Raw genomic sequence first — 144,179 nt, forward strand, 5'->3', positions numbered from 1 at the left:
TTGAAATTTTAAATTTTTAAGCTCTATTTTTTTGAAAGGGGCTTTATTGTTTCAGGATTTTCAGTGGGTGAGTGAAGGATGCTCACTTTGTTTAAACAGCTCTCTTCTTTGAAAAGAAATCCCTATGTATTTCATCAAAATATTTAATTGTTTTTTCTTATGGACCTCTAACAAAATTCTCTTATCTTGATTTGCAAGGTTGGTAGGTAGTAATCTTCTGTTATTGCCAGTGATAAAAGTTGTGCAGGCCAGATGGTGTCTTCAGTTACACTTCAACACAACCTTCCTATAAGCAGCTCTTCAGGTGAAGATGTTGCTGAGGTGTCAGCAGGACTGATGTACCAGTGGGCCTGGATGCTGAGTATCTCCCTCTTTGGCACCAGATACTAAAATACTATCTGTCATGGTGTGAGAGAAACTCATCACTGCACTGCCCTGTCTGTACTCAGGCCCTGTAGTGAGGCCTGCCAGATTGTTAAACGTTTCCCCCCTGCCCCGAAACCCCTAGTAGATTGCTATGGACAGAAAGGGCTACATTATGGGAAGTTTGGTTTGTTTTTTTTGTGTGTTGTTTTTTTTATTACTTCTACAAACTTTCTCAGCAGCACTAAGTTTGGTTATCTTGATCTGGTTATGCACTTAATTCATATTTCCGTAAGGACTTTGGCTTCACCCAACCATAATACTCAGCATAACTTGCTGGAGAGAGAAAATGGCAAATGTTGTATGTTTATTCCTAGCAACCATTGGAATAAACCAGAACAAAGAGTAGCACTGCCTGATAGGACTAACTGTGCAAGCATTGTTAAGAGCTGGAGCTGTGCCTTGCGCTAGTTGTTGTGAAGCCAGAAAGTTGAGATGTGGACAGTGGAAAGGCGATCCTGGAGGATCACCTATGCGTGAAGTAGGACACAAGCTAACAGACGAGAAGTGAGGGAGGAGGAGGGGCGTTGAATTGAGAAGATCTTGCCTCCTCCTGCTGACTGAGCTGAAAGTAGCCTGGGCCAGTGTCCAGCAGGACGTTCCTTGGTGCAAAATTTTCTTGCTGTGATACTCTAGAGGAGGCATCGGAAAACGTATTGCTTCTTGGGGTAAGGAAAGGAGGAGGGAAGAAAAAAAAAAAAAACGTGTGTGGAGTTGCAGTAGCTTTCTGTGTCCTTTTTATCATTTTTCTGTCATTAATTCAGTTGTGTCTAAGGAGATGCTGAGCGGGTGGGAATTTGTGGTAACCCACAGCAGTATGAATGCTTTGACCATTATAAAGAACATCTGGGTTTTTTTCATCAGTATTCTGGCTAACCGCTCATCTTGATAATCTCTTTTTTTGGGATGAAGGAAAAAAGGTGGAGGGGAATTAAAAAGAAAGGTTTCTAAATAGTTTGAGGTAGTTTGAGGCAACCTAATGTTTTGCTTTTGTATGTTTCTGATTTTGGAACTAGGTGGTGGTAATAGTGGCAAGGAAATCTTAAGTTAGCGAAACATACTGTGACCAGATGCCATTGGTTTTGTGTGGTCTGGAACAGGAAAAAGCCAGGAATAGTACCTGAGTGCTGGAGGTGCCTCTCCTCAGCTGCAGGTCTATTTGCTTGCCAGGAGGAGAAAGGTGGACAACGTACTGAAATGAAGAATCATGCCAAAAGCAGGAGATGCACCCTTGCCCATTTTTGGGTGGCTGTGCTATTTCAATTGCTTGTCTTGGCCCTGTATGGGAATGTGCCTCTTTGAACTGGGCCCAAAACACAACGGGAAAAATGCAAGGATTTTACATTAGTGGAGTGTGGATTCCTGAAACTTTTAAATTTGACAATGGTATTAAACAATTTGGCCCCAGAAGTGAATGATTATAAACTTGTCAAGTTTCTAAATTTTTGCTGCAAAGAGGTTTGTGTTGTCATCTAAGGCATGTAGTGTTTTTGTCTGCCAGATTAACTGTTTCTCCATGATGGATAAGAACAATATGTAGTAATCCCTCTCCAGGACTCAAAAGGACTTGAAATTTTGGGGCGAGTGGGTCACTGTGACATTTTCTGTGAAGGCTTGAGTTGAAACAGATGGGACATTGGGGCCCATACTTCCAAAAGAGATGAGGGGGAGGTTGGTCTAAAGAAAGAATTGAGTTCAGCATAGGTGAGAGGGACACAGCAGTTTTCTAGGCTGCATTAGTTTCCCCATACCAAGCATCCTATCCAGCAGGATGGTCAAGCTGTCACCCAGTGGAGCCATGTTGCCCAGGGCTGGGAGCAAAGAAAGATTTACAGCTTAATTAGGAATGCTGAACCTCTATCTGAATATACCTGATCTCTTTTGAAAATACTTAGGTTGAAAGTAATTGCTCATTGGCTCTTCCTTCACAGCTACAAGAGAGCATTCATCTTGATTAAAGAATATTTGCAGGTATTTCCTCTTTGTCAGGATGCTAGAAAGTATTATCCATGACCATTGCTTTTTAATACTAAAGGAGCAAATTTGTCAGTGATGTGTGGCCATTTTTCAAGTTCTACTAGAAGACTCGTAGACACAGACTTTTTTAATGTCGCTATCATTTTTTCATATGTGGATTACAAATCACTATGTTAAATAAATTAAACTACTTATTCAAGCTGAAAAGCCTTTAAAAATCTTATAAGGTAGCAGAATAGCTTCAGATTTTGGATGGGTTTGATGTATTTAGAGTCTAACCCGTGCTAAAATAGGTAGTCTTAAACAAGAGTAACATTAGTTTTAATTAAGACTAATCTTAAAACTCAGCCAACACATAAACAAAGAACACAGTTTCATATAAATTAAATTTAAATAAATTAAACTAATTGTAAGCAGCATGAAAACTTTTGATACAAAGGTAATTGTAATGGTTGTGATGGTGGAGTAAATTGGCTTTAGGGCGTGTTTGGTAGTTTAAAAAAAATGCGCCTTGAACTGCTGTTTCCTTTTAGGAACTTCTATCCACTGAAAACTGAAACTACCCTAGTAGAAAAACATCTGTTTTCTTATTCACAGATTAAATTGCTTGGAAGTGCTCCTGATTTTATTGTGCATCCGAAAGGTGAAGATGCAGGGCTTGTAGACGGTGCTGCATGCAACCATGATGGTGTTTGGGCAAGGTCAGCTGTATGTCCTATGCCATCATGCGTCATGGATGCATGTGATGGCTGGTATTGCTAAAGGAAAAACCATTGGCACTATTCCTTGGGTAAATCCTATGTGGGCTGTAGTTTGATTAAACCAGTGTTTCCTGACTTCCTTTGGCAGTAAGGTCCCCATTCCTTCTTTCTGGAGAAGTTTTTAGCTGAATGAGCTTTCTGAATGTTACTGTGCAGGTGTGTAAGCCCTCGTGGTGGTGGCAAGAGCTGGGCAGTCAGGGATGATGAGAGCAAGTGGCTGGAGAGAGCAGCAGTGCCAGCCTACACATGTCGGAAATGTTCATGGAGATGTAGTGTGAGATCCTTTGCTTTCAGCATCATCCATGTGGCCTGAGAAAGCTTTTCTTGTCCAATCAAGGACACCGCTTTTCAGACAGGAGGGCTGAAAATGTGAGATGTTTGTGTAGTCAGAGATGGAAACAAGTAAGAAAACCACAAAGGTGGGCTAATATGGAAACATGCCAGCGTTCATTGTGTGTGTCTGGATTGCTTGCTTTTTTATTATAAGAGAGAAAGTTATGAATCCCAAACAACTTTTCCAAAAGAAACTGATTCCTGTTTTCTAGTACCTGCAATTTAATTTGTTTCTTTCAAAGATACTCATTCAGACCTTCATGTCTTTTTTATTTGTCTTTTTTTTTCCTAATCCAGATGCTGTCAATGTCCTGTTACAAGAACAACACAGCTTTTGTCTGGGGGAAAACAGAAGAGATTTGTATTTGTTGGTCCTTTGACTAATGGTTCTTGAAGCATTGCTTATGCTGGGAAGCTTCTGTCTGGTCAGCAGAGTGATTTCTGAAGACAAGCAAACAGTGCGTTTGCTGCAGGACTGAAGTTAGGTGCAAAGACCTAAGTATACCTTTTAGGGTAGATAAGGAAGACTGCAAGTCTGAGAATGCTGAGGGTACTGTAGGAAAATGTGCAAGTGATAACACCTAATGAAGAGCTGGCTGAAAGGAGGCTCTACGACCTATACCCTTGCAAAAGGCATTTCACAGAGAAGTCCCCAAGCATTTTCTTTTTTTTTTTTTTTGCCCAATCTTCACTGCTTCCTTCCAGTCCTGTGCATCATCACAATAGCTGCAAACAGGTACATGTAGATAACGTGTAGGAAATTCCATCTCTGCAGAATCAAGGCAGAAAGAACTAGATGGAATAAAGCACCTACTCATCTTCCTTCCAGGTTCAAACCAGGTACTTCATGACCCATACAAAAAAGACTTCAGAGAGAACATTTACATTCTGTTAATGTCTAGCTATCTGTCTTCTACAGAACAATTACATATAAAATGATTACTATTTAAAAATCTGGTTTACATTTTCTGCAGGCAAGTTTGTGCTTCAGAGAAGTGTATAGTTTTAATGGCACAGAATTGGAAAAAAATTCTGTAAAGTTCTCAACAGAGTTTTGATGTTCTTGAAATCTTTTGTCTCTTTCTAATGTAGTTACTTTGTTCATTCAACAGCTGTTTTTAATGGGAGTTCCTGCTAAGCCTTACGTGTATGTGTATTTTTAGAAACTCAACAATTATAGATGTAACAGTGCTGAGTTATTTAAAAATACAAACTTGTGGAACATGCAGTACTTGTACATTTCAGAATAACTGTTAAATGCCTGCATTTTCTGTTTATTTGGATGCACATGTACTTTAGCTCTGTTCTTTTAACAGATTTCTCGTTCAAATACTTTTCAGTAGGCTGTCTTCCTTTAAAAAAGCTTGAGTTTTTCTTTGCATTCTTTGTGGAAGTTTACCAGACACTTCTATCGGATATGCACTTACAAGGGTGTCTATTGTGTTGAATTTTAACACTTTTTCTTTTGCTGTGCAGGCCAGTTTCAACAGCTGCTCTTCAGCTTCTAGTAACGCTTTCATAGAATCATAGAATCGTCGAGGTTGGAAAAGACCCTTAAGATCATAGAGTCCAACCGTTAACCTAGCACTGCCAAGTCCATCTATACCGTGTCTTCAAGCACCGTATCTATCAGTTCTTTAAATACCTCCAGGGATGGAGACTCAACCACTTCAAAGTGAACGCATTCTGATTCAGGTTAAGGAGCTGGGTTTTTTTGTGATCCACAGTGTCTTCTATGTTCTGTTGTTATAAACTGAATTTTGTGGCCCCTTTGTGTCAGGTGCAGGGTATCAGGTAAATTACTTCCTTTTTCTGGGCCCTCTGCTGTGCAAGAAAGTAATCTTTTTGGTAAGGTTTTATATTTGATTTCATTTCCATTGAACTTAGTGGCAAGAATTGAGTTCTTGACAAGTCTTTCCCATGTTGCAAAATAGCTGAGTCAAATGATGATCCATTAATTCCTTTTCTGCTGTGTTACTGATATCTTCTTATGCTGATGTTCCCTAACCCTGCAAAACTCAACTTGGATTCATGTTTGAAGGTAAACGTCAGAGTATGACTTCCCAAAGCGTAGGCTGAACCGATGCTGAGGCACTGTGAGCGGAGTTGTTGTGTTGTGGGGGTGACTGCAGGCATCCTTCCTCGGGTGCACGGGGTCGTGCGGTCCAGAAGCAGAGGCACTGGCTTGCCCATCGCAGGGGGGGTGGCAGCACCAGGGTGCAACCCAGCCACCTGGGCAGGCCTCCAGCTGCTGCTGTAGCTTCTCAGCTGTGATGGTTGGTGAGCAGTGGTGTACTGGTGTGACACATGGACATCTCGTTTGGGGTGTCACCTCCCTCTGTTATGGGAGCAGGCGATGTTTGGTGGTGTGGAGGTGGAACGGTCTCTGCAGCCACTTCGAGAAACACTTCTGCTTGGAACTTATCCAGGGGCAGAAAGATGGTTGAGATTGTGAACAGAAATCTAAGCATTGAAAGTAATACCTTGTAAGAGCTCCAGCTCATATATAGTATGCTGTTTACACAGTCTCTGGTGAAGAATAAAAATGTAACACGAGAACTAGCTCCATCTCTTGTTATTCCAGGTCGGTGTCTCAGGGGAAGATACTGAAGAAGATGCAGCATGCTGAAAACTTCAGAAAAGTGAGCCATGCGTCTTTCTGAAAGCTGAGAAGTAGCCCTCTAATAGGGTCATGAACCTAAGACAAGTCTTTGTGTCTGTACTGATGTTTGGAGTAGCTGGTCTACTCCTCTTCATGTATCTGCAAGCTTGGATGGAAGAGCAACATACAGGTACAGTAGGTTTTCTTTCTTTTTTCTTTTTTTTAATGTAAGTGCATCCATTACTTCAAAGATGATTGTGAAATCCGAATACATGTGGACAGCTGGGGGGAGTCCCCCCATTTGGCAGTAGAACGGCATTGAAAACAGACTTGTTTAAATTGCTACACTTCATATAAGCATTAAGAAATTTCTTGAGTCCCATGAAAAGATGCCCCCAGCTACCTAATGATACTGTATCAGCTTCATTTGCAAAAGCAAGTGTTGCAAAAGCATATTGTGCATGCGTGAAGCCAAGCAAGTCCAGTTTAGAAATAATTTTGTATGCTGATTTTCTGTGGGTTTTGTACATTTTATTTTGTGTGGCAAAGCGATTTTTGGAGAGTTACTGCTATGTCTTGTAGACAAAAGTGGTCTTCTAAGCAGCAATGCTCATATGGAATCATCCTATCCCATTTTTTTTGTTGTTTGTTTGAGACAGAGTTAGATACTGGACTCACAAGACTTTTTTTATATATAGTGTCAGAGTCATATTGCAACTTCGGGTAAATCTGGGTTAGCATTGGCTCAGGATTACACTTCTGAGTTGAATTTCTGTTGTTCCCCATTTACTATATTTTGGTTTGCACCACAGGTTGATCTAGATTCCTTTATGGATGAAACTAAACCAGGCTATTTACCTCAACCTCTAGTGGATGCTCAGTTCACAGGACCAGTCTAGAGTTAGTCTGAAGTAACCCCCCCTGAATTGTGTATAGGGTGGGTGTTAGTAAGGTTCTTAACACGCGCTCTTTTGCTCTGTAGATCCACTTCTGTTGTGCTATGTTACTTGGTGGCATATCCTTGATTTTAGTTGCATACTTGTTTTGGTTTTGTGTTTTGGTTTTTTTGTTTGTTTGTTTTTTGTTTGGTTGGTTTTTAGGTTTATTTCCCCATTAACAATACGGAATGTTCCCAGCTTGTTAAGAGGTTCTGACTTTTATGTCGTCTTGTCTCTATTGCTCAGCTTCCATTTCCTCTGTAAGACTCTTACTTTATATTATGCTGATACCATTGTGAAGAAATACATCTGTAAAGCCACATTAGTCTTCTGGCTTTATTGTTCTGTGCTTTTATTCCGTATGAGCTGCTAAGCTCCGGTATGTTTTAGAGACCAGAGGTGGTGGTGGTGAGGGGGTACCTAGTGCATTATTCCTACAATTTTTTGACACTGACCTTGAGGTTTTTTTCAACTAAGTGCAATGATCATAACATTAATTTCAGCTTGTTAAGGTTTCTGGGCTGGTCTGAGGTATTTACAAGCTTGTATTAACAAATCTGTTAGAAGAGGTAGCACAGGCTCCCTTTGGAAAGGTTCCCTTGTAATCAGCTGTTGACACAAGGGTGCTGGCAGGAACAGAGTGCTGTGGGGGGAGTCTTCCTTGAAAATCCCTACTGTTGTCAGGAATGTTAAGGGCAGATATCTGTGCTTTCAAGGTAGTTCAGGAATGTAGATGACGACTGTAGATTATTGATTTATTTACTTGCTGGCATTCTTCACATTCCTTGCATCTTTTCTTGTGCTGTAATTAACCTTTCTTTCCTTGCAGTGCTCCTTCTTATTATTTCTCAGTTGTGTTTTTTCCACTCCTTTCTTTTGTCTGTATGTATCTACCATTAAAAAGAAACAGAAAAAATAATATAGTAAAGGGGGAATTAGAACATACTGTGTTCTTTTGGGCAACCAGGTGCTTTCTTTGGGGTTTTCTTTGATGTATTGCTATAATCTTCTTCATGAGAGAAGCTTCTCCTTGTACATATAAGTCATTTCCATGTGAAAACATTTCCATAATAAAATGGAAACTATCGGAGAATAACAGAATAGTTAGTGAGCTTAAAGTGTGACTGCAGTTTTGAGTGCTTTTTTATCTCACTGGACTGCTGTTGTGACAGCACTTCGGCAAGTTCCAAAAAAATTAATTTTGGCATTCTCTACAGTTGCTAGGTCATGCACGTCAGAAAGAGCACGGCGAAGTCATTCTTTGGTGTCTGCTCTTCCTTGTTCTTCCAGTTTAACATGTAGAGAGCCATTCTTTTTTATTTCAAACACCTGTATCTCCTCTAAACCTTCTGCAGCTCAGTTCTCTAATGTTCGCCCCCCCCCCCCGTATGCTGCTTAAGAGTCGACACAAAATAAAACATATTTGCATATTCAGAATAAACATTAGTTTCGTTATGAGCATTTTGCACTCTTTTTTTTTTTCTCCTTTCTCTTCTGCTGTGTTTTTCATATTGCCATGTGTTGTGCACTGTGGCTTTTTTTGGATGAGCTGTGTCTGGAGAATCCCAAATTGACAAGTATCTTTACAAGGATTTTATTTGCTCCTTTAATCGTATCACTAGTCACACAGCTGTAAGACAGCTAGTTTTAATCTGCAAGTGGCTGAGCGTGTGATTTGATGTTCTATGAAGAAATGGAAAGTGCGCCTCGTGCTTCTCAACTGCTGTGCTATGAGCCTGTAGAGACAAGTGTTTGTTGTAGGCAGAACTATTTTTATCTTCCACGGTGCCCTGCTCAAGACCTACAGCATTTGGTTGCTGAAGGATGGAAAGTTGGCTGCATTTGAGCTAAGGAAAGTATCTGTTTGGCACCAGTGAGGTGCTGCTGCTTACCACCCATTTCCTCTGAATATCTGGCTTGGAGCCTTTATAAATCACAGTCACTGGAAGAGATAGTACATTTTACTTGATCATTGTTTGTAATGTTCATACTTACTTCTCAGGCTCTCCTGGCTATGATGTGAATGATTCTCAATCAGATTTAGATTTTGTGGGGAACTGGAAAATTGTATGGCAATATACAATTTCCTTATTAGTGTTTGTCCTACTATATTAAAGTCACATTATTTGCTTTCACACTCACCATTCTCATTGCCACCTTTTCTCTTTCTAGCTGTTCATAATTTCTCACACTAGACCTAATGCTGCTTTTCTTTCATAGTTTGGCTTCTTTCTCTCTTTTTGGCTCTCTCCTTTCTACTTGCACTACACATCTCTGAGATCTCAACTGTGATTTGATTCCCCCGTTTGTCTTATTTTCCTCTAGACCTGGTCTTATCTAAGCATGTTTTTTTTCTGATTTACTTTTGCAAACTTTCCTCATAACTCAAATTTATCCAGCTCAGGAACACCTTACCTAATCTTTCATCCTGTCCACCTACTTCAGATGCACCCGCAGGCTCGGCAGCTGGATGTGTCTCTCCATGCAGCCATGTCTTCTGCTCCCTCCCACTGTGCTTGGACTCTTCAGATTATTTCTCATCACGTTCATCATCCCTATACCTTAAAAAAGATAAAATCTTTCATTTAGAGATGTCTAAGAAACAGCTGCTAGCTACATGGTGGTCCTCTCTGATGACTTTTCAGAGACACTAGCATATTGAGAGACCATGTGAGTTTCTTGGTTTGGCTCTGTGCATGGAGCATATAAAGACAGGATGATATATCCTTACTTAGATGTAGCAGACCCCTTCTGTTGGGTGTCTTCAGTTCACTTCAGTGGAGTAGCGAGGAACAGACTTGTCAAGAATAGTCTGACATGAGTGTCAACACATGCAGACTTTATCTGACTGAAAACTTCATTGATGTCCACACTGATAATGTAATATATATGGAGCACTTCAAGTTCTCCATATATAAATATATTCACTTATGTATAAATTCATATACATAAATGAAGCTTGATGTGAATGCAACTAAATCCTACCGCTTTACTTGACAGTTCTCCATACAGTCTTGCATTCTTCAGTGAAAGCATCAAATATTGTGGCACTGATTAAAAAGCAATTACATGCTTAGTAATTTCCAGCACTGTTAACCTTATACAGGGGAAGCAAACTGCTGGGTGTTCCAGAGCTGATGTTGAGTTTTATACCATGAATCACCTGAATTTGGGGGGGGGGGGGGGGGGGTGGGGTGTGCAAAGAACATTTGCATTTTAATCCTGCTATGTTATAGATGTGAATTGGAGTTTTAAGTTCGGGATTTTAATTTTGTACTTTAAAACTCTTCTTTTTTGGGGGGGCTGGTATGATTTAGTGTGACTGATAACTACAAAATAATCTGAGAATATCTTTGTGAATAGATCCGTATGCTGGGTTTTGTCGTGTTTTGTGTTTTTTTTTTTTTTTTTTTCTCTTCCCTTAAAGTTTATGTAATTCTTTTTTGTGAAGTATGCCTAGTAAATTCATGATTATGAAGGATGACTACAGTGTTTCATGGGGTGCAGTATGACCACTAATTAATGTGAAGAAGGCTGTGCTGCCTCTGTCTCTGCCATAGATTTCTAGTTCCTGAGGGTGGGAAAGTCTGCCTCTTCTCTTTCCCAGCAGCTTTGTATCTCACCTTAAGGATACTGGGGTTTTTCTGCATGCTTTCTTCTTCCTTTGCAGGGTACCAGTTTTGTAGTAGCCTGCAGGTGCCCAGGCATCCTTTTGCAGCCTGTGTGCTTTCCTGCAGTTCCGTGCATCCAGCTCTTGAGTAGCTTCATCACACAGACCTTGTCCCCATTCCTCAGGCCACAGCTCTTGTTTTTGTGAAGAATCAGAATAAAAATTCAGATAAAAATCCGTTAAGAAAAGCTTGAAGTTCCATGAACTGGCATGAGCTTTCTCAACTTAGTCTGCTATTGCTGTAGCTATCCAGGCTGTGTCCATACTACTTGGCATAAGCAGGTGGGCTTTTTTCCCCACTTTGCTAGACTTGGTAATCCAAGGGGATCTTTTGGGTCCTATGGTAACCTGGTGAGATATTTTGAGGCCGTGGAGCCTTCTTCCTTGTCGTGACACTCTTAAGTAGCAAATGAATGTGTACATACACACAGTAATATTTAGTCTTTGCTGTTTGTGTGGGTTGATTTTTAATTAAACCTTGCCTAAATGGAGAAACATTCATATAGCTTAAAGGACAGTTCACATGCAATGAACCGCAAGGCAACTGTTTACACAGAAGTCATAGTTTTGCCAGACAGTCTTCATTAAATACAATAAACTAATATATTTGTAGAAACCAGGTTTGTAAATAAAGGAGAAAAGGGCACGGCTCAGTAATGGTTCTTAATCATGAATAATTTAGTTCTTTTACTGGCCTTGAAATATTTCTGTTGTAGAAGTCTTGGGTAGCTTATGGAAGTTCTGTGTATTTGGCTGGAGAATGCCACTGGTACGGCAAAGCAAATTTTCCTGGTTTACAATGCCCAACTATTAATGTTGGGCTGTTCTAATGAGGCTGGGTGTGTTCAGGATTTACTGTTCTGGGCAGAATCTGTTGTTTTCTCTTTGTAAAGTGTTTTTGTTTCTTTGTTTTTTTTAAAATCTGCCTTGTTATTGGCTTGAAGTACAAAAGAAAGAGGATTTAATAGCATCAGTAAATGCTGCTTGGTGAGCAGTTATGGAGTTGTTGAAGTCCCAGAAATACTACAAGAGATTATTATGTGAATTTCACCATATAACATAACATGGGTTTCCTCCCCCCCCCTTAAGTGAATGTAAGCTGTAGGGAGAGAACAGTTGTCTTTGCACAAAAAATTCTATTAAGAAACAGGTAGAGACTGATACTTTGTCAAACCATAATGATCTAAAAGCACAAGTAAAAGCTAAATATAAGAAATAATGGTTTTCAGAGCTAGTGATTGTAGAGTCTCACCCTATCGTCAGCAGTTGCAAAACCCAGAAGCTTTAAGAAAAATAAATTAAAATTTCATATTGCGGCACGTAACATTTAAGGGTATATTTATCTGTTTGTGAGGAGGTCTAGGTTTCTTCCTAGGTCTGGATGTTTAGCAACCCTCAATCTTGCAAGTCATTTTATCATTCCTATATCTAAATTGCATTTAATTTTAGAAATCCTTCTTTCTTAAAAGAAATTCCTGCCATGCTGTTTTCTTGAGGGTATTGTGGAAGAGTGTTTCAGAGTTGATGATATGTTTTAATCCTTTGGTATTTAGCTTCCATGTACCACTGGTATGAAAGAAACTAAGTGAGATGAGTTTTTTGGGGCTCTTCTCAGCTATGTATTCAATAACATGTTTGAGCAGAAGTGGATGACATATTGTTTATAATTGCGTATAAGCTTTTGACAACCTACCCAACCTTATTCATACCTAGACCACAGAGGTCTACTTCTAGAAAGGTGTAGCACGTACCTTAATAGTACTGAGAACACCTGAGCATACTCTTTCTTACCTATTTTCAAACAGGACTTTCAAAGGAGGCTACTGTAACTCTATCTGTAGGTATGTAACTGACGTCACTTCAGAATTTGTATTGTAACTACTGCTGGAGGGGTTTTTGGCTTGATATTGGAACACTTATAAAGTGGGGTGTCCTCTTTCCTGGGAAGTCTGTGTGTCAGTGATGCTGTCTTTAAAATGCTCATTTGAATTGGATACAAAACACATATAGCTAGTCTTCACACTGTTTTCCAGTTATTCAGATCCTTGGAGCAGAACATCTAGATGACATTTGTAAATGTGATTTTACATGGAGCCTTTAGCGATTGTTCTTTCTGTTAAGTAGCTATACTTTTTTTTTACATGATACATGAGTTATTCAACTTTTGTATAATTTTATAACAGATGTACTGTCATTGAGTGAAGTGGTCATTTTTCAGTTATTGTCCACCATTGTTGTTGCTTTTAATAACTTTCAGTTCCTAGCACCTCTTCAGTTCCAGAAAGCCCTTTCCTTAAAAGCTGATCATTCAGGCAATTAAGCCCTGCAGTCTTGTCTCTTCAGTGCACTGATTGTATAATGCAGTACCATTTAAGACATACAGATAGCCTTACAAAGCAAGAAGGCTGGAGAGGTAATTTTTACCTGGCAGGTCATCATTTAGAACTAATAGTAGAAAAACATTGAGATAAAAGTTTCTCTGTTCCTGACTTGTTCTGTTTTCCTTAAGTGCGCTGCACATTTTCAGAATAGCAAGTGGCTGCGGCTGGAGTACATTTAAGGCTGCTTACCTCTGTGCCTGATGTTGAATTGCTTTGATATGTCACTTGATTACAAACAGTCCTGTTAGAGCATGTGGTGTGGTCTCTGCAAATTTCCAAGGGAAACCTTTGGTTTCGAGCCACCTGGTCTAGTGTCTCTGCCCATGGTAGAGGGGCTGGAACCAGATGATCTTTAAGGTCCCTTCCAACCCAAACCATTCTATGATTCTTACTAGAAATAAGTTAGAAATTCTGGTATCTGTTTTTAGTGTGTGTCTATACATATATGTATGCATGTATATTTACTTTCAGTATCCTCTTTATTTCCCTTCTTTGTATGGGAGTAGGGACTGCTGGTAGGAGAAATATTTTAGACAGAAACCTGTCTTCTCACTGCAGTCAGATATTTGGATACATGATGATCAGTTTATATGAAAGAATTGATTCAGTGTTCAGTCTCAAGAGCCTTTGTTTCTGTCTTTTTGCTTCTATTTTACTCATTTGGTGTTACTATAAACAGGGCATTGCTAATCATGATCAGGAATTTTTTACATATTTTTTTTTTTTAAAAAACATGGAAAAGCTGGTTTTATTCTTGGTTCTTTTGTGTTTTAAAGGTAATCATTATTGCATGGCAGCATGCAGATTGGCTGGGTTTTCAAGTTTGGGTTCCTGCTGCCTCAGACAACTGTGTCACTTTTTGGATTTTTTTGTTGTCTTTATTTTAATGGGATGTTCAAAGAAAAAGAATGTTTCTACATTTCTACAGTAATTTCATGGAAGGCATTTCATAACTATCAGTTTGAAACTGGGAAGATTAATTTCACATCAGCATGTAGTGTTTTCCTTCCTAGCTCCTCAAACCTTGAGCCTTGTGGCTATATGTGCAGGAGTGAATGTTACTGTCTTCAGCCACAAAGGAGAGTTAGTTGGGTACTATCAAATGCTATGTTTAAACAGACAGAAAGGGGGGGGGGGGGGAACCCCAAAAAAACCTCCAAAGTTTGTTCATTTCTATCCAAAGTCAGGGTCAATCACCAAATCAGCTTAAAGCTCTTTTTGTAAAACTGTAAATATTAATTTCTCAAGAAAACGGCAAAATATGCTGTATTTTAAGCATTGCCCTGTATATAGATGAAACTGTTCCCAGGCACGTATGAGCCTCACTTGATGTAAAGTGATGGGGAATAAAATATCACACACATTCATTTGCTTTGGATTTTGATTGGTTTGATCGTGATTTATCAAAGACTTAGTTGGCAGCAAGTGGCAACAATCTTTTGCAACCCAGAAAACGTTATCCCCTACAGTAGTTATTTAGGAACTCCCACTCCTTCCAGTCCCACACATATCCACCAAAAACAATTGTTTTCTTACCACATTGAGAATCTCCCCATGGTAGCAACATCCAAGAGTATCACTGACCTCTATTAAACCTGTGTGATACCTGCTAGCAAATGCAAATTGTCACTCACAGCTTTGTTATTTCAAATGATTTTGTTTATGTTGACCATGCAGCTTTCTATGACGTGATCCTGGCAGAAATTCATAGTGCATAGCTCTAGCAAAATCAAATTGAGTAGGCACAGTTTTTGTCTCTTAATCCTCTGTCTTTCTATGAGCTATACTTAGCACCATCTGCAAGGGACAATGACATGAGTTATCAAAATATCTGAGGAATGATGGAAATCTCCCTTTTTTTTTTTTTTTTTTTATTTTTTGAGGTAAGTAAGGATGCTAAGCAAAGAAGATTCAAGACTTTACCTCACCTATTTAATAATAATTTTCCTGTTTACAGTTCTAATATTCTAAGAAGAAAAGCAGGACGTGGTCAAAGCTAGCCCTTTCCAAAGTAATACTAGAGGAAAGGGATGTAGAGACAGTTGACTTAAATTTACTTTTTTTTTTTTTTTTTTTTTTTTTTTTTTTTTTTTTTGGCTCAGGGTTGCTGCAGCTCAGAAGCTCCTGGAATGGCAGGAGCGGGATACAGGGTAACTGGTGTTGAGGCAGGGGTTGTAAGTTCAGTTCACTTGCACAAAACCTGCTGTGAGCCAAGCAGAAAATGGGGAGGGGGGGAAAACTCGAAGAAAGTCTTGGACTTTGGAAAATTGAGTTTCTTGGGAAACAGAGATAGTAAGGCAATACTTGTCTCCCAGCAAAGTTTAATTACCGTAGAACGTAATAGATGATGGCCTAATCGCCACAAAATTTGACATGTACCTTGGGGATGGCTTCTGCATGTCATGGACACTGGGTAACATCCAGAAAAGTAACTGAAGATCAGCAGCCTAAGGTTAAGAATAATCAGAATCAATATTAAATTTCACTGTGAGCAAATGCCAGGTGAGAGAGGAGGAGGTGTTAATTGATTTTATATTTAATGTGATTGGAACGGAGCAGGTCATTTCAGTACCAATTATAATCTAGCAATAGAAGAACTTGCCCAGCTGTACGTATGTGTATAAGGAGGAAGAAGCTGTTAAAGGTTTGTAATACTTTCTGCTACAGATATATTATAATCTAGGCTTAATATAAGCATGCACTTAGAGCTCAAGTGAGCTTGGGGTTATTTAGAGTCATGCAGTTGTGCCCTAGGTATGTGCATATTGCCTCTTGGTAAATTATTTGCAAGAGAAAAGAGAGTTTGGAGATTTTTTTATTTTGATTATGATCAGCTAGGGAGATGTGGTGTGTGAGTTCTGCTAGCTGCAGCTGGAAGCACTCAGTTGTGTTAAATAGAAACAGGAAAATATCAGTGCCTGATGCTTCATCATTCATCCACAAAATAGCTCTGTTAAGGAAAGAAAATATGTCTAATAGGAAATAATAAATATAGTAAACCTTGTGTACAAAGGCAGTTTTCTCTCTGACTTTTGATCATAGTCTATTCTTGCTTAAACTTTTAAAAAGAGCAGACAGACCCTGGGAAGAGAAAGAAACACAGTTGTTCCTGAATTCTTCTTTTTGTTGCCAAAACTTCATAGTTTTTCTGTTGTTCAGAGCTGTATGCCATGAGAGGTTACTTTGAGTCTGCATAACTATACTGTGTTTTCAGAGAATGGTATAGATAGAAAACAATGTTATGTTTAAAAAGAAAAGTACGTTCCTGCTCTCATGCAGCAGTTGATGGTTCCCAAACATGTGTCTGTGCAAGCCTTAATGTGAACAAGTATCTTGCTTTCTTGGGTTAGGATGGGGGCCATGGATCTCCAGTGAAGAGCGCCATTTGCTATGATGTGCAAACGGCGTTTTCTCTGCATAGCTGTGAGTTGCGATGTGATTCTTGCTGTTCTCGCTTGCTTGGGAGGCTGTCCGCTCTGGCTGCTCTTGGCAGCATTTCAGTGGGAATGAAAATAGAGTGGTGCGCACACTGTGCAAACTTTGTGGAAGGGTCAGCTACTCCCGTAGAGGGGACAGAACGTCAAGTCCATGCTCTTGAGGGACACAAACAGTCAGCAGAGTGCCAAAAAGCTCTTATTGATGGGGATTGGCAGGAGAAAGGCCACCAGCTTTGCTCTTTGTAGAGGGCTTTGGAGATAACAGTGGAGTAAGAAAAGCTGTAGCTCTTTTGTTAAAGGATTGCTACTAGTCATGGAAGCTATTTGTTTCTTCCACCAAATACCCTTGAGCCTTGTTACTTTTCAAATTTATTCTTCCTGACTTTGGCCTCATGACAGTGGCAGTTGAAGGAGAGGCTTTAGTTAGCAAAAGCTTAATAAAGCTGGGTCAATAGAATTTCACCTTTTGCTTCGCTAATCTATACAACTTCATTTCTTTATTCCTGGAAAAACATTTAGTGGCCAAATAATGCAGTGGAATCTGTGTTGCAATAGTGTTGTTGTATTTAAAAACCACATACTACAGTATGTTAAAGTATTACAGTACACTTTTCAAGTGAAGCATGGCAAGATAAATGAAGAAAACACATGTAGATGCATGAATTTTATTTTTGTTTTTCATTGTTTCCGGCTCTTTCTTGCTATCATTAAAGATTCATTAATGCACAGTATGCCTTGTCCACTACTGAGAACTAATGGGTTACAATCTGTTGACACAGGTCATGACGCTTGAATTGTGTGTAAAATGCAGCCTGCTGCTTTAAACATGTTACGTACATAATTCATTAAATGTCATTATTTTAAGATGATTCTGTAATTGCAGTCAAGAATTATGGTACACTTTCCAGAAAGATCTGCAGCTCTGTTCTTGATGTAGGGCCAAAGAATCAAGACTTTTCATGAACTTCAGCTTGATTTATAAGCTATTTAGAAACACTCAAGCTGAGTAGCTCCACGGAATGGTTATTAATAACGGTGACAGAAATTTGTTTTCCTTAGGAACTGAAATTTCCACAGGAATATAAGATCCTCAAGATGTCTAATCTTTTCTGCCTACTAGCAGTCCTCTAAGAGGTCATTGAATACATAAAATCCTGACACTGGGAAAGAAACAAATCTGTCGTGTTCCGTGATGAGAGGGAAAGAAACAGGGCAGGAAGGTTGGTAGAGGGACTGGAATTTACCTGGAAGTGTTTTTCTCTTTTTTTTTTTTTTTTTTTTTTTCCTCTCTTTTGCTGTGGGAGCTGCTGAATTATTAATGCAATAATAAAGTCCATTTGATAGGAATAGAGTCCTAATCACTAAAGAAGTTACTTCTAGGAGCAAAATCATTAGAGTGAGAGTTGGCCGACTGGCCCATGATTAAGTGATATCCAATGAAGCAACAAAATGCAAAACAAATGTATTTTTACAAGAACTGTTTGATGATTTTTCGTCTTCTTCTGTTTGATCTTATGTCAAAATTTTGCTGTTGCGGTCTTGGGACTGGTGACAGAGAGAAGGAGATGATAAACATGTCTCAAAAACCTGGTTTTGCCCCTTACTTTCAAATCGGTTTCATTGGATTGCGGGGGGGGGCAACACAAAGTATATGTGAAATATAAGAAAAAATATGGACATGATTATTGTACTTCTGGGATTTTTTTTTTTTATTTGCTTTATCCTCTTACAGATGGCAAAATTAATTTCACCCTACTTCTTTTCTGTTACAATTTTTCACTTCAGCGTGTCTGTTTTGAAGATGAACAGGCAGATGAGACTGGGCTTATGTAGGCTGAGGTAGTTGCAGTGAGGTATAAATACTTCATGATTTATTTAACCTTTGAGCAGAAATTCCTTTCTGGTAGAATTAATCTGCAAATAGCTGAGGTGTGCTACCGCTTAAGTTAAGATTCATCATGCAATATAACAAAACTCTACTGGCATCAGGTTTAGGACTGACATACATATAAATATAACCCAGCTAAAACTGCCAGATACTGTGACTGATGGGTGGGTTCAGAGAGTTCTTGGCAAGTAGAGTCAGCCTTGCCTCTCCGGCTACCGAAGTATGCATATTGTGTGGCTGGCATTAATATGCTGTAAATAAAACATAGCTGAACGACAGTTGAGAGTCAATTTAAGCAAAGACTAGTCTGTGATGACCAATGCCACACTACAAATAAATAACTTTCTTGAAAGCTAGAGGTTAATCTTGGTATTTTAAATGGGCTAATCCTCATGAGCTAGTATCCACTTAAGGCAGTCATATTAATTACTTGGAGGTCATCTGTTTTGCAAATTTTTGCTATAATTTCAGCATTTGTGCCTGAAGACCAGGTATTTCCTTTGGGTCAGAGGACTGCCAGAATATCTAATGGCAGAGCTGGTAGCACAGCACTTTTTTGGTTTCATCCCCCCTACAATGGCCAAAGATCCAAGAAAGGGTCAAAAAGGGTAGTTCAACCTCTTAAAGTTGACACATCCACTAAAAAATGTGCTTTGTTGCTGTTTACTACCTGAGGTAAGCCATAGAAAAATGAGAGAGATTAAAAAAATGGCAGAGAAAAGTGAATGGTTTCTTGCTCCTTGAGGATAGGAAAGGAGGGGAAGCCAGATAGTACAGTTGTTTAATTCTAACCTCTGTTATGAGAAATGTGCTAAACATACTTTATACTATTACACATTTATTGTACATGTTAATGTTTTCATGATTACGTATTACTTTGGTCCAACTATTTCTTGGCAGTTCCTATCACTAAAGTATTTTTGGCCTTTGACTGTGTGGTTTCTCACATATCAATCATTAGTTAAATCCTCTATCATTAAATCATATTCCAGTGACACTGTTAAAAGAAGGCTGTCATCACACAGCCATTCTGAAGGGTAGGAAATGTGGAATTAGTATTGCAGCTGCATTTTGACTAACCTGGCCAAAACTGGTTTTGCCTTCAAAAAACTTCTGATATTTCAGGTTTTTCCAGAACTCCAGTTCCCACTGCTATTTCTTTTACTGTGCTCCAAATATCTAGAAGTTAATGCAGCTGCAGTTTGTAAAGGCTTACAATGGTGAATGTGTAGGAGTATCATCTTTTTTTTTTTTTTTTTTTTTTATGGTGAGAAGTAAAAATATCTTTCTCATGTTAAGATCACCCTGTGCCAAAAAGGTCTGTGCTTCAGAGAATGGTGATGCTTCTACTGATCATACAAGTGATCAGTAGAATTAGCAGGGAATTTTTTTGTGCGAGGAACACTGAAGTTCAACCAATTGAAAGTACTTAAGTGTCTGTTCCTGCAAAGTCCCTAGCCTTCTTTCTAAACATTCCTTTTCTTTGGCTTTTGTTTTCCTCTGATTTGATAATACACTTCTGCAACAAGTATTTGTGGCATAGAGGTAATACGTCAGGTAGTTACATTGCTACAGACAGTCACATTTTGTTCTTAAATAAATAGCAATAAAATTGAGCAAATAAATATGTTTGCATTTCATGTATTGCCAAATACTCTATCATCAAAAATGTTCAGTTGAAACTACACCTATCTAGGAATGTTTTCCGGCTACTAATAAGACAAAATATTTGTTGTGGGGGAAGGAGGCCTAATCTGATGTCTAAACATCTAATGGGAGGTAACAGTAAGCATTTGTATGTGGAGGCACTGCCTTGTAATGGTGCTGTGAGCTGGGGAAAGAGGAATGGTGGAAGGGGAGGGAAGGCAGAGCCTGAAAGGGAGGTAAAACAGGTTTGATGGCATGATATTTAGGAAAAAAATGCCTGGGACTGACAAACTAGGTGTGTCCAAGAAAAGCAAAAAGCCCAAATCAGACTCCTATGAGTTTTATTTTCTGAACAGGACAGTTTAATCAAGTGGATCATAACTAGTCTTTTAAATGAGGAATGTTTATAGGATATAATGACTTAATCTTAAAATATTGGACTGCCATGAATACCAGTCAGGGGAGGCATTCAGGCCACTACAAACCCAAAAGCATGAGTTTCAAAGAGAAATACTGCTTGAGCCGAGCAGAGGGTAGTATGCTAGGGAGGTGATCACCCTCTGCCACATGAGACATATCAGGTCACCTCTGTCTTCAGGTATCTCAAGCAAAGACTTATGAAGCCAATTTTCTTTGGCAGAGAAGAAGAAAGATTAAACCAGGTCAGGTCCAAAGGTGTCTCAAGCTTAGTATATTGTCTCTGCAACAATGCCTAGACTAGACTATGTAAAAATAAGGCAAGTTTATAATAATAATTCAGAGAACTTTCTTTGCCTTTTGTGATTTATAATTTAGAGGCTTCCTGGATTGGACCTGTGTTCAGTAGCCCCAGATTATTCCTTCCTCGATCAATTTGTGCCATGTTGTCTTGACTGATGCCTTTCCTCTGGGATTCCTCTGTTGAGGAATGCCCAGCTTGAGTGTGGTGGAGACTCCTAGTAATCATTTTTTTATATGATGCTGTTTAATTCTATGGAAATATTCACCAGAGTGTGATGTCATTGGATCACTAAAACAGATTTTCCACCTTCTGTCCCAGTAAGAATATAATTTACTGATCATAAAATAAAAAAGTGACTAATGGGTGATTGGCTCAGCAGAACATCCTGGGTACTTTCTTACATTCTTGCCACTTTTCTGTGCTTTTCTCTAGCAAAAACTATAAGTCAGGAATGATTGATTGTATCACCTCAGATTTGTACCTATCAACAAATTTGGAGAATGTTGTTTTCCAATTTTTTTAAAAATCAGGTGGAGGGGGAGATATCTATTTAACTGTACTCATGACTGCTCTGGGATTGACTTCCCATGTGTGTAAATGAACTGTCTTTCAAGAAGAGAGATTTTGATAAGAGCAGGTCAGAGATCTGATAGACATTTTGGGGGGAGAGGGGGTTGGGTATAAAGCACTTTCTCCATAAGAGGAGGATTAGCATTTTTTAAAAATTAATAACAGCTAGAACTGTGCTTCTCTGCCAATGAGGTCAGTAACATGACTGAAATAATGATTACTTTTTGATTAAATGGATATTTTTTTCCATGCTTTTGAAAAAACATGTGTCTCTTGCTGCTTAAGATTGAGAGGGAGAGAAATAACTGAGGATTTCTGTGTTTTTTGTGTAAAACATCAAGTGTTCTGAATGCCACATTTGCTTAATGTTGCTTATAGAGTGATTAGAAATGGAACTGACAGTCTGAGTTGGGCAAAACATTTGCTGGGTATGGATAGCAAATAGAATAGAGGATAGCTTAGGTTTTTTTATCACCATCTAGGATCATACACTAAAATTTCAATCAGCTGCAACACCTTTGGGAACAGAATAATGATTAAACAGTGTTTGTGAAGCTATTGCCATCGCCCTTTTGACTGCTTAGAGGAACTGACCTGCTGCCATTTCATCTCAGAAGAACTGTCTGTCATTAGTGGATATAGGTATGCCAATGCACTTCTTCAGCTGAGAGAAACTGAGCATCTGACAGCAACTGAGGGTGTTCTAGCTATGAAACTGCTGCCTAAACTTTAGCAGACAAAAATTCAGTTTCCTTGTCTTAGCTGGCAATTAATGAGGAAGGTGACAGTAGTGTCAAATGGTCACTGTTGAGTGAAATTTTCAGATATGAGGGATGCATGAATGGAAAAAAGTAACTTTACTAATTTGAAGCAATTTAGCTAACCACCAATAACCACTGTTTTTTGAGGAAAAAAAAACCGCAAGCCTAGGTGGATCAAAGAAAGGCTCTAAGAGAAATTATGCTTAACACTAAATAGATACAAGTAACTACATTAACTTTCATAAAAATTTTCACTTATTTTCCTGACAAGAGCTTACACTTTGAAAAAAAAAAAATTTGGAAAATGAAATTGTAAAGACTGTTTTAGAATTTTGTAAGGATCTGTTTTTCTTTGCATCCCAGAAGAATAATGATTAAGTAAATGAAGGTTAAGGTTATCTGAAAATCTTTCAGAATGATTTTTACCAGAAAACATAGTTTTACCAAAGTAGAAGCTAAACACAAATAAAAAATAGAGGCTCTTTCTTGGTTATTTCAAACAAAAATGTAATAACAATAAAAATTACATTATTTAATCTCTCGGTTTGCTTTTTAAGAAACTGTTTGATGCAAAGCGATATAATATGTAGCTTAAATTCTGTGTCATGTTAAAAATGGAAAAAAAAAATTAGAATGTCAGACTTCCCTTCAGAAGAATAATTGAGGTTTTTACTAGCTGTAACAAAGGCCCCTTAAACTCATGCTGATATATTGGAGATGCATTATAGATTACTGTGTTTGAATTTAAGAGTGAGAAGGCAAATGATAATGTATCACTTAATTTATTTGACAAATGTACTTTGTTTAATTAGCTACAGTACTTCATAGACTATTAGCAAATGTTTTGCAGTCTGTCCTCTAAAGAATGATTTCTCATGAAGAGACTTTGCAACAGCAATCGATTACGGTTTGATTTGAAATGAAGAGACCTCAGAATTTTGTGAGCAAAGTCTGCCTGTGCAGTTTACTGAAGCATGAGTTGGAGAGTCTGATAGAGAAATCAGTTTTGTCCATCCTTCATTGAACTTGTGAGGGTTTTATTTTAATTCTACTAAGTTACATTTTCTGATAGAAACTGTACTGTCTTTCATTGGAACTGTTAGATAAAGGTTGCATTCCTTTTTACTTCAATTCCTGAAAGTAAGAAAAAGGCAACATTCAGTCACAGATTAAATAATCTCCAAAGCAGAGCTGATCAAACATTTTAAAGCTTTCAGAAAGTAATATAAGCCCTCTCACTCTATTTTTTCTTTTTTTTATGCATTTGTTGTTTGAAACCTTGTGTTTGTAACAAAATATATCCTTCTTCAAGAGTAAACTTTCTTGGGGAAGAAGTCCTCAGGAAGTCTATTTTTAGTAACTGTCCAGTTAAGAGATGCAAGAATATATATTTCAGAATGCTGAATCTCTGCTGAAGAAGTTCAAATACTTTGTTCAGTTAAAAAAGTCTAGCTGCTGCCTAAGCACATGGCAACTGTTCTGGGGATGACTTCTGACCTGATAGTTTCTATTAAACATCCTGTCCTAGTGGGTACTATACTGAAACAGTAAGGGCTCACTGTTGGATATAAAACAGCATTTGAGAAGATACAGAGCATCGTGCCTTCTTCTGTGTGTAATGCAAATGGCTAGGAGAAAGTGACATATGCACTTGCTTTTCATTGATACAGTGACAAGTGGTAGATGGGAGTGTAGGTTTATGCATGCTTCATACATTTTGCCTGACAGTAGAAATGCCAGTATAAATTTGACTCTTCTCTTGCTTAAATTGCAAAATGTCAGTCAGTAGTTGCAGTGGTTTATGGAAATGAGGGTAATGTCAGCTTACTTCAGTGTTACACTTTTCATGCTTTAAGCAAATAAGACCACTTTTATAGCTCACTTTTGGTCTGAAAAGTTTGAGGTATTTTGGATTTGAGCAATAAAGTATTGTAAGACATTTCCCACATGGTATTGAACGTGACATGGCTTATGCCACAAAGACACCTGAATGCTTTCAGCCCTTGATTGTAGAATCCCAAAAATGAGTGTCTCTGGATGCCCTTGGGTATAAGTAGTCCTACAGTGGATGGTGCTGCTCTCCTGCCTCTGCTTGGGTACGTGCTGTTCCTCTTACAGGTCCTAAGTTAAAGAAATTAAAATGGAGAATTGCTGTAGGTTTGGTTTTTTGTTTCGTTGTTTTGGTGTTTTGTTTTGTTTTTTTTAGCCTGGAACATCAGTAGGTTATGGTTGTAGACTCATTTGATGCCCAATTTAGTTGCAGAAGATCAAGATAAGATTTTTCCATACTCTCTTAAGCAAACCATGGTGGTGACACATGAATAAGGGAGAAGTTTTGTATTGGTCTAAGGGGACCTATGGAAGGCTTTGTAAACTGTGTATGGTGATTCATCAAGGAAAATGTAAAGAGATTCCAAATCATGATTTGCATCTTAAACCTCGGCACGTGAGTCACGAAATATAGGAGAAAGGATAAGACAAGATGTGTAGGAGGGAGTTTGGAAAAGAAATGTTAAGGTCAGTAGGCTAATCTTCCTGACCACTGCGGTTAGTGGAGAGGGAGACACTTGCTTTTGCCCTCCAAGATAACTTCAGGTCTCAGTCTGTCCTGTGGTGCAGTGTTAGTGAGGTTGGTGTCACACACTGGTTTGGACTGAGGTTGGGCCAGAGAGTTGGTAGTATCTGTTGTTTGGAGCATAGGCAGATTGGGAGGAACAGGAACATTTGTCTGGGTGAAGCTGAAAATAAGTTGAGAGCAGGCAGGTACAGATGCAGATAAGTTGCTGGTTTGAAGTTTTAAAATAACAGTGGTTTTTTTTTTTTCTTTTTTTCCTTGTTTGTTTGCTGGTTGCAATTACAAATCCAGTTTAATTATCCTTTTGTGAGCCTCTCCCATGGAGCCGCTGTCTTTCCAGGGGCTTAAGAGAAAGTCTAGAAAGAGGCTGGTTTCCTCTGCCTAAAATTAGCCTTGTGAATACCTCTTAGAGGTACTACAGTTTGTGTTCACTTTATATATAAGCATTTTAAAGAGGGTGGGAAAGGAAATGTAGCCAAGAACAGAAAGGGGTTTCATGTTGCTAGGTTATATAAAGCTCCAAATGTTTGCCAGGTTCTTCGTTGGTTATTCAGCTTACTTAACCCTTTGTATGTTGTATAGTTCAAGTTAACGTTTTTAAGTTCACGTACTAACCAACCAAGTGCAGATGCTCCTCTCTGAGTATAGGAAGTGAAAAATAATGCAGAACAGATCTGCAACATGAAATGCCGCGAGCAGAAGGTTTATATAGCGTGCTCCATCCTCTTTCAGCCATTTATACATTCAGGAAGTTGCTTTCTGTTTTACAAAGGTAAGTGGTTTTCCATTGACGTGTGCTGTGCTTACCTGGTAAACAGCAAAGTCAGAGATTTATGGCATCAAACTCTTTTGCCTCCCTTTCCTGTGGGAGGAAGGGTGAGCTCTTAACCGCGGTCCTAGATAAGGTGAGAGATAACACATTGTGTCTGAATTTGACATAGATTCCTTAAGAAACCTTCAACAATACAGAAAACTCTTATGCCCCAGTTCCCTGTCTACAAAGCAGGGTTGATGCCAGGTCCTACTTTGCAGGTGTCATTTGGTATTTGTATCCCCTACTAACAGGGACATATCATCTTAGGCTCAATGAAGGTTTTTTCGTGTTCAGTGTGCTTTGGGACCCTTGCTTATGAAGACAAGATAACATTCCTCACAGAAAGATTAAATTCTGTTTATTCCATTTCTTCTTAGAAACTCTGAAAACCTGGGGTCATTATGAATTAAATCCTGAGATAGGATTTTGCCATTCCTCAAGATTTGTGCTCTGCTTTCATCGCTTGCAAAGTTCTTATAACCAATTCATTTCTCTTGTCAAAATGTATTATCTAGTCAGATAAAATGATTTCTTGTAAATTATAATGGTCACTGTATACAGGCTCAGTAGCTGGGGTTGCAAAGTGGACAGGTGGTGCATAAAATGGGAATTGTATAAATACTTCCTTATTTATCCTAGTTTAAGAACTGTCAGTAACTGGTATGTCAGTATGAATATTTAATTTACTGCATTTAGAAGCCAGTTCTGTTCACCATCTCAAATTTTCTGGTTCTGTATGTCCTTGAATATTTGGCCCAATAAAGCAAAAGAAAAAAAAACAACAAACATATTGTGCATTGCTTGGTTTGAAATATTAAATAATATTAAATATTTAATTAAAACATTAAATAATAAATAAAAAATGAAAATAAATTAAAACACAATCTAATAACTTCACAACTAGACTTTCAATAGATATTATGCCAGTACCTGTAAGGTAGTTGTGTATAACTTGAGTATTCACACATTAAGGACCAAAAGAAGGGGAAAAATACAATTTATAGTTCAGTAACGGTTTAAACTAGAAACACGTACAAAGGTTATGGTTCTGTATGTCAGCATCCACTCCCTCCAAAGAAGTGGTGGTGGAAGATGTTTCAGTGCTGTTTATATTAAAGGTATTAATGTTGATCACAGTGGTCTAACTAAGAGTTCTTTCATAAACCTGATATATTCTTCTTTACATATCATAGATCTGTATTGTATGTTTACTTTTTTGGAGGGGTTATGATGATATTTAAACTTTTTGCATCAGGTACATTAAGTCCTAATAGACTGTGAATACTTCTGCATATTATAAGTTTTTACCATGTTCTATTTCCCTTTCTGTTGCCTCATTATTAAAAACAAAGTAGATGTATTTTTGATGGTTTTTTGAGCCTAATATAGAAAAATGTATGGATTTCTTCATGTTTTCTACACATTTGAGCTGTAAACTGGTAACTTGAAAGGATTGTTCTAAAGGGGCAAAGAGTGGAGCAAAGGTAGGAAATGCACCTTGCAGTGGTAGAGATGGTAATTTGTGGTGTTCAACAGCTCAACTGGACATGGCTGCAAATGCTTCTTATTATCAAGAATATACCTTCTCAAGACAAAGATGTTAAATTTTCTGTGCAATATGCAAACTATCACCCATAATTCTTTGAGTATTCTTTTTATCTGAGCTTGACACTGTTTCTTCTTTTCTCCTATTTCTCTTTCAATTCTTCAGGCAGAATGTTATTTGCTTATAATTTTAATTCCAACAGCTATGTATAATAAGGTATATTAAAGTAGGAGAAGAAAAATATTCAGAACCAATAGGCGCCAACAAATAAAGAAGAGCAAGTTAGTTTAAGCACACTAACTTCCGTTGCTTTTCTCATCCATACCCAAGCGCCTCAAACTACCTCCTCCTTTTACATAAATGTTGTAATATTTTATTGCTAGGGTGTTCTTTTGTACCAAAAATACTTTAAAAGAGAATGTTTACAATATATGCTCAAGTGAAAAAGGAGTCCCGTTATACCAACAAACAGAGTTGGGGAAATTTCTGTTCTTACTCCTGGTCAAAAATACAAAGCATGGCAATTTGTATGCATCCTCTTGTGCTGTCCAAAGTACTGTCATCATAAAGACCTTATTTGCTACAACAGCAATTTTGTTGGAACAGGACAACTAATTCTGTCCTTAAATTAAAAATAAATGGTGTTTGACCTCTGAAGCTGGTTCCCTATTATTTATTGCTTTGGATGCTAGTTCCATATCTGGTTAGCTTGGTGATGTAAGGCAGAAGGCCTTCAAGGCTTTTGGTTTCTTGCTAGCTGAAACTATGGATTTTAATGCCTACTGTCCATGGGCAATGAAGTTCCAGAGAAGTCTGTACCTAGAAACCATTACCAGGATAAATTTACTCGTTAAGTTACAGAGCATGAAATGATATCGAAGATTTACATACCCAGACCTTAATTAGAAGTAGAGTGGGGCCTTGCTTTGAGTATTGTTCTACCCTTGTCTAATACCAGCCATCTGATGCCTGGCTTGAGGTCTCTGAGAGATGTACAGCTGTTTTATAATTTTGAAGGTCTCTATTGTCCTTACAAATGAGCAGCAGTACAGAAGGGCACTAGGAGCCTAGCAAATGGCTCCATCTCACGTAGACAAAGTGGAGATGTCATTCCTACAAAACCAGCTTTTATTAGTTGTTCAGGGAGACCTCAATAGCTCAGCGTTTTCTGCAGGTAATCCCCGCAGTTTGGAAAGAAACATGGTGAGACTTGGACAGGGTAACTAAATGGAACAGTGTGTCAAAGTCTTCCACATGTTGAGTCTACAGTGGGAAACAGAAGGAAAACTAATTGTCCTAATTCAGAAAATGCGCAAACAGCAAGAGCATTTAATTCCGGATAAGAGAAGAATTCCATTAGCTGCTTGAAACATAAGAAAGTAAAAATTTCTGGGCTGTATTTTCCTCTTGCATTTGGTACCAGGATTTTTTAATATATACACACTTATTTTATACACTATTTCATTTCCCTTTAACCTGTATATACAGTAGGATCTTGGGGTATTGGGAAGAGAGTATCTTTTTGTAAGTAGATGAGATATGGATAACGTTTTTCCTTTTCCAGCTTTTTTTGACTTTTCTTTCCAAATCTGCATGGGCTTAGCACAAAATGATCGTGGTTTATTTTCTCTGCTCTGATGCATCCATAATTTAAAGCTGTTCAATAATTTATTTTATTTTTACTACTTTTTTATACAAGTGGGTATACTTCATTATCTTGTCAAGCTTACTGAAGGAAAGTGTTTATTCCTTATCAAGAGTTAGATAGCTTCAGCCATGCTTGTAACTTTTTATAAAAAATAGGACTTACGAACTATTGCAAGTGATGTAAGAGTTAGAGGTTGGCAGACAGAAGTATGCTTTGTTCCTTCTGGCTAGTAATTGCAGGATCTGTTCTCCCACACCCTTGTGTTATATATATGGAGCAGGAGGAACTGAATGTAAGAAGACACTTGGAATATTAAAAGATTAAGCTTCTGGTAGTTTAGTGGTTGGTTGGCTGACATAAAAAAACAGAGTACATTTTGCTCATAGGTGCTACAAAAATGATGAAGTGTGAAGTATTTTTGTGACTCTTTATAAAAGCAAAGAGCAAAAAGTGGGGACAGAGTTATCTGCAGATGCTTTGTTATATTATACTGCATTCTTCATGGGTTACTGAGCTTCTCTGCAACTTCATAGGAGTGTGAGGGTATGTAGAAACAAAGCAATTAAAGTGCTATTCTTACTCTTTTTGTGTCTCCAAACATAAATAGTTTATGCATTCAATATTTTGGCATCTTAAAAATATGGCATTTGTGATCTAAATCATCTTAAAAATCATCCTTGTATTTAAAAGAAACCTAAGAGGCAAAACCCAACAAAGTTCATGTTTTCCTATACACAGAACATAAAGCTGTTAGATTGCTAAATTCCTCATTGGATGTTGAAACCTCAGAATACAAATGGGATTTTAAGTCTCCCCCTTTCTTTCCCTTAAAAGATGGTGGCACACCCCTTTCCCTTTCTGGGGAACATCTAAGCCATAGTATAAAAGGTGGTTTTCTTAATGTTCAGTTGTTTGGGTTTGTTTGTTTGTTCCCCTACCCCCCCCATCCTACTTATTGGCAAGGCTTTGATAGTCTGTAGGGGACTACCTATATTGGGAAGTTCGCTTCTAATTTATATATGCCATTTTTACAGTTGTCTTTTTGCAGTACTTTATTTTTCAGAGTTGTTTCTTCTTCTAGATCTTAGGGTTTTTTCTATAGCAGTAATAAAAACTCTTGTCTTGGAAGAAACTGCAGGATGCTCTAGGAGTTTGATGATAACATCTACCTACAACTGGCATATTTGATTTTCAGCAGAGTTTCAAACATTACCTTAAGGCAGGTATTAACAACATAAATGTTGATTCTTGAAATTTGCTTAAAAAAGTACTTTTAATCAGACTGAGTCCTATTTTGATGTTTTTCTCTTAATAGGTGCACTGATGGTTGGATGTTGTTATAGCTCAGTACTTCCTAGAAAAATTGAAACCCTTTGCTCTTCCTGCGTTGTCATTTCTCTTAATGAATTATAGAATTGCTACAGAGGAATGCCGAAAAAATGTGCTGTGCATCTGAAAAGCTCTGAAGAGAAGGAAGGTAGTGGGAGAAAAACAGCACTGCAGATATGACTAATTAAGTTAGTGATCAGTGCTACTTTAATAAACATTTTGAAGATGTATAGTCCATACCATGACCTTCATGTTTTGCAATTAACAATAATTGCATCGGAAGCGTGTTTCAAAGCATGCCCTAAAACTTGTATGCTTGTCGAGTACTCCAGAGGTAAAAATCTTTTTGCATTTATTTTACTATGCGGAAGAGCTCTGTTACAGTCCTTTGCCTCCTAATAACAAGTATTTGTGGCTTAAATTATAATAGTCAGTTCAGACTGCAATTATTCTGGTATGAACAGTAGTACGTGTCCATCAGAGCTCAAAGGCAGTATCTTGAGGCCAGATCTCTGGAGCCAGTGGAACAGGGGTTGTTTGGATGGAAAGTACAGAGGGATGCTGTCAGGTGGAACCAGAGTGGAATTCAAGTGGAATGAGTTTTCCAGATGAGGAGGCATATTTCATGAGGGATGAAGATAACAAAGGTTGAGAGGAAAAACCTGTATTTGAGAGAACTCATTTTCAATCAAGGTAGAAGAAATGAACCACTTCTCAAACTTAGAGCATGCCAAGACATCTGGTTGTCGCTGTAAGATGGGCATAGACTATAGCTCTGGAAAATAGACTTGTGGTATTAGCTGAAATCTTATTCCTGTTGCAGGAACCTGGAACTTTTTGAGATGTTGAGCTGCATGCACAGAGCTAGCAAGACAGGAGATTTGAGGCTCTTTTATGTATCTGAGGGAACAGTGAAGGGAATAAACCTGAAGTGTACTATAGAAGTGAGAATCTTTTAGACAAAGCCTACACACAAAGAAAGGACTTCACTGAATGCATTGTTACAGGAAGCAGATTTTGTTTGGTAAGTTAAATGAGGAGTATAAAGAGCAACGAAGTCAGAAAGATGTCTTGGTGATGTCTGTGAAAGAAAAGCTCTTCTTGACCCTTAGAAAAGGGTGAGTCAGCATTTTTAGCTGAACAGCAAGAAGTTGAATATAAGTTGTAAGATGAGAAGTGTATCATGAAAATAAGGCATCGTTACTTATGTGGAGAACCTCAGTGCACTAGGTGTTACCACAAAATTGAGTACTTGCAGGTAGGACATTAAATTGTAGAAGTGAGCACTAAACCTGCACGCTCAGCATGGTAGTATAAGGAGGTTCATACCTCATAGCTGAGTCTGTAGAAATTCAAGTCAAGTCTGGTCATTCAAAATACCAGCAGGAAGGGGGTTACTCACTAATCACATTAGTGAGTCATCTCATTAGGTGAAATAGTAGGTGTGGTGTGTTTAGGTTCTTGAAGAACTAACTGCTTGTTAGGAGAGAAAGTAATTTCAGTTAGCTTTAAATCACTCTCCCAGACACCTGATTGAAGAATACTTTTTTGAGGAGCCGCTGGGCATAAATTGAGCAGTTTTGGCGGGCTGTACAAGTTACTGTAATGTTCATGGACTATGGAAGATTCCATGCGACACTGCCTACAGCAGCGCTTCACTGGTGTGGTCCCCATGTTGGGGACTGTGGGATGAGAGGAAGTTATCTTCTGGCTGGGGAGGAAACTATCCACTGCTTTCTCTACTGTATTTGGGGATGCTGAGGCTGCAGCAAATGTGTCCTTTACTGAATTTGCCCTGCATGCTTTAGTTAAGATTCCTTACAACAGGATGCAAGCTATTTAAAATACTACCACAGTTCCAAATACTGTCATACAAATAATAGAAGGGACAGCTGACAATTGGGTTTTATTTTTCTCAAGCACGTAAAGCAGAGCAGCTATTAAACAGAACAGGATCCAGGTCTCTTGTCTACTCCAATCCCTTGCCCCTTTGACAGTGCTGCCTCCTGACAAACTGATGTTACTTGGGAAAACAACTTGAGTATCACTGCGCCTACTCTTTGAAGTGCTCATGTCATCTTGATCTCTGCCATCCTAATGTCTTATTGCTGAGACAGCTGCCAACAGTTATAGGAGAGTATGGTAGCAAGAAACCTAAATTTAGTGAACCAGATAAAAATCTGCATGTAAAATCTTAGGGTTCCTCTCTCCAAACCAGTAAATCCTTTCCAATAAAAGCCATGTTTAGCTCTTCCCACCCATTATGCACAGTGCTACTAAAGTGTGGGAGAGCAGTCACTAACTTAGCATTGTAAAACTTTACAAAGTTTTAGCCTGGATCCAGGCTAGTTGCCCACTATACTGGCAAGAAGATGAAATTGTTTTTGTCTTTTTAAAGCTCAGCTGACCTATCCAGTACAATCTGACGGGATCAATGGATAGGGCAATTCAGGAAAGGAAGGACAGGCCAAAAAAGAGGGGTAAGCTATCAAGTAATTATCTCTGAAGACAAAGGGGGAGTGGAAACGCAGGAAGAGACCGTGAAATTAAGCAATATATTTGTTATCTATACTGTAAGGGTTTCCCCATGCTGTACAGAAGCATGTGATACTTGTTCCTGTTACATGCTACCAGACCAGATGTGGGATGCTATCTTACTTCTCATATTTCTTAGCGGTAGTCTCATGAAAGCTGCCGCTTTTTTTTTTTTTTACCTGCATAATGTCAGACAATATTAGTACATTACTCCATCATTACTTTCTTGCCCTGGAACCCTAATGCTCCTTTTGCCATGCTGTGGCATAATCTTTATTTATGCTCTTGATTGAGGCATCAGGACATGTGGAGAGCTGTGGTTATCAGACCACCAGGCAGAGGAAGATTTCTTTTTTTTTTTTTTTTAATTTTTTTTCCTTCTGTTGAGATGTAATTACCAGAATGTATTTGTTGCCAGCTTCAAAACTAAAACTAGAGTATACATACACAGCTATCCTTTTTAACTCTTACAAGTGGGATGTTTTGGCATGCTTTTTGTATACTAAAACTGACTGATAAGTTAAAAATGAAGGCTTATATCTAATTGTATCTCCTATCAAGAAAGGATGTTTTGTTGGGTTTTTTCTGTTTGGTTGGTTGGTGGTTTTTTTTTTTTGCTCTCCCCACGCACCTGAAATCTGAAATCCAAGGGAAAAATAACTTGAGTAGCAATGTGGAGTTAATACTGCTACAAAGCATTATTAAAGCAGAACTACCAAACCAGAAAACATAGTCCTGTAAACTTCAAGCAGTGCGACATTTCTTCTAGGTGTTTTTCTCTCTGAAGAAATGCTTGATCTTCTAAATGAAACTGAACCTCTTCTTCCTTGAATGAATCTTAAAAAAATGCTGTAGTGTCAGAACAATTTATTTGAAAGACTTTAAACTGAATCGATCTTCATTGATGAAATAGCTATCTGGTATACTTACCATAAAAACCAATGCCAGAGATACAGGTCTTCATCAATATGACTTCTAGTACAATGTCAGCAATGATGTATATAAAAGTGTTTGATCAATAAAGCATTTTGAGGTTGGCACGTTCCACTTTTAAAACCAAATCTAACTTATTTTTTTAAATCTAACTAGTTGTCGTGGTTTAACCCCAGCCAGCAACTAAGCACCACACAGCCGCTTGCTCACTCCCCCCCGGTGGGATGCGGGAGAGAATCGGAAGAGTAAAAGTGAGAAAACTCATGGGTTGAGATAAAGACAGTTTAATAGGTAAAGCAAAAGCCATACGCACAAGCAAAGCAAAGCAAGGAATTCACTCACTACTTCCCATCGGCAGGCAGGTGTTCAGCCATCCTCAGGAAAGCAGGGCTTCATCATGCGTAACGGTTACTTGGAAAGACAAACGCCATCATGCCCAATGTCCCCACCTTCCTTCTTCTTCCCCCAGCTTATATACTGAGCATGATGTCATATGGTATGGAATAGCCCTTTGGCTGGTCTGGGTCAGCTGTCCTAGCTATGCTCCCTCCCAGCTTCTTATGCACCTGGCAGAGCACAAGAAGCTGAAAAGTCCTTGACTAGTGTAAACTCTGCTCAGCAAGAACCAAAACATCAGTGTGTTATCAACATTATTCTCATCCTAAATCCAAAACACAGTGCTCTACCAGCTGCTAAGAAGAAAACTAACTCTATCCCAGCTGAAACCAGGACACTAGTGATACCTTTATATATTCATATGTAAAATCATTTTTTATATGGGGCAAGTCACTTATGTGATTTGTATACATTTGTGTTACTTTGGGCTGCAAAACTTATTTAAATACATATGAAAGGTGCAAAGCAACAACCAGGTTGTTTGGAACTAGACGCTTGGCAACTACTCTATGCTCTAAATTGCATCCACAAATAGCAACTTCACTGTGTTGGAGACACCTTGGGCTAGCTTCAAGCTAGGTAATTTGTGTGTAAGTAGCAGTCTTGCTGCAGCATGAAATAATTTAGGGCTCATGACTTACCCCTACTTCCCTAATGATGTGGTCCACATGATTCAACTTTAGTGTAATCTTTCAGTCTTTTGAAATTGCTACTCATCTTTGTGTATAGCAAGCAGGATTTTTGAGCTGCCAGAATTTTTTCCCCTCTTCAAGACAACCAATAAGTTACTGAGTCTGTATTGCATCCTATTCATCTTTTCCTAAAACACTTAACATCGTTTGGTCTCCTTCCCTAAACTGACACAGCGTCTGTCCTTCTGGCCTCTTCTGCAGTGCGGAGGAGAAGCAGTTCCTCACTATTTGTGTCAGGCAGCCAGTCTTAGCTTTGTGCAGAGGTTGCATATTTTCATTCAACATTTTTTAATGTCAATATCCAAAGTAAAAAGTATTACCTCTTTCTGTGTTTTTCATGCTATTTGCATCTGAGAATTTGACCATGGAATGATGTGAATACCTCTCTAACATTAGGCACTAAACACAGCCTAAGACAACAGATGAGTACTGTGAACAAGACATCAGCCTCATGCTCAATTTGGGTGTCTGTAAACTGCCCAAAGTTTCTAAAGCTCTCTTCCCCTTAGACTAGAGAGCTTATGCTGTCATGTCCAGGACATTCTCTTCCTAGCTCCTGTGGTTCTGCTTATTCTGCAAGAGCAGCTGCAGTCGTGTTTTGGACCTCTCCAGACAGAAGTGGGAGAAGGTTTCTATTATCACCAGCGCTAGCTTAGTCCGCAGCAATGCCTGTTTTGCTTCATCTCAGCCTTCTCAAAGGAAAACGTGACTGCAATTAGGAATCTTAAACCAGAACTGGTGCTGGAAACAGGCTTTTAGATTTGTTTCAGACAATAACATTTTCTTGTCTTTTTCCATGAAGAACAAATAGAATTGAATATTGATTGAAACAAACTCTTTAAACGAACCAGTAGACACTTCAAAAACCAGATGACATAAACCCAACTTTTAAAAAAATCTCTACTTAGTCACTTAAGAATCCAGTGCCTAGTACTTCTGAAAATGCTGAATGCAAAATTCTCTACACCTATTAAGTCAGGGCAGAAATTAAAGTTAATTGGAAGTAATTTCTTTAAAAAAGGAAACTCTGAAAAATCACTTATTCTTCCACACTGCAGACGTTTTTGTACTGGTTTTTGGCGAGACATGAATGCACTGCAGTATTGTCTTCCAGAAGTGTTTTTGCATCCATTTTTCACGTGAAGAATCGGGAAAATGACTGTTTGCAGTTGTTATTTGGAAGGCACCAAAACATTAGGTAGCAGGAGTTAAAAAACAAAGAGTCCAGTGTTACTGCTGGTCTCTGAAGGTCATTATTGGTTTCTTAATTCCATAAAGGGTGAAGACTACTTTCATTATGGTGTTCATGGTACTGTCTGCACCCATGTGTGTTTCCTGTGATAACCAGTATCCAAGCCAGGAATCTGTATTGAAAACTCTGTAGCACTGCTTACTGTCACTTTGTCAAAGTGCTGTGTTCGCTTTCAGGGCAGAACTTCAGAAAAAGGCTTACTTTCCCCAGAAACAGATTTGCCAGTCTACACTGACATTCAGAATTTTTGCATTTCAGCAGAACGGATGACTTAGGATGTTACAAGTGCCCACTCTGCTGAGAGGATGCTGCTGCTTATATGTTTTTAAGGGCTACAATCCAAATTTCCAGATGGGTGTATATAACAGCTATACTCTCAAAACTGATGCTTTCTGTCTTCAGTGATGGAAAGGGATCCTACAGAGATGGGATTTATTCTCATCCACTTGAATTACAATGGGTATCAGTACTCCAAAATTCTTGGAAAGTTATTCAGGTAGGTCCGTTTTTTTAGCTAGTCCTCTGAGTAAGAGGGGCGTATTTCAGATATGTACACCAGCCTCACAGTCTAAGTTAATTGGCCTTTAATTCTGTGTAGACAACCTGGGGCAGAGTGGAAGGGAAACAACGTGGCCTGTCTTGCTTCGGTTCACTAATGTGATTTAAACTGTAACAAGGCCTTTTGCAGATTTTTAAATGAGGGAGCAGGTTGCATTAAAGACCTTGAGAGAGTTGGAGGACTTCATCCTGCTATCCTAGAGTAAAATTATGTGGACTTGTCTGTGCTAGGATTTTGCTTCATGTTTTCTAATTCAGCTGAACAACTGCTACTCACTAGGTAGAGAGAGACATTTAAGTCACATCCCACTCTTGTGCTCCTTAACCTCTTTTGTTACACAGAACTTTGTAATGTGTACCTTAAACCCATTTCAAGTCATTCGTAACTCTTCGTAGATGTGGCAGGTATGTGAGCAGGATGTCTGCAGGAGTGAATGGCTACGTTTACATGGGTGGGTGTAAACACCCATACACCTCAGTGGGTGAATGTGGACTGGTGAATATGGCTGGTAGGAGTTCATCAAGTTGTTTTACTTGATGAAATGTGTTTGTGGAATGAGTATCTTGTGTTATGACGTAGTAAAGGTGTAGAATGCATATGGATTTCTATGCAGAGGTGTAAGTTCACATAAACTTATACCGATAAACTTATAAACAGTATGCTAATTTACTTAGGCATATACGGTATTTTTCTTCAAATTATATGCAGTAAATATGTTTCTGTTCATTCCACTGAATATTAGATAATGCTCTCATCGCTGAACTGTTTCTAAATAAAGGCATTGTAGTGTCTTTAAAGCTCTTCCATCAGCTATGAAGCTGGACATTGAACCTCGATTTTATTTCTTATTGTGCATCGCAGTTATCCAAAAGGTCCACATTCCAAATGAAGCTGTAGACTATGCTGGGGTATTTAAAATTATTTTTCTTGTTAATGCATGTTCTGTTATGAGAGTCTTGATTTTTTTTTTTTTTTTTTTTTTTAAAGCAGCTTCTGCAAGGTATTTTTCTTGTCTCAAATCGGTGTGTTCCTCATGGCACTTTTTAACAAAGAGAAACATTAAGCTTAAATGAACATCTCCAGGTAGCCTAGCAACAGGATATGATTAATAATACCTTTCACCTAACTGTATGCAGATAAATGTCTGAAAGTGAAAGCAAATTCAGAATTGGCTGGCCAGAGCCTGGCAGTGCAGTGAGAGAGAAAAGGTAATATGATAATATCTTGTGATCTTTATTTAAAAAAAGGAGAGAAAATAAAAGATATATTTAATGGTTTGGATCTGCCTTACAGAGTAAAATACAGAGCATAATGGATTTTTTTAATAACAATTAAATGCTGTACTAAGAGAAAGTATAAATGCCCTTGCTTCTCATTATTGGTTATCATCACCAATTTACCAGCCATGCTTTTTCATATGTGAGAGATCAGAAACAATCAGTAGTAATTACTGGGCCATCACAGCTAAAATGAAATGTAGTATAAATGAAATGTAGTATAATTTAATATACAGTTAATGGCTTTATAGTACCATACCAGTGTTTTTAGGCCTGAAATGGACTTTTGTACTGAGTGCTGTACTTAAAAAATACACAAAACATTGGATATGGCATTAAGTTTATAATTAAAGTTTCCTAGCAGAGAAAAGAAGGGGGAGTTGCTATGGACATTCTGTGTTAAAAGGCACTGCATTATTTTGCTTTTCCTTAAAAGTTTGGGTGTATATATATAAATAAAAGGAATTTGAATTTTACCTGTATATATTTTAATTTTATATATTTATAAAAGATTGCAGATACTTACTTTTCAAGCACTCAAAAGGTGTTAGAATATGAGCTGGCCACAGAAGCTTAATTCTTTCCCAGTTTGTATTCATTCTGTATAAAGAAGCAGCACTGTGGGAGTAGGGTGAATATGGGATTCATTGTATGCTCATTTTGTGATAGTGGGAAATTACTGTTTGTATAGGAATAAAATGGAGTAATATATTTATGTGCTGAATGTAGAAAATCTAGTTATCTTGAGACAATCCCGTGGACTGGCATAAAATCATAAATATTTGCCTTTAGAGGAGAAATAACCTATTACAATGCAGAAGCACAGATTTCTGTCCTGTGCTTCAAAACGTGCAGAACCTGCTCTTTTCCATTTTCAAATTACTTAATTATACTGATCGTGCACTGTCTTCTGTGTGAAATCAGTAGACATGTTTTTTCCAGTTCATAGGATGAGAGATATTTGTATTTGCTGTTCAATGACAAAGTGAACGTTCTGGTGTGTTACAGAAGTTGTAGGGGAAATACTGTGAAAGGTTAACTGTTGACAGCGCTCCTTGTAACTGTCTTGATGCATTTTCAGTGGCTAATATCCACCAGCAATCATTTCAGTCTTCACTTATTTTTACTTTACATAGTTTAATTCTTTAGTGCCTGGTGGCATTCCAGGTTTTGTTGCTGAAACTGAGAGGGAAGATTTCCTGCATTCAACAGGAAATTTCCTTTTTTGTTCATATTTGGTAGCGTGCTGTCAAAGTATGATTGTTCTTCTCAATTAGCAAGTAGGTCTATTTAAGTGCTGACTCTTCTCAAAGGAAAGCTGCTGCTTATTTCTCTAACACTTGCCACCCCCAGTTATTGTGTGAAGGTGTTGGTGTGTTATGGTGTTTTAGGGCTGTAGTGGGGGATCTCGGCCTCATACCTCAGAGGCTTGCCCCTTGTTAGCTGAAATGCCCTCCTGCAATATGTCAGGCCCCGGTATTTGGCTGCTGTTAGAGCTAATAATGTTCTCTGCTAGAAAACTTTCCTCCTGTAAGATTTTTTTTCCCCAAAATTTGACTATGACCTTATCTTGTACTCCTTCCTTGGTTCACTGATGTTCCCCCTTTCACCTTTTACTCTTCACCTGAATCCATCTGGGACTTGGCTGAGACCAACAAGGGTACCCTCCCCTGTACCCCCTGCTACATCTCCTCTTACCCCCTTGTGAACCTGTCACTTAGTGGCTCTGCAGCTCCTCAGCCATCACAGCTGGAGTGGGCACCAGGAGGCATGACAGGACCCTCGTGGAAGAGTGGGTCTGTTTGCCTTTGGTTTGTCACCATCAGGCTTGCAGCTGGTAACTGTCGGTTTACATCACAGGACTAAATTATGGGGCAAAACACTATTAAATGCTGCCTAGTATTACTCCTTGTGCCTTCTCAAATATGGAACTGGAAAACATTGATCCTTTCGTCAGTCACCTACAGCTACCTGTTGTGTGGCAGGCATTAATTTTGTGGCCCCAGTATTCAGTATTATATGTAAGGATGTGGGCTGGCAGCATGGTGGTGACACAGGCATAAAGGCATGTCTTTAGTTTTTCTTTCTTCATGTAAACAAACACCAAACCCATCATTTTTGAGGGATTTCTCTAACATGTCTAGTATTAGTAGTATGAAGCATTCCTGGTTAGGAAACAAATACCATCCTTTACCTCTTGAGGTCTGAGGCTCCTCTTTCTGAAATTACTGTAAGTTGTGCCACTAATTTACCTGAGATAAGATGGTGCCCTTGTTTCTCTAGTTTTGTTGAATGAAATATCTTTAGATCTCTGCTTGTAACCTATCCTAAGTAAGTGGTTATGCAAACAACTTTTGGTGCTTGAAAGACTGTTCACAGAACTAGTTTGACTTGTATCTCAGGTAATTATTTTTCTTCTGTGAATTACAGCTTCTGGTCACTACAAGCTATTCATGCAGCTGTTTCCCAGCTTTAGTGACCTTCTAGTTTGAGTCAGCTGTCTTTGCTTGGGTCTTCTGCTCTTAAATTAAATTTGTAGGTTTTTGGTTGAACACCACCAAACAAGAAAAGAATGAAACCAAAATGCCCCTTTCTTTCTGGACTGCAGCTTCAGGGCAGCGTTTATTTTGCTGGTGAATCACATTTTCAGCTCAAAGAAGAGAGACTTTCATAGGGGGTTCTGTAAACTTAAATGAGATCAGAAGTTATTGTTTTCAGGCAAACTTCATTTTCCAACCAGTCAATTTTAAGATGGAGTATAAGTAACAAAACAGCTGTGCACTACAATTTTTGCAAATGCCTAAGATTTTGTTGTATAATGCAGCTCTGAAATATAGTACGCCTATGCAAGCAAAACAGTTCTGAAATTAAAAATGACTAATGTTTAAAAACAATATATATGGCTTCACATTGACTAAAGCCAGATACGAAAAAGCTTCTGTGCGGTTCTTCTCCACAACCCCTTGTATTTGAATAGGTGGATAATCGTTAATGAAATAGACTGTAATTAAGTTCTATGCCCCCTGAGTAATTACTAATCAAAGAGTAACTACGTGTTTATTACACATTACCTAGTCTAAATTTTCAGAAGTCATGTGCGATATGGAATGTCTGTCTCTTTTGTAACTCAACTGAGACACTTCATAGGAACCTCTTTTTGAAAGTGCTGTAAATCTTACCTGAATTTTGAGGCAAAGTAGTAAGTGTGTGAAGCTGCATCCTTTCTGCCTTTTTGTGTGAATTATAGTTATGGCTCTTTTTTTTCTTACACTGAAAAGGGTGAGGAGGCTTGTTTGACTGAGAAATGTAGAAGAAATTACCAGTGGAATTTTTTGCATTCTCAGAGTGCGTGCATGTGTGTGCTTTGCCCCTCTCTGCCCTCTCCCTCAGCTGCCAAAAGACTTTAGCGTGTATCTCTCTGACTAGCACCAAAGTGCTCTGTACTTCCATCAGTGAAACAGGTGTCCCTGTGTTTCAGTTGGCAACTGCTGTGCTGCAGAATGTCCTCAGGATCCCTATATTGTGAGAAGGTATTGCACCAGCCAGGAGGTCCACTTCCTAAATTGCTTGTTACTGGGTAGCATGACCCCACGCTCCATGTGTCTTAAGTAGGAGGAGACAGAATTAGAGCTGCTCATTTCCTCATCCTGTTCAAGGGTCCACTGGACCTATTTGATGGTGTAACACTTACAATGCAATCAATAATCTTAATATTTTCATTCTTGTGGAGGTCAATGACATTCACAGAAGTCTGAGCAAATCCATTTTGTTCACTGAATCCTGTTCAACATATCCAACAGTGTTTCTGGATGGCCTTGCAGAGTTTTCAGTTTCACAGATGTCTGAAAAGTTAAATGTTTGTTTCTTTTTCTTTGGAGTAAGCAGAAGTGGTTTATTTAATAAAAGAAAAAAGCAAAAACAAAAGAGAGAGAAAGTAAATACAGTGGTTCAGATTGCTTCTGCACGCAATTCAGGCTGAACACTGCTGCTCCTCTTTTGTCACTGCTTGTTCATCAACATTTGCTTTAGTATTCCTTGATTTCAACTATTCCTGCACTGTACTACCTTTTATTTGGGCGTATTTTCTTCTAGATTAGCCTCTATCATGATTATTTTTAATATCAAGATTTTTTTAATGTCTTAAGAGTCAGATCTCTCTTGACTTCATCTCTTCAGTCTTCTTTCTCCTCTTCCCTCCCCAACTGTGTTCACACATTTCGTTTGCTGAACACTTCCAATCATTTGCTCTTGTTGCTGAAAATCCAGCTCTTGGTCAGAGCCTAACTGGCCTACGACAACATCATCCTTCTCCACTGCCAAGAGGAGAAGCTGTTTTTTCACGTGAAACTGAATTGACAGATGATGTTACTCTTTCAGTTTATAACAATGGATTTATTTTCTTTAATTTTCCTTGGCCATTTGTGAAGCGGCATCATATTACTGTAGCGTGGTAGTGATGGGTAGGTGTTGTCCTGGACTACTGGGCTGGGTTTGGGGGTTTTAGCAGGGTTGGGTTTTTTTGTTTGTTTTTTTTCTTTTGGAGGTGGCTTGTTTTTTTGTTGGGAAGACTTGTTTTGGCTTAAGGAAAATACACTTAAGAAAAAATGCTCTAGCTGTACTCAGTAAGTCTTAAAGTCTAGTGGGACTTGCAAAATGACATAAAAAAAATACAGTTCTTAACTATTAGCCCCATTTGATTGAGTAAATGTTCTGTGAACAAAGTTGACATGCCTATTTAAAACAGACAGAGGCCCCCAATTCCTTTACTTTTGATCTTGTTTTTGGTGACTGAAGAACCTGTGCTTGGTCTGCAGTGTAGAGGACAACATCTCAAACCATTTCTGCCATTTGCAGGTGCAAGGGGGATTGTGTGCATATGAACTTAGTAGCAAGGGGAGAGTATAACAGGGAGGTCATACAAGAGGTCCTACCAGGGAACTGCAAAAACTAAACTCAAGAACCCAACAACAAATAACAAAGAGAATGAGGAATATGAATGAATGCTGGCATAACAGGAAAAAGCATGAGAAAAATTGGCTTGCGCAGAGCCAGATGTGGACCTTGGAACTCTTCAACAGCACCAACATCCATGCTTTGTGTTCTTGCTTCCTCCATCTGCAGGAGGTAGGCCCTCAGAGCTAATAAATGAGGCTTGTGGTTTACCGTAGTTGATTTTTTTCCTTCTGTGAAGCTTGTGCTTAGCTTGTGACACTTGAGTAGACCCTGAAGTCAAGGGACTTTTTATGTGGTTAAAGTTAAGGGAGTGCTGAAGTGCTCTGGCTGTTGATTTGTGCTCCTTGCTGCAGAACTGAGTTTTAGCACATGCAGTTTATTAAGGTCAGAAGAGGCAGATTTAGGAACAAAATTTGCTACACCTTGGTTTCTATTTCTGGGCGTCTTTCCACAAACCTTATCCCTATTGTGCAGACATTTCTTTTCCCATGGCAGGGTCCTTTTTTGAGAGTTTTGTGACTAACTGGAAGAGCTAGTGAAATTAGAACCATAAAAAGCAGGCAAATGATAAATGCATTGAGAGGTAAAGAAGATTATTTTCCTCAGCTTTAATAATGGAACCATAAGCAGTAAGACACATAGGCTTAGAAAGGATAAATTCTAGCCAGATTGCTTTTTTACCTTTCTGATAAGATTACAAAATAAGCAGATGAAAGGCAAGTGATATAATACATGCATTTTAGTAAACCTTTTGATATCATCTCACCAAAGCGTACACGAGTAACTAATACATGCTGGCTTGGATAGAAACATGGTCATACAGACTGCAGATGAGTTGAAGGGCTGTAAATAATGAGCAGCGATGAATGGTGATGAATTGAGACAGGGTGAATTATACTAATGAGGCTCTGCAGGAGTCAGGATTTAAGCCCAAGTTTTTATTCTTTAACATCTTCATTACAGCATCTCTTCAGCATGCTGTTGATTTCCCCCTTGTCAAAAATGCCAATGAGGTAGGTGAGTAAAATATTGGCACCTACTGGGATTAGCCCTGGGCAGAAGACAAAATCAAGTATTTGTTAGAAATGCTCAGACCTTGGAAGTAAGGAAGCTAAAGAACACTTTTTTGTTTGTTTGTTTCTAGAGGAGGGACTGAGCTTGCTACTAATGCTGATAGCCATAGCAGGGTGTAGTGAATAGTGGATTAAATGACTGGCTGACTGAGGAGTAGCAGCAGTGTTCAGCTGGGTTCCAGGGATGCTTAAATTAAAGGGAGTTTAACTTTCTGTCAGGGATGTGTTGCAAGTTATTGAACAACTACCTAAAGAAAGTTACTTAAAGCTTTGCTGCTTGAGACATCGCATGCTGCACTGGAAAAAAAAAAAAAAAAAGCAATAAAATGTGCTGAGTGAAGGAAGATGGTGTGAATAACTTCTGTCTCTTTATAGTCATTGTCTACAGGTCTAACCCCCAGATAGCTGGCCAACAATGTCCTATATAGCAAGTGCTACCTGCACCCCAGGTTCCAGCCCTGAACAGTCCTGTCCTCTGTATCAGCTCTGATGCCACTGGCTGTGACACCCTAGCGCAGAGCCAGATATTTGGTGGTCTTCTCCTGGTGTTTACACCTTCTTTCTTGAAGACGTGGAATGAAACTGCAAATAGTTAGCATTTCATACACGCTCTCTGCAGCACAGCAGAAGCGTTCAGCTGTGTTATGAAGAATGACCAGGAAACAGCTTAGGCTGAATAACCAGTTTTGGCATGCTGTTGCTCAAAGATGTTAACAACAATAATATAGCAGAATGTCTACAAAATCATCCCATGCTAAATACCATCAAAGCAAGCAGGAATGGATTAGGCCCACTCTGAATTCTTTTGCAGGTTATTTTCAGTGAACCGTGCTTTTCTTGTTAAAATCAGCACTGCTGGAAAAATGTTTTTTTTGACAGATTGCCACCAAGTGTTGAAATAGTGATTTCAATTTTTCTGGAACTTGTTTGTATCTTCAAAATATTATTAGGCAATAGCTAATAATTCCCTTATAAATCACATAATGCATAACATAAGGCGAACACATAATGGTGTGTTACAAATGGTCTAGAAAAAAGCCTGTGTGAATCTGTCAATGATACAATAATCAATACAGTACTGGCTTTTTTCACCGCAATCTGTCCCTCCTGGGTTGTAATGAAAGGTTATCACCTGCACCTAAATAAATGTGTACAACTGCAATTGTTGTGTCATGAAATAATGGAAAATCGAAGTTGGCAATAAACATTTTCTTAAAATTGTCATACGGGATACCGTGGAGATATTTTTTTATTTCTACTCAGTTTCTATGCCCAGAAACCAGCTCGTTTAAAGTTTCCTCTGTGAATGAAATTGTATATTTCAACTAGATCTGAAATGACTGTTTTATTTAAGTTGGAATATCGAATATCTTGTCTATGCATTTGGAATTAAACAAGGATATCAAAGGACATAACAATAGCAATATTTTATCCTGAACTTAAGAAGAAAAAGGGGCAAACCAGTTGCTGTAGAAATCTGAACTTGTAAATGCAGGCTTTCAATTCCCTAAGCAACTTGAGGAAATTCTAGGTTTATTATTACAAAATTCATCAAACTAATTTTGCTATCCATTTCTTGTGGCGGTTGTGATGTGTATATCAGCCTGAATAGCAAATATGAATCCTGTATGCAGGCAGTAAGCAATTCATAGCACTTCTGTAATAAAAGTTTGGGAAACAGGGTTCATAACTTTTCTCTGGCAATGAAATGTTGCAGGTTCTTTCTGCCACTTCTCGTAATTAAGCCTGTATGAGATGTAATTAAGCCCCATTATATGTGTCTCACGCTGCTGCTGCTTGTCTTCTTAAATCTAAATCTAAGCTAAAAGAAAAACAAAACTGTTTTCCTCCACATCTTTTAGGTTGAGTTGGAGCAGACTTAACAAAATAATTATGAAATTAATCAGATGTGAAAATATTGCTTTAGTTTTGTGTATAGCTTGAATTTAGAAAAAGGAAGAAAATACAATTAGAACAGTGAAAGATGTGAATTGCATATAGATTATGCATCACTATAATGCTACAAGGAGACTAAATAATTAGTTTGAAAGACTGGCAGACAGTAACAACTGTTTTGTATTCGAAGTGTATCTGGTAGTACCGTACACTTCTACAATTTCAGTTGTGAAACAAATTATTTGTTTTGTGGTAATTTACATTGGCACCATTAGAAGCAGTTGTTCGATGACTTTGTAATGCAAACAACTTGGTGCCTAATCCAATAAATTAAAATGAACATTTTGCTTTCTTTTTCATGGATATTAAGCCAATTATCATCCACTGTCATACCAACAGCAGAGTGTAACTGATGTGGTCCTGTTAAACGTCTAACCCTTGCATCCTTTTGAATTCAGGAAAAAATGACTACCGTCTCTTACAAATTTGGTACTGCAGTGTGTTGTCTATGATGTTGTTCAGCAAATGAAGCCCCGTATTTTTAGTTTGTGAAGAAACTCCAGTATACATTAATGTATAGGCTAGTTCTTTATCTCTTTAAGGCTAGAGACGCTTGTAAATGAGACGCTATTTGAGATCAGCTGGAGTTGTGGCATACAACCAGTAGTGGTCAGTGAGGACTGCCTGTTTTCGTGAAAATGCTTTGGAAAAAGTCCTCCCAGTTCAGTGTTAAGTAAAAGAAACTGGCTGTGTTCATTTTGGTCTTGGCTATTAAATGAGAAGTCAGAACATCCAACAGAAGAACAATCCTATTTCTTGCGCTAAAGCCATGAGAGCAAGTGCAATAATTTTTTGTGTTTTTTATGTGCAGAGCCAAGCCCAGCACAGGGCCACAACCCTGATGAGTGTCATGGCTCTGGTGTAAACCTTTCACCTGATCTGCTTTCGGTCATCTGGAAGGTGCCTTATTCGCTGGACATCATTGAAGGATCTTCTTCCTTGCAGAACATGCTGCGGAGCCCTGGCCAGAAACAACCTTTCCCATTCAGCCCCGCAAACTGTGCTCTCCCAGCTAAATCTAGATTTCTTGCGGCCTGGATTGTGTGGTGGTAATTGACCCATTTGCCTGTCCTGCCCCATCTTCCCTTATAATAAACCAGGTTTAGAAACGACAGGTTTATGTGGTGACCAGTAGGTTTTCCTAAAGCAAAAAAGAGTTTATTCAGAAGAGAGAAAACATGTTATAAATAAGCGACATGTATGCTTAGTCAAGAGCAGGTGACCTGTCTTCTACAGTGGGAGAATTAATTAATACATATTCAATAATGCATGTCCTTCTTGTAAACTACTCTGGGTATGGTGTAGAACCTGCTTTTCTGGTATTAGTGTCCCCAACCTCTGCTGATCACTTGTTTCTGCAGTAACTCATCTCCTCTAACCACTTAGGCAGTAATACAATCACTAACAAGCCCATGCAGATATGTATAATGCTTCTTATAAAATTAATGCAGTAATCTTCAAATGTTCGGTGATTCCACAGCATCTGTCACATAGTGCCTCAGCCACATTGTATTCTAAGTGCTTGAAAATAATATTAGAAAATGTGTTTTATCAGGAAGCCACTAGATGTACAGATTTACCATAATTCATTCCAAGCTATGAAATGAGGATATAGGATAAATAATGCAGTAAAATGAGAATAATCAGCTAAGATTAGACCCTTGATACATAGAAGCATGAAGCTAAAAAATTAAGTATGATACCGAAAGATTATTTGAGGGTAATACTACATACTGTTTTATACATTTATGTATAGTGAATATCTGCTTGAGCAATGGGAAATGAGTTAAAATAATACAGATGAACTAATAGTTTAGATTGTAATTGAGCTTTCACTGCAGTAAGTTTAGTTTTCTATTTTGTGCATTTTCTTTTTAAATACTCATTAGTTCAGGAAATTAGAGAACAGAAAGAAGCAGGTAAGATGCTGTATTTTTCTTGCACTTTATAAGTACTAAGTATTTTATACCTTTTCATGTCGGTGTGTTTTCTCTTGCATCCCGTAGTGGCATCCATCCCCAGCTCAATAACCGTACCTCTGTCTGCAGTTCTGCCATTCTTATCTTGCGGGGCTCTAGCCCATGTGCTTTCTCACATCCCTGCCCCACAATTTAGCGGTTTTCTCAGAAATATGAGCTAAGGTAGCACAGCTGTGCCGTACTGGCCTTGGGCCTGGGATCACAGGCAGCTGGACCCCAAGGAGGAGGGTTACAGTACTTACTGTAGAAAAACATCTTTTCAGGCCTTGATTCTCCTGTTGCTAAAATACAAGTAAGCACAGAGCCCTAGAGCAAGTCAGGGATGTTTCTGGCTGAATATTCTCCTTCAGAAAGAAATGCTGATTCAGTGCAACTGTGAAACTGTGTGGGAAAGAAAGTTTCAAATTAATTTCCTATTTAAATTCATTTCTTTGGAGAACTGTGTTGACATTATTGTTTTGACATCTTCTGAATAAAAGGATTCTTTCTTAGTTATTCTGAATTTGTCAAAGTCCGCAGCCTACGAAAAAGGACAAAATGTTTTGAAATTATCTGGAAGTTTGAGCTAGTCAAAACTGCTTTTTTGTTAGAAAATCATTGTAATTTTAGACACTTCTTCCTGATTTGGAGCAGAAAAGTTTCTGAAAAACCCCAAATATTTTCCCAGGATAGGAAGAGTGTTTCTTAGCTTTCAAGGTAACCGATAATTAGGAACATTTGTAATACTTTTTTTTTTTTTTTCTTAATAAATGAAGACATTGAATCTGGATTTTTGTCTAGCAGATGAGAAGGAGATTAGAGACAAAATTTTCTGCTACCATAAAGAGGAAGGAGGAAGATAAGGCAAGTATATGCAAACTCCAGAGCTCAGGGGCTCTGAAAGAGAGAGGTCTTTCTTCTTATGATGATGGAAAGATGAAAAGCCACCAGCCATGGGCTTGTTTTCATATTATAGCTTCATCCCAGAGCATATCTGTCCAGCATCCTGTCTTTTTTATGGGTTTGAGTATTTATTCTCTTTTTGCAAATTCAATTATGATTTCAGGCCTACTTACATAAGGAAGAAGAAGAAGAACATAGGGAAAACTGGGTCACCATGAGCCTGTTTGTGATACAGAGGCTGAAAATTGGGAAGATAGAAATGGGCAAAAAGAAGGATTAGCAGATTTGAATCTGGAGTCATGCCCTGCATTTCCCATCCAGGGGTGTGGGATTGCCTGGGCTTGTCTGTGCTGGGCTGACCCAGAAAGGCCCATGGCCAGAGGGGTCCACGTTGCTGTTTGCAAAAGGAAGTGGACTGTGTATGATGGGGCTGTTGATATGCAGGTAAAATCACTTAGCACAATGTCTAAAGCCACCATCCTTTCAGGGAAAAAGCAAACCTTTTGTGGTTAAATGAATATTATGGGATCTATTTTAGTTGATGAATGAAGTCTATATAGACTGCAGGTGAGATCTGAGGCAGGGCTGTGGTATATATCATGCCTGCATAGAGAAGTTTGCATTTACACATACTTGTTTCTTGAAAAGACATCCTGTTACTACCTTTTCCAAATAAAACAAAATGGATTGTTTTTCTAGAGGTCTTCAAAATCAATAAATTACATTTTTAGTCTCCAAAAGCTGAAAAAGTGTGCCCCTTCAGTGGAAAAACACACCCATTTTACTACTTTTAGAAGAGTTACCAACCCAGCTGCAGTCTAGGCAAGTTTGGAAACTGGTCTTTAAAGCCATCCTCATATTTTTGCAATCTATGTGCACTGAAAACTACCTATCAAGGGGTCTGCCTCTTAAGATGGAGATGCGTTTATGCTAATGCAATTTACTTATTTAAAATAAACCTAAAGGAATTTTGATTGTGATTTAATAAGAATATTTTCTTGGAAAGGTATGTGTTAAAGGTCAAGTGCTAGAGTCTGTTTGGAAGAAACCAGGACCATTTGCGTTAGCATCAAGACAGTTTCTTACAATAGCTTCTGTGCTCTCTGCACCTTTTTTGAGCTTGGTTACTTGGAAAAGGCACGTATTTCTGATATTAGGACATCAATTTTCTCATGTTCTTTCTACTTTTGGCCCCAAAATTATGCCCCAAGGGGTGATATCCTCAGGATAGTGTCAGAGAACATCCTTTAGGCTTCTTAGACCCATGCAGTGGGTCAAGTTCTTCTCAGCAGAGGGCACTTCACGCTGAGGTTTCCCTCCCTTCTCTGTCATGTAAGTCCTGAGGTTGGACAACAGCTCATTTTTCTTTGCTGGCTTTCTGCCAGGTAAAGGGATTAGATGTAATTGTGTTTTGGCTTGGCGCTAATGAAGGCAAGGGTACAAAAGGAGGGCAAAGTCTACATTTGAGTGTTGCTGGAGGAGGCCCGTGACTCTTCTTCATGGCTGGTACCCTGTTCACAGAGTTCAGGAGGACACAGGCTGACCTGACAGGGGTGGGCAGACCTTCAGACTCCTCTGTCCACACATCTCTTCATCTGGTCTTGGCAATTCATACAGTCTTGCTTAGCTGAACAGCCCCTTGGCCAGAAGAGACTCTCTGCCTGGGGTAGCTCAAACCTGGGAGGCTCTGGGTAGGTCACGTATCCTCTCCCAGCTCAGTTGCAGTGTGTCAAGGACTGATGTCACCTTGTGTCCCACATCTCCATTGGAGAAAAACAAGAAACTGTCCAAGTCAGGCCTGGAGTTGACCCCATCAACACCCACTTACAGACTCAAAATTAGGAAGTTTACTGAAACCATTGTTCAGAAATGTTAGGAAATCATTAGGAAATTGCTGAGACCATCTGGGTTTTTTTACTTAACATTTCCATTCCTTCTTATCAGAAGGAAGGAAAACTTTATATTGCTTTATTTTAACGGCTGTATTCTGAGATTATGAGATACAGGTCTCTGTCTGCCTCTAATGGCTGAAACACACAGCAGTTTAGAAGTGTACTTTAAGGTAACAGAGGTGGATTTCTTTTGTCAAAAACGTGGCTCTGGAACACCAGTTCTTCTCTTAAATGCCCCCTTGTTGATGGCTGGTGCCCCAGCATCAAACTGGAGAAGCAACATCCTGAAATCCTTACACTGGGTGAAGAATTTCTCTGTCAGACTAGTGAAAATGACAGCATTTTCCCCCCTCATCAAATTGACCTATTTCTTCTGTATCCAAATATAACTCCTCTTGCTTTTTTGAGTTAAATTATGCACAATTACAGCAAAACATTATTCTGAGTTTTGTCATGCATAGTAATTTCATGATTAGTACTTAGGATGTCTTCACACTTGGGTATTTACAAGTTGATTAAATGTCTTGGTTACCTGCTTGGGTAGCAGTTGTTACAAAGTTGCAGCATTTTGGAGGGAGGGGGGTGCTTGTGTCTTTCTAAAAATCTCACAGTGGTGTAGAAAAGAGATGGATGTGAGAACCTTGGCTGCAGTGATGAACCAGGTGCAGGCAGCAGCTCTTCTCAGCTTGTCTTCTCTAGGGCGGCATTTCCCTGCTTGGGACCTGAGGTCCTCTGCTCTGCAGTGGCTGGGCTGTAGTTGTGTTGGGCAATGCCACTGCTCAGAGGTATCTATATCTTATAGTAGTATAGGACTGAAAGGGAAGAGTGGGCATGATGCAGCGAAGAGGCAGTGTCGGTGCTCCCTCTTCTTCTCCCATGGTGGTGGGAGCTCAGGGATGTCTGGCTCTTCCTTTCATACCACCGCATGGACAGTTCTGTGTCAGTGCTGTGGGCATGAGCATTTAGAAGATCCATCTACCAGCCGTTATAGAAGGTACTCTTCTATGAACGTGCCAGTTATCTGCCCCTAACTAAGAAATCCAGAAGTGAAAGCCTGCTTTAAGAAATTTCACCCTCTACGTTCCTTAGCAGGGGTTACAATTCAGGCTTGAGAATGCCTCCGCCCTCCTGCCTACCAGCCCCAACAGTGCCACACGTTTATTTTCTTAGGAAGCTAGAAAGTGTCTCTCCTTCCCATAGGAATATGTAGTCATTGCTGTTTAAAAGGAGAAAATACATTAGAAATAACAGTCTCAGATTTGAGAGGGTTTTATCTTGCTGCCCTGGGTTGTATGTTGGGTGGCATACTGAGATCTGAGACTGTTCATGTGTGTTTCCACCTTGTTTTTGAAAACAAATAGCATTGCAAGACTCTTTTGGTTTGGTTTTGATTTTGTTTTGTTTTTAATTTCTCAGTCATTCAGTGGAATAAATGTCCCTTCCACTGTCTATACAGTCTGGCATCAATATTCTATACATTTTTACATTTATGTACAGTATACTATCACTGATGACAGAAGTTCTCAAAGTGTTACTACTCCCCTTGCTGGTGTGTTGTAGTCATGGCGCTTAGATACTTACTCGGCTTTCCAGTGGTAAACTGCTTGCTATTTGAATTCACGAGGATGATTTTATGGAGAGACACAGCAAAATTTAAGAGTACAGGGTTTTGTCTCCCGTCTTACGCTGTGTGACTGTTAAATGAATATAATGACTTCCACCTGTCTTTGATTTATACAGGCGTGGACCTTGGACATGTGTAGACTTGTCAACATATTTTTATTTGTGGTGGGAGCTATTTAAATAGTGGCATGATAACTATTTTAGCTGTTTTGTTTTTCAGAACAATTTATTCTCCAGAATGAAAACTCTAAAAGGCTTGTAGACATTTTGGTAAGATTTACTGATATTGCTGTATTAATGGATAATAATAATTCATTTTCCAAAACTTAAAAGCTGGACTTGTTTAACATGGTAACCGTGGGGGGTTTTTCTGGCCCCATGTGACTGATGAGATCAAGTGTTGCTACAACCGCACTTTGAGGTAAAATGAATTCTTTATCGTGCAAATAGAGAAGTGTGTACAGCTCTTTTGTCTCACTGTACAAATCATGAAAATGTTAATTTGCAGAGAAGAGATGATAAAGAAGCTAGACCAGGTTTTTAGGGAAATAGGGATTTTCACAAGGAATTTACTGGGTTTTTTCTTCCTTTTTTTTATACCTTGACTAAAGGTAACAGAAACAACGCAGAGCTACGTTTCAGGAATTCATCAGCTGCAGCCGAGAATAATAGTCTTCTCCTGCATCTGGTGTTGCGCTGGAATAGCTTTCACATGATTTTCTATAAGCAGGACATAATTTGGTTGCTTGTTTGCCCAACGATAACAGGCCAGACAGAAAATCTGCTGAGTACAGTTATCTGGTCTCCAGCAGGTAACCAAAAGTGGATTGCAAGGGAAGAATGCAGGAATAAAGCAAAAATTTGTGGTCCCTTGCCCCAGGGCTCTCCCAGTTCCACTTAGGTAATACCCTAATGAGATTTCAGAATAACTTAAAAAAAAAAAAAAAAAATTATCCTTGTTTTTTGGAGGGCCCAGCATGGAGAAAAGTTGGTGGTGTTTCTGGGAATGGCACTGAAATGTAGCAGGGCTTTAGGAAAGGTGCAGGCTGCTCTGCCTACAAAGTGCTGGTGCCCTGGGCCCTGGTATAACATATACAGTGAGGCAAGACTTATGGGCGTTATAGAGTCTAGTCTTGCAGGGTGTGCCTGTGTTTCACACAGGGTCTTCTATATCTTGGTGTGATTTTTTTCATCTCAGAGGGTGGGTCTGTGTCTCAGGACAGCAGTGTGGAGCCCCAGTGGGTCACTAAAACAGAGCAAGAGTAGGGAAATGTGCTTTGTCCATGCTTATCTCTATGAACAAAATCAAATCAAATGAAATGTTGAATAACGGTGGACCCGGGTCAGATCTTGTGATGTGTGCACCTATGGCTTGTGAATATTGAGTCTGAGATGTAAAATCTAAATCTCAGTCGTTAATTTTCATTGAATAAACCAATCCATTTCATGCAGGGTGCTTTGTCTCCTTTCATATAGGCTGTCCACATGAGGTGTCCTGACCATGTAGGGGCTGTGGAGGTGCTTGGCAGAGAGCTTTTGTGGTTTAAGCACGTGAACAAGTAGGGGGAGACTGTCACCCCAATCCTGTCATTTGTCACCTCAGTACTATATCCTGCAGGATACACTGCTCTTACTCTGCTTTTTGGTACAAGCGGTAGATTTTTCTCTGTGAGGACCTGACCTGAAGCCCATCTGTGGGAGGGTCTGTTCCTTATGCCTATTTAAGAGCATTCCTATTTAAGGAATGACATTTTCAAGGTATATAGTTAAAATATAAGTTGAGACTTTTTTTTATTGTTTTTCTGCCTGGCTTTGTATGGCATGCTGGAAAAAAAATATTTAAGAGATCTGTGTCTGCAAAGGTTTCTGTTTGAGTGGGCTACATTGCCTCTTTTTTTAAAAAAAACCCTTTTTTAATTAAACCCCCTGAGGCTAAATGTGGCTAGTTAAAGGCACTATGGGATTGTAATCCAGAAACACAGAACTAATTTCCTTGTTTTACTTTTAAATTAGGTTTTTTTTCTGTTAACTAAAATTGAAATGTTTCAATTATGAATAATGCCAAGAAGAACTAGCACACTTGAGTGGGTTTAATGAATTGCGTGTGTTCCTGCTCCTTTGTGAATGCGTGTGTGGTGGTGGAGTTTCTGAGACCTGTCACTTAATATATACTGAAATGCATGTTTTATTTATGATGTATTAATTTTAACTATCCTAGCTTTTTTGTTTTATGAGCAGGGTTTCTGTAGAGTCCTAAGATCATTTTAATATGCTCAGAAGAAATTTCCACAGACACTGAACTGCAGAGCTTTATGTCTCATGAAAGTCTAAGAGTAGCATGTTTCTTGTCTACATTTATTAGCCTTAAGAAGGCACTGGATTTTTCTGTCATGATTGAGAAAATACTAAGGGGTGTTTTTTTCCCTCCCTGTAGTCTGCGTTTACAGTCCTTAGTGTTATATGTCGATTCTAAGATATTAGCCAATGTAGAATATGAACAGAGAGACAGCAATGTCAATGTGCTAAAACTTGAGAACAGGTACTAACAATAAAATTATACCTTTTTTGGACAGTAATTTGAAAGGTCAAATTGCAATTTAGAGCATCTTAGTATTCGTGTTTGTTGTTTTTAAGGAAGCAAAATTTCCTTAGGAGAGTTGAACTTACTTCAGTGCATTTTTATGTTGTCTGCATTTGAACAATTTGTCTCATTTGCCATGTCTTTTTTGTTTTATGAGCTGTTCTTTATCTTCTGTAAGAAATTGCTTACTGAAAAGCTGTATTTTAAGCCTTCAATTTAATGTTCCAGAGGACTATAGAAGTCCTTTTGACTAAAACCCCATTTTTTCAGTAATTTGTGAGCACACAGGCAAACTGCTTTTCTAGCTAACATCATTGATTATAATGGTGCAAAGACAGTGAGTGCAGCAAAGAAAATTAATGTGGTAAGGTTATTACTTCATTAGAAAAACTGGAAAATATAATTCATGCTCATTAAGTGTGGAGACAAAAAATATGTTTTCACGGAAGTGACATGCTCTTTAAATAAAAACTGCATAGCAGACAACAGTATTACTTAGTCATTGTTGGTCTTTTAAGAAATGATCTAGAACTGTTTCACAAACTGAAAGGTAATTGTCACTGTGAGATTCTCCACATTAAAAAGCCAAAGACAACATTTGAAAAAAATGGGAGAACTCCTGTTTACAGAAGAGCAATGAATAGTTTTGAAGTGGCATCCACAGATCTGATCACAGATCTGCAGTGTGTGTGTGTGATGTGTGTGTATACGCACACACACACACGCAGTTTTCTTCTGTATTAAGAACAGTTTGTGAATCTTCAGCTTTCGCCTTAATGAGTAGCAGTACAAAGCCAAGACATCACCAAAGCTGTCTTTTCTAGGATTTCTCTAATTTCACAAATTTAAAATGTTTGAGGGACAAAAAAAAAAAAAAAGGGATTTTTGCTTCTGGAGGTGTTTTTGTTTTCTAAGAGCTCATTTGTAAGCCAAGCTTCCCTACATACCTGTTTTCCACTTATATCTTTGGAGAAGATAACTGAGCAGATGAAGCTACATGCGCACCCTTTAGACATGTTTTCTCCAGCACGTGGGTGGGCTGTTTTGGGGAAGGAATGACTGATTTGAGGAGGACTTCAGTGTGGGCTGCGGGGTTTGTAGCAAGAGGCAAGGGTTGCAGGGCTGGTCCAGAGTTAATTCTCTCTTCTGCTTTTGCAGCACCACTCAGTGGCAGACAGCTCTTAGAAGCAACAGAAGTGTATCAGTTCATTGGATGTTGTGTAAAACAACCTGCCACGAAGCTGATTGTGCATCTTTCTTGAGTTATAGGAATATTCACGTTGACTTTGATGCCACCTAGGCAGGAAAGACTGAAGCATTTGGAGTCACGTTTCAATAAATAAGGCTGATTTTAAGCTAACACAGTGATTTCTTTTTTTTTTTTTTTTTTTTTTTAGATCGAGTTTGGTTGGCTATTTTGCTTTGTTTTCATTAAACAAACAAATAAACAAAAAACCCCAAAAGCCAAAAAAGATGTTTCAGATACTGAGAACCAAAACCGTGTGAGGCTTGGAAGTGGCTGTGAAAGTTATTTGGAGTTGGACTTTGTCACTAGGGGGCACTTAGTCACACAAAATTAGCCGTGTTTGGGTTGGGGTTTTTTGGTAAAAGCTTCTTTCTTTAAAATATCTTCTAAAAATATCTGACTTTTTTTTTTTTAATTATTGATTCAAGAGTATCCATGTGTAGCCATAAATATCTGCAAACACAGAAGAGTTTCAGGGCAGTGATCTGCAGTGAAACATTTCCTCTGGGACAGGGTATAAAGGGGGAAGGCTAAGGAAAGGCTACAGTGTACAGGATTTAGCGCAAAAACCACTCAGGCTAAAAATATACCAAAAGGCTGCTCAATTAGTATTAATTTAATTAATAAAACCTGAAGTGGAACAAATTATCATATTCAGCAGCAGGGGGGGAATAATCACAAACACAGATACATTTCTTGAGTATTAAAATCTCTCTGCTATGATTTTACAAATGCAAAAACTCCTGTTGTTGAAAACAAACAAAAACAGAGCCCTCATTTACACATACCAATCATGAAGCACCTAAGATACCAAGTGGAGTGCACTTTTATAAAAGGGTTTAAAATACTTGACACTTCATTGCATACCATCTCGATTCATTATGCTCCACTAGTTTGTTTTGCTGGACCCCACTGTTACCCCAGTGATCTGCTGATGGGATGCTTAAGGTTCACTGGCAGCCTGGCCACACACAGGGATATGGGCAGCTCCCAATACACCTGTAAAGCTGTCTTTGTGTTGAGAAATAATGCATTTTACCTACTGGCTGCATGGCTGTGAGAATTTGCTATGGGACCTCTTTTCTGTATACCCCTCTGATGGATAAACAGTCACAGTAGGCTGGAGAGTGAACTGAGGGGTGTCCCAAGCGGGTGGGGTTTGCTGTTATTTTTTTTTTCTGGTTGTTACTGCCAATCATAGAGAGTAAAGAAGGCACTCAGGGATGGTGTCTGCCCGGCCAGCTTAATGCTGAGGCATGCAGAATGCAAGTATTAGTTTACACATACTTTCAGCAAGCATGGCATGCAGTCATAGTGCGTCTGTTTGTCAGTGTTGTCCTCAGCTTCTGACCAAAGCTTGCCATAGAAGGCCTCGGTCCAGTGTTACTTGGGGGTTTTTTAGCTCTCTGGGCAGTCTGATGTGGTAGTTACCAAATTAATCAGCTGTAGTGAGAGGGTGGAGCCAGGGGTGAATATTGCAGGTGTGAACCTGAATGAGTCTGGAAATGGGAACGGATGGTAACTGCCAGACCACTGGTGACAGAACTTGGGAAGAAGAAGCAGTGACAAAGACCTAACATGCTGGAAGCATATATTTGGTTTTTTGCAGGTTTTTTTGGTTGGTTGGTTGGTTTTTTTTTTCAATCTGAATTGCCTCAGGTTAAGTCTTTGTTGGAAGCCTATTGAAGCTTGGAAATTTAAACAGTTTTGAAAACACAGGTTCAATTAGCCACATATCTAAGTGGGCATTTATATTTCCCTGCATCTCCTGCCTCACATGGAGGGAATGCTACTATGGTGCATTTTGGAAGACCTGCAGGTGGGATAATAAAATTGTAACAGCTTGCCATGATTTCCTATATCTTTTCTGTTTTAGAACCCTTGCTTATGACTAATGGACATGCATACCCACAGCTACAGCATTGCCTTTGCATTCATGGACTTGAGGCCAGGTCTGGCTCTCTGAGTGCCCTCTGCATGACTTTTGTACCTCCACAAATGAACATGGCAATATTTTCTATCCTGTAGGTCAGAGGGAAGCAGCATTAAAGTCCAGAGGTTTGTGCGTATGTGTACCCTCTAACAAAAAACAAGAGAATAGATTTCCTGTCAGTTCTCCATAGCTAAGGAATTTCAAACAATTCTCTTGGGCAGAACTAAGAATTTAAAATGCAAGTCAGACGTGATAATTTTGGATTATAGTAGCATCACTTAGGCTGGATGGCAGGTCAGGACAAACTTTTTCTGGGTCCCCATTCATGGCGCTGGCTATCTGCTATGGCTTATGGGAACTTTGTCCTTTATGGTGCAGTCTTATCTGTGCAGGCATCAAAGTCTGCCCTTCTGTAGTATGTGCCAGGTGCTCAAATGGCCTGTATAAGTGTTTCACTGCATGGATCATATTGCAGGACAAAGATTTACAAGCTGAAATTCTTTTTTTCTCTGTCTGTCATGAAGTTCACTGCAGTGTGGCTCCCACCACGTTTCCTGGAAAGATAAGGTAGACATGTGAATTCAGTCCCACTGAATGTTGTTAAGGGAAATTGAAAACACGATAAAATTACGCAAGAAATAAATATCTGCACATTTTGTAATATCATTCCCTCATGTAGCTTGCAACCTACAAGGGGAATAACACTTCTTGCTCTTGTAATCAAAAAGAAATAGATTAGAAATCAGTTATAATCAGAGTGGGTTTGACCAGCTTAATTATAAGACTGAGAATTTAAAAAATTGGAAAGTGAAGTTTTCTCTGTGTTTTTGCTGCTTAGGCATTTTAAGTGCAGCAGGTAGAGGGCAGTAGGTGCTAACATGCAGGATATCTTCTCCGTTGTACCAGTGCTGGGCAAATAACTTGGCTGGTCTTCAGCCGTGATTGTAGGTAACCTGATTTTACGTCGAAATAGACTGGGAGCACTCACACAATCTGTTAACACAACTCAGCAGTTGGAGTTGTAATATCTTAGACTGCTAAAAGTGGGCCTCCTGGTAGGATTTAAGAATCAGCAATGAAAATAGTGCAGGCTTTGACTTGGGGGTTCTCCATGCAGGTGAACTTTAAAGCTGACAGCTGATTTTGCCTGGCACAACTGAGATATTTAGTGTCTTGTGCAGATTTTGATTTTCACTTTTAAAATAAATGAAGTGATAAGCATTATTTGCCATGAAAATGAATCTCTAGAAGAAGAGATCATTTCCTTCTCTAGAAGGAGAAAAACCATAGGAGAACTACTATATGAACAAGGCTTAATTAAAATATAATTGTATTTAATCAATGCAGTATAATTAGAAATAGTGCTTAAGAGTTCATTTTAATGGCTGTTGGGCTATTTGTATTTTTTAAGTGAATAGCTGCTTTATGAACAAAAATCCAACACAGCTCAGTTCTCAAGGAGGCTCATTTGTTTTTCTCTAGTGATTTTTGTGCAGTTCCAAGGGAGCAAAACCAGAAAACCAGCAAATTAACAGGTGGTAAAAAAATTCCTGTAATACCTCCTAAACACTTGGCGTTTCCAGCCTGTGGCATGCAAGAATGGTCTGCTGCTAGCATGTGGCTTAGGGTACTGCAGGTCACTCCCTTGCTCTCAGTGCACTTTCTAGGTAACTTTGGAAGTCACTAAGGTCATTTTGTTTATTTTTCATTGCACACAGAGCCTAATACTTTTAATAATCACTGAGTCTGTTCTTCCTTTTCCTTGGAAATTTATCTAAGCACTGGTCAGTCTCCTGTGGTTGGAGGCATGTGTATGAGCTCAACAGGAAAGGTCAACAGCATCCTGTCTGACACCCTGGTAGGTAGGGCATCCCCCCAGAGCAGGAGGACATCACTATGCCCCTTCGGCAAAGGAGGGAGACGTGCCCTCCCATGTTCAAGGTCTCCCACATGTGCTCTAACAACAAAACTGTAGGATCAAAAAAGAGGATTGCTCTGAGACCTCCCTCTAGCATGATTCCTGAAAGCACAACAAGCAAAGGGAAAACATTTCATTTGTGACACCTGGAGGAGCTTAGGTATAAACAGGCTGCCTCAGTGCTCAGTGCTGCCAGGGTTTAGGGGTCCTTGGCATGACCAGAAGACAGCTTTTATGTGTGTAAAGAATCTGAGTGGTGGAAAAAAGCATAGTAAACACTTTGTGTGCCCAGGGGTCAAGAACCAAGAATGGTTTCACTAGTTGTCTGATGTACCCCCACTGTTCAGAGCAGTGCGAAATACAGAACACAGCTTTACTCTTCTCTCACCTGCCTGCCACCAGTGGGCCATGTCAGTAAGCTGTGGTGGACCTACCTATTGAGGGTGTCCAGCCTCTGAAGTATTTTAAACTGGGGCCTGTTTTTTTAGTGTCATGTTGCACATAGCAGCAGCAATACTGGATCAGGCCAGAGCTCCGTCTTGCTCAATATCCTAGCAGCAAAGTGAAACCTCCTCACGTGACTTTCCCAAACTCCAGCAGTTTGTGTTTCAGGGACTTCCTGCGCCAGAGGTAGTTTCTGTTTGCTTATCAACCCCCAAAGGATTTCCCGTCTCTCAGCTTGTTCAGTTGTCCCCTGAATCCATGTAAAGTTTTAGCAGCCGTAACATCCCCTGGCGAAGAGTTCCCGAGTTTCCTTTCCCAGTTGCGTGGAGAGCTGCTTCCTCATGTTTGTTTTGAACCTGCCATCTGCCTGCTTCATCTGATGCCCCCGGCCTTGTGCAGCGAACAGTTCTGATTCACCCCTCCCATGTCACTTATGATTTTACTGATCTCTATCATATCTCCTCTGGATCATTGCTTTGCCAGGTTTCGTAGCTGTTGCTCCTTGTAAGCCAGTCTATACTTCCAGTCCACCACCTTACCCACTTCTGTTCTTCTCCAGTTCTGCACATGAGTGGAAGGATCAGGGTTGCGTGTAATATTTAAGATGCGAATGTGTGTACATACAGGAACACAGTGGTTTCTTTTTGTTTTTCCTCTCATCTTCAATTTGCTTTCTCTAACTTGTGAGCACAGAGATGATGTTTACGCAGAAGGTTTTGCCACCCCAAGATCTTGTTCTGGAGTAACAATAAGCTCAGAACTTAGTTCAGACTCCACCACCTTTGAGTTTAAATTAGAGGTCTTTCCCCTAAAAGTTCCCTAGTATCACTTTGCATAAATGGCACTTCACATGTCATTTTATTACCAACTTACTCTTGTAAAAACTTCTTTAGCCTCCATCATTTCTACCCCAAATAAATTAAAATCAGCAGCAAACGTTGTTATCTCCCTGTTTGGTCCCTTTCTCAGGTGATTTTTAGAACATGTTGAAGAGCATGGGTCCTCAACATGAGGGAACAGGACTCCACTGGTGACTTTCTTCCACAGTGAGCATTGACTGTTCTCTCTCATATTCCTGTGCTCTGTTTCCTATCTTTTAAACATTTTCTTTTATAAATCCATGCAAAGGTGTTCCCTCTAATTCTGTGCCTGTTAAGTTTCCTTAAGAAATCTTGAGATAGACATGTGTCAAATACCTTTCGGAAAGCCAAATAGACTGTGTATCTGAGTATAAAAAAAAAAAAATGGAGTCCCATACAATGCAAGCCCTGAAAGAAAATAGCAGGCAGTCAAGAGACTTGTTATTGTTGCTCATCTGAACTATTCGGTCATTTGTTACAAATCTTGGTATTCTGGTGCCAATGGTTCAGTAGCAGCTGGGCAGATGAGGGCTCTGAGGATGTGGATTTACAGCAGGTTTATGCTGATCCATGTGTGAGCTTCCCCAGAAGGGGACTTCTTGCCCCCACTGTTGTTCCCAGCCACACATCTGTCTCCATCTGCACAGCTGATGTGGCTGATCTGAGCTGCTATGGTTGAAAATCAGCCTATTAAGCAAGATGAAAATTTTTAGCTGAATCAGGACTGTGATATGTCTTGACCACGCCATGCAGCTGTGCTAGTACAAGGGAGGAGGAGGAGGAGCATGTCACTATGCTGCAGCAAGAGCTGGGCTGTCCGTTTTTGCCAGACATTGAGCAGCTTAAGCCAATCATGAAACCAACCCCTAAGAAAAGTTATGTGTCTGTGGCTTGTCTAAAGTGATATTTTTAGCTAAGATTATTTGAGTGTCGAGTATGAGTAGGTGGTTGCATGATGCCATTTGTTTTCCAGCAAAGAAATAGGAGTCCATGTTGCATTAACAGAAATGGTCTGTTCTCAGAAACAAGAACTAAAAATTGAAGGATTTCTTTATGACTTATTTTCTTTGTGTCTGTGTGCCTTTCTCCTGTGATCTATAAGCCTAGCTTCCATTATTCTAGTGGGTTTGTTACTGTTTAACTTAAGTTTCATGCTATACAGTAGCAACCAGCAGTGTTTCCATTTTTTTTTTTTTTTTTTTCTGTGATGCTGGGAGCTAGTTATCTGTAATCCAAAGGACAAAAAGTGTTGTTGAAAGTAAGGACATTACTGATATGTTTGTATGAACAGAAGAAATTTGGAACTCTGAGCTGTTTGCAGCTCTGCTATTCCAGAGTCTCTGGCTGTACATCTAATTAACCATCCATTTAAAAATGCTGGCCACTCCTTTCACTCCCTGCCAGCAACATCAAGATGTAAAATTAATTTTCTGAAGATTTGTTTCTCATATACTTGCAATAATTGGACCTAGGCTTTATATAGTAAACAGTCCGAAGTACACAAATCACTTTAATTATAGCAATAGGTCAATATGTTAGTGTTGCCTAAAAGTTGGGGGGATGGATGCTCAATTATCACATTTTGTTTTTTAGATCCCTCAGAAGGCAGGAAATTTAGTCCTGTCAAATTGGGTTTTTTACTCTTCACTAATTATTTCAGTCATAGCAATTGGTGTGGCTTTAGTCCAAAATACCTTCTAATCTGAAGAGAATTTTTCCATATTTCCTTTGTGTTTCTTTTCACATTCTTTAATTAGATTTCACATAAAGAATTGTGTCCATTATAAATGAATACTAATAAAAGGCTAAATGGAAATACGCCTTTTCCCCTTAATCTGTGGAAATATGTAAAGACCTTGCCCCTGCGGTTAATAAGAAGCCAATAACAAGTTTTGTGGATAATCAGATACAATATTGACTGTGTTCCCCTGTCAGAAGAGAAATGTCTCATCCTGAGTGCTCAATTCAGTAGAAATTAGTAATTTACACATGAATAAATGCATCATATTATGACTGTGCCGGTTAGTACCTGCTGAGGCTAACTTGGTCAGTAATTCACACGCTGATTCATGTTAGGCATGCAGGATTATTTTTTAATGCCTGAAAAAAGAATACAGTTCACTGGGGAAGAGTAAACAAGGTGCGTTTTTTCAGTCAAAAAAAATATTTTGAATCATCTGGTGCTAAGGACTCTTTCAGAATTCCTTTTTCACCTTTGCAGAAGACACATTGATCTTACCCTCAGTTTGGGGTATCGTCATTGCTACCGGTATTAGTACTTACCCATTGTTTGCAAACAAGGACTGGGTAGACTTGTCTCTGAAATCAATCTGCCAGTAATGAACAGGGCTGCAACTTCAGCTGTAAAATTCTGCCTCCCCTTGTGCCTGGCGTGGTACATCCTACAGGAAGATTACTTAGCTTGTTGCCTGAAGGCTGCTGTGTAAATAGTAGTTGTGTGCTATATGGTCATGTTCTCCTCATAGGTCTCCGTAAAACTGCACCTGCACATTTTATGGATGCAAATTGTACCTAGGTACCAGCTTTTGGTAGGTACATATGGTCCTTTGCAGCAGCAGCAGTATATTTTGTGGGCAGAAAATGCTTGCGTGTACAAAACTTGCAGGTGTGGCATTAAAACCCATTTAACAATTTACCCTCTGTGCATGAAAAGGGTGCGCTGTACCCGAGAGTGTCTACTTAGGCTCTGCCCGAGTGATCAAATTGATACAGTGCATCATTTATGCTTTTGGTGTTGGGGTAGTTTGCAGTTTCTGGGTACTGGATACCACCTTATTGCTGTTATTTTCAGTCTCTGTTTAATTAAAAGGAAACATTTAACCATGTTTTCAGTGACATATGTGAATTCAGTTCTCATAATGATTTCTCCAGCTGAACTTGCTTCATCACCCCTGCTGCTTTCCACTTTTGAGCACTGCCAATATCCAAGTTGGCATAGCAAGGATGGCACGCAGAGGGAGGCACAATGGGCATTTCTAAAGTAAGTAAAAGGCTCCTGCCAAGGCAGAGTATGGTGCTGTTTGTGAGGCTTGGAGCATCAGGGGGTTTCACCTGCGGGAAAGGAGATGGCTGCAATTAGCCACAGTATGTACAATATACACTCCGTTGCTACTCGGCTAGCCAAAGTTAGCAGTAAGGCAGATTACAAGCTTGAGCTGCAGGTTTGGCTTTAAAGACATGAAGTATACAAGAATTTTTTTTTGCAAAAGCTTAAACGTGCCCTCATATAGTGCTGGTGAATCCTTTGCAGACTGGCCTACAGAGTTGATTTTGGATTTTTGGGGAGGTCATCTCATAAGATCTTGATTAAATAACTACTGTCAGTTCTCTCTTATATGAATTTTCTTTTACTTCTACCCATAAATTATTGTATGCTTTTTTTTTTCCCTAGTCAACTACCTTGTCAGTATGGAGGATACAGTTTGAATTTTCTGGTGTTTAAAGAACACGTTCAGAGAACATGACTAAAATGTTTTTATATGTCTATTGAACTTTTCTTGTTGAGGATTGCGTGTACATCATTATAGGCTCTTCTTTACAGAGATCCTTAAAATATCATCCATTTAGTACTGTTTTGGAAAAAAAAAAAAAAAACAACAACAACAAAAAACAAAACAAAACCAGTACTAAAGTTGTGTATGTAGAGAGACAGGTATAGATGTTTAGTATGCCTATAAACTCCCATCTTTACCCAAGAACCTTATTTCTTTATAACATTAAAAACTGAGTGTCCATAATCTTTTCTTAGAATGGAGAAACAGTGGAAAGAAGAGGTTTTACAGTGCTCTAAACATCAAAAATTGTCTCAAATTACAATAAGCAAATAAGTAGCCTTATTTGGTGATATAAACTCCTTTGGTAACATTTCAGTAATGTACTCATCAATGACAAACGTAAAACCTGTGCATTCTCTAATAATTCACATTCACATATTGGAAATCGACTACTTAGGTCAAATACTTTTGTCAAACTATCCAGATCCATTTGAGAACGAAATCTGTAGCAGTGGTTGAGCTTCCCACCCCCCTTCTCTCCCCAATTTCTTTTGAGTAGAACAAACCTTGAACCCTTGTGCATCTTGGATTCATATTATATTCTCAGTCATGGATGACCTTTTACAAATGACTTCCAATAACTACAGCTGAATTCAAGCACAAGAGTCGGTTGCGAAAGGTCATACTCTAGTTATACCAAACGTAGATAAATTTGTACTCCCTGCAGCAACTGATTGCTGTAGGTTTTTGTTTTGTATCTGACCAATCTTAATTCAGAGCCATGCATTAGGAAAGGCTATGTTCTAGCTTTGTTTCTCTTTGCCTTTCTCCTCCTAGTTTTCTTTCACTATAAAATTATCCCGGTTAGAGAATTTTTTGAGTTTTCCAGGTGTAAATGTTCTATTTCAAAGGGATCCTATTTCACCTTTTCCCTTTCCCCTCTGTTCTTTACTAGTGGATTAACTGCAGATTCTCGTGCATGTAACCTTCCTTGTAAACGTGAGTGGTGTCTTTCTGTGAGTAAGTGTCACATTCTTATTGGGGAATGTTTTATTTCCAAATGGAATAATTTCAGAGAAGTTATTTGAGGCCAGTGTACTAAGACCATGCCTTAGAGTGGCAAATTTACACCTTGAACAAAGAAACATAGCAGATTCAAGCAAGTACAGTTTATTTATGTAGGCATAACTTGGAATGAGTAGTAAGTTGAAAGAATATTTGATCTTATCACCACCGGTCACTTCCTGGACTTACGTTGTATAGACAATTCATCTCCTCCTTATTTCTGAAATACAGAAACTGTAGACTAAGGCTTCCCATGGAGACTTTGCTGTGGGACTCTACTTTGTAATTAGTGCCAAGGAGCTGGATTTTTCCACCTGTTTGGGCTTGCTGTGTGCTCACTTTGCACACCACTGCTTCTGATTCACACCAGAGAAGCTTTGTAGCTCAGCTGTTCGTGGTGCAGTTGTCCTAGCAGGTGAGTCAAAGTAGGGTTCTGTGGGCATAACCCTGTAGGAGCTTGTGTGCTGCTTCCCATTGGTACTGGCTCCTTCATCATCATATGCTGTTTCCAGGGTATTCTAATAAAGATTATATGGGGATAGTGTTCTTCAGAGCTGGATATCAACTCATCTTCACCACAAATGAAAGACCAACAGCTCACCTTCTTCAGGATATGCCAGATTGGGTGGTCATGACTCCATGTGGCTTTGCCATGGTTAGTCCTACTGCAAATTTCAACTGCAGTCACATTCCTTGTCTGGGTTGGGGCAACCATATGTTCTTAATATGGACAGAAACCAAGCAGGAACCAAAACCAAAGCCAAACTACTGCAATGTCTCAGCCCTACTGTGAGTGCAGTGCAAAGCTTCAGCTGCCTAAGACCATAACAGGGTATATTAAAGAGACAGCTGTATGTCCATGGCTTTATTTCTGTGTGGGGTCTGAGCACGTAAATTCAAGCTCCAGTTGCTCTCCATGGTCTTTTCCATCATGACAGCTCTTACCATGCTGTTCTTAGAGTAAATGCCAGATAGTTTTACTTCAGCAGAAAAAAATCAGGATCAACCATCCCTCATTTAACACATACTAAGAACCTTGATATAGGAAACTGCAACGGATGGGTGGAAACAGCTTCTTTTGTGTCATAGCCCAGAAACCTGTTTTGTGGAAGACAACTGCATAAGCAATTGAGCTCAACACTGGAGCGTAGTCAAAAAGGCATTTTAACAGATTACGTGACCTATTCTCTAGACGGTCGTAGTATGAAGCACCATACATAACTAGCAACATGAAAGTGGAGGCTGGTGGTCCATGTGATTTCAAATGAAAAAGCAATGGCCCTTTCAGTGTGAGAACTGAGGCAGTTTCTACCTTATGATTTGGATCATATTGTGATAGAGTTTGAGGAAATGAATCTGCTAGGCCATCATTAACTGATCTTTGACTGCCTAATTGCAGATTAGTAGGAATCCACAATTTGCTCCATTCAGTTCCTTAAGAGAGCAGGAATTTGAAAAAGTCGTGAAGTAGTTGGATAAAAGGAAAAAGCATTTCAAAGCAGTTGCATAGTGAGCTGTAAAACAAGATTGAAACAAACTATTCTTGTCGTTGGATACAGGACGAATGCCAAATAGGCATTGAAAATATACACGATGTTCAGCTGGAAACCATCCAAGCCATGATACCAATATTGTGTTGATGTTGAAACCAACTATGCTGTCTGGCATGTTTCCATTATCTCAAGTCTTCCATCCTTAAAGGAAAAAGGTGACAAATTTTTGCTTTCCCTCTTCCCAGATACATAAAGCACAACCTTTTAGAAGAAAACTGGCAAACAAGCCTGCCCACTAATTCTGTTAGTGGGCATCCAGGCAATTCAGTCTCATTTGAAAATATTTATCAGTGCTGATGAGGTAGAGGGCAGGTAAAACTTCAGATTTTTAATTAACTTATATTCTAACATCTCCTTGCCGTAAGTACAGTTACACAATGTTAGCCAATGCAGGATTTGGTCCAGGAATGGATTTGAGTTACAACCTCCTCTCCTTTTTATGCCTAACAGAATTAATGAATGAGGGCCCTCAGTCCTATTAAGACTAATGTTTCTTTGTCAGTCCAATTTTTTTTTTTCCTTTGGGGTTTCTTCTTGTTATGACTTTGTTAGGTGGAAACTGAATGGTGTATGTTAATCAACACAAGGCATTTGGCTACTTGAGCTTTCGTAAATGTTTAGTTTCCCAGAGTCCTTTGAACCTCCCGGGGAACAGTTCTGCATCCTTATTAGAGACTGACAATTAAAGGTCTGTTTTCATATCAAAAGTAATCATGAAAAATTAGCTAGGGAAACCTTGGAATGCTGTGAGAGTTTCAGTGTTTTGAGATGGCCAACTTTCCTTCATTTGCTTCAATCAATATCAACTTGGGTTTCTTTTTATGTTTCCTACTGCCAGGGCAACTTAGGAGTTGGCATTGTGACAACTGAGAAGGATTATGCAATGCCATGAAGATATGATTAATACATTTTAGGCCACTGTAATCATATTCAGTTGCATAATTATCACAAGACGTGCAAAAGTAAGCTAAACTAGGTTTTGAAAGCAATTTTATAAATGAGCAGTTTCAGTTTTCTGGATTCCTTCTGAGAAGGAAGAGGAAAATGCTATGTACATCTGCAGGAGCTGTGTTGCTGTTGTGGTTTAACCCCAGCTGGGAACTAAGCACCACACAGCCTCTGGCTCACTCCCCACCCCCGATGGGATGGAGGCGAGAATCAGAAGAGTAAAAGTGAGAAAACTCGTGGGTTGAGATAAAGACAGTTTAATAGGTAAAGCAAAAGCTGCGCATGCAAGCAAAGCAAAACAAGGAATTCATTCACTACTTCCCACCGGCAGGCAGGTGTTCAGCCATCTCCAGGAAAGCAGGGCTCCATGAGGCATAACGGGTACTTGGGAAGACAAATGCCATCACTCCAAACATCCCCCCCTTCCTTCTTCTTCCCCCAGCTTTATATGCTGAGCATGATGTCATATGGTGTGGAATATCCCCTTGGTCAGTTGGGGTCAGCTGTCCCAGCTCTGTCCCCTCCCAGATTCTTGTGCACCCCCAGACTGCTCGCTTGGGGGTGGGGGTGGGGGTGGGGGAGGTGGTGAGAAGCAGAAAAGGCATTGACTCTGTGTAAGCACTGCTCAGCAATAACTAAAACATCCCTGTGTTATCAACACTGTTTCCAGCACAAATCCAAAACATAGGCCCATACTAGCTACTGTGAGGAAAATTAACTCTATCCCAGCCAAAACCAGCATAGTTGCCTACAGATTTCGGAGATTCTGCAGATAATTTATAGGAAATGTATAGTTCTATCCTAAATATTTTAATTTTTGTGTGCCAAGTTACAGGCTTTCACAGAAGATAATCTGTTAGTGTCACACCTTCTCAGTTATAAGTCTGAAAAACAAAGCTGAGTGTTTCGTCCTCAGGCTCTGGTACTCTGGGAAACTGCTGCAGAAGTGTGTCACAAACGAGTGCTTTGGTTTTCTTTCACTTCTCAGAATCTGCTCTGGTAGTTTAGAAGACCAGTAATGAAAGTGGGGTGGATCATAACCAAATAGGTCGCATATGTGTTTATTTAGGTCTACAAAAATAAAGTAAAATCCGAAGCTGTTAGTGTTTCTGTCATGAACTGGAAAAACAAAATTAAACTGATGTTAGAATATCAAATTCCCTCTTCAAAACTGATTTCCTAGTAGTGCCGTTCCCACTTGCAGCTAAGTGAACATGCCTATTTCAGACTATGCATATGGCTGTTTCAGAGCAAGGCTGAGGGTCCCCTTTGCCCCCTGAGATTCTCCTCACTTTTCTCGGTCTGCTTGGAAACCCTCACTTGGGAACAGGGAGACAGATCCAGAATTTCTGTTCGTCCCCTGCCTTGCTGCCGTGCCACAAATATTAGCAGGATTATCTGAAGACTTAAGGAAACAAACTTTTTATTCCAAAGCCTTCATTTTATTGATGTTGATGATGGTTGCTTGAAGTATAAATTAGGATTTGATTTTTAGGAGGAAAAAAAAAAAATCTTTTGTTGCTAGGACTTGTAGCAGTCACGTCACATAAATTGGCAGATCTGTGTATTTAAGGGATTTTACAGTCTAAATGCAGTAGTAGTCTTTTGCCTTTTGAAATTAAACCTTTTTTTTGTCATTTGCTACATACTTAGGGAACAAACATGCTGTCAAAATCCTTAATGTATCCAACTATTTGAACATAAGAAACAACATCAAGCTGTTATTTGTTCTGTTGGAGTGTACTCATATTTCCAATCTGAATCTTTTATACCTGGTGATCTTAATTATATTTGAGCTGGAAGTAGTTTAACATTAAAAGGAATTACAGCAGATTAATCTGTAAACCTGCACAAATATCACATTCCTTTGTATGGAGGTAAGCAGGGCATAGTGTGCATAATTACGTGTTGTTCTCTGTGTAGGTTGTGCATGTAAGGCTGAGGAGTCAGTGTTGCAGTTCCTCGTGAGAGCATCAATTATGGCATGCTCACTCTTGTGTCTTGCAGTGGTCAGTTACATTAGAAAACATACATTATTCCTCTCAGTAAGGTAATCTTCCTTATAATAAGAACAAGCAAGCAAAAAAAATTGAAAAACCCAACTTGCCCTGGAAGCAGGAATTAGTATACTAATTGGTGTATGAAATACAGAGAAATCTTGTAAAGAATGTTTGCTGTAATTTTTTTTTTTTTCTAAAGTGATATTGCTTGAGGTCAATCCAAGAAGGCCATTTATCTCAACCATCCAAAATGACATAAAGGTATTGGTTTATACTTTTTGCATCTGGAGAGACAAAAGAAAATCACTAGAACTGAATTGGGGGAGGTCTGTTTCTCCAGTCCCGATACAAAAACATTGTTGGAATCCAGTTGCACCAGTTTAGCCTCAGTTAGAGCAGCAGGAGAGCAGAGCCTCAGCAAATAAGAATCGTAGTTTCTACTGGTAAATACATCTTTTGACTCAAAGTATCAGTGAAGTGTAGTTGTCGAGGACTAAGGCCTTTTGATTTGCTTGTGTTTTCAAGGCTGGTCAGATGGCACTATTGAGCCCATTTAGGAACAGTTTGCCAGATGCCAGGTAGAAAAAAGGAAGTTTTGGGAGAAATGTAGGAGAAGAACAAGCCATTCACATGCAGTCTGAGTTGCAGAAGATGTGTCTCTTGGACTATACCAGCTACCTGCTGGTCAGTGTCCATATAAATTTCCAGATGGCAGGTTAAATTTCCCACTTAGTTTGGTGTTCATGCATCCATTCATCTTGCATAAGCCGCTACCTTATTGCAGTGGCTCTGGAAAAAACTGTTGTAAATTTTGAATTTAGCATGTGTATGTCTACCAGTAATGAAACTTCTGCAAGTCTCAAGAATTACTTGCATTTCATGAGACTAATGTGGGTGTTGCCTGTGGGACTGGCTGATGTGTTCTGACAGTTCTGGTTTTATCAGTGTCCCATTGCCTCCTGTCCTTTGAATTTGGAGCGTGCTCTTTAGTGGTGCTTCTTGAATCCCTCTAGCGAATGCTTGATGGTGACCCCAAGTGATCACAAGGCACCTAAACGGAAACATCCTTCTTGAAATTGAGGGTGCCATAAATAAAACACAGATTGGTGACTAGTCACTGTAAGAGAATTCTGGGGATTTAAAAAAAAAAAAAAAAGGCAGGACAAACAAAATTCTGGTTACTTTCCGTGATGAAGCCTTCTAGTGCCCTGCTGTTAGCCATCAGCTGGAAACTGAACCCCCTTTCAGCACTGCAGGTGTTGTCACAGCGAAACATTCTTGTGCCTTTTAAAATCCTTTCTCTTTTTAAGCTGAATTCTGGAGGGACATTTTTGTTTGATAGTTTCTGTTTTAGAAAGAATTTCTCTTTTTAACTTAATGATAATCTATTAGCAGTGAGGAAGAGGGAAATAAGAGACTATTCTATTCAGGCTAAGCAAGAAGGTGGCGTTTCATGTGTTCATGTTTTTTCACTGCTTTTTGTAGCTTTTCTGCTTAAAACAGAAGTACAGTACACACTGGGACTTCGTAAGCTTCCCCATATAATGTTGCCAGTGTATTTCCACCCTGATTTGCAGCATGCCTGTTACTACAGACCTTGGCCTTTTCTGAGCACAACTGCTGACTATGCCAAATTCACATAGTTGTTCTGTGATGAGGACAAGGATCATCTAGCGAATAAATGGAGAACACAGTATTCAATTTGCTGGTGACCTTGAATTTGATCTCTCTTCTACCCTAAACAGCCTAGTCAATCTCTGTCCTGTTTAACCCATGTCATCATTACTGCTATATCATACAGACACTTCTGCAACTGCCTTTTCCTTGATACTATAGTATTTAAATTGCCAAAAGAACGAACTAAGAGTGAACAAGGAAAGAGCTACCATAAATTCTTCTTCACCTTTTCCTTAGCAGTGTCAGAAATGGCCACAAAGGTCTTTCCCAGTCTGTTCATTTTTATATTTGTCCGAGGTAGAAACCACAAGTTTGATTGATAATGCAATTGGCATCTCGAGGCATCACTGGAAATACAATGGCATGAAAGGCTACTCTGGTGGAGCGCACTTTTCCCCCTGGGCTGACTTTAGAAACTCATTGATGTCACTTCCTTCCTCAGTCAGCAAGTGAATTTTCACTAATTCTCAAGACCAGCTGTCCATGCTGTCAACAGAAAGTTATTAAAATTCCTTTAAAGTGAATCAAAATAGCCTAAAAACAAATGTACTGGGAAACAGGAAAGCATCAGTATTCAAAGTCCACAAACCTTTGAGCAAAATAGTGTTGATCTAACCAGAGATTTCAAACACTCTGCTTTCCTAGCAACTTGTATATCATTAGAGAATGCTAAAAACACATACTCTTTTAATCTTCTATTACCAACGATCTATTTGGTTAAAATATTAGTTACAAGAATAAATTCTATTTCTCCCAAAGATGAACTCAGTGAACAAGGGAATACATTTTGAGAAGTCTCCCCTAAATGATAGTTGGGTTTTTTTAGCCAAAAAAGCATAATTTTTATATTTAGCAAATAAAAACATAACACAAGCGTACAGGAAATAATTATCATGAGACAATCTTATAATATAGCCTAAAGTTATTATCTGAATTATCTAAAATGCTTTCCTTGAGAAGAGGAGTATTCTAAGGGACAAGTAGGGAAGATCATTTTTCTTTAGTCAATAGAGTCTTAAACTGTATTTTAACACTTCAAATTTAAAATTTTTACCTCATTTTAAAAATTCTATCTTGTGCCACACATACCAGTACAAAAAACTTCTGTTGAAATGGAGTATCATTTCCAGTGCTGGACGAGGCAGCCACCCGTGCTAGGCAGAAACAGGCTCCCTGACAGTTAATAGTGATACTGACAGGTTGTAAAGTGTCCTATCATTATTACTTAAAAAAAAAAAAACACCACTCTGAGTACATGTAGCCTAGCTGGATAGGTAAGTGTGAAATTCCTGACTCCCCCCAATACATGTGGATGGTCTCCAGTAGCAAAGGGAGGGTAATTGATACCAGCTGCCCTTTTGACAACTAGTGCATGGGAACAGTAAATGAGGCAAAATTACTGTTCCTTTTGATCTGAAAGGAAAGAATAGGTGTGAGGTATCATTGCTGCTAGGGTCCCAGATGGCTGTAGAAAAGCAATGTTCTGTCTAGGCTTTGTTCATGTCTTTAGGAGCACAGTGAAGGACACTGCAGAAGGCCAGAATAAGGAAGCAAGACCATAATTCAACTTGCCACTTTGTGGACATTATCAGGATAGAGTTTCTCCCTTGAGCCAGCTGGTGCCTAACCTCAGTCTTGACACAGGCACGTAATTTTATTTTAGGGTAATGGCAGAAGCTGCTTTTCTCCTGTAGTGGTCAGATCCTGAGCTGGATGCTGCCTGTCTCTCAGGCAGGCATGTATACATGCAGCAGTACATCTCACAACATTAAGATGCTTCATAGCACATATTTGAAATTTGCTGTCTTCGCTTTGAATGTTGTAATTCCTTGTGGGGTTCCAGGTTTGCAAGATTGGCTATCTATCTCAATCTTCTTTTTATCACATCTTGATTAAGAGAGGCTTGTGTTCTTTTACTCTAGGTGGATTTCCATTTTGAAGTTTCAAGTCATTTGTACATGTTAAGTTCTATTTCTTAATTATAAAGTTTGATTTTTTTTTTTTGCTGAATTCACTGTTTCTTGTTCTGTATGTACATGATCATATTCATTAAAGTATGTACAAACTAATTATTTTCTTTCTCTTTCAGAGTCTGGAGAAAAATTGCAACAACAGATAATTAATCAGGTATTTTGACACTTTCATACTTCTTGTTACTTAATTTTTCATGTAGAAGAATTGTAGCAATTACAAAGAGAAGAATTTCACATGACAGGCTAATATTAACTATATAAGTACATTAAGGACCACATATCAGAGAACTGCCTGGCTCTGCATATGTGTCGAATTCACAAGAGTAGCCATCATTTTTATTTAAACCTAAAATTTGCCATTTAAGCAATTTAGTTCATCTACTTCTCAATGTGTTGATGGTGAAGACAAAGCCTAGAGGCAATTTGTTCATTGGTATCAAATTTTGTAGCACAGAATTATGCTTTTTTTTAAAAAAAAAAAAGTAGTATTTCTTCTGTTTGCTAGTATTCCTTTTAAAAAACAGAAAGCTATCGATATGAAATACCTGCACAGCACGTGTAAGTGGTGTCTTTCAGTGTTGTTTAGGTTTTCATTTCTGCCATGAATTTTCACTGAGGCTTCACTAAACTGTGACATTACTTGTGCAGGCGTTTTCTGTCTTTATTACTATATCAATTAGGAGTAATTATTTAGAAAAAAAACTTTATATATTGCAATTTAGAATTTCAGTCTCAGGAAAAGGATAGAGGAACTATACTGAAAAAACATTTCCCCTAACCAGAAAGAGAGGAGGAAACCCAGAGTTTGCTTTCCTAAATCACATTCTCTTCTGGATTTAAACGGTCTGACTCGTATAGAAGAGTTGTGTTGCTTCTCATTCTCAGCTTCTTGTCCTCTTACTGAGGCTGTTAACCAGATGGCTTATAAATGGGTATCTGTATTGTTTGTGAGATTTATTTTGAAATGTCACTTAAAAAGCAGTCATTAAAATGTTTGTAGTCCAGCAATTACCCTCCCTTAAGTAGTCTTCCGTCCAAGCTATAAATTGAGACATTGGCATTATAACATCACTGTTATCTGTGAATTGATCATCTAGACGGAGGACTAACCCGCCAGGTGACTGAACACCTAAGGCAGCCTGGTTTGGGTCTAACAGCATTTCCCCTGCAGTGGCAGAGCCCAGGACAGGTGTCACTGTGTCACTTCCAGTGGCCTGAGCTGGCACTGCTCCTGACCGAGTAAGCTTATGCAGGTCTGGAAGCTTATGGGAAGCCTGGTCCTGAGACACCAAATAAGAGCCAGGGGTTTTTTTCCCCATCAGAGTTGTTACAACCTTCCTGTTATCTTGAGTAATTGATGGGTGAACATATTTAGCCCAGAATATGGCATTACATAAGCAAAGGAAAATCGTCACTTTTTCTAAATAAGTGTAGAAACGTTTTGAAACTTAATGGAAGTTCTGTGCTTTGACTGAGAGTTTATATCCTAAAACAAGCCTAATTAACTTTTAAAAACAAAACTGCATTTGAAAATTAGCCTGAAATGTCTTGCAAAATCACTTCTGGGAGTCCTTATTGGCCAGAAGAGGGGGCAGTTGTATTTTTAAAACACAACTTGAGGCTACATTGACAGGGCTGTGAATGGCTGATCGGAGACCTAATTCTGCACACTTTCTGTGTGACAAAATCAGCTCTGTGGATGACATTGCTCTTTTCTGAGGAAGAGCATATTGTGATAAAAAGGACATTTGTCACAGTTGCAAAAGGTGGATTAGGTAACCCTACTTTGTGTGTCCAGTCTTGGTCTTTTCCTGCATGCCACTGCCTTGCCCTCCTCGAACTGCTCACCTGCTCTGTATCTCTGCAGTTAAGAACATCTAATTTTGCAGGAAAATTGCGTTGTCTTGATATGTGGAATGTGTATCTAAATAAAGCTGTAAAAAGTTCAATTGGGGACAAATGGTAGACACTCACTTTTAAATGGATACCAGTGAAGCTGGTGATGGCCCATTCCACACTGACTTCCTTTGGACTTCCAAGAAATGGAAGAATGTGTCAAATTAGAAATCAATTTCATTTTCAAGTCTATAATTTAGGGCACAGTTGCAGAGGCACTGCATACTTGATTTGTAGTAATATTACTTCAATAAAAAGATTTGAACTGGGGTTGACCCTAATGGAATATCTCCCATAGAAGGATTCTGTTTATTTTCAATACTGAACTTGAAATTTTATATGCGCGATAAGATACTTGTCTGGCTTAAGATCCTGTAGTCCCCTTTAAGTCAGTGCAACAACACTGAGTTAAACTGGCTGCCAGAAATTTAAGTGAGGGAGAAGTGGCTCTGCAGAAGATGAACGATGTTACAACTTGACAAGAGCAGGAGTGCAAAAGGGCAAAGAGCAGGAAATGTCTTGTTGAGAGGTGACTGAAACAGAGAGGGGATGGGGAAATGATAAGGCTGATGTCTTGGTGATCTCCTGCTAGGTAAACCCCTCACTATCTGTGGGGATCTGGGACTTCTCACATCTTGAAGACTACTATTGTTTCTGTGTGGTTCGCAGCTCTTTCTAAAGCCTAAGCAAAGTTTGGTGAAATATGACATAGGTAAAACACCAAGGTAGTATCTGTTTCCAAAAACCCTTGACTACAGTTAGCATCTTCACTGGCTCTTGTTTCCTTTGATCATAAGGCATTTGCTGGTTTTCCTTGAGCACCTTTTTTGTCATTTTTGTGTATAGGTATGCATGTTCATTAACAGCAGCAGTCATCTACCACTCTGCCTGAGCAGAGACATCCAGAAATGGTGTGCACTCTGCTTTTCAATACCTGTTTTTAACTACCTTTGCAACTTCAGGGTAAATCCTGGCACCGATGTACAGCCTGATTAGCTGTAGACTATTAACTACTGCCAAGGGAAATGCAAGGAAACAAGAACAAACCTTGTGCTTCTAACTGTGTAACAGTCTTGGCTAAAAAAGCACATTACAGATGGCCAGTCAAAATATGTCTGAAGGCAATCCTTTATGTTTCATCCTTACCACTCAGATTTGTCTGTGTTGTGGTCTTAATGTATACTCCTACATGTGGTTTTGCCCAGTGCCTCTCAGAAGCTCTGAAGGACTAATAAGAATATGCGTACTTGCATTTAGAAGCTGAAGTTGTTTGAACAGTCTTAACTGTGTTTAACTTTTGGGTTAAAATCCCAGCTGTGTTTGAGCTCAGACTTGAGCCTGTCCCTTCTGCAGTGAAGCTGCAGGTTGGGTGAGGAGGCTGGTGAAAGTGCTCCACAATATCTGTCCCACTGTTGTGTCCCTGAGGAGCTCTTTTCTCAAGGCAAACTCTCTTGCAGTGGCATATCCATCTCTTAGTCTTTTATCATCTCTGTCAGGGAGCATTTCCCTTTCTGCACATGGGGTTGGGGAAACAGTAACACAGAAAGGACTGTGATGAAGCAATGTACTTGCTAGAGCTAGGCTTGGACCAGGGGTAACTACAGCTCTGATGTACTTCATCCTCTCACATGACCTAGCTAGGAAAAGTTCAGTCCATGTATGCCAGCTTCCAAGTGCTGCTACTTTGAGGTTATCTAATAGGTATGTCCCTTGCTCCTGTTTTCCCAGTTTGGGGTCATATTCCTCAGTGTTACTTACTTTATTCCCCCAAGATTAGGAGTTTGAAAATCTTCAAGAGAGCTAATGCATTTAGCCCATTTAACAAACTGAACTATTATTTCACTTTCATGTGCTTCATAGAATCACATAATGGTTGAGGTTGGAAGGCACCTCTGGAGATCATTTAGTCTAACCCCCTTATTCAAAGCAGGGTCAGCTAGAGCAGGTTGCTCAGGATCACATCCAGATGGATTTTGAGTACCTTCAAGAATGGAGACTCCACAGCCTCTAGGCAACCTGTGCCAGTGCTCGATACTCACATAGTATAAAAGTATTTTCTTATATTTAGATGGAATTCCTTGTGTTTCAGTTAGTGCCTACTGCCTCTTGTCCTGTCACTGGACACCACTGAGGAGTCTGGCTCCATCTTCTTTACTCCCCCTCCCTCCCCCATCAGGTATTTATATACATTGATAATATCCCCCTGAGCCTTCTCTTCTCCAGGCTGAACAGTACCAGCTCTCTTGGCCACTGCTTGTATGTCAGATGCTCCTATCCCTTGAACATCTTTGTGACCCTTCACTGGACTCACTCCAGTATGTCTATGTCCATGTCCATTCATACACTGAACTCATTCCAGTATGTCCATGTCTCCTGTACTGGGAAGCCCAGAACTGGACACAGCACTCCTGGTGTGTCTCACCAGGGCTGAGCAAAGGTGAAGGATCACCTCTCCTGATCTGCTGGAAGTGCTCTGCCTAATGCAGCCCAGGAAGCTGTTGGCTATTTTTGCCATGAGGGCACATTGCTGGCTCACAGTCAGCTTGTTCTCCAGGACCCACAGGTCCTTTCCTACGAAGTTGCTTTCCAGCTGTTCAGCCCCCAGCCTGTACTGGTGCGTGGGATTGTTCTTCCCCAGATGCAGGACTTTGCATTCCCCTTTGTCATCAAGTTCCAATTTACCCATTTCTCAAGTCTGTTGAGGTCCCTCTGAATGGCAGCATAACCCTCTAGTGTACCTGCCACTCCTCCCAGTTTTGTATGTCTGCAGACTTTGAGAGGGTATGCTCTGCCCCATCATCCAGGTCAGTAATGAAGATGTGAAACAGTTTTGGACCCACCATCGACCCTGGGGCACTAGTGACTGGCCTCCAGCTGGATTTTGTGCACAACCATTTGAGCCTAAGCAGTTCAGCCAGTTTTCAGTCCAACTCACTGAACACTTATCTCGTCTGTACTTCATGAGGACTTTTTGGGAGCCAGTGCCAAAAGCCTTACTAAATTTGAGATAAACAACATTCAGTACTCTCCCCTCACCCGCTGAGTCAGTCATCTCATCGTACAGGGCTATCAGACTGGTCAGGCATGATTTCCCCTTCATAAATCGGCACGAAGTCCAGCTGGAGGCCAGTCACCAGTGGAGTACCCCAGGGGTCACAGCTGAATAAAATACTGTTTAACTTCTTCATTGCATACCAGGATGATGGGACAGAGTGTACCCTCAGCAAGTTGTCAGAGGATACAAAACTGCGAGGAGTAGTTGAGACACCAGATGGGTTGGTGTGCCACCATTCAGAGGGACCTCAACAGGGTGAAGAAATGGACAAACAGGCACCACATGAAGTTCAGCAAAGTGAAATGCACCTGGGGAGGAATAATCCCCTGCTCTGTCATGCTTCCAGGAATTGAGGTGAAGCTGACCAGCCTGTAGTTTCCTCGATGCTCCTACTAGCCCTGCTTGAAGACAGGAGTGACATTTGCTTTCTTCCAGTCCTCAGGAACCTTCCCCCATCACCACGACCTTTCAAAGATAATCAAGAATAGGCTTACAGTGACATCCTCCAGCTCCCTCAGCACTCATGGGTGCATCCCATCAGGTCCTATGGACTTGTTTATGTCCAGTTTGTTTAAGTATTCCCTAACCTGATTCTCTTCCACCAGAGGAAGTCTTCCTTGCTCCAGACTTTCCCACAGGTCTCAGGGGCATGGGATTGCTGAAGGCCAGTCTTACTAGTGAAGAGCAAGGCAGTGAAAGCATCAAGTATCTCAGCCTTTTCCATGTCATCTGTCACCAGGTTCCTACTCCATTCAGCAGTGGTCCCACATTTTCCCTAGTCTTCCTTTTGCTGTGGATAGACCTGTGGAAGCCTTTTTTGTTGCCTTTCACATCCCTCCCAGGTGGGTTTTGGCTTTCCTAACCCCATTCCTGCATGATCAGACAGTGTCTCTGTATTCCCCCAAGTCATCTGTCCCAGCTTCCACCTCTGGTATGCTTCCTTTTTATGTTTAATTTTTTTCAGAAGCTCCTTTTTCACACATGCAGACCCCTGCTACCTTTGCTTTGATTTCTGCCTCATGGGGATGAACCATTCTTGAGTTTGGAGGAGGTGATCCTTGAACTTCACCCAGATGTCCTGGACCCTTCTCCTCTCCAGGGCCGTATGCCAGTTTCCTCTAAGCAGGTCCCTGAACACCCTGAAGTCTGCTCTCTTGAAGCCCAGGGCTACGATCCTGCTTTTTGCCATGTTCCCTTTTTTCAGGATCCTCAATTCCACCTTCTCATGGCAACTGCTGTCACCCTGACCTTCACACCTCCGACCAATCCTTCCATGTTTGTAAGTGTGAGGTCCAGCAGCCAGTCTCTCATTGTTGGCTCTTTGATCGCTTTTGTTAGGAATTTGTCATCAGTGCACTCCCCACACCTGGATTGCTTGTGCCCTGCTCTGCTGCTCCTCCAGCAGATATTGGGGTGGTTAAATTCCCCTGTGAAGACCAGAGTCTCCGAATGTGAGGCTTCTTCCAGTTGTCTGCAGAAGACCTCATCTACTACCTCTTCCTGATCAGGGGCTCTGTCACAGACTAACCCACCACAGTGTTAGTCATGTTAGTCTGCCCTCTAGTCGTGACCCACAAGCTCTCCACTGATGGTCATCTATCCAAAGGCAGAGCTCCATGTGTCCCCACTGCTCTCTGACTGAAAGGGTGACTCCCCCGCCTTGCTGTCCCAGCCTGCCCTTCCTGAAGAGCCTGTATCCATCCATGGCAGCTCTCCAGTCCTGTAAGCTGTCCCACCGCATCTCTCTGATCACAGTGAGACCGCACACAGACCTCTAATTCCTCCTGTGTGCTCCCTGTCCAGCATGCAATAGTGTACAGGCACTGTGGAGAGGCAACCAGCCATACTGCTTTCCCAAAGAAGGTAGGAGAGCTTCCCCCATTGTGCTGTCCTGTAGGTACCCACTTGTTTACATGCATATGCTGGAGGTGGGCACCTCTGAGCCATGTCTGGTTGACTATGAGATCCCTCCTGCTCCCCCTGCACATTTTGTTTACCAGTAAGCACAAGTTGCATTTTTTTAAAATAAGTTTTCCATTAAATTTTCCATTGTTATGTGATACCTGATCGGATAGGAAAATCGAACAGGAAAAATTGTTCAGGTTTGCCCTACAGATAACATTTCCTTTCTTCCAGGCTGATCAGGGCTGCTCCTGATACCATCCTTTGCCCCCTTCAAGTTCAGATAACATAGCAGTGCTTCACTGATGGAATAATATATAGTACTGAGATGGTGAATCTCAGAAAAATGCAGGAGGAAGTATTATTCAAATAAGAACAGCAGACACTTTTATTTGAGAATCCTTTCAGTATCCTTTTGGAGAAAATCATTTCTCAGGCTGTATAGACAGGAACATACATGCAGTGTGTGAAGATAAAAATATCTTCAATTTTATGAAGAATGTTTCTTTTTTTGAAAAAAACGAGCATTAGAGTATGCAACAGACTAAGGAGACTGGATGTTCAATAGAAGTATTGAAAGAAATGGTGTGAAGTTTGAGCAATGAAAGGCAGGATGGGCAGGGAAGTTGGGTTGCAATCCTGACGCTCAGATTTCTGAGTGTCCTTTCTCGCTCTGTAAAATGGCAAGGGTTTTCTACCAGTGTTAATCAGAAATTAGAAATCACAATATTCACATGGGATAGGCAATTATTATCTTTCCTTGTTTTGCAGACATGGAAAAATGAAGTGTGAAGGTCAAGGGACTTGCTCAAAGTTACAAAACCAAACACTGTGGTTCTGGCCGGTGAGCCTACCGTTAACCACAGCGCCGTTCTTTCTCATTATTCCTCTGCGTCAAGGAGGGATGGTACTTGAACTAGTTAGTGTTTGGATGGCACACTGATCATCTGTGGCACTGCTTGCAGATTAATGCATACCGAGTGGATAGCTATACAAAAAAACCGCTACAGAATAAACTAGGGTATTTTCTTTTACCTATGATAAACATGAGTTAGCCCCCTTCAGTGACAATAGGGTATGCTACCTTTCAGTCAGTGTGAGGAGGGAGTGTGCAGTGGATAACCCCTTTTGTAAATTCACTGCCTATTTTGTCCCACAGTAATTTATGAATGCAATCAATTCTCAAGTATTAATATTTTTTGTAAAACTGAACTCATGAATTTGTTTAAAAGTGTATGAATGTAGGCAAACAAAGATTTGAGATATTTGCCAACCTAGAGTGCATTATACATTTCTATTTATTTTTTATTTACCAATAAAGTCATCTAATTTGAATTAAATTCTAATTGTGATTGAGGAGAAAAGGCTTTGAGACCTCTAGAGATCTTACTGTCTCTTCCAAAGCAATTTGGAGGAAATTGAATTCTTCATGCCTGAATATACATTAATATTCTTGAGCTGAACCTAGTTCCATTTGAAAGTTTTCTTACTATTTCAAAAAGAGCAAGATGTCTCGTTTATGCTGGAAGATAAGTGTGTTTACCTCCAGACAAGATAGAAATGGATTCTGCTTACCAGCAAAAAATCCCTGTGGATCTTACCACAGCCACTAATGTGAGAAATACTGCCATGTATGCAGAAGCACAGCATTACATTACAGGCTTCTCTTCTCAAAGGGGATGGTGGGTTCTGTGGGGAAGGAGTACGGTTGTTTATCATCTTCATTTTTACATTTTGCTGGTTCTAAATGCCCTGGGTGCCCTAAGGAGACCTGTCCAGTCACACTGCCAGGCCATCTCTCTCTCAATCCTCCTGCAGGAACATTTGAAGCCAGGGACCATTTTAGCCTACTTTCACACAGTTATAATAGAAGAGCTCAGTGATGTCAAGGGTGGTGGCTGGTCAGAGGGGAAATTTTGTCCTCGCTGGGGAAAAGGCAGCTGATGGAACCCGAGCTCCGCATCCATTTCAAGAGAGGGTAGAGGGCTCACTGGCGAGCACGAATGCAGGTGGTGAGCCACTGTGTCACCAGATCTGCGACAGCCTCTGCTCATTCATCACCTCCCAGAGGAGGCAGCTGAGTCTCATAGGCTTGGTCCTCTGTGGGTACAGGTGTGCCCCAGTGTTGGCAGTTCTGATCCATCGCAGACACTTCTTAGCGCAGTGTGGTGGAAACCCAGAAGTGGCCATCTTGCTGGGAAAGCTCACACCTGCCAGGTTGAACCACATGAGGTACAGGTATGCCAGGCAGTGTTCTTAACATGGCGTTGGAATATCTGTGAAAACTAAGTCAGTGATTCCCTGAGATAGGGAAGTCCAGGTTCATTTTCTTCCTCTGCCCAAGAAGATTCAAGCCTACAACTTCTGCTGCCTGTAAGACCCGTGTTATATCCCTCCTTTTATATAAAAGTGAACTAGAGAGAAAGAGAGGTTCATCTGATGTCTGGTGGTTACAGCACTCCCTGGAAGAGGGGAGCCAGGGTTTCAGTCCTAGCATACAGGGTTATTTAACCTCCATGGTTAATGCCCAGCAGTTAGATCACCCTCCCGGGAAGTATGTCTACTCATGCAAACGGGGCAATGGCGACCAGGTCTCCCCTTGTGCAGGGTGGGTGTTGATGACCAAGTGCTAAGAGATGGTCCCTAATACCTCTGGATAAAAAGATGTTGGTGTCTAGCCTCAGGCATCAGCCCTTGTCTTTAGAGAGGAAAATAGATGTTATTTAAAATATGCAATGTGCTCAGAAATGCCTGCCTGGCTTGAGTTGTGAACATGCAAGAGGCATTATTTATTTTCTTCTTCATAAAATGACTATGTATATGAATTACCATGCAATTGGAAGTAACGATTTTGAGAACTGCATTTGTCAACAGAGGGAACTGTTTAGGTTATTTGACTTGCTTCTGTGCTTTAAGTTATGAAAAAGTAAGCATGTTAACATTATTTAATGAACTCAAGTAAGAGACCAATATGTAATATACAGAGATTACCTGAAAGTGTCATCTTTGGATTTGAAATCCCTGTATACATATAGTAAACCTACCAGTCACTGGAACCCGAGAGTTTTTCTAATATTATTCTTCATAAAATGAGTATTGCATACTTAGTTTGAGTCCCTTTTGATTTTCAGGTTATTTAAGCTGCTTTGCTGTGACATTGTTCTGTACAGAAATAAGAGCGAGTGCTGATGAAGGTTTCTGGCCACTGACTGCAGTGGCTGACCTAGGTTTTATTAACAGAGTATACACAGAGGAGGACTGAGCTCAATATTAAATGCTGTTTGAACACACTGGTTTGCCTGTACCTAAAATGAGTGCGACTGCATAGGAAGGAGGTTGGGCTAAATACGGCCAAGTAAGTGGTCCATGATCTGAAAGTTGCCTTTTATTAACAGTGCATCTTAGCTACACATCTGGAGACAAGCACTCCATGCAAACTGGATGCAGGCTCCGTCCAAACACAAGATGTCCGGCCTGCAATGGCTCTGTGCTTATTTACAAGTCTGTAAGTTTTACTGCAAAGAACCAGCCCCATGAAACTGTTGTCAGAAAGCTAGAGAAGCAGCATCAGCATTGCACTGTCCAGATGTCAATTTATCATTACCATCGGTTGACCTTGACAATGATTTCTTTATTAGTAATAAGGGGGTGGGGTGCTTGTTTTTATTTTCAATACTTGGTTGCAATTGTCTTGGTGAATCTTTAATTTGTCACGCAAACTTACATGTTGCTTAGTTTCTGATAATAACAGCATCTTTATTGGTACTTTTTCTATTAACCGTGCCTTGGTCTTTCTTATCCTTCCCATTCTGAGCATGTTTTGGAGAAACCAAATGTTTTGACTCTAAGGGTGGAAACAGGAGGCAGTTAATTCCAGAATTGAACAAGAATTGGCAAGTAAAAGTAGAGATTAATTTCTTTCATCCAAGTTGCTGACCATATGAATCAGCTTATGGAAGTGGCTCGTGCAGACTGTTGTGCCTCATTAGCATGGGTGACTTCGTGCTTTCTGTAGATGAAGGCAGGGGGCAGGGAGAGGAAGGGAGCCCTGTGCAAAGCCAGGAGTCATGTATCTGTGAGGGTCTCAGGCAAAGACAAATGGGTTCCCCCTGTCCCCTTATTAAATGGGGATGGGACTACTACTATAATCCTGATAATGTTACTGTTTATCTTACCCCATTGGGCCTCTCCACTTTCCCTGTTACCTGTGGGCCTGGGGTTGTTTTCCTCCAAAAAAGCTCTGGATTGGTGCTCTCATTTCAAATTTTTTTCACACCAGCTCATTCACTGACATTTGGCCACACTGCATTAAAAAAAAAATCTCTTTCCCTCTGCCCTTCCCTTTTTCATTCACTTTGTCTGTGCCCTTGCCATAACTCCAAGTCACCCTCCAGTGAGACACCGGACTTTCTGCTAACAGATTCAAGGGGCAATAGTTACTGATTCACAAAGCTGTGTTTTGAAAAGCAATATTTAAAATGACTGGTATCTCTTAATTAAAATTTACCTGCAGTATTTTTTTTTTTCTTACTATGATCAGTTATTCTGATTTGTGTCTGGCCCGGTATTCACAAGTACCTCCCTTGAACCTAATTGTATTTCAGCTACAAACTATAAAGTTTGCCTGTTTGTTAGTCTCTGCAGGAAGCTCTGAGCACCTCGTATTCTCATTTCTTTTTTTTCCCCCAACTCTAGTAATCTTAGAGATACTTGGTACAAGTATATGTGTTTTAGGGATACATATCTCATAGGAAAATGTGGTGTCTGTTATAGTAAGATTTTGCCTGCCAGGACGGATGGCTCCACATACAAAATATTCCTAGATCTTAATCCAGAAGAAAGATAAGCTTGCTGCTATTTTGTGGTTTTTTGAGAACTTTAGGAGCAGAAAGAACTATGAAAGTTCAAAGCACAGTTGTTTCATTCTTCCTCTTCCATAGTGGAATTGTGTATGAGCCACAAAGTATCTCTGACAGAAGTATTTCTGCTAAACTTGCAGCATTCACAAGGAATACATATGTGAACTCTGGCTTGTGAGGAATCTAGCAGTGATGATTTGCCCTGAATAAATTAGATAAGCCAAAAATTCATGACTCCACTGGGAGGTGAGGGGTTAGTAGTGCCTATCTCTGGAGTAGCTGTTTTAAGCACAAGTGATGAATCAAGAGGTTTATCTCCACTGCACAGAAGGTCAAGCACCTCATCAGCAAATATTTCCTGTCACTTGTGGCCAGCCTGGATAGTCTCTTCATTGGGAGCTCCTGTAGGGATTTGTTTAGCTCATCAACATTACACTACACAACTGCTATGATATGAGCAAGTTGTGAGCATATTTACATGTTAACTCAGGTAGCATAGTAGTAGAGGAGTCTGGCCACTCTGAATTATGCTTTGCAAATAGTCTTCCAGCACAAAAAAGTTAAGGATAATCCCTCCTTTTGGCAGGCTTAAGAAGACTTTCACATACATGTGTTAAGTATAGTTCTACGTGTTTTTATAGCTGAAGTGAGGTACTAATAGCTCCAGGCTTCACTGGCTTGCTGAAAATAGGAGTCATGCAAACTTTTGCTATCAGTTTTGAGCCATGTGCCACAATTGTGGACCTCTGCTGAAGAAATCCTTCTAACTGTGACCAGTTACATGAAAAGCTTGGTATTTTAAGCAAATAAGGTTTAGGCTGAAACTATACATTACCTTTTCAAAGACTCAACACGTACCTAGAATCCAAATAAGAGGATGTTTGTTTTATAGCTCTCCAGTATTCAAGCTGCCTTCATCTAAATACCTAAATTAAGAGACTGATATCCATGTGCTCCCTGATCAATATAAAATCAGAGAGTGAATCGGAAAAGGAACCTTGTTTCAGAAGAGCCTTTCTCTGTTTTCTGCAGCAAGATCCTAGGTAAACAAGTACAGTCTTGAAATTATGTGGTCATTATAACGCAATCCTCACATAAGAAGCAACATAGAGAAATATATTTATACAGTGAAATAAAGTATCTAGTGCTCTCAGTTCATGTTGAACTTTGGCGCTGCTGAACACATCTAGTACCAAAGGACTGGGATGTAAGTGAAGATACAATATACTCCAAGCATGTATTTCAAACTCCTTTCATTTCATCGTTGGGGGGCCTTTGTTTCTTCTTGTGGGTAAGTTTCTGTGAACCCCTGTACTGCAGAACCCCTGCCTGAGTTAATCAGAAAACACAAATGCTCTGTCCTTCTAAATAATTGTTTTTCATAAGTTTAATCTGCAAAAAAATATTTCAACCTGTTCTTGTCTTAAGGAATGAAGTTTTTATCATCTTTGAATATCCATGCGTTTGCAGAGCACCCATATTAGCTATTTAGTATAACAGTGCTGAGAGGGTCCTCAGGGCACTCAAACCTGCAGCAGTCAAGTACAAGCCACAGTAAAAAGCAGAGCACAGTAGGCTCCCAGGTGATTCATGCAGTTGCTCCTAAGAAGCATCTTAGAGGACTATTTCAGGAAGCGTGTTTTAGGACAGGAGACATATTAGCTGGATGTTGAGAGCCAAACCGTATATTACTAATAATTACAATGTATTTGGCAGTACAGAAAAGCACAGTAAAACAGAATATTTCTTCCCTCCACTATTCTTTGTCCTATGTTTTCTGTTGGGCTCACTTAATTTTATTATTCTTGTTAGTAAAAATGAAGATCCAGCACTAAAGCATCTAGGAAACACAGCACTGTCTGCACTGCAAGCCATTAAATCTTTGTAAATCAGCCCTGGAATATCTTCCTTTCCAATACAGCATTATCTTTTTGCATGGTGGGTTGCTCTAATTGCAAACTGTCTAGATGAGATCTCACCCGTGCATTGTAAAACCACCACAAAGCATAACTGGATGAGTCTTAACCATTCTTGGCAGTAGTCACTCTCTTCTACCCCAGTGACTTGTGAAGGTATTAAAGGAAAGGACAGCTTCAATGTGTGTAAAAGGTATTGGCTACTTATTTTTACAGTGAGGAAAAATCCTTTTGTGGATGGGGATGAGGAGGAAATCTTCAGCAATAAAAATGTCAAAAAAAATCCATTAACCCATTAATGACTCAAAAATGCCTTTTGTTTCAGCAGCTTTACTGAGTTGCCTGCCAGTAGCCAAACATCACACTAACACTCTGTTAAATTCATTTTTCCCTTGTATTTAAACTAATTTTTAAATCTGTCTTCAGTTCCTGCCTAGCTAAAGGGAGACAGAAGTGATGTGCATACTCTTTTAAATTGGACTCATGGCCATTTCTTAACTTCCTTTCAAACATGTTAATGCAAACGGAGAACAAGGCACTCTGCATAATTACTGCCAAGGGTGCAACACTTCACTGGATTTTAACTCTCGGATGAAAGGTACACAACCTGCTGCATAGGTTGTCAGCATGTCTCAAGGACAGCCTTGCATCTGTCCAAGGTGGACATGGAGTTCATCTCCCATGCCAGGCAGCTGGTTCCTAAACGTAGCAGCTCTTTGGAAAGTCGTGAATGGCCATCCCTGCACTTAGACACTTGGCTCAAAGAGTTTGGTAAGGACTGTTGGCATGGAAAGATCTGAATCCAGCTGATGCCTGATGTGGGATTACCTGCGTGCTGCCTGTTGTTGGTGTATGTTCAGGCATTTTCCAAAATAATGATGCTCAGCAGCTTGTGGGGTGGACTGTTAGGAACATAGATATAATGGACAAGATTTAAAAAAAAAAAAATTTATTGTTTTTGCAAGTTTCTTCTTTTCCTGTTCCTGCTGTGAAAAAAATCAACATAACATGGAGATGTTCAGATCTTTAAAGTGTCATAAAATGGGCATTGAAAAGTCACTGGCAACAAGAGGAGGCCAAAGAAGGCACCTCACTTTGTGTAAGCCTAGTATCATAAAACATTAAAATCCTTTCAGAGTGTGTGGCTTTCAGCTCTCTCATGCACATAAGAGTGGTAGCAGCTAAATATGCCAGACTGTCAGGTAGTTTTGCTTAAGAAATATGGCACTATCTATTCAACAACTTGTGTTAGTTTTGGAAGAAAACCTCCTAGTTAAACATGTCTAATCAAAAGTAAAGCTTGAGTCATCCCTTCATTCATCTCACCTTTACTAGCTACTAACCTAGCTACTCAGACAAGTGTATGGGAAGGTTTGATCTCTTTTTTTTTTTTTTTTTTTTTTGAGTGGGAAATCTTCCACGGCAATGTAGCAGCCATTTATGCCCTTGAAAATTATCACTATCCATTCCCATTCTTAGATGGAGCCAGCAGTTACAGCCAGCATTTACTGCAAGCACACTATCCCTCATGGAGCTTATGATAACATTTATTAGCCAATACTGTTGTATTCACTACGGGATATGTGTCTCAATGAGAAGGGTAAGTGGAGAAGGGAAGCAACTAATAGTATTTTACATATTTAGATAATTTTTTTGTCCTCAGAACTTCCCATGTCATTGTTTTTCCCCTAGGTCTTTTTTTTTTTTTCTTCCTTTCTGTTTGGGGCTTTTTTTTCTTGATAGGTTCTTTCTTCTTTTGCCTCGTCTCGCTTGGAGGGAGCCCCTTTCAAGTGACTCCCACTGTGCATATGTTGTTCCTTTAGGGTGTTACCTGAGATTTCTCTGAATAGTTCTGCCCATCTTTCTCTGAAATCTTTAATCCCATGAAAAATCCTTCAGTAGTGGTTCCTACAGCTGCATTCACAGTTTCTGAGACTGAAATGCAATCCTCTTCTGGTATCTCCTTGGGTTATCCCCTGAGATTGGTCCTGGATCCCAGGTGGACTGTTTGAAATGGAACAAAATCAAGACCACACACCTTTCAATCTGTCCTTCTCCCTCTTGGCCTGGTGGAACCACAGCATCTTCCACTGGCTCAGGATGTCAGGCTGAATTCAGAAGGCTGAACTTTCCTCTGAAGTGTAGGGCTCATTTTAGTGGCTTTAATTTGAAATTCAGATGGTTTAAGTGTCTTTGCACTGAAATATCTCCTGAAATAGACTGCTAAATTTGGATGACATACCATAGGAAGTCATGAGGTACTGCTGCCCTCTCTTGAATTTTGTTTGCATTGGGGAACACCAGTACAGTCACATATCACTGGAGACTGTCTTCTAAATTATAAAATTCCCCAGAGCCGCACCAGTGAGTTTACAATCTTTGGCTACTTTATCATTGTAGTACAACTTTATTTCTACTTCTGTTGAGCCTGGTATTGTGTGGTTGATGTCTATGTATCCCATATTTTTCATTTTCACCTTTTTAGGTTCCAGGTTTTCCTTTTAAAGTCAAAGCATTTAATTTATTTGTAAGTCTGTGGTTCTGCAGTAGCACTTGTAAGTCACCATTCACTGTGATGCTGAAATTCCCATTAGGCTTATAGTCATCCCCTGTTTTACTACTAGTGCTACCTTCTGTTATTACACACTAACTATGCTCCTGAATTCTTTACGTCCTAAGGCAGAAGGGATAAATCTCTAGGCACATGTGTTTTGTTTGTTTTAAAGAATGAAATATTAGACAACAGAATTAAAAAAACAAATTATATTAGAAAAACTGACCACGTCAAACTGAAAGAATTCAAGTATCCTTTTGCACCTCTAAAAACACCAATGTGCCCTCTCTCACAGATATACAAGTCCTGCATGGTTCTGTTCTTTTATTTGCTTGTATTGTACCAATACAAAAATCATGTTACTCAGTTCAGTGAAAACAGAGACCTGACCGTCAGTGGTTTGCAGCAATACAGAATAGCCTGATCCCCCGGTTTTGTTTTTGTCATTGGAAATTATTACACTGCAAGATAGGCTAACTTTTCTTGGAACTGCTTGTTTTTCCATAGGCTTTATTTCAAACTGGAATTCAAATTGTGTTCCATGCATTACCATTTCTTACATTATTCCTCTGAATTTTTAACAGCCTTATTTGAGTCGGCCTATGAACTTTCCCATCCCCCCAAATCCACACTTATGGTCTGCCAGTCCACAAATCAACTTTCCAGTAAATGTTTAATTACTTTATGGCAGAAGAATCTTTTGATGTAGGTTTCCAAAAAAGTTAGGCTTATGAAAGCAGTCAGGCAGTCTGTGCATGTGTGTCCATCTAACCATTTGGCTATTTGGTATTTGCAACAGGATGTTTAAAAACCTGTTGACCAGCATCCCCCATCTCCAGAACTGTGATAAAAATAGGCAGCTGTATAGATGTCCCAATGCATCAGGCTTGCCTACTGGCAGGAGAAAAAATCTACAAGCCTTAGTAGGCACACGAAAATCCACTCAGGAATGAGAGAGCAGAAATACCCAAACTGCAAGAAACTCTTGAGCCAACTTGCACGATACAAGACCCTGAAGAATGTGATGGCAAAACACAGATCTGAGTTTTGCCATTTCTGCAGCTTGTGGATTGCACGGTGGCTGGGGACAATAAAAGAGATGTTTGGGAGGAAAGTCTCGTCTTTTCACATTCTTTGCAGGGTCACTAGTTGATGTTTAGTTAGTTGATGTCATTAATGTTGATGTTTAAATAAGTCAGATGGAATAGGCTCTAAAGGCACCTATTTTTCCTTAACAGCTATGAAAGCAGCTAGCTCAGGTGCAGGCATTTGTGTTGCAAACACCCGTATGTGCATGCAGTCCAATGCATCCCACTTCCATGACCTATCTGTAGGGGGACAGGAATAGGACTTTTTGGAGGGAGGATTTTGTCTGTCATTACAACCTGCTCAAACCCACTGATGTCAGCTAGTTAGGAGCCCTAGGTTGGTTCCCTGCCACCAGTGCTGACCTTGCAGCCACTGGGGGACAAGGCTTGCTCGAAGTCACAGCGGTGGAAGCAGATGTGGCAGCTGTTAGCGTGACTGTGCCAGTGCACTCTGGAGAGCTGTTAGCGGCTGTGCAACTCAACTAGTGCTGTCACGGGGAAAAATGTGTTCAGTAGAGAAAAGCACCTGGCCACCCCTACCAGGACTGGCAGCCTCTCTGTGTGAACCTCTTCTGATTGCTTAAAAGGTGTGGCTTAAGCTATTTATTTTTGTAGAAAGACCTACTGGGCACTAACAGGTAAGCTTTAGAAGCATGTAATTCAGTAATTAGCCCAGCTTGTTGCAAAATTAGATGTATCAATCAAGTGGTTCAAGAGACTTTGTAGTACTAAATGTGGCTTGGTTGTGAGCGTGCACCACCATCCTTCCTGCTGTTGGAGAGTGAATGGGCTGGGCTGGGCTGTCACTGCATTGTAAGCTCCGCTCCTTTTCATGTTTGCAGGATTTCACACTCCCACCGCTGGGGACGCCGAGGAGAGCAGGGTGGAGCAGGAGCACTCCTCCTGGCTTCAGTAAGCACGAGATGGCCGTCTCAGGTGGCAGGCACTGGCGGGGCAAGGCTGACCCTTTTGGTGCGGTGGCTGCCTCCTTGGTGAGCCAACTGTCTGAACAGCAGAAGATGAGCGAGTCACCTCTGAGCCATTTCAGAGGAGTGTATTTACCTCCTGCACTGCATCCTTTAAACAAGACATTAGTCAAGGGTGGCAAGTGGAAGGATGTGGATAGAGCCCAGGAAAAGCGCAGGTCCTTCCTGCATGACTTCTGTAAGAAATACAACAGCAGAAAGAAGCTGCAAACCCACCTCGTGCACCTGGTGTCAAGAATTTACGTGGAGGACAGGCACAAGGTCCTGTACTGCGAAGTGCCAAAAGCAGGCTGCTCCAATTGGAAAAGGGTCCTCATGGTGCTCAACGGACTCGCCGCTTCAGCACACAACATTTCTCATGACGATGTGCACTATGGAAAGCATCTAAGGAAACTGGACAGTTATGACCTAAAAGGGATATACACACGCTTGAACACGTACACCAAGATTATATTTGTACGTGATCCTATGGAAAGACTGGTATCTGCCTTCAGGGATAAGTTTGAACATCCAAACAGCTATTACCATCCAGTATTTGGGAAGGCAATAATTAAGAAGTATAGACATAACGCAAATGAAGAGGCATTGAAAACAGGATCGGGAGTTAAGTTCAAGGAGTTTATCCAATATTTGCTAGATTCCCATCGCCCAGTAGGAATGGACATTCACTGGGAGCAAGTCAGTAAGCTCTGCTATCCCTGCCTCATCAACTATGATTTTATAGGAAAGTTTGAAACCCTGGAAGAAGACGCCAGTTACTTTTTGCAGCTGGTAGGTGCTCCAGCCGAGCTGAAGTTTCCTAAATTCAAAGACAGACATTCCTCTGATGAGAGAACAAGTGCAGAAGTAGTGAGGCAATACTTAAAGGAATTGTCTAAGGAGGAGAGACAGCTGACCTACGACTTCTATCACTTGGATTACTTAATGTTCAATTATACATCACCAACTGTATAGCACCAGAATAGCTTTAGGCTTCTATATAGATATTTATCATTTTGGGATTCAGAACAACTACTTTGATATTAGCCCTGAAAAGAAACAAAGTTACTGCTAAGTGGAGTTGTCTTGACTTAGTGGGGATTTTATAAGCTCGAGTGACATCAATTGACATTAAATTATAGGACAATGCACAAAAAAAAGACCTGTAAACAGCATAAATTGCACTAAAATGCCTGAAAAAGCTGCTTTTACCATTATGGATTATACTGTGGAAGCACAGCCAGCTGTTGCATTAGCTTACCTAATGTTCTTTCAATGATTTAAGAAAAAAGCATTAAGAGTAGCATCATTCTTTTTTGGTGTGTGTGCTTTAAAAATTGTTTTTGAAACTATTTTTGAATGTATTTTTTACTTTCTGACACTTATTAATAAAGAAGCATTGGCTAATTTTCTGACATGTTTGCAGCATTCTCAGTTGCAAGGCTTGGTTGTTTGATTACCATTAGACTGTAGCTGTTTTTAGACCTGATTGATTGTTTTTTACTGAAGGGTGCTTTTGAACACAAATGCATAAAACTACAAATAACACAGCAGCTCAACTGTTGAGCAGAGTAAATTTGGGTAAGCCTGTGATCTGAAGTCCCAGTCTACTACCCCATTTTGATCAATGCACTAGAGTTGACAAACATGAGTTTCCGAGAACTGCCACATACGTTAAAATTAATATTTTAATTTACAGTGGAGTCAACCACATGATGCATACTGTGGTCCCAATATTCAAGATAGTCTTCATCTTTGGTGAGAGGGCAAAGCCTTAGGGTGGTAGCTATGGGACGTTATAAGGTCTGTACTGAGAAGCACCTTCACTGTGACTGCTGTGACCGCTCTTGGTCTGCCAGTGTCCAACCATCAGCCCAGCCCCCAGAAATTCGTTACACAGAAGATGTGTATGCCCATTGCCTCCTAAACCCATGGACTGGTTTTGTCCCCAGAGCTTCCTGAAGTCACCTGTGTTTTGCTGTCCTTCCTGCCTTGTCAGCAGCCAGCAAACCCCAGGGGCGGGGTGAGTGCTGCAGTGTTATGTGGTGGGATGGGTATTGGTGATTCATCCTAGAGGCAGTTGTGTCCAGAGCCCCACGGTCCTGGTTATAAAAGGAAAAGGTACCTTCTCTCCTCCTCTTCCCTCTTTTCCCTCAAGTGCTGTCTGACCAATGCACGCAGTCGTTCCTGCAACCCGCAGTTGCACATGGTGTTGTAAGATGGTGGCCAGGGTGTCCCAGGAGGAGGAAAAATCTCTGCAAAATGGAGAGGGATAAATCCCTACCCTATGCACTTCCAAAATAAAGATGACACCTATTCTTAGCTTCCTGGAGTGGTTTGGGGCATTTTGCTCCAGCGTCTTGTTATAGTAACTTATAGAATAAAGAAACAGCCTGGTGGGAAACTGATGCAAGTAAAATGTCCTTTTCCTCTGTTCCCAGCCACTGATCATGATTAGCACTGTTGCTGTCCTTTCTCTCATCTCAGGCAAATGTACAGCTTCAGTACTTCTACAGGAGTACTTGTGGGTCCCCGCTGAAAGGGGAGACCGTTTGCTACATACCCTTGCTGCTTGTTTCTCCCTCAGTTTTCTCCTCAGAAGAGGAAAAAAGCCACTTCCAGCCTCTGTGGTGCCAGTATGTAACCTAGCAGGCTCTGCACGTCTCTCCTCGTGGCAGGATGAGCCACTCCGAGGGGGAAAGGTAAAAGCATACTGGGCAGCCCAAGTCAGAGCTGGTGCTGTATGTGACTAGCATCACCTGTAGCCAAAGCCAGGCTGTTCTCTAGGGCCGTGGAGCAAAGAGGAGGAGAAGGAAAAATCCCAAAAGCCATCATCACCATGAGATGTTGAGAGGTGAAGGTGTTCAGCACCGATGAGGAGGTGGAGGGATGCCTTGGGCAGGGAAATGCACACACTGTAACTTGTGTGAGCTGTTGCTGTGCCTAGACGGGCCCATAGGTGTTATCATCAGAAGTGTTTGGGGCAGGATATCCAACTATTGAACTGCCCCGATGCATGCCCCGATGCATTGGTTGACAGCCGCCTGAATGTGAGCCAGCAGTGTGCTCAGGTGGCCAAGAGGGCCAATGGCATCCTGGCCTGTATCAAGAATAGCGTGGCCAGCAGGACCAGGGAGGTGATAGTGCCCCTGTACTCGGCACTGGTGAGGCCGCACCTCGAGTACTGTGTTCAGTTTTGGGCCCCTCACTACAAGAAGGACATCGAGGTGCTGGAGCGTGTCCAGAGGAGGGCAACGAAGTTGGTGAAGGGTCTAGAGCACAAGTCTTATGAGGAGTGGCTGAGGGAACTGGGGTTGTTTAGTCTGGCGAAGAGGAGGCTGAGGGGTGACCTTATTGCTCTCTACAACTACCTGAAAGGAGGTTGTAGCGAGGTAGGGGTCGGTCTCTTCTCCCAAGTAACAAGGGATAGGACGAGAGGAAATGGCCTCAAGCTATGCCAGGGAAAGTTTAGGTTAGATATTAGGAAAAACTTCTTCACCGAAAGGGTGGTCAAGCACTGGAACAGGTTGCCCAGGGAAGTGGTTGAGTCTCCCTCCCTGGAGGTATTTAAAGAACGGATAGATACGGTGCTCGAAGAGATGGTATAGATGGACTTGGCAGTGCTAGGTTAACGGTTGGACTCGATGATCTTAAGGGTCTTTTCCAACCTTGACAATTCTGTGATTCTATGATTCTGTGCCTTTCCTCAGGTGAACAGTGTGTCCCTAAATGTCCCCCTTTAGACTCAAGATGGAGTCTGACTCCCACCTTCCCTGGCAGAAATCCCTCCTGATTTTCCTGTGGGCTCCATCCCAGAGCAGGGAGCGCCAGAACTGCACTGCTCTGCTCAGGGCACCACAGCGAGCACAGCTGCCCCACGGCCGAGGGCTCAGCCCCCAGGGCACCATGCTGGAGAGCTGGTTCCTTGCAGCCGTCATGCTGGACACCAGTACACTGCCACTCCAGTGTTGTTCACCATTCCGGTTAATGGCTGTTATTGAGTTCCCATGTGTCTTTACCGAGCACGATTTTGTTTTGTTTTGTTTTGCCATGCACTTTCATGACTGTTGCTCTCAAGTGGGTCTATGCCTTAGGACATTAAAGAGCAGCTCCTGCCAGAGTTTTGATTTTGTATCATCATCTAACCTCCTAGTTCATGTGAAAATTGCCTTAGATTTCACTTGGATTTGACCTTGGTGTAAAAAGCATCTTTTCCACGGACACAGCGGAGCTCTCTAGATCCTCTGCTCTTGTAAGTATTGATTCTCACCTCAAATCCTGAATGAATCCGTCTTGCCTTGTAGGGAGGCCATTGAAAATGTTAAATAAAAAATAAATATACACCAACCTTTGGATGTCTATATATTTGCTTTGCCTTGTCTGTTGTGGATGTGTGTTAATTGTTCATTTACAGACAAAAAAAATGGCTCATGTACCAATATTTTTCAAAACACATCTGAGGAAAACAAGTTTAACATGCTAATAAAGACTGAAGGCCAATTTATGTATAAGTTTTGTATGAATTCTTTAATTCAGAGAAATAAATAGTAAATGACAAAGTCTCTGAAGAACTTAAGCTTCACCTTGAGCTTGCTTTAGTGACAAACTTTCAGCCTATCTGATCAGGGAATGACAGAGATTCAGGTCGGGGGGAGGTAATTGTATTGAAAAAGCTGTACAGTCTCATAAGATTTCATCTACTAACTGGTCTTAGATAAAGCTATTGTTTGAGTCAAGGCGGGGGTGAAAAAGTTATTAGCAAATGTTTGGCTTCTGCAAATGAGAGAGAAAATTACATTGATTTGCATGCATCTGTGGACAGACATCAGGTCCCTGGATTGTCATCTTGAAAATCTGGTGCGGTTTGCATTTGTGATTTAAAAGGGGAGGACACTACTTAAGGCCTTTAAAGCATGTATGTGCACAGAAGTATAATTGTTTTAGCTGCGCTGTTGTTCTGTGGCTCTAGTGAAAGTAATTTAACTTCTTTGTATGCTCAACTTCAAATTTCATAGCCCCTAACTGCACTTAAAAATTCATTTTTTGAAAATCTAACCCAGACTTTTGTAAAGAAGAGCCTCTCCATAGTCATCTTCAGTGACCTAAGGGATTCAGATGATCTCAGTAGCAGAATCTAGATTGTACTTTGCCTCATTAACCACATTTTGAAAATCACCAGCCTGCTTTGCCAGGAATTAAGTTACATGATTTAAAATTAACATAAGAGTTTAGCATAATTGAAGTGGGACTGTGATATCTGACTTATGGGATTATAAAGGCATAATTTGCAGCATAAAGATAACCTCTATTTTTAAAAGTAAATTTTAAAAGGTCAAAGTGTGAGGTGGGGTTGTAACTTGGCTTATATTTTGTAACACTGCTAGGTAAAAACAAAAACTGAAGGTCATCTGCTATAACTAGTGTAAAAATCCCACCTCCACAACTGTGCACAGATGTTTGTTTTACTCGGAAAATGATATTGAATGTACGCAGAAGAGGAATGAAAATACACTCCACAACATTCAGTGCAATTACACTTACACTAAAGATCAGCTGCAGCATGCAGAGCCTCTTCTGAGGGCTTCATTACAGTAAATGCTTTTTAGTTATGAACATTTCTTGATTTGAAGATCTCTAAGCACTTCTCTAATGCAGGTCAGTTGTCAGGGCAAGTCAAATGTGCTGTAAAGGCATTACAGCGAGTCCGTGGGAGGGCTGAAGCTGGAGGGGAGTGCTCCCTTGGTTCATTTGTCTCTTCCAAACACCAGACAGTTGTGCTTCCCTCCTGAAACAAAAACTTGATTTTTGGAAAATAATGTTCCATATTTGCCTTTCTTCTAAGAGGAATCAGTATTAAATACAATTAAATTATTTTATTTAATAATAAAGTAAAAATATTTTAATTAATAAATAAATAAAAAATAAACTGCATAGGCATGCATTCTCAAATTCTGATATATTTGCCCACATAAGGCAGTTTCTTCTTTACACATAGGATTTGGCTTGCAAAGCTCAGACACAGCTGTTACACTCATCTCTTCTAAAACTGCTGGTAAACTGTTGCTTTCTGGAAGTCAGAGGTGTGCAGCCACAGTGCAGTCAAACATGGTACATCCTCTTGAAATGTCCTCTGGTGTAACTCCCCCAAAAGGCCAAATTTATTGGAGCTGCTCCTGCCTCTCTCATTGGAGATCACCACTTTAATTTTAAATGAAATTTAATTTTAAATGAAATTTAAATTTAAATGAAAATTACAATATGACACTTTGCAAAAGTCTGAGAGGAAAATATTTTAATAGAGATTTGTGTTGTATATGTAGGTTATATATGAAAGTCTTTGTTGTATGTATGTGCCTTCAGGCTAACAATGCATCAGATGATAAGTATTTTTAAGTGTAATGTTAATGCCAGCTTATCTGCTGTGATGCTTTCAAAATGAATTTGGCCTTGGAACCTAATGTCTGAAATCAGACCATAAACTGTTACACCTGATAAAAAATACAGGTTCTTCTGTCCTGTATCAACCAATTCATTTACAGTTCAGAGGACAGGGCAGGAACGGAGTACTGGGGGGAGCAGCTGACTCACTCCGCAGAGGGAATCTGTCCATAACCCCTGATACCTGGGATTGACCTGCCTTCTGAAATGCGTATATGTAGGGGGGGTGGAGGAAACAGTCATATTATTTAGTCTAATGAGAATGTCTTAGATTAAATTTGGTGTTTATAAAAATACCTATTTTGGGGGAGAACTGCTGAGCTCTTGGTGCTGTAGCTAGTTTCAGTGAGTCCCACAGGTTTCTTGCATGTTAGATGTAGCTCTGCTTGTGGCTGGAGTAACAGACTTGGACTTCAGAGACCTGGATCTTCCTCCAAGTTCTGTAACTTCATGGACTTGTTGGACAGACTTGAACTGTTCTCTGCCTTGGTTTCCCCACTGGTGAAGTGGTCCTGTAAATGGAAGGTAATTATACCACATGCCTTCTAAAATCATTGAACTATGTGGTTAAATAGGGGTGGTTAAAATTAGGTGTTAGTATGGAATTTAACTCATAGGATATTCATGCCCTTTCTTTATGTTTTACTTCCAATGGCTTGGAGGAAGCCGGGGACTTTCCAGCTTTGTTCCAGACGAGAAGTGCATCATTTAGCTCTGTTCTGGGCAGTTGGCAGCCTTAAGAATGCAAGCTCTGTTTCAAAACACTGTGCATCTGTCAAGCCCGCCCAGGCACTGCCTCAGCATAAAACCAGTGCCAGGTGGTCTGACCAGGGGAAAGTGTCCCTCCGGTTCCTTTTGTACAGAGGAGAGCAGACAGAGACAGGGTGAGAATCTTGCTGTCTCATTCTGAGCCCGAATAAAGAGAAGCTGTTTTATTTTAGTGCAGTAGCCCTAAATAAAGTGATGCTCAACTAGAGAGTTTTGCAGAAGCAGGAAAGAGATCTGAGTGCAGTAAGTGACACTAGTGGATCCCATCCATGTACGCAAATTCCTGCTTTCTCCCAACCCAGTATAACCCAGTACCCAGGGCCATGTTCCCCCAGCCCTTCCTGAGGTCCTGCCAACCCCTGTGACAGTCTCCAGTTTACCTGGCTGCTAGAGACTCTCAGGATTTAACTCCTACTAATGTAGCCACTTTTTCTATGGCTCTGTGGAGGCTACTAATAACATGGAGACTCTATTGATTCAGACTATGTTGCCTTCTTCTATTTGTCTTCAGAAAATGATGTGATTAACAACTCTGAGAGAGGGTAAGAGTCCTTACAAAAGGAAAGGGAAAAATCTCAAGGCCACTACCATAACTTTCTTTTTTAGTATATGTAGTTGTTGCTGCCTTTCCTCTGTCATCTCACATACAATTTCCCACCTTCTTTAAGTATGTCAGCACAAATGGGTGAGACCAATTGCCGGTTCGCTCCCAGCTGTCAAGTGAAAGCCAGCTCCAGTCCAGCATATCTATGTTATCATAGCACTGAGGCTGCACTAATAAGCCTGCCTGAGAGTATGGTACTGTCAGTCACCATCTATGCACACATATCTGTCATGTCTTTTTGTCATGTAGATATTCCTCCTATCGCAGGGTTTTTTTTTTCTCAAATCCCTTCCAGAAGCCACAGCTTCCACAGAACCTCCCAATACTGCTCATTTCCCAAGATTTGCAAATCTGAAGTGTCCCATATAATTTGCATTCAAGAAACAGCATTCTGAGACATAAGGTGTAGGAGCAGAGCAGGTTTGTCTGGGCATTGCAGCACACAGAGATGTAAATCAACACTCGGTGGATTGTAAATACATGTCAGTAGGCTATTAAATGCTAAAGGTTTCATTTTCCCAAGCTAGCTACTTTGGTGTAAAAACCTGATATAGGCAGACTAGCACCTGCCTGTTGAATTATCTCATTCTTGATAAAAGCAGACACACTCAGAGAAAGATTTTTAAGAATGATTATGAGTCACAATTCATCTGAGAAACAATGTGTGTTCAGAGAGCTGAGTTCAACTACACAGCAGTTCTCTCCCTACAAACTTGCACAAATGCATGTATAAATGCATGTACATGTTCTATAAATGCATGTGCACACACACCATATATATATGTAAGTCTCATAACATTCAGCCAAACCTTTCTCAAAAATGGTAGAGGGAGCTACTTAGCCTAAGTCCTGCATTTGACTTCAAACATCTTAACTGTGTATTACGATATATACTCTCTAAAGAAACAGAGTTCCCATTGCTTGGGATGTACAGACAGAACTTAGATTAACTGTTTTAATCTCTGGCTAGAGCAGAGAATGAATATGGTAGCATTGTATATGCAAAAGTATCGTATGCTGTATAGGCACGTAAACATTTTATTAGCATGTTGCAGAGCCACGACGTTATTCCAAATTAACCTAAGCTTCTTGCAGGGACTGCAAGTTTACCTGTTGCACAGGTTTTCTTTTTGCTTCTTTAGCTTGCCTGGGACGGAATGCTGCCAGGTCTATGGGTCTGCAGTTTGGGCAGCTGCGCCTGCTTCTGATCATGGGTATGGCTACAGGTTGTGGGGGGAGGTTCCTTGGTGGGCAACCTGGGAGGGGGAGAAGAGGGCAAGAGTTTGCAGCGTCTCTGCTTTCAAGGAACTTACAGTGTTAACCACCTATTAGGCACTCCAAGCCATAGACATCAGCTGTCACCTTTGCTGTGACTTCTGCTATTCTCTTAAAAACAAAAAAGAAAAAAAAAGGCAAAACAGAAAAGGGACAGAGGGAAAACCTCTAATGAGAAGGGGAAATGTTAATTGTGGCTGCAGGTGACAGTGCACAATAAGAAATTGCTGCTTTGCTATTGTATCTCTGATGAAAGTACCCTAAGACTGCAGCACAGTAAAAGCTCGGCTCCGAGGGAGGATGATGTTTCTCAAAATCCTCATGATCCCTGCAGGTCCTCCTGACTAGGAGGGAAAACACAAGCAAGAACCAAAGTTAGATGAAATTGTTCTCTGTCTCAGCCATGCTGCCAACAAATTCCCTTCTCCCGTTTCTCCCTGAATCTTTTCGGCTCTCTCCAGCCAAGTGGCTGCAGTGTGTCCAGGACACTGCGCTGCCTCTGCACACAGAAGCTCCCTTAATGGAAGTGCTGTTACCAGGCAGAATCTGGCTCACAATTTGTTTTCTGCTTTGTTTTACTTAAAAGTGCTGCTAAGACTGAAATTCCCAGCTTAAGCTGATACACATTAGGCTACTCAATCCACAAGTCAACAGCTGGATATAGCAGGCAAAACTTTTCAGGCGGGCTGAGCACCCGCTGCTGCCAAGCACATCAATAGGAGCTGCAAGGGCCACCTCTGAAAAGTAGGTGGCCCTAAGGGAAACTCCTAAGTGTGGCTGAAGAACCCAGTTCTTAGGAAATCGTGCCTAACAACTTTTTAGTGTAAAAAGATATCCCTAAACATACTTTAACTGGAAGCAGCAGAGGCTACTTTGCCAAACCCATACCTTTCTCAGCAAGCCATGGAGAAGGAGAGGGAATATTTCAGGACATTTTGAGAGATTCTTTTCAGCATTTTCAGTTCTGCTATGCGCCCCCCCCCCCCCCCCCCCCGCAAGTGCTGAGGCATTTGTTTAATTTATTGCAATTTACCAAAGGAAAACAAGCTCTCCCACTGACATCTTTATGGCTGAAATCTGCTCTCTGTGCTGTCTTGGTTGCAGAACTGGGCACAGGCTGAATGAGAGAAGCTGGGAACTCGTTATGTAAAATCTACAGCAAGTGAGCTTTTCTAGTGCTATTATGCCCTGACCCCTTATTTTGGCATAGTAACAAAACCACTGGGACTGGACAGTTACAGGGTTTCCCAGGCTCTTTTTTTTTTTTTTTCTCTTTCTTTTTGGCACACCACAAAACCCAAGTGAATCAATGGTATGCCCAAACTTCTGAAATGGTCTAGGACATTCAGTTTCTCCAACACACAAAGAAACATTGGGGAAATATGTGCATTTTACTTATTCATTATTTAATCAGGACAGTCTTCTGTCTAAAAATTCCTTGTTATGGATCATGTTAGAAATCTCTGATGCATTTTCCGATTGTTTAATATTTGGGCTACACCATGATCCCTATTGCTTTACATTCACTTTGTTTTTTGTGCGTGGCTTAAATTCTCCATTCTTCCAATAAATTACATTTGCCTGTAACTTAGGTGATTATTTTTCCCTCCAAGACTCACCTGAGCATCCTCGTTTGAGCAAAAAAATAAAAGAAAAAAAAAATAATAATAAAATAAATAAATAAAGGGAAGGGAAGGGAAGGGAAGGGAAGGGAAGGGAAGGGAAGGGAAGGGAAGGGAAGGGAAGGGAAGGGAAGGGAAGGGAAGGGAAGGGAAGGGAAGGGAAGGGAAGGGAAGGGAAGGGAAGGGAAGGGAAGGGAAGGGAAGGGAAGGGAGAAAAGAGAAGAGCAGAGCAGAGCAGAGCAGAGCAGAGCAGAGCAGAGAAGAGAAGAGAAGAGAAGAGAAGAGAAGAGAAGAGAAGAGAAGAGAAGAGGAATGGAATAAGATAAAATAAAAAATAATAAATAATTAAAAAAGAGCTTTCTTGGCTACAGGCTGCTAGGACTTCATATGCGTTTTATGCCTTTTCACAGTCTTGGAAACTTGGAAATATCTACAGTTTCTCAGATACACTGTCAGCTCTTTCAGACAAAGCAGTTGGGATCAGGGTGACCTTTCAAGGTTGAATTACAAGTTCCTGAAACTGGACAGCAAAAATTTCATTGCAAGACTGCATGGAAGTGCCCTTTTGTGCTTTTCATACCAAATAGGTTCAGTTTACAAGTCAAAAATAATTTTCTAAGAGCCCACTCTGCAAACTCCACCCTGCAACACTGAGGACGGGGCTGGGTGGTTTTCTGCCCCCTCTGGCACCCCGAGGACTGGCCATGCCACGGCAGGAGCCTCACCGATAACGGTGCCGGTGAGGCATGTAGCTGAAAAGAATCCCTTTCACTGGTGTGTTGGTTCTGCCGCGCTGCTGGTAAGAAAAATGTACTCACGTCAGTCAAGTATGCAGGGTGAAACTGAAAATCAAATGGGTGTTGTAGATGTTTCGCTTATACAAAAAGGGACGTGTGAAACCATAAACCTCAGAAATTTCCCTTTCTCTGCATGCATTCTTATAAAGGCAGATCTATTTTAAACAGGGATCAGACTTTTTTGGCCTGTATACTTGAAGAGGTATCATTAGCCATATCTGCCTCCTTTTTTTTATCACAGATTTAACACAACACCTGTCTTCACAAAAATAGTTCTCTCCATGACACTCACAAAATCCACTGTAAGGAGCACCTTATAGCAGGGCTATCTACCGTCTATCCAAAGTATGGATGCAGGAAAAGAGAAGACTGATGAGTCTAAAGAGGTAAGTCATGAAGAATGGTCCCAGACTAGTTGCTCTGTATTAATACGGTAAGTCCACAAACAAGTCAAAAAACTACTTATTATCCCCAAAGCCTTCTGGAATAAATGTCCTTTGGTATTGTTTTTAACTATTCACACAGCTCACAGCTTTTTTTCCCTCAGGTGGCTTTGCAAAAGAGCAGCTTGCCAATCTATAAGTCCCCATAGAAGGCAGTCGTGGAGGTTAGATTAGAAAATTTTGCTTAGAAAGAAACACTAGATGTGAAAGTAGCATAAAGCCAGAGAGCCCTCTGGCCTTGTGCTTGATTTCATCCACTCTTTGCAGACCGCATCCGCCACTCACCCTCCACCCCTGTGGGGTGCCAGGAAACGTGCGAATACTGGACTAGAGTTATGGGCCTCAAAAGACTGTTTTCTGTGGCTGCATGTGCTCCCAGAGCACGTTCACTGGAGTTCAGTAGTTGAAGACAAAACATCGTTAGTTCTCATATGTTCACCAACCAACCGTCCATCCATCCATGCGGTGTCTGTAAGCCGGTATCAGTAAAGCTGAAGATGGCAGCAAGAACAAGAAGTGTTTGTTTCTTTGTGTTAATCTCTATTATCTTTGCTGAGAATTGAGCCAACACAAGAATCTCCAAAGCAGTACAGCTTCTGCCATAAAAGAGACTGAATAACTCCAATTGTCATTTCTGAGTTTAAAACCTTTCTCCTAGTCCAGTAAAAATGCGGCACCTGTATCACAAGTTATTAGGCTTCATCTAATTTTTTTTCAGGCTGTAAACATGAAAAACTGTCAGAAATGAAACTAACATTCTACAAAAGATTTCGAGAAAAACATGCTGTCAGATTTTCTTTAGAAGCTTATGGACAAAAGAGCTTGAACTTGTAAATATTCATAGTCAGACCCTGCTTTTCAGTTAGTTCAATGAAAGATGAACCTTTGCATAGAAAAAAGATCAACATCTTCACTTCTATGGCCCGAGGTTTTAGCTTTTAGGAGGTATTAATGTTGAGAGGGAAGAAAAACCCTGTAAAATACATAGTATCAACAAGACAGTTACTATTGTAATCTACAAAGATAGCCTGAATGATCTGAAGCAAAATTGTCTTTCTTCTCAGAACATGCTGCAAAAGCCCATTCATGGCATACATTTCCACTAGGTGTATAAATCCTATGGCTATGAAGCTATACATGTATTATATACATTACCATTTTATTACATACCACAGATGGCTTGCACAAAGAACAAATTCCTAGCATTGGGCCACATGTCAAATGTACTATGCCGCTGAGCCTCGGCCTTGCCAAAAAAAAAAAAAAAAAAAGAAAATCAACAAAAACACGGGACAGATTTAATTTTTAAAATTACACATTGGCTGACAGAGGTAGCAGCATAGAGCAATGTGTTTAATTGTTTCTAGAGGCTTTACCACAATACCGAGTGACATTTGTTTAAAGCATTACCGCCATACATACATTAAGCATGGAGCAGTAAAGGGATTCAGACCTGGCTGACAGACCTCTGAAAGAAAATGGAGTAGTAATGGCAGCAGTTGGAAGGGATCTGAAGGGATCGCTATGAGGCCTCATGTGCTCAGTAAATAAATATGGAAGTAAATATAGAATCACTGCAAGTATAGTTTGAATATGACTTAAATTAGTAGGTTAAGAAAAGGATGGCCGAACACACCAGACTGGATTGTTCTCTAGCATGATCACTGTCAGACAGAATGTCTGCAAAATGTCATGTTTCAGAGTGAAACAAGACTTACCTACAGAATGAGGTCAGTATCCCAAGAAGGACTGAGGGGTTGTTGTGGAGAAGCGAGGACGAATGCTTCCTCAATGCGATGCTGCAGCAAGAAGGCCTAATTCAGTTCCTAGGTATGCTACAAGAAATGCTTTTACTTCAGAATATGCCTGCTGGAAATCCAGTATTAAAAATGCATTTTAAAAACCATGTTGAAAAAGTGGTGAAGGCACAAACAGGAGGTGAAAAAAAACATTAGAGAAATTTCTTCAGAGTGAGAGACTTCGAGAGCTCAGTCTGCTGAAGAGATGACTTGCTCACATTATGTAAGTATCCTCATGGGAAGACAGCAGAAGTACAACAGGCTTTTTAATCTGGGAGAGAACAGCATAATAAGAACCACTATATGGCAGGTTAATTCATACAAACTCTGTTTAGAGACAAAGACCATTTTTGGTGATGAAAATGGTTAGTCTTGGGAATAAGCTACCAAGGGAATGGGTGGATTTTCTATCCCATGAGTTTTCAAATCAAGAAAGGATGCTTTTTGTAAAATATATTTAACCAAATATAAGTTATGGAACTCATGAAATGTGTCATGAGGTAAAGTGTAATATATATATAAAGTTAACTAGAAAATGTTTTGTTGCCATCTAGTCTTAAACTCTGTGATTCTTTGACTGAGCTTCATTTCTGTAGGAAACTGAAGTCCTGAAGCAGTGCTGAGGGAAGAGGCTGAGCATTTGGAGGTGAGGAGCTTAGAAACAGCGGCAGGACTGTAAGGGAAAGCAACTCAGATCAGTCAGGAAAGCATGGCTGGATGTTAAAAGAGCGTACAACAGTGGTATATACGAAGTGGAGTACTACCTTTTCTGTGGCTGATAAAATGTGTGAGCGCTTAACTGAATTTCAGTGTCTCACCTAGCAAAGTTAGAGAAATCTCTTTGGCCCCGCTGGCTGAGACTATACAACCCTCAGCGCACAGGCCACCAGCATGTTGGGCTGTTTTTCCCTCCTGGCACCTGCAGACCCTCCTGCACCCTGCCCTGTGCTGCTGCATGTCATTGCCCCCCTCCACAAGAGAGCTGCTTCTCTCCCCCATTTCCAGTTGACCTGGGATTCTTCCCCCAGCTCTCCTGTACTCCCCATGAGTGGCCAGGGCTGCTTTCCTGCTCCTCCTCTCCAGTTCATCAAATCCTGCTGTCTCTGCCACCAAGGCAGCTTTTTGCAATGGGAGGTGAAGCAGTTTGTGGCACAAGGGGAGAAAAAGGACTTTTTTTTTCATAATTCCAGCAAAGGGCCTGTCCATGCCATGTTGAAATTTTAAACTGTTTCTAAAGATTATAAGCCTCCAGGTGGTTCCTGTACTACCTAGATCTTAATTTTGCTTTTCCAACTCTAATTGCTACCTATTGAGGTGTGGGAGAGAGCAAAGAAAAAGCAGTCAATCCAAATTGTCTCATGAGGGATGTAATAGAGCAGGGCTAAGGAAGCTCAGCAGTCATCTAAGTGCACAGCTTCTTGTAAAACCTGTCTGAAAAGTCTGAATGAATCCCCCAAATGAATGGCCATTTTGTCTCTTTCACTTCTCCTTCTCTAGCATGGAACTCAGTGTGCAGCTTGTGGACAGACAGATTCCACAATAAATAGAGAAGGAGAGTAAAACTAAACCCACTGGAACTTGGCCAGCAGCAATGTCAAATCTCTTGACTGATTTCCCAAGGAATTCTTGCTCTAAATGTCAGGAGAACATAGCCCTGCAGCCAAACCTGGACCAGACTGATACGGAGGCGTGACAAAATGAATGACCTAAGTAACAAGATTACACTGCAGGAAAATTAAAACTTCAGAAATGTGCAAAGATCACATTTCAGTAAGCGGTGTTTTATGTAAGATCCTTTTAGTAGACAAAGCTGAACCCAAACTCATAAAACATAAATTGATGAGGGGAGGGGGATTTATTAGTGACAACAGAATGAAACTTTCAATCAGTCAGAAAAGAAAGTCTGAGAGTTTCTGCAAGCGTCAATGGTTCCTGAAAGGCTTACAGCCTGCTTTCATACACTCTTGTCAACAGGAGCCAAGGAAGGTCAAAGGAATTTAGTCTCCTAGGAGTCTGCACCACTTTGAAAACAGCAGCTAAGTCCCTCCATCACTCAAGCACTTCTGAAAATCCTCCTGGAGCCTCTTCTGCTGTGGTTACCTGCAGCCGTCCCTGGCCACTCATGCTCATGGGGCTGGCAGGAACCTGAACAGCTTTGGGATTTCTGATCCTCCATCAGTTGTCACTGAAATTGGCCATTGGGTTCAAGATCTGTTGGAAAGGACAGGAACACCCAGAGAAAGAGTGGGGGACAGAGAGTGCACATGCATGTAAGGCTTGTTTCTTTTGGAAACTGAGAGCCTGAAGTGGTGCTGAGAGAGGAGCCAAGGGAGCTGAGGAGCTTAATAGCAGCAAAGGGAGAACAGTCCAGGTCCTCTGGGTACAAGTGGAAAAGGACTACTGAGAAAACACACAGTGCTTCTAAATTATGTCCTTTTTTTTTGGATTTTGGTCTTTCTTTTCTCTGCTTCAGTCTTATCTGACAAACCCCATGAGGCAGATCTGACAGAGTTGCCCAGGATGGATGGATATCCATGAAACTCACCATAGGAGCAAAGGGACTCTTCCCACACTGCTATTCAGTGAGGTGACAGAATCTAGTGCTGGGAGTTTTTCTGCCTCTCTCCCTCATATTGTTTGAGCTGGAATTAGCTGTTTGCACATTCCTCTCCTACTTTGGCAGTGTGCCCTCTCCTCCATAGCAGACCAAACCAAAAGCCCAGATCCAGCACGCTTCAACTGTCTGGGAAGTCCTTGTTCAGAATGGGGATGTGTCTTGCGTGTTTCAGCATCTTCTCACCATGGCTTACGTTCCTATGGAGATCTTTAATTCATGGTGACCTAAAAATGACTGTAGAAACTCAGATTTAATGTTCAGTGAAGGAGAAGCAGAGGCACAGTGAGATTCAACTGCACATTTTCCCCCCCTCAGACATGGATTGAACATTAACACCATTTTTAAATTTTTCATATATATTCTTTGGAAGTTATTTCCTTAACTGTGTTGAGCACAGCAGCAAGAGGAATATTTCATCCTTGGGCAGAGGTCCAAAATGAGTTAACCCAGGTTTTATAAAGACAAAAATATATAAGCAAAAAAAAAAAAAAAAAAAGGAATCTATGCGGTCCCAACTCCCAACATCATTAGCAAATTTATCCCTAGGAATCTATGTGGTCTCAGCTCCCAACATTAACAAATTTATCCCTGGACAAACTAGGGCAGCTTTCCTCTGTGTTTCAGTGCCATCTCAAGGGCTATCTTCCTTGCCTTCTGTGCTTTCAACAGAGCATAAGTCTGTGTGTTTGATCAGAGCTGGCACAGTGCAGTTTGCTCCAGGTTTGTGCCCGAAGCATTGCCTTTCTCTGTTTATGTGGCCACAACCTTTGTCTAATCCTCCAGAAGATCTATTGCAATTAGAATGGTAGCAGTGACAGACGCTATTAATGTTCTGGCTTCTCTATGTGGCACCGATCTGCTCTGCAGATTAAAAAGAGCAGATATATGCTATCTTCAAGGAAACGAAAAGCAATTGTTGGTTTTGCTAAGTGAATTTTGTTTGTGAACAAACAAATGGGCTGCAGGAGCCAAGTCTGCAAGGTGCCAAAGAACAAATGTGTTGTCAGGGCAAAGCTATGAAAGCAACCTCAGCCCTGATTTCAAACAGCCAGCTCCAAAACTGGAAAGAAATTTGAGTTTTGTACATATGCCTTTTGTAGCTGTTGGAACAATAGAGAAAAGGATTTGTATGACAGAAGTAGCCATGGCGTAAATGGCTGAAATAATCAGATAATGACTTCACCAAATGCGGGTGGGAAAAGACGTGGCACGTTCAAGCAACATCATGGGAATCCACAGGTGTTTGAAACAGAGCACTAAAAAGGAGCTTTTTGTACAGTAATTCCTGGCAGAGGGGGAAAAGGAAATAGGGGTAAAAAAATCTTATGCAGACGAACATCCAAAGTGAAATCCTTTCACTGTGAGGAACTCCTCCTGCAGCCTTGACATAAAAAGTTGGTCTGTGAGTATATGAAGTATACGATGGGTTTATGTGTCAATAAGATAGCGTTAGGACTTGAAGTTTCTGGAATCACTGTAGCAGACTGCAAAGAACATAGATTGAAAAACCAAACACACCAAATGAAAGAGCAGAGCTGTGTAATGATGACTGCACCCCCTCTTGAGTAAGCTCAAGACATAAGCAAATGAAGTGAAGCTTGAAAACAAGAAAGGCAAACATCCAGCCAGCTGTTTTTCTTTTGCCATCAAATTGTGAATGTCGCTTGGTATCCTTTATGACATGGCTTTAGGGGAAGAGCAGGCAAACGTGAGAGAAACACCTACATTTGTACTTTATGATCACCTGCATTTACCATAAACTGTTATTGGTAAGTATTTAACACACAGGCATGACTTTTTTATTGCTGCGTGTACAAATGTGTCCAGGGCATCCTGAACTGACAGTGTTATACATTATACTTGCCTTTCAGTGGTGTAAATTATTACCTACGATCTCCTAGCAGAAGCTAAGAGAGGACTTTCTGTCCATGGTTTCCATGCCCAAAGTAGTTCTTCAGATCTTGCGCTGTTTTCTAATAGTTGGAAGGATTGTCTGGTACAGCGTGTCCCACACAGGCTGGCCGATCATCATGCCAAACTTTGATTCTTTCTTTGTTGCTGCATGGATGCATCGCAGCACATGTAGTTTCTCTGTGCATGCTATTTTAACCTCATTTAACACTTGAACGTGTCCCTTAAAATGTTTTCTATATAACTTATGCGCAGATTCTTTTACTGAATGCAAAGGTCTAAGCCACTGAAAAGAGAGGATTTTCTAGATACTTTGTTCCATTTTCACCCCTGTCTTCTTCAAGCAATAGCTTCTATGCATTGTCTAACAAAATAATTGTGCCTGGCAACTTGATTTTTTTCTTGTTATGTAAAGGGCTGTTTTTTCAATGGATTGTTTTCATACTGTAGATTCAATGGGTTCTTCTCAAGGTGAGGACCATCTGAATCTCCTCAATAGCATCATGGTCTAATTTCAACAGTTCTTTTCAGTGGCCTCCGTTGGCTTTCCACACTAGGCAAAACTTTGTTGAATTTAGCAACTTCCAAAAAAAGTGTTTACACTCTGAGTAACCAGCAGAGTTCTGGTAATGTACCAATAGGTATTTTAGGTGGATAAAGCTCCTTGACGGCAGAGTAGCTTAGACTTTATTTCCTTCGATAGGCTGTGCGGCACAGAAGAAACTGAGAAACCTTTGAGCCCTTCCCGATGCTGCGCAGCCCCCGCTGCAGCAGCGCAGTGGGCTCGCTTCGGCCCTGGCTGCTGCTTTTAAGAAGCCGCCGCGAACCCCCTGAATTAATCTGCATATTCACATGATCGCAAATGACCCGCGCCCGGTGCCGGGGCGGCAGTTTCTCAAGTACCCTTCGCCGGCACGGAGCAGCAGGTAGGGGACCGCGGCGCTGGCCAGCCGCATGCTTGGCAGCCGTGCCACCCCCCCGCCCCGCTCCCCGAGCCCACCCCGGCCAGCGCTGCCCACCCGCGCCCGCGCTGCCCACCCGCGCCCGCGCTGCCGCGCCTCCGCGCCCGCCGGGGAGGCATGAGCGACGGAGCGGCCGCTCCGCGCCGCGGGTGAGTGCGCGGCCCTCCGCGGGGCGCGGGGGGGCGGGGGGCGGGGGGAGCGGCCCACCCAAACCGAAGGTGACTTTATAGGAAAGGTTGGGGACGAGGGGAGGGGGGTGCGCGGCTGCGGGAGGGGCGCCCCTTCTCCGCGCCCGCGGGGACCCCCCCCGCGTTGTCCGGTCGCGGGAGGAGGGCGCAGCCGGGTCGCCCTCGAGGCGCCGGCGGGGGCCTCGGGGGTGCTGCGAGCTGCCTCTCCCCAGAGTTTTGCACCGAGGGATGGTGGCTCCCGGGGCACCGGGCTCCCCCTCCCCGAGGGCGCTGCCGGAGCCTTGCGGTCGTCCTTGGGTTTTAACGCCAGAGGTGCGAAGGGGGGCAGAGGGTTGCAAACGCCTCTCCTTTTCCACATCCAAAAACTTTGTTTTGGTTGCCACTGGTGGTCCTGCAGCGCAGAGAAGTCTGTGCAGAAAGCCCAGCTCCCGCACAGCCATAAAGCTGCGGTGCTGGGCTCCCAAGCCTCCCCTTCCCACCACGTGTAGATACCCGTGTCAGTCAACATCATATTGGAAAATGAGGCAAAATGGTTATAAGCAAGCACTGCGATAGTGCGTTTGTTTTGCAGCAGTAGCCTGCCCCCCTCCTCCCCCCACGTTGGCAAGCGGGTGCCTAATGTCCATTTGAGCTACAGCCAGCTGTGCCAGCGCAGGTCGGGGAGGATCTGAGTTTGCCGCGGAGATGCCACTGTAAATAGCTGCCGCATGCACAAAACTTCTGTGCGACGGTAGTGTCATGTGGAGTGGCTGGCTGCAAGCCCACGTCCAGGCTGTTTGCTCTGCTCCTCAAAATGATATTAGTTAGAAAAAGAAGAATTTTAAAAATACCATTTGACTTTTGTACTGAAGCCTTTGTTACTATTTATATTGTTACGGCTTTGAAGCCATAATTGTGCCTGCAGCCCTGATGGCAACATGACCTGTAAAAAACTACCTTGCATCCTTCTAGGCACAGTCCGCAGTGTAATCTTGTAGTCCAGACCAGACACTTTCAAGTGTGGCCACACGTGAAATTAATGTGTGACCATAACATCAAAGTGTCTTTCTGTTTTTCTGTTGTATTTTGTATTTATCTAAGGCAGCGGTGCTTAGGAACATGGTTTAGTGGTGGACTTGGCAGTGCTAGGTTAATGGTTGGACTTGATGATCTTAAAGGTCTTTTCCAACCTAAATAATTCTATGATTCTATGAGCAACAACTACTCCAAAAAATTGTTTTGCAACTTTTATGGCAAATCCTAGCTGCTGCAAAGTCCCATTTTGGTTTCAGACCTGGCACGGCCATCACTCTCACTCTGTCTCATCTCAAGCCTTTAAATTAACTGCATGCTGAAAAAATAGTGGATGTTGGAGATGGTGTTGATTTCTAAGTTGCTGATAGCCTTTGAATTTAAGTGAAAACCTGGACTCAGGGCTCAGTATTAAGCTTTTATTAACACTTGTAGGTTTTTTTCCTGTGGGGAAGAAAGGTGTGCAGTTTGAAAGAAAAATTTGGCTGTGACAGCTGGGCATTTTGCTGGGTGTTGAAATCACAGAAAAACAGGCCGATTCAGAAAAACACGTGCATTAAAAATAGATGTTTAGATCATTAACTATCAAAGTATGGCTGACAGTGTAGTTCTACCATTTTGATATTTTTTCCATGTAGCATGCTGTTTTGGAAGAACAGACATTTTCTTTATGTTGATGAGCAAGCTTCTGTGTTTGAGTTATGATCTTGGCTTGGATGCAGCATTTTTGCATTTTCAGGGTTATAAATAATATTGACTGAATTGTTTGGATGTGGTCTCAGCTGGAGAAGCAGTATAAGACCTGACCTTCATAAGTGGTAGCCTCCTTCTAGACAGGTCCATCAGCAGTTCAGTAGAAGGTGTGATCTTCTGGATCCTTCCTGTCTCTCTCTTGCACATGTGCATGCACGTGCACGCACTCTTAATGTGTTCTTCCAAGATATTCCACAGCAAGAGGGAAGCTAACTGCACAATTTTGATACCAAGTATGAACACCCTTTTCTGTCCACTTCTACAGGATGAAGAAATGTAATTAATTTGCAGATCTCACTATTCTCTGTGTACAGAAAGAGATGGTTAGGCACACTCGGACAAAGACGTCAGGAGTCACCATACCGCTCTCTCCCATGCTCCAAAAACCTACCTTCCCCCCATAGTGCCCTTGGTGGTTGGAAATTTTGCAGAAGTCTGGAATATAACATCAGGGCTTGCATTTTGCTTAGCAAGCGAAAGCTCAGGGAAATCCAGGTTGCATCCAAACTGAGCTGGGGGTGAAAGGGTGGATAAGTGCTGCTTCCCTTGTCTGTGCATCCAGGTTTCTTTTCCATGGGCTTCAGGATATATGAAATGTTCACCTGGGACATGCCCTGGCAAAATGAGCTTTTCTCAATATGGATATAGCACCTGGGTCTTACTTAGTCCACTAAAATATATTATTAGTGAGGAAGCAGTAAGGGTGTCGGAGGTAAACCTTTAGATTTCAGTGAGAATCTGGGCATAGGGTTCAAAGGTAAGGACGACCAAATACCTGTGAGCTTCAGCATTGGGGGAGGCAATGATTTAGGAGACATTTTGAACAAAAAGTCTAGTCTAGATAGTTGGTCATTAACTGACTGTTAATATGAGATCTTACAAAAACATCTTTCCGTTTGTCTTGAGTTTGACCCAAAATCAGAAGATTTTGGGGATGACTTTATTCTCTTTTGAAGTTCTGGCTTCCATTCTTCTCTAGCAGAGCAAGTCCTGCTCAAGTCTCTCAGATCACTTCACGAGCACTTTACAACAGCCATTTGCAGGAGATAATGTAATTCTTGTTCTCATCTAAGGGTCTAGAGAACTGAGATAGAGTTCAAATGACCTATCCAAAATACACAGTAAATTAGCATAAGAAATGAGACATGGAAACAAATTATTTGCTCCAGTTGCAGGATTAAATTGCCTTTCCCTAACTCACTGCAACTGTTAAGAAATTCATGGGCCATTCCTCTTGCAATAACTTGAAAAGGGCAGACATGCCTTTTATGCTTCTTTCTGATGTAAGTGGTATTAAATATGCATTGTAGCTCAGTTACCTTAGATAACTGAGCATAAATTCATCCATCTTCCACTTGAAATTCTGTTCCCAAATGTAGCAGCTGAATATTCTTTCTTTTGTTTTCTACTTTTTGGAGGGGTTGGAGGTTTTTTGCTTTTGTTTTTAGAGAAGAATCTTGTTAGCATTCCTTAGAAACTCATTAAAATGCTTCCCTTTTGGCTTATTCTCCTAATTTATTAATACCACAAATAACTTTTCTTTGGTGACCCACTTTCATAGGTATCTGAACATCTAGCAAAATTGTAACTCATCAGAAAGGCAGTGTAGACTAATAAATAATATCTCCAGACAGAGAGGAAAATCAAGACACTTCTTTCTTTGCCACACAGAGTTCTACACACAAAACATACAGAAAATATTGCTCTATTCCACAGCTTACTTGGCACACTTAGCCCAAAAGAAAGCACTTTATTGATTGCATGATTGATTTAAAGGTCAGAATTTAGGATTGCATCTATTCTGGCTGAATTCAATTTTTACCCTACATCCACAGTGAAGAAACTGCTCTTTGCATAAATATAAATTGAAATATTGGTCTGTGTGAGTGTTCAAACAAATAGACTTTCTCTTATAGCTCCCAGGGCAACCTCCCAACACTACACTGTTATCAAAACCATTAGGGTTTGACTAAAATACTGCTTTTTATTGAATTATTGTACCTGCTTTGTGAAAAGTACAGATCTGCTTAGAAAAAGAGGATACCCACTGATTTAATGAGCATGATGGTCAACAGGCCACTGGAAGCAGTAGGGCTGTACAGACTCTAAGTCAGGTAGAGGTCAGCTAGTGTAGAAGAATACACTTATTTTCATACTCACTTACTTCAAAAGATACAGAGGTTGCTTTTTGTGAACTGAAGCTACACAGACAGACTTGTCGCAAGGGGTGATTAATTACCCTGTGTCCTGCAGACATGCGAACACTGGTCATGTTTTAAGGGCAGTCTGCGCTGAGAGTGCAGTCTGTGGCTGTCCCAGCCCAAGGATACTCAGCATTGCTGCCTTCTCTCCAAAGTCTGCTGGATGGCAAACCCTAACAGGAGAGTATAAGGCTTATTTCGTGACTTCTGATGAAGCTTTGTTTTCCTTTTCAGTAAGTGTGGACGTCTGTGTAAGTGTGAGAGCATCATGGTGGCATTTAAAGGAGTCTGGACTCAGCCCTTCTGGAAGGCTGTTTCGGCAGAATTTTTGGCCATGCTCATTTTTGTCCTCCTCAGCCTCGGCTCAACAATCAACTGGGGTGGAGCAGAGAAGCCCCTGCCTGTAGACATGGTCCTTATCTCTCTCTGCTTTGGACTCAGCATTGCAACCATGGTGCAGTGCTTTGGACACATCAGTGGAGGCCACATTAACCCTGCTGTGACCGTGGCAATGGTCTGCACGAGGAAGATCAGCCTCGCCAAGTCCGTCTTCTACATTCTTGCCCAGTGCCTGGGAGCCATCGTGGGCGCAGGCATCCTTTACCTCGTCACACCGCCAAGCGTGGTGGGAGGCCTGGGAGTCACTGCGGTAATCGCTTCTCCTCCAGCTCTTGAACTAGACTAACTTAGAGCCTAAGAAAATATAATCAGTGTCATGCAGAATAAAGAGAGCTCAAGTAGAGATTTTAAGAGCTTGCTGCTTTATTTACAACATCTAGACAGGGCTTAAAGCTCTCCTTTGGATGGATTTATGCAGCGTAATATCTATAGCTGTTCTTTTTATACAAGTTTTCTTTCCTAGAACTTCCCCAAATCTGATGACAGCAGGTAATGTTAATTTACATACAAAATTTAAATAATATATGTGTGAAATGCCATTTTTATATGGGCTGGGGAGGGGGAAATTAATTCTATGCCATTATGATGGGGATTGAAAAAACATCAATTTAAAATGACATACTTTTGAAATAGATTGTGGCTTAGATTTCAGCTTTGTTCTAAACTAATAAGGAATGCCATCAGTTAGCCCTGTTGCAGGACTTATTAAAAATGCACTTGTGCCACACACTGCTTAATTTTTAATTGAAATTTAAATTAATTAAGTCAGAGCTAATTAATGAATTTATAATTGAATAGTAAATTACAGTGCTCCCAAGAAAAAAATGGTGAAGGGGAAGTGCAGCATTTGCAAATCCCTGTGTAAAAATAAACCATACTTCTGCAGTCTAACTTTGAAGTTCTTGTTGGATGTTACTGTTAAGCCTTCTGTTCTCAGTCCAGCAGTAATTTTCCATGGCTCTCAAAATAAAAAAAAAAAAATTAAAAAAAAGGGGGAGAAAATGGTGGGGAGAACCTGTACCTCTAAATTTCATTTTTGTCTTTCAATGTGTACCATTTAGAAATACCTTTCATTGAAATACAATTAATGTATGTGGTGTCTTTCTGATTTACAGAATCACCTTTGTTTCATCTCCGGTGTTTCTTTCCCTTCTTCCAGGTACATGGGGATCTTTCCGCTGGCCATGGACTCCTGGTGGAGTTGATAATTACATTCCAGCTGGTTTTCACTATTTTTGCCAGCTGTGATTCAAAACGAAGTGATGTCACTGGTTCAGTAGCTTTAGCAATTGGATTTTCTGTTGCAATTGGACATTTATTTGCTGTAAGTTAATGGCTTCTTTTTAAAAAAATAGACCCCTTGTCCCTTTATGACTACTTCAGAAGTAAATGGAAACTTCTGTGGCCTTTATAGCTGCTATAGCTATATAGCTGCTATGTTCTTTATGGATCCACACCAAAACCCTTTGGAGTAGCAGGAGGGTCCCCTTGGGTAGGGTGTTGCACCAGAGCTTTTCTACCTGTTTATGTGATGACTTTGTTAATTTTCTGATAAGACTCGGGAGAGTGACAATACCAGCTGTCAAGATTAAAAGCCATACAAAACCATGGTGTCCCATAATACAAGGACTAGTAGAAATGGAATAACAACCTTTGATAACAGGTAGCATTTTGTTTCTGCTTTAGATCAATTACACCGGTGCCAGTATGAACCCTGCTCGATCATTTGGACCTGCTGTGATCATGGGGAAATGGGAAAACCAATGGGTAACTCAGCTTTCATGCTTCCTTCGCCACAGCGACAAACAGCTATCAGGATTTTCCATACATCATTTGCTTTTAGTTATCCATCCCAGTACGTCCCATAGAGACCATCACTGAGGAAGACAGGCGCTGACCTGCCACAAGCTTTGGTATAATTATGCTCCTCACCTAGGACTGCGGTGCAGTATGCAGTGCGTTGGAACAGCGTCTTGCTATTCAGGGGCCGTTTCGTGGAGGTAGTAGCTGGGGTAGAAAGGAAATCATACAAAAAGTTCAAAACAAAAAAAGCAATCCAGCAAGACTGAAAGAATTGAACCACTAGAAAGAAAAATCCTCGGAGGCAGATTGCAAACCCCCCTGTCATGCTGGTGAGAAGTTATGGAAGTAATTCTGTCAGCTTCACATTTCACCTGGTTCTGCAGCAAACTGGGGCAGACATATAAAATGAGAGCAGGGACCCTCTGTGATCTGATTCCTGGGGGAGAACCTGCCTTGGCAAATGCCCGCAGTGAGAGATGAAGGGGTTGCCGTCTGCTCTTTGCAGACCAGACCAGATGTTTCCTGCCTCAGTTTGAAAGCGTCAGCTTAACTAGGAGTATCTGCGCACGAAATAATTTGATAAACAGATTGTGAATGATGCAGTCATTTTCTATAGCATCCCACTATTAAACTTATTAAAAAACAGTTCACATTTTATAAGGGAGAGATGGATTGCAGCTCAGCCTCACCTAATTAAAGACAGGGAAAGCACTTCTAGGGACACTTTCAATGCTAACTGTAAGAGCTGCATATTACAGTGCATATAAGGATTTTCTTGATTTTTAAAGTATGAAGCCCACATTGCTCCCACTGCAGCTAATAACAGAAATAGCATTGTCTTCAGGCCCTAAGGCTCCAATTCTGCAAACACGATACTATGTGTAACTTTGTTCCCAAGAGTTATCCTATTGAGGCAGATTTACCCAGTTATCAGTGAATGGCTTGTTCATATGAAAAACTGCTGTAGTTTTTCACAGGATTGATTATCCATACTCTGAGGGAGCCTGTAATTTATAACTAAAGCTATAAACAATAAACAAATGTACCATGGAGAAACTTGTAGGCAAAGCTTAGCTACTGTCCTGGTCACTTGGAAGGTCGGCCTTTTCTTCTCCTCTAGAGCAGTGACATTGGCATGCCATTGACAGAAGCCCGTGGGCTTCTGCACCTACTAATGTTACACAACTGCTGCATGTCATGCTGAAATAGATAGGTACCCTACAAAGTTGTGTGTGTCGGTTGTATTTGCTTATTCAAATTAGTTAATCAGGTAGCTGGCTGCCTGTTTGATTCTGCAGGATCAGAAGCCAAATTTGGATTATTTTGGAAATCTGAGTCTGAAATACTGAAGTAGAACTGTTTGTGTATACACTAGGAAAGGTTTGTTTCCTTAAAAGTTCATTGTTGCCTTGGGTGAAAATGCAGAAAGAAAATCAGTTTTCTACATTCGCGTTCATTTTGTGTGTCATCTTGCAAACCGTCCATATATGTTGTCTACAGCTGGCAATGAGCGATGAAAATTTAGAGGAGGCCTCTTGGAAAGAGATGGATTAATAAAACTTGACAAAACTATTTCTCTTTGAAGATGTGGACCTGCTTCTCCATCATCTTACCCCTGCTAGTTTAAAAGCAGAGCTATGCCAGAACAGCTATATGTTGTAGGTGACTACAGAGCTGTATTTGACAAGTCATACATGACTCCACCAGGATCTGTGGCCTTTTTTGTCTTAAGAAATGTTATAGATAGGGTTGATCCAAATAAGGATGATGAAGTACCTGTACTTTTGTCTTATTAGACAAAATTTAAAGACAATAAGTTAAATCTCCCATAAAGAGGGGGAAAAGCCACTCTCTATTAACAGGAGAAGGTAGGGCCAGCTAGAGAGGATGCCTGTGTGCCTGTCCATGGGAGGTGTCCATAGCTTCACTGCCGCTCAGCCAGTCTGTCCCAGAGTGTTGGTAACCAGACACTTAGACTGAAATCTTTTTCAGGCATCAGGGAAGTAGTAACTGTACCTCACTGACATGTCAGCATATGTCCCTCTTCTCCTCTGCTCCGTGGTGTCTGCTGCCTGGTGATTCTCTAAACGCTGGCATGAGAGGAGTTTTTAGGGAAGAGCTGCGCCCGTGGTTGCAAGGTGGTTTAGATGACTGGATTCAAGGTCACTAGGGAGTATTTCTGAAGGGGGTGAAATATATGTGAGGAGAGACTAGGAGGAGGCAGAACGAAAAAAAAAATTACCTAGGACTAATGCCATTAACTGCCTAAAAGACTGCCTTTTGATTTTAGAGCAGTCACTTAATTGCTGAGCTCCAGGTCATCATCTGTGAAACCTATGGTAGTTACGCTTCCCTGCTTCATAAACTGGTAAGATGGCAGATTTCATCCCAGTTCATGAAAGCCAGGGAATTATGCGACCATGCATTTCTGGAGAGCTGGTTTGGGCCAGGGCATTTTGCAGAAACTTTTCTGGGTGAAGTCTCTAGTGACGTGCTTTTCTCTGAGGCCCTGTCTTCTTTATTTGCTCTAGAGCTTAATGCTTGTCTTTTTTCCACCTCTTTTTTCAGGTATATTGGGTGGGACCAATAATAGGAGCAGTCCTTGCTGGTGCTCTTTATGAGTACGTCTATTGCCCAGACACTGAACTCAAGCGCCGTTTTAAAGATGTCTTCAGTAAGGCTACCCAGCCGTCCAAAGGGAAGTACATCGAGGTGGATGATAACAGGAGCCACGTAGAGACCGATGACCTGATCCTGAAGCCTGGCATAGTCCATGTGATTGATATCGACAGGGGTGAGGACAAGAAAGGAAGAGATCCATCCAGCGAGGTGTTGTCTTCTGTATGACTAGCAAGAAGCACTGAAAGCAGAGAGCAGCCTGCTAGCACGTCCACAGATATCCTTCCACCTATTAAAGAAACAGATCTCCTCTAGACTGAGCATCTACCATTTCTTGACAGGTATGGTGTGGGCAGCTGCATGGTAGTGGTGTCACCAAACCATACGCTTGCTCAGTTGGAAGATTAGGACTTTGCTATAATTAGGATTCCCCATCTATTATTCCAAATTAAGAGTTTTTCCTAGTATTTTCCTTTCCTTCTTTCTGGAACAACCCCAAAGTCAAAAAAAGAGATGAAAGCATTCTCCTTTAATAAATCAGTCAATAATGAGATAGAGATGTTTAACATTCAGATTGACAGTTAAGACATATCAGGAAAGGCCCATAGACATGAAGACCTACTTATCAGATTGTTCTTCTGACACTTAATTGGTTGTTGTCAGCTCCGATTAGAACATCTTGCCCGTTAAGCATTCTCTGCGAGGTTCAGGGACAGCACCAACAGTATTTAAGAGTTTTATCTACAGTCAAGCAAAGGAGTATTGTTTCCACTCATGTACATCACTGTTGCCTTGCAAACTACCTCTGAAAAAATGATACTTTAATAGGTTTAAAAAAAAAATTTCTATCAACCCGGCAAATTTCATTCATGTGATTTGCGCTATAAATATATTACCTTCATCCCTTCCCGAGAGTAAATACGCTGAAATTGAATGCTGAAGTCTACTGTAATAAGGCTGAAAAGCATTTGACTGTACTTCATGCTCCCTCTTGTCATTGTCTATCTGGTGAAACATTCTCCTGGGGTTTGACTATTGACCATTTAGTGTTAGCAGACTCTCAAGGTCATGCAAAGAATATGAAGGCTTTCCTGTTACTTAATAACTCAAATAAGAGATATGAGAAGAAAAGAAGGCATATCTGTTTTCAGTGCACTTGTTCAAATACACATTTCTGTGCTAATTTATGTAAACTAAAGGTTTAAATTACTTACCTACTTTCTTACAAGATGGTTGGAGATATGGGTTTTTTAATTTATTATTAATGTAGAGGGTTTTTAACTTTTAACTGTATTGAAACACTGATTGAGAAATATTTTTTTATAATGGATGATGAAAATATGACTGCTTCTGGCTTTTTGTTGTGACTGATGCCTATTTGAACAGGATCCATGCTTGTTACAGTATTCATATAGTCTTAATTACACCTCTGGCAAAGGTTTCTTTATCTGTTGTTAGGCAAAGATGCAAGCATTTGCAGGGTTTTTTGGGGGGAAAGGGACACGAAATATGTTCGGTAATGAGTCTTTCCCTTATAGAAGTATTTTGACAGACATAATCACCCCAGCAGAACATTTCTGTAAAGCTGTTACTGACTTACTGCTTTTGTTTCTGATCAGTGGCTTTGAGTTTTACAATATGCAGCTGCAGAGCAGTCAGGAGCATGGTACTATTACTGTAATTACATACTTTTTATTTTGAAACTGAAAAGATACTCCTGCCTATTTAGCAATAAGAGGGGTGAAAAAAGCATTAGTCCTGACTGTGGGCTGTAATAGCCTTGTCTGTTCTTTGACATACTCTACATGCAATCTTTATTACAGGGAATTAGATGTTTCTAATGAGATAATAAACCACTGCTACCCTCAAATCTATGCACTGTGATCCAAGGTCAATTCTACTATCCCAACTCGCAGCACTGTATAGTCCCAGCATGTCCTGCCATAGTCATTTTCCTAGTTTCACACTTTTCTTGTCTTAAACCCTGTTAGCGTGGTGCAAGCTCCCTGCATTGAGCATGAGATTCATGACTCCTTTATGCATTTGCAGTTGGGCCATGATCTCTCCCTTATTCCACCCAGGCACAGCATGTAGCACACACAGGTGCAGGACAGGGCTTCCTTGGGTGACCCAGCGACAGCCCTGCTCCCGACGCGGGAGCCCTCCCGGCAGACACACTCCCCATCACATACCTGTTGCAGCATCACAGCAGTGGCTGCCTGTGGAGTCTGGTAAAACAGCTGATATTTGTCCTTAGCTGTGCCCCAACATGGTGACAGCATCACAGTTCAAGGGCACGAGCATGGTTAGGGACCTGCAAGGGACAATGTCAAATCACAGACAAGAGCTCCTTCCCACAGCAAGGACTAAGTATCCTGGGGAAGGGTAACAGAGGTGTGGTGTTTAGACCCCTGCATCCCTCTGCTCAGATGGGTAAATACCATGCTAAATAGATTCAATGAGAAGGATCAAAACTTGTGTGGGTTTTTTTTGTCTAGGCATTTGTTCTGGGTTTGGTGGGGTCTGTTTGTTTGTTTGTTTGTTTTCCCCTTCAAATGCTGTATTTGTTAAAGGAACACTTTGATTAAACCTTTTGCATGGCTTAAAGAGGTAAAGAGTAATACACATAGCACTGGTGGATTTTTAAGCAAAAAGGTTTGCATTTTTGTATTTAAAGACACTCCTTAGTAGCTCTTAATTTGTGAATTTTGCATGGTACTGTGTTAATTAAATAAGAAACTGTGATTTGTTTTATGCTTAAGGGTCCTTTGCACAAATGGCTTGATTTTCCTTAGCCAGCCTGATTCTGCTGCCGAGGTGAGCATAAGACGAGCATAGCACCAGCCACCTCAGTAGGACTTTTCCTTTGAAACACTTTCTATTAATGAAGTGTGGCAAACAGTCAGAACCAGTTCTAGGAAAACTTGTCACTCAGAGAGAGTATCAGAGAGAAGATACTGAGACTCCTGAAAAGATTAGGGGAACGAAGGGAAGCTAAAATAAAGATACCGCTAGACGGTAAAGGATGTTGCCATGCCATTGGACATTAGTAGGAGAGCAAGATATGGTAGGTCTGCTCCTGCTCCCACAGAACGAGACCTATGGAAGAGTTTGTCATTGACTACGGTGGAAATGATCCTGAGCTTTTTTTCGGGCCTGATGGCTTCTCTCTTGCACTTCACTGTGCTTTTTTCAAAATCAGAGTCTTTCAGCAAGATACTTAATTCTGGAAGGAGATGCGTTCGACTTGAGGTTTATAACCCACCCTAAAGTAAATCCTTAGGAGTGGCTGTCACCACAGCCAGTTCTGCCCCACTACAAGAGATCACCATCCATGTAAGGGAACATCACTCTTCAGCATCCCCTAGGACTTGATTTAGCTTTGACCTGCAGGGATGTGTGCTTCTCTAAGTTGGTTTGCAGTGGTATCATCACTCTACAATAGTCACATTTGGTTAAATAGTAGACTGGCATGACCTTTTTATGCGTTGGAAATACTTCTGCCTTAATATGATTTCAAAATATGTATTTTAATACTGTTTGAGATGTATGTTCTAAAGGCCTTCAGCTCTTAAATTGCATCCCATATATATTGGTTGGGGTGGGAAACAGTAAGTTTCTTTTGTTAATGATGGTGGATGGATATCACAGGAAGTCTGCCAGGCATGTCATCATTCTGATGTCCTAAAAAAAACATGGATGAGTCTCTCACTCTTCCATGATGGCACGATTGTTCCCAATGCTATATTTGCACTTTAAGAAACACATTCAAAATACTTAATCACTGGATTTCAGATAAGAAAGGATGGAAGCCAAAGGTAGTTACTCTGAGGCACACAAATACATTTGGGGTTGCATGAACTCTGAGGACTTTATCAGCCAAATTCTAACTATTCTCAGGAAAAGAAAAAAAAAAAAGAAAAAAGAAACCCTGCAGCATTTGAGTTGTCATCATAACCCTTCTCCTGTTGAAGTATTTGGAAGCTGTATCTTTCATTCTATCAGTGGAAGCAGGAGCAAGACTCATCTCATGCAGCGTTTAGGCTTGTGACGCATATTTGCATATGAGCTTTTCAAAACATATTTTATTTCTGATTATTAATAATTGCCATAGTATCTGCTTAGAAAGCTACATGGCCTTCAAATTTTTACCTTTCTAGTCCTTGGTGGCATAGCAGTTGCTGCTGTGCTTTGCAACATTTTATCTGCAGTCTGTGTTACACATCCAGGATATTATACACCATCCAATATTTTTAATCTAAATAAAATACGTGAGAATTTACATTGTGAACCTTTCTTTCCAAGGTGAGAGATGAAAACACCATGCACAATTTTTTGTATCTCAAATCAACCTGTGTGTACCTGAGTTTCTTAAGGACTTACTAAATAGACAAGATGCAAATATAGACTGAACTATTTGTTACCCACTTATATGATCTAAATCATACTGATGCAGTCTGTAATTTAGGACAAATGAGGTAAGGCAAACTATGTACATTAATTTTTCCACAAGATTGCTTATTGTTGGAATGCTTAGTCATCATGATATCAGAACTAATGTTATAGGACTTAAAATTTCTATATGTAACATTCAGAATAATCTACTGAAATATACACTATAAAATAATACATGATTATCTGGTTCCCACTTGTATTCTACTGTATCTCACACTACTGTTGCAAATAAATTATCTGTTGAAAAAAAAGCATCATGTGGTCACTGGAAATGTTTAATGATCCTAAAGCTCAGGACTGAAATATAAGGAAAAAACTCAATCCAGCCAATAGAACATGTCTAAAAGGACTCTGGAAGTGTGTGCAGCTGAGAATGAATGATTTACTGTGGAAAAATATTCATCAGTGAAGAGAGGAGATTGTGAAAGAGATTTAATATATGTATGGAAACAAGCTAAACCAATTAGAGCAAAAATTATGCTGGTACATGTACATCACTGATTTTGCTAGATGGTTTTAAAACTCATAGGACTAGTGGAGAGCTAAGGTTTTGCAAAAGTGATAGCAATGACACTGGAACTTCAGCATCCTTTCACTAAAGCATGGCTTGCGAGACCAAGCTCCCATGAGGAACTTCAGTAGTGGAAGTCAAGTCCTTTAGCAACTACATTTCTAGTTGTCTGGCTCCTTGCTTGGAACGTGAATTTTAGCTCCTAAGACACATATGGCATTCATGGAGGAAGTTAGGATCCTGAAAATGATTAATATGAAACGCCATCACCTGGGATAGCATCTAATCAGCAGGAAGAGCTGAGAGCAGGCTTCTACCTGAAACTCACCCCTCACAGAGGTTCAGCTCTTGCTTTCAGCTTCTTCATATCCAAGCTCCAGAGGCACCTCTCAAGAGGCTGGGGGCGAGTTGGGCGGTGTCTCTGTGCATGGCATATATCTTACTACACACATGATCTGTACCTTACTGAAAAAAGTTACCAAGGGAATTTAGGCAGAATTAGTAAAATTATTTTGGGATCACAAACATGTAAGGTAGGAGCCACTTTGACATTTTGGGAGACTCACAAACAGGAATTTAGGGGGTTGGAGAGTTAGAAAGGCAGACAAATAGTGATGTAGCTGTCTTCAGGCTTAAGATGCAGCAGAGTCCTGGGAGGAACAGGAAAGCAACAGTGCGGGCAAGGGAGAGCTTTGTAGTGAACCTCTTACCCAGTGTTTGCTGGCACTGTAGTATCACTTACAGGATAAAAACATGGTCCCTGTTGTATGAGGACATGCACATAGGCTTGTGGGATCATATCTGAGCCACCAAATGGGAGAGGCTGAGCTGTGCTGGGTGAGTGATGTCCTTACTCTAGGCTTCAGTGGCAACACGGGCTTCAGTAGCGACAACTGCAAAGAGCAACTGTGGCCCAGTCATCTGCTTAAAAAGAGAACTTAGAGTGTAGATATTCCCCATATCAGCTTCCTTTTGAACCCTCCTTTGGCTTTAGACTCCTTTATCTGTTGCAGATTGTGGCGTATTGCAAGCGTTATAAGCTGCTTTATTTATATCAGACTGATAACTGTTATCTTGGCTATTAATTTTTTTCGACCGTTCTTGACTCATTAGAAAAGCAATCCTTACAAGTATAGACTGGAATAATCTAGCTAAAAAAGCAATCACAAGGTTCTTTTGAAAGGCGAAAGGAGCTTATATTATTTGTCTCTCACCTTGCCATGTGGGATAGGCAGAGGCTTTCTGCATCTGTGTCTGGCAAACAGAGTTCCCAACTGCTCTTCTCCACTCACGAACAGCAATGACCTTCCTATGATGCTTCATCCCTACTTCCCTTTTGATATGAATCTTCATAAAAAGCTCTGGAATTCACAATATGCCTAAAAGTTTGCATTAACAGACTCTATGTGTGCACACACATGTGTGTGAAAGATGGACAGAGATGCACAACTTTGCACAGCCATTGGATTTACTCCTTCCTAGCAGTGGACAACATCAGTGGGTAAAACCGTGGGAGATCAGCTGCCATTTGAGATTGCTGCGTGCCCCACTGGGATCCTAATGACTCAGTCATTTATTTCCACTTATTTCTGAGCCATATGGCTTTCAGCTTGAAGAGGGGTCATGGCTGTCTCCTGCTGCCATGGAGCCAATTGGGTTCTGCTGCTGTTCCTCTCAAGGTCAATTTGCCATAAGGCTTTTTTTTCCACACTTGAACTATTTAAAAATTGACTACCTTACACATTTTGGAACCTTCTAGCATGAGAAATATCTTACTGTTATCCCGTTCTGCCTTAGGGTTAGCCCCATTTATTCTGTGGGGATTATTGCTTTACTTTGGAACAGCAAATCTGAAGGCATTGGGGATTCATTCATTTTTCCTGAAAAAAAACCTTTGATAATTCCAGTGATATCTCCACTATTCTGTTCCAGTGCTTAATTATTTCCATTTGTATGGTGTCTCAGTGCCTAGCTGCCTAGTGGTCCCATCTTCAGACAGGAACGCATGTTTATTTTGTTTTGTTTTGCTTTATTCCCTGCCTTTTCCACTGAATGAGCTCATCAGCACTGGAATTAGATGGTTTAGTCTCTAGATCCTCCTTCTCTGAGCTTCTTCAAGCTGCTACTGCCACTTTGGACTTGGGGCCACATTCTCTAGGCAGCAGCAGAGTTGCCCCAGAGGGGGGCATCTCATCCGCCTTGACTTGCCAGAGCTGTACAGTACACAGGCTAAATCCTGCCTCAGCTTCACAGAAGAGATGAAGTCGGTTTGCACCAGCCGAACACAGTCTTAGACAATTGCAGTAGAGTAAACAGTGTCCCAGCAAAGAAGTAATCAATTTTGAAAAGATAGGATTTGGGCTTGTGGCAAGTCCCTGGGCTCTGATTTGCAAGAAAAACATCAATAAAAAAACTGGAACAATGGTCGATTGGCCCTGTAAGTTCTGAACATATGCACATGAACATCCAGTAAGAAAAGCCTAATGCTTCATGATTAAAGATGACAGAGTAGGGACAAAATGAACTCTGGAGATCCGGAAGATGTACATAGATGTTGGACTCTGCTGCTGTTTGCCCACAGGTATTGCTCCAGAGAAACAGCTGCACAGTGTCTTCTCAGAGCTGAGTCAGACCAGCTGTACAGGGTAGGATGCACACAAACACAAATGTTTCAGACATAAGGCTTTTTTGTTTTTCTCCCTCCTTCCACAGCTGCCCAACCTACTTCAGATTTACTGGAGGCAAACATTGCTAGGGCATACATGCAGAAGCTTCTCTAGCCTCAAGACTAAAATGTGAGAATAAAGCTTTGTGTCCTCCAACCTTTTAGCTCTGAAAAAGCCCAGCAAATACCATGGAGGGAGCTTTAACAAAGAAGGTCAAAAAGTCCATCTGGATCCCTCTGCATCCTCGTCATTCCTAGAGCTACCCTTAGAGAAGCGATCCATAGGTTAATTTATCACTGTGTAAATAAAATATCCCCCAACTTCTTTTACCACTAGCCTTTCTGAGTTAAAATAAATATCCTTTGGTTGAGTGCAGCTGAAGAACAACTAAGGTTTATATATAGCAGCTATTGCTATTGTGTCTGAGTGGTGAGGAAAAGGTCAAAGTGAAATGATTTTATTCTCTTCCCAGTTAGAAAAATTGCTTTGTGTGTTTGTTTTGGGGACGGAGGGGGACTTTGGTCTTTTTTCCTCTTACAAAGCTCTGTTTCTTTCAGGTTGTCCACACTTTATTTTATCTTTTCTACAGGTTGAATCTGCAAACGTTTCATGAAATTAAGTAAAACAATTAATTTTCTCATCTAGTGAAGTCTTTCACTGTCCTTTTTTTTTTTTTCCTTTGTCAAAGAATGTCACTTGAGGATACTTTAACTTTTCTGACTGTTTGATGTCTTTGCTCTGCAGGATCTGATGGCACCCTCCATCACATGGTCTCCATTTGTCTGTATTTCCTGCATAGAGAGCTGTCCTTTCAATGAATTTGGGACCCTATGGGGACTGATGAGGTTTTTACAATGAAGCTCTAACCATTTGAATTTCTGATTCAGATTCTTCATTTTCACTTCAGATGGTATTTTGCATAATTAAACACACACAGTTTCCATGAACTTTATTTCATGATGGACCTAAATTTTTATTCTGAGTCCAGCCCTTTTTTATCCATTTTCTCAACATTTTGCTAATTATTTAAAATTTATCGCTAAACCCTCCATATTTGAGACAATTGCTTAAATAATATTTGTGTTTCTTATATTCCCTTCCATTTGTTTCTCATTTTCAGTGTCTGAAGGGCCAGCGGTTTTTGTGCCAAAAACATGTAAACATTGTGTTAAGGGAGAAAACTCACATTCTGGCAGTTATATATGGCATAGCTGGAGTCTTTGGTCCTGGAAGGAGGCTGAGAAGTTGTCATGGGAGTGGCATATCCCTGCTAACACAAACTTTAGTCAACAGTGAAACATCTCATAGGTTTCAGGGTTAACTGGGAAATGCATAATCCTAACAACATGAGGTGAAAACCTAGATACTAATTTCCAGTTTTGCAGTCAGAGGTTGGGAAATCCATATCATATCCCTTAGCCCTGGAAAGAGCTCCCAAGTGATTTGTCATGTACAAAATTTGCCTTGTACAATTTGGTGCTAAATCAGCTTAGAGGATACATCTGCTAAATATTTGAAGTTTCCTTTGCCATCACCAAAAAGGTACTTTCTCTTCAGAGTGTCTCCACAGGCAGAAGATTCAGAGCAAGTAGGACTTCATGTGTCAGAACTCATTTGTGGGTTTAATGCAACAATGGGAAAATAGGTATTGGGTCATGCATGGCCAGAGTCGACAAGGAGGCAAGCTGAGGGCAGCCAGAGAAGGGATAAGCACTTGGCAAATCAAGAAATGAGCTGTTTTGCACTGAGCTGCTCCCCAGACATCTCCTGTAGAGCAATGCAAACAGAGTTCTTACCTCCACCTCCAAGAAATTATGTGGTAAAAGGACCTAAATAACAATAAGTTTTCCAGTTCCCAGAAGGAAATCTTATAGCTAACGCAGCTTTCAAATACTGAGCCCTGCAGTTCTAGGAAATGGTTAAAACTATTTTTACAATTACATTTATATATGTCTACATAGATATAATTTTAATATTTACATTTACACATATACATATGCTTTATATATAATATAGATTTTATATATATTTATACATGTTTTTTATAAATATACACGCAGTTATTACAAATGGTTAAGCAGTCTTGAAGTGCTCTGGTTACCCCACAGACTTAATAGTAAACTTTAACTGGGACGATAACACAGGCAACCTGACTCCCATTCTTCTTTTCTGAACACTGGTATTTTCTCTCTTAGGAGTGTTAACATTTCTCCAGCCAACATAAAGTGTTTATTCTGCAGATAAATCTGAAAAGGGGAGGCCTTGTCTGCTCTCATAGTTGTTACATGGACAGCATTTTCCTGTGGTTTGATTTAATGTGAAGCTATGAATGCTCTCTGTAAGTATCAAATCATTACACCTGCACTGAGTAAACACAGTACAACTTGCTTTTGCTGAAACATGATAGTTTTCTCTTGCCTGCTTTGTACCTTCTTGAAGGCAAATCAGGTTAGGAAGTCCTGAAGATCAGCTAGTTCATTTCCAGCCACGGCTGTAGGTCTTACCAGATCCTTTCCTTCAGACCATCACCTGAACTATCCAATACAGACATTTCTTTTTTTCTTTTTTTTCTTCTTTTTTTTGTGTGTGAATCCTTCTGTCTGCTTGGAGCACCTCTGGTGGTGATAACCCATTGACAAAAATAACCACAGGGATATTTTAAATTCCTTTTTTTACAGACCAAACTTTACTAGTGAGGTTGATGCCTAAGAGACATCTGTATAACCCAGGCATGGTGATTTCTGTAGGTCAGCTATTTTTCTCCTACAGACCTACAGAGGAACATGAAGGAAGGGCGGTGCCAAAAGTACAATCTTGATCATATGCCTTTACACTGTGGCTGTGTCTCTCCTGTCCCTCCTTAATGGCAGTAGCAGGACTGTAAAAACCTGCTCAGTCACAGGTGTGACTTTTTGGTTGATAAGAGAGAGCTCCCTTCCCCTAGCTCACTACTGCCAGCTCTCCTGACTCAAAAGGCTGCAGTGGGTGGTCTGATATTCTTCAGCTGCCCCAGACCCACAAATTGGAGTCTGGGGTTGAGAGAGATCATTAGTGAGTACTTGGGGACATATAGCTGCTGTTAAATAGGGGGAAGGTTAAGTTTGTCTTGGGCTGGGCCTTGGCCTGGGCTGTCTATTTGGTGAAAACAAGACAGGAAGACCAGCTTTACAATAACTGGTGTGCCAAATCCAAAGTATTGCCAGTTGTGCAGTAGGGCTCAGAATCACAATATTGTCTTTTTAAAGTCAGATGAGTTTTAAATTGAAAACATTTTGTTTGTCTGTTTTTTTAAACCTCGTGATCATCTGTTACAACTGTGAGAGCTGGAAACATCATGATCTGAGACTCCAGGGTTTAAAGAATACACCCAGGCTGATAATGAAACAATTTATGAGTAGCAATGATGTTATACACTTGCATTATCCCTTCCTTTTTAATGACATTGTGGTTCTGTAACAAATGAAGCAGGCAAAGTATCTCCACTGGAAATTACTTTGGGATTAAATGCTGTCAGGGGGTTAGGGTGGTCATTCCTCTCACAGCAATGCAGGGGAGCTCAAAAAAACTCTGGATGAGGCTAGATCTGTTGATACCAGAAGTCTTGGACTGCATAATCGGAGGGGGCCTCAGGTGGCTTGGATGCTGTCTCAGACAATGGTTAGCATAAATTGCCAGAGATGCTGCAGTAGTGGTGGTGGTGTGCTCTGTGCAATGTAACCCTGCTAACATAAATTCAAAGAGACTATGGGAAAAATGTTTGTGTTAAGAATAAAATTTGTTTTAAAAATAGATGGTGAAATAAAGAGCATGAAAGTAGGCACTTCAGAAGACATTTCACAGCAAACAATATCTCACATTAAATGTTTCACATTAGGAATTGCACTATATTTTAGTACTTTTTCTTCAATTTATCATCCTGAGGACTCCCTCAGAACATTCCTTGCATGACCCTCAGAGCTTTTGTCAAAATCCAGTTGCAAACCAATCTCATAAGGGAAGCAGGAGTTTATGTTGCTAATTAGTAAGGCCAACTCAAAGATGAGCTCATAGTCCCAGAGGCAGCAATAAGTTGTGCTAATCTCTGTTAAGAAATGAGATCTCCTTTTTCTGCAGGATGTCACCTACTCAGTCAAACTAATGTATAGAAACAAAGCTGTAATGTTGTGCTGCAAGGATACGTCAGTATCCTGTCCAGTGATAGCAAAAAGAAATTATTCAAATGACAAGATAATCTGCTCTAAGTCCTCGTTACCAGAACTGAGGTTAGCCAGTTGAAGTGTGCTCTGTAAAGCAGCCAAGCTCCTGGGAAGAAGCAAACCTCTTGAATCTAGGTGTCAGGGCTCTAGACCCAAAGGTCTGCAAGTCCTTTCCTCTATCATCAATACAGGCAAAGCCTGTGCGATCTTGAGAAGAAATTGTCAATACGCATTTTTTCAATGACTGACCTTCTCCCAAGCATAGGCACAGTCTATGCTCACCTGCATGGGTTTCTAGCAACTGGTTTTAAGCCATTTCTCTTTGTGTATGCTGCTGTTGAGTGCACTTGCTGTGCCAAAGATTGAAATAGTTCCAGTGTTCATAGGTGTGGTAATTGCTGCTAAGGGACTTCAGCGTATAGTTGGACATGTTTGCAGAGATCTAGTGGGAGTAGATTTGGTATCACTATCCTGTTCCTTCACTTTGCTCCAGATTACCCATCTCCCACAGAACCTGGAAAAGAGCAAGTGAGTGCTCCTCAGTGGGAAGTGTCTTGGTTAAGCCATCTATGACAATTATTTATACAGAGCTGAAAGAATTTGCACTGATACATTTGAAGACCATTCACATGGTCAGTCCTAGGAGCTTTGCTCAGAAGGTAGCAAAGGGACAACAAGACACTGGTGATGTCCATAACTCTTAGACTCTTCTTCACGAGGATGTCTGACCATTCCCACAGTCAGCTGGATAGAAAAGCAACATGCAGTGTGTGCTAAGAGCGTGCAATGTCTACAAGCAGTAAGTGTTCTCCAAGGATTTTTAGGGTACTCCTGGTATAGAACACTACTGCCATAATACTTGAAAGTAGATAGTTTCATCTTCTAGACAATGATCAGGCTGACAACAATATACGTGAACTGTGGCATTTCTAGCAGAGATGTGGTAATAGCCTTGTCGACTTATTTAGGAAGGCTGTGAGTTTTGCTCCTTGACATAGATGTTTATTACTTTTTATGACATGCCATTCTGTACCAGCAGGTCAGATTATCATTATTAGGAGTTAACTGTGGTATGATAACCTGGAGGTCAGGGCTTCACTGTGCTAGAAATTGTGCAAGTGTAACAAAGAAATGATCTCTCTCCCAGAAGGCTGGCACTCAAACTAGAGGGCTGGGGAATGAAGGGAACATGAAACAGTGCAGAGGCAGCCAGGAAAACAAGGATCACATCAACCAGGTGTGAGCCACAGGAGATTCTCTTCAAGTTTCTGAAATGCCTCATTCCTACAAGAAATCTTCCAATAGACTGAACTTTTACGGTAAGTTCAATGTGTATGTTATGGACACACATGAAAATTTGGTGTGTTTCCAGACTTTTTGAAAAAGGAAAGGGAATGACACAGAATATGTTTGGACTTTCAGTTGCAAAAAAAAGTTATCCTTTATCATTATGCTAAGTACCATTTGAATACAAAGGTAATTCATCCTTAATCTCTTCCCTTTATACTTATCAAAGTCATTAAGTAGGGAAAAAAATGCTGAGTACATCCAAGGTACCCCTCTGTCAGGGACAGATTGTTTCCCACAGTTCACGTATTAATACTTTTCCACCCTACCTGCAAAAGGACTTTGCTGTTCTTGCTCTGAAAGTCAGGAGTAGATTTGTAGTAGCCTCTGCTTATTTCTGTTTTCCTATACCCCGTTGAGCTACATAGTTTCTCCGTACCCAGTAAGTCTATGGCCTTCAAATATCATGGTTTTTTGTTAATATGATTTTAATCAAAGAACACCTACTGTTCTTGATTTACACATTGATGCCTTCAGCTCATTGATAATTTTTCTTATTTTTGTCCACACTCCTGATACTGATATTGTCAGAATCTTTTTAGGCCTGAGACTCATTGCAGAAACGCTGCTTATGTGGCTCCTGTGACACACACCGAGAGATCTACATCTCTTCACCCCAAGATAGGATGTCTTTGCATGTGCCTGCTGTCTTCTGCTCCCTTCTTACAGTACAAACTCTCCAAAGCAGTGCTGTGTGTTCCTTGGCTGTAATACGCTATGCCCAAGAAATTACAGATTCATTAAAACTGTGGCCAGAAACACTAACTTGAAGTGCAACAGTTCTGCAAGCATTGAAACTTTCACTTAAAAGCAACCCAAAGAAAGACTGCAAGGGTGAGAGGCAGGGTGGGAAGGGAGAAGCCAGCAGACAAACAAACATGTGGGAAACTTGATAGAAAGCCTCCTGCACATTCTTCAGTACACAAAGACTGTACACTCTCGGAGGGGAAGCAACTGGCATTTCTCATTCCTGGGAGAGATTTGCTGGGCTATGTCGAAGCTACAGCTGCAGTGTGCCCTCTTATGGCAACACCAGTTGCTTTCTCTCTCTTTTGCACAGTGGTGTTGCAGGGGAGACGGGGGTTGCTGTGATTTCTTGTTCTTCTCGTTTTCTTTTCTCTGAAAAAGAGCCGTGGGAAGAAAGTATTAACTCTTCGTGCTGTGGCACGTTTAGAAAACAGGCTTGAATCTTCACATCCAGAGCATCAAGCAATGCCCCATCTACCGAAGAAGATGAAATAGTGAACAAAGGTAAATGAGAGGCTAAAGGTCATCAGGTTTAGCATTTGCTGATGACATGTATGGCTTTCATGCCAAGGTGTATGTAAAGTGAAAGAGCATTGTTGGTTAAAAGCACTGCATTTAGCAGATGACATCAAGTGAGTTGACTGAACATTTCTGTGCTGGCTCCATTGCAAGCCAGGCTCAGCACACGTTCCTCTGCATTGTTACAGCATTTTCAGTAGGAGGATGACTAGAGTATTGCCATTATTTTGTCAATATTCTATCACTGGACCTGTTTTGAAGGGTGTATTCCTATGGCTTCCTCTCCCTCTGCTTCTGGTACCTTGTCCTCCTCTGGTGTTTTGCCCTTGTTACTTCTCAAACCTCCCCCTTCCAGCACCTCCTTGGAGCCCCCCATTCCAATGCAGCACTCCCACAGCTCCCCTGCATTCCCAGCAGGACTCTCCTCCCCTGCTCACTGAGGATGCTCCCAGTCACATGGCATTTTCCAACCCACAAAATGATAGTTGGAGTACTCTGGGACTCACACAGCTCATCTTTTTCATATCAGAACAGCAACATCAGTCTTGTTTATTACATACTGCCCCTCTGCTCATTGAATGTTTAAAAGCACACAGAAATCCCTGAGAGCTCAAGGCGAGAGTTAGAACTGTGGCATTCATGCTTTTCACTGTAGTTACTTGGCTCTGTCTAAAATAAGAGGTTTGGGGCAAACTCTACCTTTCCCCAATTTCCTGGTCAGCCTTGGAGATCCGATATACTCTGACCAATTCAAGTTTGCAGGTCCAAAGCTGACCTAACCTCATGTGCATGAGGAAAATAAATGCATTCCCCTGCCAGGCTCCTGGCTTCTCCATCAGAATAAAACCTGGCACCACATGGTGGTACGCGCCAGTCCACACTGATGACACCGCATGCTCCGAGCACAGACTATTCCTGGGATGACCTGTCATCCTGGGGTGCAGGTTCATAATGGTGCCTAGGAGCCATGCACGCACACCCTGGTATTTCTGACTGCAATGTGTTTGTGTTTCTACTTTCCCTCTGGCTCACTGCCTTTTATATTTACTTCAGCATGCCCATTCACCTTAACATTAAAAAAAACCAAACAAACACACACATAAGAAAACAGTCTAAATGCTTTTTCTGTCAATCAGGCAGCTTCTGCTAGCAGCTCATTCTGCTGCAGTTAATCTTCCTAAGATCTGTCCTTCATTATAATAATATAATAATCAGGCAGTTCCAATGCCTCTGATTATCGACACTAAGATCGATGATATTTACTACAATAAGGTGAAGCGGTCATTAGAAACTAGAAACCAACCTGCAGGCTCACTTTGGATTTCAACTGAACCAAAACCCACTGGAATCGTGCTAAAAAACTATGATAAAGCTATCTCAAATGTGACAATTATCTTGGCCTTGCTTGCCTTAGAAACAAGGAGTGTAAGGTGATGCTGTCTAGAGTTCCACCACCTCTGCCCAGCCCTTGGGAACACAGTTCAATGACCCTTAAATGTTCCTTTTGTACTTTCTGTTTGATGATTTGACAGGAATTTTGTAATTAAGTCAGCTTCCGTCACCAAGTTACAGTTTTCTATGTCAGAAGAAATGCTTTTTCTGGTAGACAGGGAGCAAGGATGTCAGAATGTGGCCCTTCTTATTAACCTGCACAGAAGCAGTTGAGAGTTTCACTGTTTAACATCATTTCCCCTGGTGCGTGCTTGTTTGTTCTTCAAGCCTCGCATTTATTTTACTGTTTACAGTAAGGTTTGTGCTGTGGAGGAGACTGCTAGTGGGGAAGCTCTAGGAGGAACAGAAAGGTTTCTGTGCTTTCGAGATGTTTTTTCACATACCCCCAGCTTGATACGCAGCAAACAAATGCTTCATTTAATTAGGAACACAGACCAGGAAAGGATCTTGTAGGCTATAGGGCCCAGTCCTTTACTGTCTCCGGTAACCATAAAATGTAATGCTTTCTACCCAACACATCAACCTTTGTTAACGTTATGATAAGTGCTTTTTCTATAGCTGCTCTAATTGGAAGGTTGCTCCAGAGCTTACAGGTCTCAAAGCTAGAAAACTTCCCTTAATTTACAGCCTGAATTTATTCGTGGCTAGCTTGCACTCACCTGTCCTTTACCAACAGACCTTGGTTTACAATACCTCTTCTTCCTTCTGTGTCGTCATACCCTCCCCATTCTTCTCACTGAAACTCCTTCTTCATCCTTGAGTACTCCTCTTGGTTGCCTTCCCCTGCACCCTGCCCATACACCTGCTGCCTGCGTCTGCCATCCTTCACGCACAAAGCACAGCCCTTCACCCCTCTCCTTGCCTGGGACTGGACTCCTGTGACAACCACTGGTGACCCCAGTGGCGAAAGAACGGAGCTGTGTCTCAGCCAGGAAGCTCATCACCCCGCCCTCGCCTCTGCTGCCAGCGGCTCTTGGTGAGCATTTACTAGTTTCTCAGACTGCATTTGCTTTCCTTCATTCTTCCCTTCTTGTCATAACACATGTAGAAAATGAAGGTATGAACACACTTACTTGAGTCATTACCTTAAGGCTTCTGGTTTTCTTCCTTAGCTTCCCCTCCAGCGGTCCCCAAAATAAAAGAACAAATCCTAAAAGGATAAAAATAATATAGACCTGTGCAAGAAACAGCAAAAACTCTCACCCAAAAGAGTGCCAATAGCTGCCAATTCTAGTCTCTTGATTTTTGCTTTCAAGGCTGGGAAACTCTCCATATATCTGCAGGGATATAAATGAGCTGATACTGGATAACACTCAAATGAATATGTTCTATGAGATTTGAAGTATATTTTGCACAACACGCATACATGGTCTACTAAAGGACTTTATCCAAAATTAAAATTGAGTACCTATCTCCTCCTAGCAGTATCACAGAGAAAACCATCCTTTGTAATTCTCCCCAGAGGAAATTTGGGGCAGAGAAAAAAGCAGAGGAAATTTAGGGGCAAATGGCACTTGAAAATATACCAAGGTGGGGAGTACACAGTGAGGATACTTGGGCACTGCAGTGGTGCTGGAGCACTGTGTTGGCTCCACTTCCTCAACCATTCACACCACTGACAAGTTCCCAGGGAGCTCCTTGTTTGTGTCAATATTCACAGAGCATTCTTCTCTCTATAAAACATCACAGTTATTCAGAGTCCTGGCCCAGAGAGATGATGTCTCCTGTAATCAAACCAGTGTGGTGGTACGGTGCCTCACAAACTTCACCAAATTTTGCAGATTAATCATTATCTAATTTTTTGTTTTTACTAGAAGCAGTCTCTGTGCTTTCACAACTGATGAAGGCTGAAGCGTGCCTCTCTGTGTGTGTTCCACTTGTGTATGTTCGTTTCAAGCAAGGATCTGCTTTACCCCAAAGACATTTTGCTGTGAAAATCATATTATAATGGATCTGTGTACATTCATGATGCTGACTATGATAATTTATCTGAGGTTACCTACAAATTTCCTTTCTTATAATAATGAATTCTACAGATTTGGGTACATCTAGAAAACAAAATGTCATCTGCAATCACATGTCAATAGAAAGTGGAAATCCAAAATTTTTTTCAGTAGAGAAAAGTATTTCTTAATTTTGTAGAGGAGAGAAAGGAGAGATGGAAGGAAGGAAGGAAGGAAGGAAGGAAGGAAGGAAGGAAGGAAGGAAGGAAGGAAGGAAGGAAGGAAGGAAGGAAGGAAGGAAGGAAGGAAGGAAGGAAGGAAGGAAAGCTACTGTCTTTCAGAAGTACTTTAAAATGTATTTGAAATTTTCTAGATTTCTAAATTGGCTCAACATGAAGAGGATTTCTCAGATAAGAGAAAAATACCCTGCTACAATGAACAGATAAATCTGATTATGCTCACAATGCAAAGCTGTGGAATGTATAGTAACTGATTTTATCAGAGTAGGGGGGTTTCAGGCAAGAGTGGATCATTATATTTAAGTTCTGGAACTATCATTAAGCAAGTTCTCTGATTTCGACCACAAACCAGGAATGATATCGTAATCTATGAGCCATCACAGCAGCTCTTTGTAAGACGTTTAAAGCACCCTATCTGCATTGGTTCAGCAGTTAAAAGCAAGAATAAACCAAGATTTTAAGAAAATGTGTGGGATAGATTTTCTGTGGATAACTAAGGGAATGCGGAGGTTTCACAGCATCCCATTAGTTTTGCCCAGTGTAACTGTCTCCCTTGATGAGGGAGAGATGAGGCCACACAAAGTGTCTCCACCTCCCCTCCGTCTCTCTCCTGGCTGCCCTGATGGAGGGACACAGCAACAAGTTTTAAACGAGCTAACTCCGATGATGGGGACAGTCTAACAGCAGCACTGCTGTGAATTCATCCCACTGCAAATAGCTGATCTCGATGCCTGAACAAAGTTATTTAAAGCTTGCTCTTATATCTTTACATAATGCTTTCAAGTGCAGTATAGATGCACTGTTTGCTTTAGGTATGTGAAGGAGTAGATTAAGTATGTGGTGCACAACCGGTGATGACTGGCAGCATACCCCCCAGCTAGATGGTCATTGAGGTGTGTGGATAATACCATACATTTGCCCCCCTTTGAATGCAGTCCTGGGCAAAGAAAGTCATCTTCCCCCTGTTTTCAGATGTGACCTGCTGCCTTGCCTGTCACCAAGCATGCCTTTCTCAGTAGCTTTGAGCAGCCGATGTCCACAGTGGTGTGCTGGTGGGTGCTGTGGGTTTGCTCTCCAGAAGCACACACTTTGGAGCAGGCACTGCATCTGTGTAACCTTTTGCAGAGCATGAGTGCAGTGGTACTTTCCAGTAATAGAAAGGGACCAGAAAGGTATCATCTTATGGGTACAACAGTACCAGTTATTCCACCGAGGGCAGAATAGGATGTGCGGGATTTCAGTGTTTCTGTGGCCACGCTTCTAATGGCTTTGAATCTCCATTTTAATTGCTCATGACACCATGAGGCAGCTGTTGAAAGTAAATTATATTAATTTAATAGTGTTAGGGCTGCACAAAGGGAGACTGGAAACTTAGGCTTGGAAGGACTCGATGTACATACCGCTGCTATTCCCATCACCTTGAGATCACAAGAAAGCTTTACTTGACTTCTGCCAGTCATGTAGTAAGGTTAATGAGAGGCGCAGAGGTGGGTGGAGTTTAATGGGGTGTGAGCCCCCCAGGGTGATCTGCACAGAGTGGTTCTGCACCCACCCCGCTGCTGGCAGAGTGGCCTCTCTCCTGACCTTCTCCCTATAGTCTGGTAAAGCGGTGCTTGGTGCGTTTCTCTAGTCATTGTGTGGAAAACCCCAAGAGCTTATGTAGAGGTTTCAAGGGAACTGGGGTCCCCAAGCCCACACCAGCCTGCACGACTGGGGAGGATGGAAAGCCATTTCTCCCCTCTCCTGCCATCCTGAATTATTGTCTGTGCCATCCTTTTGGTTTCTCACAGGGGATAAAGACCACCAGGAAACACATTTAAAAATCATCTGTGGCACACATAAGACGAGAGAAAGTTGTTGGTACATTTCAGCAAGCCTCGTTAAAAACATCTCTAGGCACTACAAAGTGCATGTTATCAATATGCATATGTGATGTCTCTGAGGCAGAGTTGCCTTTAAGGTACATATTCAGCAGGACAACATTTTCCCATGTGAGGCAAGGAACAACAGTGAATCATATGTGTGGGAGGGAAAGGCCTTCCGGCTATGTACAGTATTTATTCCCTTTTGTGTCTTGCTTCCCCCCCTCCCCTCTTTTATTAATGGCTTTTGCAATTACTGGTAACAGGGTATTGCTAGCTGGCAGAAAGCGGTGACTTCTGCAGTCAATTGTTTGTGGGAAGCTGGATGTATAGGGGAAGCAAACGGTGCTCATGCGCTGGCTTTGCTCACCCCTCCGACCCATGAGCGAGAGCCAGCCGACACGCTATTTGTGTTCGGCACTTGCCTCCCCAGCTGAATGTCACATCACTTGACCTCGCATAAATACACATACAGATGTAGAAATACAGAAGGTGAGGCCTGCAGTGCACACATTAAAAATTCCTACTGAAGATGTCAGCAGGGGGCCCAGAGAAGCTGATTTAGATTTAGACGGAATCTGAAGGAAAATTATGGCACCCCACTCCACCTGCAAACACGGAGGCTGGGTGTAGGACTTGGATTTTTATTTATCACCCTACTAAAGAGGGGTTCCATTCCAGGAGTGTTAGCACTGGAAAGCATTGCAAAAAGCAGGCAGATGCACCGGTACAGGTGATGAATGCTGTGGTATCTTGGGACATTAGCTGAGTTCCTGGTGAGCTGACAGGACAGCACTGGAGTTCAGCATCTACCTAAGTGCCAATCAATAAGTTTAAATGGATATGAACAGTGACATGCAGTCAGTAGGCAGCAGGTTGCCCGTGGTTTTGGCAGTAAATTGCATCCAAGCAAGACAGAGTACCCAGGAGGGTGTAGCTGTGATGGAAGAACCCCAATGTCCCAGCACTGAGCACGTCCTGGAACCGTACTTCTAACAGGTCTGGGGACTGGCAACATGCTTCCCAGGGAATGCGGCAGAGGTAAGGGCAAGCCATTTCAGAAAAATGGCTGGTAGGTTGCTTTTTATAAAATTATGTCATCCAGGAGCAGCAAGATCCAGTACCAATGTACATTGATGGAGATTTTGTGCAGCTGTGACTGTATCAGCCATGGAAACACATACACTGCCAGGACAGAAGTAGTGGTGAGCTATAGCTTCCTTATGGTTCCTTCTTCTCCTTGCCTTCCCTCCCCAGTCTCACTTTGTTCAGCTACATGTGGATTTAGAGACTCCTGCTGAAGCCGAAATGTCAAAATGCAAGACATTGTATAATACGGGAGTGTAAGCAACCTAACAAATTTTACCTCTGAATGGAGCAAAAGAATTAAGAAAGAAACATGAAAGCTGGCATCACCAAGCTGGCAGTGCTATCATTTGCAAACACTAATATCAAGATATCTCTGGTTGGTAAGTTCTGCTGTTTGCTCCCTTTTTTCTCTTGCTGGAAAAGCAGAGGGGCAATGGCAAGAGGGGAAAGGGTAGAAGGGAAAACAGGCAGGCGGAGTGAGCAGGGTGAGGCTCATAGGAGAGGCTGTGAGAGGGGTCGCAAGAGGAAATCGGAGCCAGCAGCTCAGTGATGAGAAAAGAGCATCTGGAAAAGAAATTGAAGGTTTTGAGGCACCAGACAGTAGAAATGGTTGGCAGTTTCCTGTCAGGATGGAAAGGATGTCATTCTTTTCTGCAGAAAATGCCCTTTTCGTAACTGTCCATCAGATAATATTTCTTTGAAAATTTCCAATTTTACCTGACTCTTATTTTAAATTTGTGTTGGGGAGGAATTGTCACGCAGCTGGGAGCCGACATTTCTGGCAGGCTGTTATCATTCACGTTTTCTACCTAGAGGCAAAGAGCGTGAGATCCTTCCAATCTAGGAGCTACAGCTGGGCTGACGGGGAGGTGCTGAGCCTGGCGCTTGCTTCCAGCCATCTGCCTGGAAGCCTCACACCATGGCAATTCTCTGCCTCTAGGCAAAAGTCAGGCTGACAAGAGCCTTTCAAGACAGCAACCAGCAAATCAAATAAAGTCTTTGTTCCTTCAGATTGGAATGTTTCCCTTTTCTGCCCAAATGAGACATGGATGTACAAACAATTTTGTGAGAAAGGTCTGACTCTACCGATGACCTTAGAGAGTACAAAGGTCCTTTGGTAGCTGCTTGCCTGCACTTCCACTGGCTAAATTTCTTGACAGACCAGTTATTTTGTCCCTGAATTTCACATGGTTGTAAGCAGGACCAGCTGCCCTGAGGAAAAGGCTCTCCTGTATGCAGTTCTGTCCCTGGGAGCACTCAGAAACAAGGAATATGCTTGGCTTCCCCTCTCCTTTGCTTCCTCACTGTGCCCATCATGGGCATTTGGTCTGCTCTTACTGTGATGGCTCTCTAGCTAACACAATTAAGCAGGGCACTGTAAAATGAGTATAGCCTGGCATCAGTGCTGATATATGTAACAGACTGCAAATTTCACTGGCTATGTTAGAGACCATTAGCCAGCCTACCTGACTGTGCAGGGTCTGCTAGTTTTCTGCAGAGGGCCCCACAGACCAAGCTCTATAAGCGAGTTGACCGTGCAGACTGCTTCCCACTGGAGTCCAGCTGGAGCATCCTCTAGGAAAAGATGGTTTTGAGCAACTAGCAGAAAGCTTCTTCATGATACCCTTGAAAAATAAAACTTGATGGAGACTTGTTTTTCCATTCTACTCAGAGTACTATGAGGTCTGGGCACTGAACTTCAAGAAGGAGGCAGAGCAAGTGGAGATAGTCCATAGGAGAGCAACAAGAACAATCAGAGGTCTAGAAAACTGGATGCTGGAAAGACTGACCTGATAGCTGACTGACCTAAATAATTCTTAGTCTCCAGAAGAGAGGCCGGGAAGAGGATACTGGCAGATATGTAAAACAGGGTCCTCTGTGATGGAAAGGTTAAGAAATAATGGATTTCATTTCAATCAAAAGATTCGTATGAAATGCTAGGAAAAGGTAGGAAATTATAAGGATTAAGAATGTATTGACTGGAGAGTTTTCCAAGTAGATAACCTTGGAGATCTTCAGGAACAAGTTAGAGAAAGAACTGTCAGAAACGGCCGTTGATCCTGTCTTGGATAGGGGAAAGGACCAGATGACTTTCTGATGTCCTTCCCAGCACGATGCTTTTCTGTTTTATGCTCTTTGATAGAAAACCATGGGTTGGGTTTGCATGCTTTTTCTAGATGCTTAAGTTGTCCAAGAAGCAGATATGTAGAGAGAAACCGAATGTGTAGGGAAAAAAGGATGGATAGAGGAAGTCTGGGCAGCTTCAGACAAACTAAACAGACTATCTGAATCCTTAGCTGGGGAGAGTCCAGGCAGCTACTCACTGGTTATGCTAAGACCCAGGTGTATGCCTGAGAGTTGTATGAAAAGTATTCTGCGGGTGGGATTGATGTATCTGCTATTTTGGCTTTGCCTGCACTACATTTACCTGTGTTAAATAAACAAAGAAAGTGCTCTAAGTATTGCTCTAAGATTGAATAATAAGTGGAACATTTCTTCTTTTGTTAGTAGCTTGTGTCCTTGGTTATTAAGTCTCAGGCTGAGCAGCCAAAGGGAGTGTTTGAGACAAAAATGCCAGAGGGGACTCTCACTGCTGAAAGCAATCGGCAAGCAGCTTGAAATGTGCTACTTCTATTCCTGGAAGACCATGATGATCAGAAATACAAGCTCTGTGTCCTTCACTCCCTGCTCTCTCTTCTCTACCCCCTACTCCTCCTCCATCCCCTTGAATAGCATTCAGGAATTTCAAAACTCATCCTTAATTGCAAACCAGTGACCAATAAAGCAAAATTTTTTTTTGTCTTTTGCTAACTAAATTAGCAGAGATCAGTTTTGGACAAACTCCTCATTTTAGTTATCAGTAAGATGAATACTAAGATTTCTCCTGCTTCTCCGTCTCTTTGTCTTTAGGTTCAGTTTTTAAATCACCTCACCAAGGCTTCTACTCCTTGGAAAAATCTACCAAAATGAGA

General features: G+C 40.8%; 2 protein-coding genes across 4 annotated transcripts; both read left to right on the top strand.

Annotated features, from left to right (window-relative positions):
* Window positions 1-6,177: 6,177 nt before the first annotated feature.
* Window positions 6,178-92,946, top strand: CHST9 (carbohydrate sulfotransferase 9; the record flags this gene model as incomplete). The annotated part of the gene is made up of 3 exons (XM_082307320.1): window positions 6,178-6,286; window positions 73,853-73,890; window positions 91,849-92,946. Exons 1-3 carry the CDS (start codon window positions 6,187-6,189, stop codon window positions 92,944-92,946), a joined length of 1,236 nt encoding a protein of 411 aa, XP_082163446.1. The 5' UTR covers window positions 6,178-6,186.
* Window positions 92,947-111,097: 18,151 nt separating this feature from the next.
* AQP4 (aquaporin 4) lies at window positions 111,098-120,409 on the top strand (the record flags this gene model as incomplete). Of its 3 annotated transcripts, none has more annotated exons than XM_082309173.1 (5): window positions 111,098-111,171; window positions 115,595-116,009; window positions 116,919-117,083; window positions 117,446-117,526; window positions 120,131-120,409. In XM_082309173.1, the coding sequence occupies 5 exons, from the start codon at window positions 111,098-111,100 to the stop codon at window positions 120,407-120,409; spliced, it is 1,014 nt and encodes a 337-aa protein (XP_082165299.1). The 3 variants fall into 3 exon arrangements, with proteins under 3 accessions (XP_082165299.1, XP_082165300.1, XP_082165301.1); XM_082309174.1 differs by lacking the exon at window positions 111,098-111,171 and adding an exon at window positions 111,325-111,356; XM_082309175.1 differs by lacking the exons at window positions 111,098-111,171; window positions 117,446-117,526 and having other exon boundaries at window positions 115,602-116,009.
* Window positions 120,410-144,179: the final 23,770 nt, after the last annotated feature.

This window comes from Platalea leucorodia, assembly GCF_965183815.1.
Source record: "Platalea leucorodia genome assembly, chromosome: 1".
NCBI lineage: Eukaryota > Metazoa > Chordata > Aves > Pelecaniformes > Threskiornithidae > Platalea > Platalea leucorodia.